Source organism: Pongo pygmaeus, chromosome 8 (assembly GCF_028885625.2).
Source record: "Pongo pygmaeus isolate AG05252 chromosome 8, NHGRI_mPonPyg2-v2.0_pri, whole genome shotgun sequence".
NCBI lineage: Eukaryota > Metazoa > Chordata > Mammalia > Primates > Hominidae > Pongo > Pongo pygmaeus.
The window spans coordinates 119,483,638-119,627,471 of NC_072381.2; the positions used below are offsets into that span (position 1 = coordinate 119,483,638).

The 143,834-nt window shown below is 39.4% G+C and overlaps 2 protein-coding genes, 1 long non-coding RNA gene and 1 pseudogene across 6 annotated transcripts; 2 read left to right on the top strand and 2 right to left on the bottom strand.

The window, feature by feature from the left end:
• Positions 1-11,207: 11,207 nt before the first annotated feature.
• LOC134740183 (uncharacterized) lies at positions 11,208-28,144 on the bottom strand. The gene is made up of 3 exons (XR_010127466.1): positions 27,829-28,144; positions 18,777-20,841; positions 11,208-11,856 (listed from the first exon to the last, which is right to left on the bottom strand). It is a non-coding gene; the product is annotated as an uncharacterized LOC134740183 (long non-coding RNA).
• Positions 25,079-27,000, top strand: LOC129045082 (ubiquitin-conjugating enzyme E2 variant 1-like; annotated as a pseudogene).
• Positions 28,145-30,278: 2,134 nt separating the features above from the next.
• CCDC186 (coiled-coil domain containing 186) lies at positions 30,279-85,084 on the bottom strand. 3 transcript variants are annotated; one of them, XM_054503840.2, is made up of 17 exons: positions 84,361-84,583; positions 83,481-83,605; positions 72,997-73,689; positions 67,914-68,040; positions 61,452-61,580; positions 55,119-55,331; positions 54,042-54,161; positions 46,719-46,823; positions 45,679-45,777; positions 45,425-45,511; positions 44,453-44,595; positions 41,469-41,724; positions 40,689-40,878; positions 39,430-39,510; positions 36,981-37,191; positions 35,431-35,650; positions 30,279-34,734 (listed from the first exon to the last, which is right to left on the bottom strand). In XM_054503840.2, exons 3-17 carry the CDS (start codon positions 73,626-73,628, stop codon positions 34,651-34,653), a joined length of 2,697 nt encoding a protein of 898 aa, XP_054359815.1. In that variant the 5' UTR covers positions 73,629-73,689; positions 83,481-83,605; positions 84,361-84,583; the 3' UTR covers positions 30,279-34,650. The 3 variants fall into 3 exon arrangements, with proteins under 3 accessions (XP_054359815.1, XP_054359816.1, XP_054359814.1); XM_054503841.2 differs by lacking the exons at positions 83,481-83,605; positions 84,361-84,583 and adding an exon at positions 85,021-85,084; XM_054503839.2 differs by lacking the exon at positions 83,481-83,605 and having other exon boundaries at positions 84,361-85,044.
• Positions 85,085-89,620: 4,536 nt separating this feature from the next.
• TDRD1 (tudor domain containing 1) lies at positions 89,621-140,397 on the top strand. Of its 2 annotated transcripts, none has more exons than XM_054503844.1 (25): positions 89,621-89,777; positions 98,240-98,570; positions 101,373-101,431; positions 109,568-109,712; positions 111,786-111,891; positions 112,792-112,852; positions 113,623-113,727; positions 113,951-114,130; positions 114,645-114,788; positions 115,294-115,465; positions 116,812-116,898; positions 121,159-121,326; positions 121,436-121,543; positions 122,448-122,618; positions 123,929-124,171; positions 124,560-124,697; positions 128,162-128,272; positions 129,038-129,208; positions 131,200-131,475; positions 131,998-132,117; positions 133,234-133,350; positions 136,713-136,880; positions 137,733-137,960; positions 138,571-138,617; positions 138,699-140,397. In XM_054503844.1, exons 2-25 carry the CDS (start codon positions 98,246-98,248, stop codon positions 138,789-138,791), a joined length of 3,543 nt encoding a protein of 1,180 aa, XP_054359819.1. In that variant the 5' UTR covers positions 89,621-89,777; positions 98,240-98,245; the 3' UTR covers positions 138,792-140,397. The 2 variants fall into 2 exon arrangements, with proteins under 2 accessions (XP_054359819.1, XP_054359820.1); XM_054503845.1 differs by having other exon boundaries at positions 89,631-89,668.
• Positions 140,398-143,834: the final 3,437 nt, after the last annotated feature.

Consider the following 143,834-nt stretch of genomic DNA (forward strand, 5'->3'; position numbering starts at 1 on the left):
TGTTTTCAAAATTCTAGCCTTCAGATAGTTACCTAAAGGTGGAATTTGGAGTCAAAGGTGATGAATATTTTTTGAAGTCTCATGGTACCATTGCCAAAATCCCTTCTTTTGCAATCTTTGCCACTTTGACAGGTGAAAACATGCTATCTTGTTGTTTCGGTCGGTGTGCATTCTTTCTTTATTTTATTTTTTTTAGTTTTGAGACACAGTCTCACTCTGTCTCAGGCTGGCGTGCAATGGTGTGATCTCGGCTCACTGCAACCTCCGCCTCCCAGATTCACACCATTCTCCTGCCTCAGCCTCCCGAGTAGCTGGGACTACAGGTGCCCACCACCATGCCTGGCTAATTTTTTGTATTTTTAGTAGAGATGGGGTTTCACCGTGTTAGCCAGGATGGTCTCCATCTCCTGACCTCATGATCCTCCTGCCTTGGCCTCTCTAAGTGCTGGGATTAAAGGCGTGAGCCACCGCGCCCGGCCCATTCTTTCTTTATCTCTAAGGTTGAACATTCTTCCATAATCGCTGGGTGTTTGTGCTTCTCTTCATGACCTTTGTGTGTTTTTGTGTTGCACAGACAGCAGTGGGGAGATCTTGGCTCACTGCAACCTCCACCTCCCAGATTCAAGGGATCCTCCCATCTCAGCTTCCCAAGTAGCTGGGACTACAGGGCCAAGCCACCACACCCGGCTAATTTCTGTAGTTTTTGTAGAGGTGGGGGTTTTGCCATGTTGCCCAGGCTGCTCTTGAACTCCTGAGCTCAGGCAATCAGCCTCCCGAAGTGCTGGGATTGCAGGTATCAGTTACCATGCCTGGCCGTGTTGCACTGTTTTCTTATTATTTTGAAAGGTTTTCTTGTAAAATAAAGGTATTGACCCTTTATTGTAGTGTTAAAATATTTTTGCCAGTTTGTCTTTTGCCTTTTTATTGTTTAGTATTTCTTTAGCTACATAAATTTTATTCTTTTTCATAATAATTTATTCTATTGATGTGGCACCTAGAAAGGGCTCAATTTCATATTTTCTTCTGCTTTTAAAAGACTGTTTTATGTTATCCTAATCCACATGTAATGATTTTTAATATATCAGGTGAGGTCGTAAGTTTAATCTTTTGCAAATAACCAATTTTCCCATTACTTTTTGAATAAGTCAAATCTTTCCTCATTGGTCCCTTTTTTATCTATTATAAGCACTTAAATATTCTTGGGTGTCTCCTAAGTTAACTGTTCTGTTCTATCCATTTATCAGTGCTTATGCCCACAGCATACAGTTTTAAAGTAGCTTTCAAATCTCCTTTAATACTGAGTTGGGTTAATTACCTGCAGTTCTCCAAGCCTATCTCTGGCCCTTTTAACCTGCTTTGTCTTTGTCCAGAACGTCCTGCCCTCCCCACCCCACCTTGTCACCTGGGTAAGCCCAGCCACTGATTTTAATTGACCAGTTGTTCATCCTCAGGCCCCCCTTCCCCTCCTTTACCTCCTTGAAATTTCGAGCCTCTCAGGACCACAAGCAGCATCTCATTCTTATCCTCTGCCCAGCAGCCCAACATCCACAAAAGGTGTTGAATAAAAGCAAAGGTCAAAATGGAGCTAGATGGAGGTGGGTGTGGGAGGTAAGCTTCAGCATTGCTCTTACCGAAGTCAGAAGCTTGACTTCAGGAAGGTTAGCTAGGCCTTCCAGAACTCAGAGGCACATAGGCCTCGTCCTGACTTCCACAGTCTCTTCAAAGACTTCCATCAAATCTCCACCTCACTCTAACCTTCTGCAGAACAATTGTGACAACCTCCATTAATGGGATATTAGATGATTTCTATTGAAGATCCAAGTCAAAGACGTATGGAACTGAATTTTAATTTTGAAAGCACAGCATGTGAATAAACATCATGGTGCTTTATTGCTCTGAGTCTGCTGCAAAATTCATTGCTTCTTTACAAGTCAGAAGCCCCATAAACAACTTCTGTAATGTTCCAGTAACTACTTTGACTGTCATTTCCGATATTCTGAATGATTCATAGAAACTTTCTGCTGATCCCAACGGCAAAAGTACTTTCTGTCTAAAGCATTAAATCTGAAAATCCATAACTCTCAGGGTCATCAAAAGCAGTTGGAAAAATAGCTGAAACTGGCAACAACAAGACTCTGGAGGCGGCATCCCTTTATTTAAGGATCATGAACACTGACGTAGGGGTTGTTGCATGCTTGTCTCCATAGCTATCCTTGAATAGCTTCCAATTTCAAAGGTGTGGGAAAGGTCTTGCTCTTGAAATCGAGTGACTGTCTTATTGGACTTGAAATAGAAAGGGACCATATTTCTTTAATTATGCTCCACACCAAAGATGCTTAGTTTGTCCTGAGTAAACAATCAACACCCCTTCTAAATCTGCACTCACATCCTGCATTAGAAAATAATTGGTAAGATGGTCCCTCGTGTGTGTAGGAGTGTTAAGTTTTCAAATCTGTACCAAGGTTTTATAAACAAACTCTCCATGGTCTGTCCCCATATCCAGGCGGAGCAGGGCACTGCCTGAGTGGTAGGATGGAGAACACTGCTTACGTTTGTCACCGAAGCCCACACGCCCACACCCAACTGTCACAAAGCCTGAAATTCCTACCATTAGAGTTACTACTTTTGGTTGAGGGCTTCAAGAAAACCCTTGCTCAAAGACAAATATAACAGGCAAGAAAGAATTCTTCCATGACTCTCAGTTTCAAATGGCATCGCTCTTCTTTATTTTTCTATTGCAAATTAAAAGGTGTTAGGGTGGCTTATAAAGAATAGAATAGAGAAAGGGGAAAGAATCCTTTCAGTGGTGACCCCAGCAGACATCACCCTAATGAAGTGATGAGGGCTGGCACACTGGTGATGCCATGTGGGTACGGTATACCTTCCATGTGATGGGATAAGAAGGGCACTTCCGCAAATCCCACCACTAATCATAAGAAAAATCTAATCGTAAGAAAAATCTCCACAAACCCAGTTTGGGAGACATTCCACAGGCTAGCTGGACAGTACTATGCAAGGTGTCAAGGTCACAAAAAACTAGGCAAGCCTGAGAAACTGTCATAGACCAGAGGAGACTGGGGACACATGCCGACTAGATGCTATAAGGTACACAGGAGTGGCTCCTGGAACAGAAGGAGGGCACTAATGAAAACACTGGTGACATTCGAACAGAGCTTGGAGGTTAGTCAGTAATAAAAGCTACTAATGACATCTCTGAGTTTTGACAAATGTAACATGGAAATGTAAAAATGGTAAAAACTGGGTGAAGGACGTAAACTTTCTGTGTGATCTTTGCAACATTTCCATAAATCTGAAATCTTCCAAAATAAGTGTTTTTTGAAGAGTTAGGAAGAAATCCAATATCCATTTTACTCTGTGGTGCTGCCACCCTTACTCTTGGGCTGTACGGGAACTCTGGGAACATAGAGGGGCCCTAAACAATTCTCTAAATCTGGGGTCGTACTCAGCTGGTTCGCCTTGCATCACCTTATGTGCTTGTGGGCATAGCCCACTGCCCACCGCTGTCTTTCCAGTGCTGTGGTTCTGTCTGAGTCAAGCCTCACTAGCTCAGCAAGCCCAGGTCAGGTCCATCCTGGTGCCAACAGGCAGTTTATGCCAAGCAATATTGTTTGGCTGTGTCCCCACCCAAATCTCTCCTTGAATTATAATAATCCCCACGTGTCAAGGGTGGGGCCAGGTGGAGATAACTGAATCACGGGGGCAGTTTCCCCCATACTGTTCTCGTGATAGTGAATAAGTCTCATGAGATCTGATGGTTTTATAAATGGGAGTTTCCCTGCACAAGCTCTCTTGCCTGCTGCCATGTAAGATGTGCCTTTGCTTCTCTTTGCCTTCTGCCATGATCGTGAGGCCTCCCCAGCCATGTGGAACTGTGACTCCATTAAACCTTTTTCGTTTATAAATTACCCAGTCTCGGGTATGTCTTTATTAGCAATGTGAGAACGGACTAATACACCAAGTTTGCCAGCCCCTACATTCTAGGTTTGGTACTGGGAGACACTTGCCTTGGCTGTCAGGGCCCTGCATGACAGATCAGTACCCTGTCCTTCACTGGCCTCCAGGGAGGCATCCATTATCCAAGTTGTCAACTTCCTTGAGGTAGTGCCTGCCCTTGGGAGCGCCCTGCACTGTTCCAGAACCTCCTCTCCTGCCCTCTCACCAGCCTTGGGGCTCTGCTCCCTTTGTCCTCCTCTTCACCCCACAGAGCCCTGTCATTCCAGTGGGTTGTGTACTTTCTCACACAGGAACTCCAACTGTTGAAAACAAAGATATCTAATGCTCCTTGGAGATAAAAGAAGTTCAGACACCCAGGACACGGAACCTGGCTCCTCACTTGGGATAAGAAGGGAAAAAAAATCTACCTCTTGTTCTTTGTCGTCGAGCTTACAACTTGAGAAAAGTAGGCACAGTTAATTTTCAAGCTGGTAATTCCACCACCTTAAATGTTCTGTATATGGCCTTGCCCCACCCGCACATGAGGAGTGACATGATGGGAAGCATCAGCACCAGGCCCTGTACTATCCCCCACCCCCAAGAGGGAGATGGGGAAGTATCTTGCCATACATGGTCAGCTACGAGCTCTGGCCAGGTCCACCAACGGAAGTAGCCAATAGAAAATAGTGTGGGCCTGATACTGTCTTGGGGGATTCCAAGGTAACCACTCTGCGTAAAAATGAGGCTCACAGACCATGTCAGAAAAGAACCTTGCAATGAATGTAAGACTCTTCTTTCCTGATATAAGTCCAGACTATACTGTCTCCCAAGGCTTGACATCTGTCCTTTGGAGACATGTGTGGGCTTGCTCTAAATGGTTAAGTAAAGAAACAGGAGCGCCTTCCAAGCCCATGGCAGGATTGAGAACAAGGAGACCCTGCCTGGGGAACTTGATCACCACAGGGTCTGGACCACCTCTCTCAACATCACTGACCATGAAGCCCCAGGGGCCACTGTGGATAAAACGACTCCAACCTGGGCAAAAGCCTCTGGGGTACAGGATATGTGTGTGTGTGTGTGTGTGTGTGTGTGTGTGTGTGTGTGTGTGTGTTTCTAGAGTGTGAGCCCCCTTCCTTTGGGTAAGGATAACCAAAATGGCCAGGGAGCGGGATTCGAGTAGTGATCTTTGGAGGAGGAACATGAGAAGGGGGCCCCAAATGAGAACCAGGGGAGCCTGGTTAGGACTTGTGGGCACACTGGCAGGATGGTGGCCACTACAGCCAGTTTACAGAGGACCCAGCAGCTTGTGCAATGTCAGGGTAGTCTAGGGGCAAGCGGCAGCATTTCTGCCCAGAGCAAAGGCAGGAGGGTATCCATCCACCGGACCACCGCTAGAACTGATTTGCGGAAAGGTCGCGGGATACACAGCCTCCCAGCTTTACTCTGCAGCCTCCTGGGATTCTGAGTCACCTAATACACTTTAATAAATTCCTTTTTTGCTTCACAGGGCCAGACTTGGTCTCCGTTATTTGCCATTAAGAACCTCAATTGACACGTTAATTCCGTTTATCCCAAGTTTATATAGATAAATGTCACATGGAAACAATTCCCTTGTGCCTGGAAGCAGTAAATTAAATGGATGGAATGGAACCAACCAGGCTGCTGTATAGCAAAAGAGAATAAAAATGTGTCTTTGTTTCCTCCTCCCATAATGCATATTAAATAACCCATCTTACATTACATCTAAGCCTCAGAGACCTAAAAACCACTAGTAAGCACACGAGGGCTTGTGAGTTAATTATAACAGCCTTTGCTAAGTTCGGCTTGTGGTTTTCCTCTTATAATGAAATGTCAAGAATGGGGGAGGTAAGCTCAGTCGTGTGTTGCCACTGATGTTTTTAACCAAAGGATTCTGAGGCTGTTTGATATTTTTGGCTTCATAATTCCCATTTCCAGTCCTGATTTGGAAATAAAGATTGAAGTCCAAAGAAAAAGAAAAAGTGTTTCCAAGATACAGAATAGTCTGGTGTTCTGAGGTAAAACCTTAAATGCCTGAGGTCCATCTTCCCACTCTTTTGAGATTGCTTTTTTCACGTAGCAAGCTGTACTTTCCTGTTGCTCTTTTTCCCCCTTCCTGCCTTAGGACTGTAGGCTGGTGTCTACCTCAATGTATTGCAGTATTCGTTTTGTAGCTGCTGACTTATTTCTTCTTGGGATTCCTCTTGAACAATGAGACTTCAAACTTAGGACTTGGCACCAAAAAGAAATGAAGGTGTCACCATGTTGCTGTTGGATGCCCACAGGGGTATATAGCTGCGTTTCTCATCTTTCACCCCTATCATATGAAGTAGAGCCCAACAGAAAAGGGGTTCCCATAGCTGAGGTAGGCGGGATGGGCATTATGCTTCTTATTCAGCTTTGAAATTTCCAAATCCAAGAGACAGAGGTCAATGGTGCACGATGGTATTATTTTGCCCTCTGTGAACTAAGCGCATGCTTTCAGTATGGGTTGGAAATTCCTAACACTAAAAACTACCAATGCTGCTTTCTCTAGCCAAGGTGCAAGCTCCTCTGGACTCTGTGCGTGTGTGTGTGCGTGTGTATGTGTGTGTGCATGTGTTGGGGGGAGAGGTGTGTAGAGGTGTGTGTAACTGGCCCTTGTCTGTCATAGAACCCAGGCTTATCTCACTGTATCAGATACCCAGTCCCTAAGAACGACAGAATGTGAATTTTGTCCCAGCCTGAGTTTGACCCATGTGGCCCCACTTCCAGACCCAGGATGACCTCTAAGTTCTTCTGAACTTCCGGATCCTGAGAAGCCATTTGCGATTGAGGAAGAGAAAGCCAGAGGGAAGTTGTTGACGGCAAGAGAGATTTTCAGTGAAGCTCCCTGAAAGCTGTAGAGAAGATGATAAACCAGGAGTCCACTCTCTGCTCAATTTCCTGTTGAGTTCACCCAGCCTCCTTGCCATTTTGCCTCACCGATAGGTGAGGGCCCTCACAGGGCCCAGCACAGAGTAGGTGTGCAGTCGATGATGGTGATGGATAAATAAATGAACGTTTTATTGGCAATATCACTCTAGGCTCAAATTCCTAACAAGGCATGACATTTAGTAGCCTCTTTGCAAATGTATCTTTTCACAAGGAACTTGGCCTCCAAATCTTGGGTGTGTACAGAGAATGCAACTTTTCACCAGACCCATAGACACATCGTCCGAAGCGGTCTGTGCCACCACTATGGGATGACCACTTTCCTTTGTCTAGCACCTGACACCCTCCAAAGTCCTTTTTCTTACTTTACCTCATTTGAGTCTCAAAACAAGAAAGGAGGGCAAATTTTATCCCAGTTTTACCAGTGAAGAAACTGGGGCTCTGTTATGGGCTGAATTCTGTCTTCCTAAAATTCATATGCTGAAACCCTAACCACCCCCACCAAACCCCACAATGTGACTATATTTGGAGAAGGGGCCTTTAAATAAGTAATTAAGTTGAAATGGGGTCATGAGGGTGGGCTCTCATCCAATCTGACTGGTGTCCTTATAAGAAGACGAGATTAGGACACAGACAAATGCAGAGGGAGGACCATGTGAACACAGCAGGAAAGTGGCCTTCTGCAAGCCAAGGAGAAAGGCCTCGGGAGAAAGCAAACCTGCTGACACCTTGATGCCTGATGTCTGGCCTCCAGCACTGTAAGAAAATACTTTCTGTTGTTTAAACCACTCGGTCTGTGATTTTTTGTTATGGCAGCCCTAGCAAACTAATACAGGCTCAAAGAGGTTAAGTAACTCACCTGAGGTCTCACACCCAGTAAGAAGAGTGAACTTTTGTCCATATGCCCCAGTTTGAAAATTCTTTTTTTTTTGGAGACTGGGTCTCTCTCTGTCACCCAGGCTGGAGTGCAGTGGCGTGACCACAACTCACTGCAGCCAAAACTTCCTGGGTTCAAGCGATCCTCCCACCACAGCCTCTTGTGTAGCTGGGACTACAGGCACATGCCACCATGCCTGGCTATTTTATTTTATTTTATTTTATTTTTTGTAGAGACAGGGCCTTGCCATGTTGCCCAAGTTGGTCTTGAGCTCCTGGGTTCAAGCAACACTCCCACCTTGGCCTCCCAAACTGTCAGGATTATAGGCATGAGCCACCGCATCCAGCTTGAAAATTCTTTATCAAATAAAACAATTTATTTAGGGGTGGAAACACTGCCTCGCAGCTGCTATTGCATAGTGGGTCTCTGACTGACGTACTTCTACACCATTTAATTGCCTGAGGGTTACACACACAGGCACGAATTATAATGTTCCTTTAATTTCAGGCAACATTGATTCAATTAGTATTTAAAACAAAATGTTTCTTCGATCCTAGGCAGCACTGGGAAATAATACAGGGTCCCCAGTCCCCACTCCTTATGACCCCCACCCCACCTCCAGGGAAAGCTGAAACAGCCCTCCTTATCGCTCATGATTTGTTCAATAATCACATGCCCTATATGAGCAACAGGCAGAGAATGACAAAGATTCTGACACAAATTAGACTTCTTCAGGTAGATCTGACTCCAATTCAAACAGCTTTTTGACCTTGACTTATTTCCTGTGGGTTTAACAAAAGCGCATCTTCTCCTCTCCCGACCCAAGCCAGAAGGGACTCTGCTCACCCACAGGAGGCCCACTTTTTTTTTTTTTTTTTTGAGAGGGAGCCTGGCTTTGTCACCTGGGCTGGAGTACAGTGGCACGATCTCGGCTCACTGCAACCTCCACCTCCTGGGTTCAAGCGATTCTCCTGCCTCAGCCTCCCGAGTAGCTGGGATTACAGGCGCCCGTCACCACGCCTGGCTAATTTTTTGTATTTTTAGTAGAGATGGGGTTTCACCATGTTGGCCAGGCTGGTCTTGAACTCCTGACCTCAAGTGATCTGCCCACGTCAGCCTCCCAAAGTGCAGGGAATGCAGGTGTGAGCCCCTGCACTGGGCCAGGAGGCCTACTTTTTACTTCTACTGTTTCTCCTTTCCTTGCTTCCCAGGGACCCTTCCAGAGTCTGAGTTGGAGTGGGTGGTTTTGCTTTGCGTTCTGACCAGGAAGTGAAACCTGGGTGTGAGCAATGTTTTGCATTATGGAGTCATTTCCCCTTTTCCTCCCTGCCTCAGGACGGAAGGCTTGCAGTGTCTAAACTGGGTCTGACCTCTCGGGGGAAATTTCTCAAAGCAGTCCCTCAGTCCTGGATGGCTGGGGAATGGGTGGCCGAGGAGTGAAGCTCTATTCTGGGCAGAGCACTCCCCCTTGCTGAAAGGGCTGGAAAACGCATTTGTCCCTGCTGGAAGTGGAGTAGCGTGGGATACAGGGCAGGGGGTCGCTGCTGAGTTTATCAGGGGAGCAGAGATTAGGCACTACTTGGTTAAAATAGTAACTGCTGGGCTGGGTGCAGTGGTTCACACCTGTAATCCCAGCACTTTGGGAGGCCGAGGCGGGCGGATCACCTGAGGTCAGGAGGTCAAGACCAGCCCAGCCAACATGGCGAAACCCTGCCTCTACTAAAAATACAAAAATTAGCCAGACATGGTGGCACAGGTGTGTAATCCCAGCTACTTGGGAGGCTGAGACAGGAGAATTGCTTGAACCCAGGAGGCAGAGGTTGTTAAGATCACGCCCCTGCACTCCAGCCTGGGTGACAGAGCAAGACTCTGTCTAAAGAAAAAAATAATAGTAACTGCTGAAAGTGACAGAGACGTAATCCATACGCGCAGCCGCCAGATGGCCACATTCTGTGTTCTGGAGCCAGGCTCCGCCGAACGACCGCCCTAGGTGATGATTTCGCACCCTGCCCAGCTCCAAGACCAAAACCTAAGTGTTTTGAGAATTCCATTTCCTACTCATTGATTTAGATAACATACATGAACTTGGATTCATTAGAAGTATGCCTTTGTGTCTCCATGGTCACCACCTTTGTAGTTTTCAAGATGATCGTTAGATCCTTATCAAAACATAAACAATTGGCAATCGTTCCAATTGTGTCAACAAAAGCCAACTTCAAACCTGTAATCCTCATGCTGAGTGGAGAGGCTGGTGTCCCATCCGGGCTGTGACATGGTGGCTTGGGAGATGTGTGACTCAGATATGTCAGACCATGAGTGAGGCACCCAACCTTCCCTCCCGGTGACCTTTGAAGTAAGGCGAATTGAAGTCCGCTGGTCTCCAGGCAGGCGTGGTAACGTGCACGCATCGGATGTGGTCCCCGGGGAGTGGTGGGTGATTGTGCATCTTCCTAACAGTCCTCAAATGAGGACTCGGTTCCAGCTCTTAACGCAGCACAACAGAGTCCTTAATAGTAAAAGTCGTACTTTTCACTCACCGTGAAAAGCAAGTCTGCACATTTCTAGATATGTCCCAGTATTATTATCCAAGCTCCAGAAACGTACCCAGCCACAAAAGTAAATATTCTCCTACTCCACATGGAAATGGCTCCGTGAGAAAAATTCCCTATCAAGCCAGAAACGCACCTACAGAGGGAGAGAACGACATGAGAGGGGACCGGAGTTCTCGGGGAGGAGGGAAGCCTGGCTCCGCATCCCAGAGCTGCCAGGGACCCGGAGCAGAAGGAGGAGGCGGGGAGGACAGGGGCGCCGACGGAGACAGGCGACCCCTCGGAAAATCCTCAAAGCCAGTGAAGCGTGGGCTCTAGACGGAAACAGAAGGTCAGGGCCGTGGTTCACGCCGTGGGAAACCGCAGCCAGTGATAAGCTGGGAAGCCACAGGGGCTGGCAGCTGCGGTTGGAACGAAGCGGCTGGAAGCGCCAAACGAGAGCTCCTACCAGCTCGCTTTCCACTTCGACGGCACCGTTCAAAGCCCTGCTCAGACAGTGGGACAAATAAATGAGAGGGCTCCGAAAAGAGGGTGAAGCTCCTCCCCGCGCGCCTTTTCCCTCCGGAGAGCCTGGGCTCCCCACCTCGCGCCGCCCCTGACCGTGGCAGGCTCGGCTCCCCCCTCGCTCTGCATCCTTTGATAAACGTATGGCCCCGTTTCCAATAACCCTTTCTAGGAAGCCAGAGAGAGAAAGCGCCCAGCTCCCAGCCTGCAGAGGGAGAAGGAAGAAGGAAATGATTGTGTTGACTTCATTTGGAAGCAGGAGAAAGCTGAATTTTCTCTCCCACCTTCTTCCCCAAGCCAAGAAATAGATCCTTTACCAGAAAGCCATGTGGCCACATGGCCACCACTTGCAGAGGGGCTGGGTGAGGAGGAGGTGCTTTGCCAACGTCTCAGCTGACAGCAAAGGCCAGTGGCTCATCACTGAGAACATCATCCCTCTGTCAGAGAGGAGACCCTGAGCAGCTCCCGACACCCACACAGGGCTAGGAATTGACGGTGGCTTAGGGTACAGATAAGAGGAACAGCATCCACCACAGGACAGTCCCTTCCTCGGGTACCACCCGGGATCCCTGCTCCCTGTCATCGCCATACTGTGTTCTCTCAGACTGTAAGGTCCTCGTCCTGTCTCCCTCACATGGATCCTTTCCAGACCACGGGCCCTGTCTCAGGTCAGCAGGCCCAGCTGCAATCTGGAATCAGCATCTACAGTGTGGAAATCGGAGAGGGGACTCGGTTCTTAAACCAGGGGCCTTGGCATTGGCTACCTTTGGTTTTTCTCCAGAAATCAGAATGATTAGTTAGATAATTATAAACGATGGGGGGTTGGTAGTTTTGTCGTATTTAGCAAATTACATTGAATGTAACAAAATCTTAAACCATAAAGCAAAACGTGCTGGGTTTCTGCTTTGTGTGGTGACATGACATGAAAGCCCAGCTCTTTTTCCAGGAGGACACTTCTTCTCTGTTTACAAGACTGCTTGAGCAATCCCATTATCAACTCTCTCCAGAGAGGATACAGCTGAGGCAGCTCAAATTCAGAACCTTATTTTTAAAGAAATAGAAAAAAAATTAGATCCTTCGATAAGATCACTCAAGTATAGTCCAAACTAGCCTCCCAAATTTTGGAGTGCCAGCAATTATGTTCAATATCTCCCCATCCGCCTCCCCCCAAAAGAACCAATTAATTTCTTTCTCTTTTCTTTTCTTTTTCTTTTTCTTTTTCTTTTTTTTTTTTTTTTTTTTTTTGAGACAGAGTCTTGCTCTGTCCCCCAGGCTGGAGTGCAGTGGCACGATCTCAGCTCACTGCAAGCTCCACCTCCCAGGTTCAAGCGATTCTCCTGCCTCAGCCTCCCGAGTAGCTGGGACTACGGGCACCCGCCACCACGCCCGGCTAATTTTTTGTATTTTTAGTAGAGACGGGGTTTCACAGTGTTAGCCAGGATGGTCTCCATCTCCTGACGTCGTGATCCACCCACCTCGGCCTCCTCAGGGGTGAGCCACCACGCCCGGCCGATTCCTGAAATTAAGAAGTTAAAGATTTAGGTAGCAGTGGAGTTGTTTGCCAGTTTGGGAACGGGGAGGTTGAGAAGTGCATCTGGCAGATGTGCGGCAGGAAGGTGGCATCACAGCACACTGGGCACATCCTCTCTAACAAGTGCTCTGCAAAATGTCAGCAAGAACGTTGCCCTTTCTTCCAAATGGCCGGCTCTGAAAGACTTAGAAATAAAATTTTCAAAGATTGGAAAGCTTTTGATATTTTCTGCATTAGGAGTTTGGACCACAGTAAAATCATACTCATCATATGCTGGATGAAGCTAGTGCCTGCCATCCAGGGTCGCAGACTCTTCTAGGGCTTGAGTATCTGCCTTTCACCTGACACTGGAAAGACAAGGACTGAAAAAAGCTGGAGTTACAGGAGAGACCTCCCAGGATCCTGCAGACAGGGCAGGATGATGAGAAGGAAAGAGGGTTGTTCCCAGAACTTGTCTGTGAAGATTGGCTGGTTTAATAACATTCCTCCGCCATCTAGTGGCATTTAGCGCAAAAACTTAACGCACAAATTTTCTAGGAGCAACTACATCAGGGAGGCCTAATCTGCTAGACTTAGACTTTATAAATTATTTTTATTTTTTTACTCAAATGCATTTTTAAAAATCCATCATTAGGTTCATCAGGGAGAAGAATATTAATAAGAACTAACTTTGAATCTGTTTTGGTACATTGGGTGATGACCAGAAACTGCTTTGCCTGATCTTTTGTGGCAGGTGACAGCCTGTTTCTTCATACTAATGTCATCTATAGTGCCAAAACTACACGTACACATGTAAGAAAATTCCTTGCCATCTTCAGTGCTGGAGATGAGGAGTTCCATGATCAGTGCATCGCTGTGCCTTTACTATTTGTACTTCTTTTGGAATGCTTTTATAAGGATAAGACCACGTCTTTCATCACATTACACCATTTGCACAGTTAGTCCTTGCCTAGTGCTCAGGACCTTGCAATGTCCTCAGCCCTTGAAGAACCATGTTCAGGGCTGGGGTTCTGAGCTCTCTCCCATTACAATAGCTGTATTAGTCGGTTCTCATGCTGCTAATAAAGACATACCCAAGGCTGGGTAACTTATAAAGGAAAGAGTTTGGCCAGGCGTGGTGGCTCACACTTGGAATCCCAGCACTTTGGGAGGCTGAGGAGGGTGGATCACAAGGTCAGGAGTTTGAGACCAGCCTGGCCAACATGGTGAAACTCCATCTCTACTAAAAATACAAAAATTAGCTGGGTGAGGTGGTGGGTACCTGTAATCCCAGCTACTCAGGAGGCTAAGGCAGGAGAATTACTTGAACCCAGGAGGCGGAGGTGCAGTGAACTGAGATTGTGCCGCTGCACTCTAGCCTGGATGATGGAGCAAGACTCCATCTCGAAAAAATAAAAATAAAACTAAAGGAAAGAGGTTTAATTGACTCACAATTCCACATGGCTGGGGAGGCCTCACAATCATGGTGAAAGGCAAAGGAGGAGCAAAGTCATGTCTCACATGATGGTAGGCAAGAGAGCGCATGTGCAGGGGGACTGCCCTTTATAAAACCATCAGATCTTGCAAGACTTACTATCATGAGAACAGCACAGGAAAGCCCCACCCCCATTATTCAGTTACCTCCTACCACGTCCCTCCCATGATACATGGGGACTGTTACAATTCAAGGTAAGATTTGGGTGGAGACACAGAGCCAAACCATATTAATAGCTAACGTGTTCAGTTCTGGCACTATGTGATCAGGTACAAAATGGGTTTTATCCTCATTATCTCATCTGACTCTCACAACAATATTATGAGGAAGGGGCCTCCTAGAACCCCCATTTTGCATATGAGGAAAATGAGGCTCAGAAAAGTCAAGCAACTAGATCAAGTGATGGTGGAGCCAGGACTCAAACCAGACAGTCTGATTCTAGAATGTACTTTTAGCCATTGCAGCCTCCTCCTCCAAGTGATTCTCCTGCCTCAGCCTCCCCAGTAGCTGGGATTTCAGGTGTGTGCCACCACACCCAGCTAATTTTTGTATTTTTAGTAGATACAGGGTTTCACCATGTTGGCCGGGCTGGTCTCGAACTCCTGACCTTGTGATCCACCTGCCTTGGCCTCCCAAAGTGCTGGGATTACAGGTGTGAGCCACCACGCCTGGGGGAAATCATTGTTTTATGGCTCCCATTTTTTAAAGCCACTTAAGGTTTTAATGCTTAATGTCACTAACTCTGTTACATGTTCTTATCATCCCAGGGTGCTCTTTAATTTGTTTTACATTTGTTTTCTTTTTTCTTCTTTTAAGAGTTGTTAAAACATCTGGGTAGTGGAAGTTTTATATTAGCTAAACTAATATAAATTTATGTACTTAGAGGAAGTACACTCAGCTGAGGATAGAGTGATGACAATGGTCAAAATTAATAATACTAAGGGGAACATACTGCAGAAAAACTTATACTCATGTCATTTGAGGTTGTTTATAAGATTTTTTAAATTTTCCATTTTAATGATTATGTGCTAATACAAGGCAGTAATTATTTGCATCTCTAACAACTAAGTCTATAGATTTCTACTTGAATATTTCTTTTTTCCTTCTATGCATCTGTGATGGTTAATATTGAGTGTCAACTTGATTGAATTGAAGGATGCATAGTATTGTTCCTGGGAGAGTCTGTGAGGGTGTTGAAAAAGGAGATTAACATTTGAGTCAGTGGACTAGGAGAGGCAGACCCACCTTCAGTCTGGGTGGGCACCATCTAATCAGCTGCCAGTGCAGCTAGAATAAAACAGGCAGTAGATGGAAAGAGCAGACTTGCTGAGTCTTCCAGCCTTCATCTTTCTTCCATGCTGGATGCTTCCTGCCCTTGAACATCAGACTCCAAGTTCTTTAGCTTTTGGATTCTTGGACTTACACTTGTTGTTTGCCAGGAGCTCTCAGGCCTTTGGCCACAGACTGAAGGCTACACTGTCAGCTTCCCCACTTTTAAAGTTTTGGGACTCAGACTGGCTTCCTTGCATCAATTCTCCTTAATAAATTCCCATTCATATATACGTCTATTCGATTAGCCCTGTCCCTCTAGAGAACCCTAATACAGCATCTTTCACAGATTTTTGATCCATGACAATTAATTGGCTAGTACTTGGCCTTGAAATCTTGGATCTATATAGGCAATATCTTTATTTTATAATATGTAACGGAATTTTAAAATTATAAACTATAACCCTTTTCCAGCCAAAGAACATTGAAGCTCAGAGAGCTTTTAGTGGGCTCTTGGCAAATGAGTCAACCAAAGCAGTTAATGCAAAAAATCTTTTATATCTTATTGTTTTTAGCAAAATTTCTCTCCAGGGAACTCTTCAGTACAGAAAATAAAATTTCTAAAAATATAAAAATTATATTTATAAGATATAATTTAAAATATAACTCAAAGCGTTTCCTAAGATAGTGTTGTTTTCTACTACATATTAATATGTAATATCAGAGCTCTGTTTCCTTTCAGCTGAAATATGACCAAATGAAGGGGGAGTTCACTACCAGGACAGTTTTTGTCTTTGCTTAAAGTTGACGTCTATTCCCATATCCTGCTTGCTAAAAAACTGGCAAAGAGCAAAAAGCGTTCCTTGAGACTCTCATGTACCAGCAAGAAATATGTGCCCAAAAATTTAAAAGAAAATACATGGCATTTTTTAATATTATAATAATTTGGGCACAGTATATTCTTTTTCAATGACCTGCAGGGTAAATTATATCTTGGGCTGCACAAATTAATCTGAACTACCTAGGGAAAATGTGACCAGTACAGAGATCTGTTGTAATAGTGTTATATGCCTGGATTAATTTTCCTTTGGCACTGTGTAATTTGATCTTGCAACTGCTTAGACAAACAGTGGTTAGGAGCACACTGAATAATTTATAACTCATTCACTCATTCAGTAAGTGGTGACTGTGCATTCTGTTTGTGCCTGGCACTGTGTTAGGGCTGAGGACCCTGGTGACTAGAAATTTCATGTCGTGCCTGAGAGCATAAACCTTAGAGTTGGAAAGCCTGAGTTCGAATTCTGGCTCTCTGGTTAGTAAGCTAGCTGCTTACTAGCCGAATGACTTCAAACACATTGCTTAATCTTATTTAGCTTGTTCATCTCTGAAATGGGTTTTTTTCTTTTTTGCAAGAATAAAATAAATCAACGTAAGTTATCTAAAACAGTACCTGATGTATAGCTTATGAGCCCAGATCTCGAATCAAATGCTGAGCCCCTTGTATGCAATCTAAAGAATTAGGGACCTAACTTTATTAAATAACTAAAAATCATTCTTTTTGGTCGGGTGCAGTGGCTCACGCCTGTAATCCCAGCACTTTGGGAGGCCAAGGCCGGCAGATCACCTGAGGTCAGGAGTTCGAGACCAGCCTGGCCAACATGGTGAAACCCCATCTCTACTAAAAATACAAAAACTAGCCGGACATGGAGACTCACATCTGTAGTCCCAGCTACTCAAGAGGCTGAGGCACAAACATCGCTTGAACCCGGGAGGTGGAGGTTGGAGTGAGCTGAGTTCACGTCACTACACTGCAGCCTGGGTGACAGAGTGAGACTCGGTCTCAAAAAATAATAATAATAAAATGAAAAATAAAAATCATTCTTTTAACAAAACCTCTCAAACCTGCCATTTTCATTAATACAGTGTGGATTAATACAGCTGGAGAGGGGGCATTGTCTCTGCCCTTATGTGTGTCATCAGAAGAGACAGATAAGTGTGAAATTGCTCCTAGTCCCTTGTCAGGGGGGCATTTGTTTGCTAGTGTTGTCATATTCACTGATTTTTTTTTTTTTTTAATTAGTTGTTGGCCAGACACAGTGGCTCATGCCTGTAATCCCAGCACTTTTGGGAGGCTGAGGCGGGCAGATCTTGAGGTCAAAAGATAGAGACCATCCTGTTCAACATGGTGAAACCCCATCTCTACTAAAAATACAAGAATTAGCTGGGTATGGTGGCATGCGCCTGTAGTCCCAGCTACTCGGGAGGCTGAGGCTGCCTGAACCCTGGAGGCGGAGGTTGGAGTGAGCCGAGATCATGCCACTGCACTAAAGCCTGGCGACAGAGTGAGACTCTGTCTCAAAAAAAAAGAAAGAAAAAAAATTAGCTGTTCAAGGCCATGATCATAACCATGGCAACTCTGGCCTCACACACATCTCTTAGAGTGGCCCATGAGCCCTCTAGAGCATCCTTTGACGTGGCTGTATTTTGCTCGGCTGATAGATGCCTTCTCAAAATGGCCCGAGGTACTCCTTGTTCTATTTACACCATTCTGTGCCATTTCTTCAAGACACAACAATTGCTAACCATCATAATTTCTTTCAACAGGTCTCCATTTTACTAACTTACTATGTGGAGTGATCTGAACTCTCCTCATTTTCCCCCGTGGTCTTTGAGAAAACTCTGAGGCTGAAGAATGCTTTGTGGCAGACTGTCAGAAGAGTCTGGATTTGCTGACCAGGCCCTCTTTAGTCTCCTACTGCAACCCATGTCCAAATCACTTTGTTGTCATCTTGTTTGTTACCTTATTGACATCCTGTCCTCATTTTTCTTCTTCCCCACTCACAGCTATGTGCCACCTCCACTGTGGAAAAGCACTGGGCATTTGGAGCTCACGATTTCTTAGTACACCCATGAGTCACTGAAAGCAATGCAAGGCAGTACTGCACTTGGCACAGGATGACAATTAGTTTGTCAACTCAATTTTGAAGAAACAAATTACCCTCTTTGGGGAGAAATATGTCAAAATAATTTCTCAAACTATTCAGGAGTTACCCTTAACCTGAAGTTAAGTATGGATATAATGAACAGATTGTCAATATACTAGAGTGGATGGGATCCTCATCTGTGACCTTCTATTTAAATGCAGTTTTTCTGGCAAACCTAGTACTCAGTTCCTTATTTTTTTTTGAGACAGAGTCTCACTCTGTCGCCCAGGCTGAAGTGCGGTGGTGTGATCTCGGCTCATTTCAACCTCCTCCTTCTGGGTTCAAGCGATTCTTTTGCCTCAGCCTCCCGAGTAGCTGGGACTACAGGTGCCCACCATCATACCTGGCTAATTTTTAGTAGAGACAGGGTTTCACGATGTTGGCCAGGCTGGTCTTGAACTCCTGACCTCAGGTGATCCGCCTGCCTCGCCCTCCCCAAGTGCTGGGATTACAGGCATGAGTCACTGCGCCCAGCCATTTTCTTATGTGTGACATTCAAGATTGTTCACAGCCTGACTGTTAATTAGATAACTTCCTAAGGTCCCTTCCATTCCTATAGGTCTTACCATTTCTTGCTAAATACGATAAAGGTTGGCAATGGCAAAACAAATGCCATCTTTTGGTGCCAAGAACATGATTCAAAGTTCTAGCCAAATGGAACAAACAGGTGAACACATTCTACACATTCCATGTTACCACCTACCTCTGCAGCAACTTTTGTCCTGAGCAAAAGGCACGGAGGTTTCTTCCATCTGGACTTCCCCCTCTGATTTTCCTCCTGTATGTTCTATTTCTTCCTATCTGTGAAAGTCCTTCTCAAATGCTGTCTCTTCCAGCCAAAATCCCACCCCCATCAGTGCCATCTTAGGGCACTGATCTCTTCCCATCTTGTTCTAAGTTACGCACTTAGCTACCAAAGTGCCTTGCACATAAATAATGATGTTGTATGAATTTGTTAGATAATAGAATGAGAAGGAACGGTCTTTTTTCATTTTTTAAGCATGAATCTTTTGAGTGTCAAACAGCAACCTCTTGTCTTTGTGCCTTTTCAGAAGGCTGTACAGAGCTCTTCATGCTCAGCTTCAGTAGTGAGCTGGGTCCAATCAGGAAATAGAAATCACATAGTGGATAAAATCAAAGTTTAATACAAAGAACTATTAACTATGATAAAGCAGTATCTATAAGACAAAAGGGGCCTGGCAGGGTGACTCTCACCTGTAATCCCAGCACTTTGGGAGGTCGAGGCGGGTGGATCACCTGAGGTCAGGACCAGCCTGACCAACATGGTGAAACCCTATCTCTACTAAAAATACAAAAAATTAGCTGGGCATGGTGGCAGGTGCCTGTAAATCCAGCTAGTCGGGAGACTGAGGCAGGAGAATCGCTTGAACCTAAGAGGTGGAGGTTGCAGTGAGCTGAGATCACGCCATTGTACTCCAGCCTAGGCAACAAGAGCAAAACTCCATTTCAAAAAAAAAGAAAAAAAAAAAAAGGTAAAAGGAAATCCTATACAGTATGCGAGGGTTCAGAGAGAGTACTCAAGGAAGGAGTTCAGACCTCGTTGGAGAAGGTATGTTTCAGCCCACTGGATAAGCAGCAATGTAAGATGGTTTGGCCAGGCCAGGGCTGGTCTACCAGTTGCTAGGTAAGCAACAGCTAACCTCTAGATTGTGGCTGGAGAGCAGCCAGTCAGTCAGCAGCCACTGGTGTGGATATGCAGTGGGAGCCTGGACACCAGCAGGGCAGGGGCCTTCAGAGCATGTGGGCCACATGGAAACTTGCAGAAGGAATGGCTATCCTGTGTATGACCCTCTAGGCAAAAGTACCTGTGTGTGGGCCAGGCAGGAGCTTTGGTTTCCATGTCAAGAGAGCTATGGAAAGGTTATCACAAGAAGAGGCTGTAAGGTTGTAGATGGACAGTTTTTCTGTGCCCACAGCTGGGGCAGGCTCCACTGGATGGAAATCTTCACACTCACAGGGCTGACACCAGCCTCGCCCAGAAACCTGGGGAAGCCTCTTTGTCCTGGAATGTGCCTCCATTGCCCTCTACTGAGAAATCTTAACATCACACTCCCTTTAGTGGAGAAATGTTTAAAGGAATTCTCTTGTATATTACAGGTATTGAAGAGTGCATTTGGAGCTGTGAGGCAATAATAGATAACCAACACATCCTTCATCTTTAGAGCTTCCTTAGTTCATTTGGTTCCAAGACCTATAGAACCCAAGGGTAATTAGTCCCTGTAAAGCCAGGAAAAGGCTGGCCTGGTGTAACCTCAGGCAAAACACTTCCACCTATGAACTTTTTTCTTCATCTTATAATAAGGAGTTGGACCACATCAGTGGTTGTCAAATACCGGGCTATTGTGAGATGAAGAAAACAAATACAGTATTTTGTAGAGTTGAAGTCATTCAATTTAAAAGTTGATTCTTTCTACCTTTGTTTTCAGTGTTAAAACATCCTGTCGTTTATGAAATAGTGATAGTAAATGGAAAAAAATTTTTCATCCTTAGTTAGCAAAATAAAAGCAAGCTCAGAATTTTGTTTTCAGTTTTCCTATCCTGAAAGTCTGGTCACTCTGGAACTGGATGTTTTCTCTCGAAGGTCTCTCTCATTTCTGACACTGGTCTAGAGGATCTGTTGGTCTTTGCTTCTTGTCATCCAACTCGAAAGCAGGTAGAAGAAACTCTAGAAAAGGTGATCGCTTCAGAGCACGTGTAGTAAATTCGGGTCTGTCACAGAATATCAGCAAGGCTCTGCACAATGATGACTGTCAAATATATGAAGAATTTCATATTTTTAAGATATCTTATTAAACTCTAGGGCAACCACAAAAACGTTTTAAAAAGAGGCATAACTCATAAAGCCATAATGAAAATATAATCAAATTTTATAAAATACTCAATACAAAAGCAAGCAGAAAATCTGGACAAAGATGGAACACTTATTTCAGATATGTCTCGTTTTTTTTTTTTCTGAGACGGAGTCTCGTTCTATTGCCCAGGGTGGAGTGCAGTGGCACAATCTGGACTCACTGCAACCTCCGCCTCCCAGGTACAAGCGATTCACCTGCTTCAGCCTCCCCAGTAGCTGAGATTACAGGTGGCTCACCACAACACCCAGCTAATTTTTAATATTTTTAGTAGAGATGGGGTTTCACCATGTTGGCCACGCTGGGCTCGAACTCCTGACCTCAAGTGATCTGCCCACCTCGGCCTCCCAAAGTGCTGGGATTACAGGCGTGAGCTACAACACCTGGCCAATTTTTTTTTTTTTTTTTTGAGGAGTCTCGATCTGTTGCCCAGGCTGGAGAGCAGTGGTGCAATCTCAACTCACTGCAACCTCCATCTCCCAGGTTTAAGTGATTTTCGTGCCTCAGCCTCCCGAGTAGCTGGGATTACAGGCTCCCACCACCACACCCGGCTAATTTTTATATTTTCAGTAGAGACAGGGTTTCACTATGTTGGCCAAACTAATCTTGAACTCCTGACCTCAGGTGATCCACCTGCCTTGGCCTCCCAAAGTGCTGAGATTACAGGCGTGACCCACCGCCCCTGGCCTAGCACGTGTTTCTTGCTTAGCATAATGGCTGAGTCCAGGTGGCAGCAATGAGTCTATGTTCTATCAAAACACACATCATTTGAGTTAGGAGCAGTGCTTAAGTTATATATATTGCTTTGGAAGCACCACAGAACCTCAGCAAAGTATTGAGGGGGAAGCTTTATTACATTTAAGAGAATGAGAGCGAACCATGTGGCGGGGTGACAGGTATGGAGATGCCACTGCTTGTCTGGCTGCTCATCTTCATCAGCACCATCTCTGTGTCCCACACAAAGGGTGGCTGGAAATGTAACATCTAGACCTCCCTCCAAGGGAGGTTCGAGATGCGATTCATGCGAACACCTCCCTTTTGTTGGAATTAGTAAACATCCCAATCCTTACAGGGCTTTTTCTCTTTTCTTCCCCATTCCTACAAAAAGTAACCCCCCCATACACTATGTATATGATAGAACCAGGCCCTCAGGACAGAAGCTGTATGAGAATGTCAGACAATGATGAATTTAAAAGCTCCAGCTATCTGAACACTTCCCCTGCTGACTTTGTGTGGCTGTGCACAAGAGGAAGGGGCTGGGTTGAGAATGAGTAGAACACGCACACAGCATTCTTCCATTCTTCCATTGTACTTATTCTCCAAATGCAGTGGCGACACCTACCAATCCACTTGTAGAAACGGGATTAGGCTCCAGGTGTCTCTCGGTAGCTGTTGAAAAGTCAAACCAAGGTCTGAAACTGGAATTGGATTATAGATCTCAGGCAATGCTGCTCAAAAGAGCATGGCTCTCTTTCAGCAACACACATCACCTTCTCCCCACCTCTTCCCAAACTCAGTCTATTCCAAAGAAATCAGAAAATTGAACAATAGGATCCTTCTAGACAATAAATGTATACAAACACATACTATCTCCACACTCTCTTCCTTTTACCTTCCTAGAGGGTCAGGCATATAGCCCTCTAAAAATCAGGATATGATTCTTAGAATAATAATTTTTAAAGTTAACTATAGCAAAAGTAATACATACTCGCTGAAAAACTTCCAATAACAGAAAAATATAAATTCAAATAGAAAGTCCACCACTCTATAATGTGATTTTCAGGAGAAACCACTGTGGAGTCTGGTATGCACCCATTCAGAACTTTTTCTTTGCATATACACATGAATGGGTATTTAAAGGTATTTTTTCGCTTCGTTGCAAAGTTTATGCTATTAAAGCAACAATTTTTACAGTAACATATATATGCATCCTTCAACTTTTTTAATACTTATTTTTTTAAAAACAGATATTAGACTTCTATTTTTGAAGATTTAGCTTAATAATATGTCCATGTCGCAGAGCTTTGCAGTTTTCAAAGTTCTTTCCCACACATTGTCCTGTTTACTCCACAGAATGGCTCTGCAAGGTGGGCTTTCTCATCCCCTTTTACAGATGAGAAAACTGAAGCTCAGTAAGGTGAAGTGATTTGTAAAAGGTTTCACAAAAAGTGGCAAGGTGGGGTCTTCCAAGTCCAAGTCCAAATCCAGGGCCCCTTACAGTCCTCTGCTGCCTCCTCTAGTTGCCTTTGAAGGAGATGGGCAGGAAAGGGAGTCTCTGTTACAGTCATCCACAAGGCAGTGCACGGGAAGGTATGTGTATAGGTAATTTAAAAGCTTAAGGAACACCTGGCTGGCACGATCTCTCACGCCTGTAATCCCAGCAATTTGGGAGGCCGAGGCAGGTGGATAGCTTGAGCCCAGGAGTTCGAGACCAGCCTGGGCAACATAGAGAAACTCTGTCTCTACAAAAAATACAAAAAAAATAGACAGGCGTAGTGACACATGCCTATAATCCCAGCTACTGGGAGGCTGAGAGAGGAGAATTACCTGAGCCTGGTAAGTTGAACCTGTAGTGAGCCCTGACCATGCCACTGTTCTCCAGCCTGGGTGAAAGAGTGAGACCCTGTCTGAAAAAAAAAAAACAAAAAAAAACAAAAAACCACTGTTCTCCAGCCTGGGTGACAGAGTGAGACCCTGTCTCAAAAAAAACAAAAACAAAAACAAAAAAAAACTTAAGGAACACCTATTCACTGTCCAGACTGTCAAGAAAATTACGATGTGATTTATTACCTATGATTCCTCCTCCAAACACCTTTACAGTTTAAGAGGAAACAAAATGATTGTTTTTATTTCCCTTCTTCTAACTGTGGTTAGAGGAAAAGCTAAGTCAAAAGACAATCAAAAGGTGAAAATAGAGCCACCTAGTCTCCAACGAAGAGTTTGCCAGATCACACGCTCTTATGCATGTGCATCTTCTTTAAACTAATTATTGGTACTTTTGTTAAAAGCATATTAAGCATAGAAAAGGAATCTAAATATGACCTTACCCCACTTCCCAAGGTATTAGAACTTTTGACTTTTGGGAAGCAGCAGAGAATAGCAAAAGGCATCCCTAAACTGAGTTCAAATTCCAGCTCCACAAATACCTAGCAGTAAGCTCTGGGGTAAATTACTTTGAGCCTCAGTTTCCTACCTCATAGGGTTGTCTGAGCCTCACTCAAGGCAGTTAATTAGTATTTGTTCTCTGTACCTCCACTAATATGTTTCCTTTAAATGTGTGTTCTTTATCATTTTGAAGGGAAAACATTCTTAAAATACGAAAGCACTAGAGTAGGCTGCATTTGACTTCTGACCAGAATAGCTGCTAAATACTAGTCTGCTTTCTAAGTAACTATAGCATTAAGTAAACTTGGAAAATGCATAACAACACCTCAGGGGATAAACTATGTCCATGTAAGATGATGGAGCTACTTTTCTTACGCTGAGAACAGGTATCCAGAATCACTCGGGGGCTTTGCAACTTCGTGGTGGGATGGATCATGTAGACAGCTGCACCAGGAAGTGTGAACTACGCCCCCCAGATCTCACCTGTATTCGAACTTGGTCCTTACCCCACTCCACCCTTGCAAAAAACTAGTAAGGTCACTGCTTTTCATTTCCACAGATTGCAATACTCCATGCCACATATTTATCTGTTAACGAGCATCTGAAAACAGATTAACCTGGAAAAACACTGGTATACTCTGAATAAGTGTTTCTTAAGATGAACTGGCTCTTTTAAAAAAGTTCCTAAAAGTCAACTTTAAATTACATAATACATAATTCCACAAAAACCCTGCACCCTCTTCTCCATCCCTCCAACCTCTTCCCCATCCCTCCAACACACATACACACAAGGTTACCATAGCTAGGACTTTAGTGTGTATCTTTCCAGAACTCCCTCCTTAAAAAAAATACATACATATATGTTAAGCTGGTATATCTCTATGTTGATTTACAATTACAAAGGTACAAAGTGACATTAGGAATCACCATGGAACATCTTCCATAAACACGATACATTAGCCCAAAGGCTGCCGGTCCTACTTCATGAGGCACACCAGCCATCCAATGCGTACATAAGCCTATCTGTAACATGGAGCACTCCCATCACCTCAATTGCAATTCGACAAATTTGAAAAGGACTCTTGCTGAACTTGATTCCTTTCCCCTTTCATCTCTCACTCACCTGACTAACCTGGTAAATAAAAGCCCACTCCAACAGGATAATGGAGGAAACGCAGATACAGCCAAACCAGCTCCGGACGGTGAGAAGTGTTCTGGTTGTCGTTTAGGGCGGGATGTTTGTTCTGTGGGTCGAGTGGGCACAGACAAATGGAAGACATTCTCTCCTGCTCTGTATCAAGTTGTTGCTGAAATGGGAACTGTATTACACCTGTGGGTCCAGTATGATCTTTAAAAATCATCAGCAACATCTTGGGCTTTGACATACAAGTTACTAGTATTAACAACTTAAACCTTCAGAGCACCTTTGTGAGATCGGATCATCCAATATCTTGGAAGGCACCTGATACTTCTACTTCAACTTTTTTTTGAAAGTTGGTGCCTCAGAGCTTAGGAAGCATTTAATCATATCAAAGAAAAACAGTGACAAGCCTTTTTAGGCAAGCACATTCCTCCTTTTTTACTCATAAACTATGACAAGTTCTTAAGATAGTATTCGCTATTTAAAATATGATTTCTATGAGAAAGAGTTCGGAATTCCAATTAGAGACACCAGAAACACATCCTTTGCAGCCTGCTTGTCCCAGCAGGCTCACTGCACAATCCCCTCCACCCTGGCCTCAAATTAACACAAAGCAAAACACAAAATCTAGAAACAAGCTAGTTTAGAGTCCAAAGAAGTACACTCCTTTGGTATGGACACCTGGGGACCTGGTTTCTGGGGAAGAGATGGCATTGATAGGAGCTCTAGTGGGAGCAGAACCAAGACACAAAGTGTTTCTCCCAGAGGTGGCCAGCCCCACAGCTCCAGACCTAGAGCAAGGGCAGCAAGCTGGGGGAACTAGGGGATGTCTTCCCTAGTCAGAACTCACCAAGGGGCCAGACTAAGAACCATTAGGTAGTGTGGCAAGTTTAACTGATGTTTTTTGGGACAAGCAAAGTGGGAAGATGCTGAAAACACTCCCTTTACACCCTTGGGGCTTTAGTGGCTAAAAACAAAAAAACTACAGTTAAATGGATGATGTGGAAAGCTACTCTAGTATTTAATGTATTTCCTGAGTTACTGTAACTAGAAGTTAACTAGGGACAAGCTTGGTTATTTCAGTGGATCTTAAACTTTCAACAGAACTTTTGTACTGGGTTAGATGGTAGAGATTCTTCTCTTGAATATAATAGCCTATCCGTTTTTATGGAGTGCAATTAGGGGCAGGTAGTCTGTTAACAAGCCTGGCTGTTGGAAAAAGGCTGGAAATTCCTCAGAAATAAAATATTTCTTAAATATATGCTTCCCTTCACCTTGAGTTTTTTTTTTTTTTTTTTAAATAAAAATCAAGTCTCTTTAATGTAAGTTAGGAGCAACAGCGACGCAAGTTGACAGCCACCGGCTTGGGAGTAAAAAGGTCCCTCACAGTTTCTCATTGCTGGAAGAACATGAAGGCGGCCAGAAAAGAGGAGATGGCACAGTTAACTGGGGTCTGGAAGATGACAAAGACATGTCACTTACAGGATGGACAGGAATGATGACTGGGCCTCCAAGAATAATTTATGAAAACCAAATATCCAGCTTTAAAGTAGAATGTGGACCTAAATACCCAGAAGCACCCGCTCTGTAAGATTTGTAATGAAAATTAATATGGAGTTAATAGTTCCAATGGAGTGGTGGGCCCAAGATCCATATCAGTGCTAGCAAAATGGCAGAATTCTTAAAGCATCAAAGTTGTCCTGCAAGAGCTTTGGCGCCCAACGATATCTAAAGAAAATGTGAAAACTCCCTTAGCCTCCTGAAGGACAATGTTACAGCAATTAATCAAAAAGAAAAACCACAGGCCCTTCCCTTCCCCACAATTCAATTTAAGGAGTCTTCATTTTCCACAGTAAATTTTCTAGATACGTCTTGAAGATCTCAAAGTACTGGAAAAGAAGCTCCCATTCAAAGGAAATTTATCTTAAGATACTAAATGATACTAATTTTTTGTCCATTTGAAATATGTAAATTGTGCTATAACAAGTTATCCTGTCAAGTGTAACCACTGTCCACGTAGTTGAAATCCTGGGATCAAGAAAGTATATTTAAATTGATTCCCATCATAACTGGTGGGGCACATCTAACTGTGAAAAGACACATCACACAATCACCTTTCTGTTGATTACATGGCCTGGGCTCTCTGCCTTCTCTCTTTGCCCCTCCCCGCAGCTCGTACCTTCCCTGCAACAGCCCTCTACTCTGGAGGGCTTGTTACCCTCTTGCCCTAAATCTTCCTTTCTCTTGCAAACAAATCCACAGTCTACTGAAAGCAGATTATTATGTTGGAAAGGTTTCTTTACTAATTTTACACTTACTCTACAGATCTTGATTTCAGGGGATTCTTTCCAATAGTTAACTCATTAAGTTACACGGCATAATTTAAGTGTACCAGAACTGTTAGAGCAATGGGAACCAATGCCTTGTGATGTGAAATATTCCATCACACATGCTAACTTGATTAAATTAATGCCATTTTAGTATCTTCTTATTGAACATACGTAGACGTGAAGGTTTCAGGCAGCAGCCTGTGGGGCTTCTGCTAGGTACATGGGGTGCTTTGCCTGCACCCCTGGTTTAAGTCTTAAATGATGCCCCTTCCAAGCCATCATCCTGTCCCCATGCTCCTCCACTCCTACCTTTGACTGAAGCACAGATCATAACCCCTCCACTTCTGAGATTGGCCTTCAATGAGGAATTTAGGGCTTTCTCCATATCTTCTCTTCCCCAGCTTTGAGAAGTGCTTTTTCTTCCCTCCTCCTCAAGTTCCTTTTGCACCATCACCACCCAACACTTTCCATGACACTTCCTTGTTAGGTAAGGTTGGAAAGTTTTCCTGACCTCCCTTGTTTAGTTTTGGAACCTCACTATTCACTCTCTACCAGGCTGGAAAAAGAATATTGGGTCCTCAGTCCTGCCAGTCTCTGTGGTCATCATCAGCTGATGTGTTGTTTTTAGCTCAGGTTTTGATAAAGTGAATTGTTTCCATGGTTACTCAGACCTGCCAGCTCTCAAAGTCCTTGGTGGTTAAACTTGGAGAAAGGCCACATGAAGACACTCATAAGCACACATAATCCCTCTGTATTTTTTTTTCTGTAATTGATTTTGCTTTTAGAAATTGAAGTTTTAAACAGGGCTGTCATTTGGTCATCCTTCCAATTCATTGGGGTTTAGTTTGAAATATGACAATTGGAACAAAACCTTGAATCCAGTGCATATTTTGGTTTTGGCGTTGCAATTGCTTCTGAAGATCCTCAGCAGGGATTCAGACCTTGGTGTGCACAGCAGACCCCTGAAATTGGTGGGCTTGACCTCCTGGCAAATTGCTTCATTTTTCCACTTTCTGTTCAGGACCACTAAATGCTGAAATGTGGATGCATACAGAAATAAATGCAGTTCATTAGGTACTGAAGTTTTGTTTTTTTAATTTGGTATTTGTGTAAATTCACCTTTTGAAGCAACAACTATCAAGTCTGAAAAGCAACTGATGTTTCCATCAACGTTTTTCTGGAGAAAAATTAGTTCTAAGGATTTACCATCCTGTAACTGAAATTTAACATAACAGTATCCCATAAGCAGTCTTTTTGTCAGACTATTGCCAAATTTTAATTTTAAAAAGTGTGCGTTTTTTTAAAAAGTGTAAGTCAGAAATTAATAATTAACACAGCATCTCTACAGAGCAGAAACATCAAGTCTGGTCACACTATTCTCAGACAATCATTAAAACTCAGCATTTGCATCGGTTAATCACAGAGGAACGCTCCTGAGTTGCTGCTCCTGAAGGAGCAGGTACTCATTCTGCATTCATTAACTTAAGCTGATTTTATTAAGAAAAAACAGACTTGGATAAAAGTTCATCAGAATGGCCTTCCCATCTCATGACTGCAGGTCATACTGACCACGTGAATGGTACTTTGACATAGTTAATTGAATATAAAGGAGCCACTAAAAGCCTCTGCTCATAATTTTATCACCTCCAGTTTAAGTCACTACTCTCCTGCTACGTGGACCTAAATCAAGAACCACAAGCTAGTATCTTTCCTCGATTTACCCTCTTTCCCTATATCTTCCTTTCTCTTGCAAACAAATCCACAGGCTACTGAAAGCAGACTGTTAAGTATGTTGGAAAACTTTCTTATTTTACACTAACTCTACAGATCTTGATTTCAGGAGATTCTTTCCAATAGAGAACTCATTAAGTTATATGGCATAATTTAAGTGTACCAGAACTGTTAGAGCAATGGAAACCAAGGCCTTGTGATGTGAAATATTTCATCCCACACATATCCACTTGATTGAATTCATGCTTTCAGTGTCTTCTTATTGAACGTACTTAGTTCTTTATTATTGAAGCTAGACTACATGGCAACTGAGTTCTATAATTTTATGGAAAATCTGAATACATCACTGGCTTATGAAATAAGAAATTTTCACATACCTATAGGCCCAGAACCTTTTGTAAAAGGCTGACATGGTCTGGCTCTGTGTCCTCACTCAAATCTCATCTTGAATTGCAATCCCCATAATCCCCACGTGTCGAGGGAGGGACATGGTGGGAGGTGACTGAATCGTGGGGATGGTTTCCCCCATGCTGTTCTCGTGGTAGTCAGTTCTCACAAGATCTGATGGTTTTGTAAGTGTCCACAAGTTCTTCCTCCCTCTTCTCTCTCTCACCTGCCACCATGTAAGATATGCCTGTTTCCTCTTCCACCATGATTGTAAGTTTCCTGAGGCCTCCCCAGCAATGCAGAACTGTGAATCAATTAAACCTCTTTCCTTTATAACTACCCAGTCTGGGGCAGTTCTTCACAGCAGTGTGAAAACCAATTAATACAAAGGCTAAGTTTTGCTGTCAATAATTTAAACAAACATTTAAAATACAACCCAGCATTCAACTGAATCTGCTTGCTATTGTTCACTGACTTCCAATCATATTGATAGAATAAAGACAACTATAGAAAGCAAAAATTCCCAGTCTAGTTAAAAAAAGGAAATTGAAGCTATTTGAATCAGCCTTGCCAACTCTGAAGAATCAGTCTGTTTAGCAAATGGTGTATATAAACAAATAAAGATGCCATCAAACTACAAGTTGGTAAATAGGCATTACCTATTTAATGAGTACAATATATACATAGAATCCTCTTGAAAAGCTTCATTTTATACAGAAACATATTTACAAGAAACAGTGTAATCAAATTAAAGATTATCTGTACAATACACATACACACACACATATATATGTCCTCTGGAAGATAAACAAGTTTCATCACTGCTGTCAAAATGGATAGCCATTTGCATTTTAAAAAAAGAATTCCATTCCAGAAGAAAAATACATCTCTAATATACAATTATATTTTTCATTTATTTTCCTAAAAATTCTCCATGTTTAGATTACCTTTTCAATTTTTCTTTGTTCATCCTTGAAAAATTTCAGGTTTCTAGTGCCACCAACTGGTGTTAATTAAAAATCAACAATCTTGGTGTCAAAAAAAATTGCTTTTAAAAAAAAGGTTATTGAAAAATAGGCTACTGGAGTCAACATTCATAAAGCATAAATGACAACATGATTTATAAAAATATTTTCACCAGGGTAGCATATATAATAACATTTACATTATTAAGGATTCTATTTTTTTCTTTTACTGATAAATCTTGGTTTAAATTTGCATGTAACAATTTTTAGAAAATAATATACTGCAAAAGAAAGTTTGGAAACATGCGTGACATGATTAATCTTTATGAGCACCAAATAGGCATTAATAATTTAATGGCAAAAAATCTAATGCCATTTTATGGTCTTTGGATTTTTTTTTTATTTTTTCTTAAATAAGGAAAATCAAACTATGATAAAAGTTAGGAAACGTGCAGAACCAGCAGGAAAACAGTAGTTTGCTCTCAGCGTACCTTCGCAAGGATTTTCCAAAGCCTCATGTAAGAGTGAGATTTCTGGGCCACTTGCACCAGTAGATAAACCCTCTTCGCAGGCCAGTTATAAAGGGCTGAGATGAGCCACAGAAGCCCAAGATCTGCTCTGATTGTCTCCTAGCTATTTTCTTTCCTTTTTTTTTTTTTTTGAGACAGGGTCTCACTCTGTCACCCAGGCTTGAGTATAGAGTACAGTGGCAATCATAGCTCACTGCAAGCTTCAACCTCCCAGGCTCAGATGATTCTCCCAACTCAGCCTCCTGGGTAGCTGGGACCACAGCCATGTGCTACTGCATCCAACTAATTTTTTGTATCTTTTGTACACATGGGGTTTTGCCATGTTGCCCAGGCTGGTCTCAAACTCCTGGGCTCAAACAATCCTCCCACCTCGGCCTCCCAAAGTGCTGGGATTACAGGGGTGAGCCACCACACCTGGCCCCAGCTATTTTCATCAGACCATGAACTCCATGAGGATGGAAATGCCCTGGTCTGCTCACTAGTATAAACACAATACCCTGTATGGTGCCAATACAATAGTATAGGTTTTCAATAAATGTGTTTATTAAATAAATAAATAACATGTTGGTAGCCTGATAAAATTTAATTTCAAGCTAAATTGCTTTAAATGGTTATGAAGATAGAAAGTAAAAACAAAAAAACTCCATCAAAGTTCAAATTCATTCTTCTGCCCAAACCTACCATTTTCAGTCCTTAAAACTAAACAGGCTAAAGTCTGAAGTGGTATGGGGAAAATGCAGTCACGGCAAATATTCACTTCAAAATTAAAACCTATTGAAGTGTATACATATAAATACACAGAAAAAATCACTTCCAGCTCAAATAAACCAAAATATTGCTAAATAACCAAAACAGCCTTGATATGCAACAACCAATAATGAACATATAAAACAAACCTCCCCCCAGGTCTCACATTTATTCAGATCATTTTCCTTTTCCAGATACCCTATTCTTCTCACCATATATTTGGAGGGCAGAAGGCCCTCTAAATCCTTACATCAGGAGCTGTCTGTGAATTAGTATAGAGATAAGTATCTCTGATACATGTAATTACTTTGCTCAGTCCTGATCCACATACAAAAGCACACGGTAGACAGTGAAGAACAAAAGAAAACTAAAGCATTTTCTTTAAAAAATTTCCATAGTTTCTAAAATGTATAAGGCAAAACAGGTAATAGAGTCAAAATATTGTTTGTAATAGTTTTCTTCTAAAACTTTCTCATTAAACTTCTCCAAGTAGATGGTAGCACAAATATTAATACTGGAGTGTGCATTTTTGTCTAAAATGTATATATATTTTAAAGTGTATAGGCATAGGATACTATGGATCTGATCACTATTTGGTCTCCATTATACATTTTGTGCCTTGGGGGAAAAAATCCAAATATTGTAGTTTATGAACCTGTATCATAAGAAACTAGAAAAATTTAGTTATGCTGCCTACTCAAAGTAGTCTTTAGGAGTGTTAAGTAGTGTGTCTAGAAACAAATAGTAAAATAATTCAGATTTGATTGCACTTTCCCTCTTATTTTGATAAATTATTATTGGTAAAAAGAACAAGACACATTATGTTAAGACTAATACTTTTTATAACTATTCTAAAAATAAAACATCTTTGAACATATATTTTCATTTTGAAGTGAAAAGATATTTGTTTTGGGATAACATCTAATTCAATATATAGAAAAAATGACATTCATTAAATAATCTAATCCTTAGTAAATTATTTTTAAACAATGTTGATTAAAAAATGTTAAAACACATTAAAAGGATATTGCCACCATGAGCCCAACTTTTAGAGCCCATATAATTCTTTTTTTTTTTTTTTTTTTTTTAGAGTTGAAATACATTTAGAGCCCATATAATTCTTTACAGGCTTTTAATCCATCATCCCAAAACTTAATTCCCTTAATGGGAGAAAAAGGGATGCAAAACTCCAAACCAAACAAGGCTTGCTGCAATATCTGCACAAGAGCCAAGGTATCTTATTATAGCAATGATCTGAAGATAATGAATTATGAAAAATCATGCTCAGAAAATGTAAGTGAGAAATAATAAGGGGTAAAATTCAATTACATAGAAATATTGACACTATGGCAACACTTCAGTGTATATCTTAAATAAACATTGTAAAAAATCCAACAAGACAGAAAAATTTGGCTTTAAAATTAAGTTCCTTTGGTTACAGATATATACTTATTTTAGGTATGTGTGAGGTTTTTTGTTTTAAGAGACAGGGTCTTGCTCTGTTGCCTAGGCTGGAGTGCAGTGGCATGATCATGGCTCACCTGCAGCCTTGACCTCCTGTGCTCAAGTGATTCTACCGCTTTAGCCTCCCGAGTAGCTGGAACTATAGGCATGCACCACCATGTCTGGATAATCTTTCAAAGTTTCTTTGTAGAGATGGGAGTCTCGCTATGTTGCCAAGGCTGGTCTTAAACTCCTGGCCTCAGGTAATCCTCCTGCCTTGGCTTCCCAAAGTGCTGGGATTACAGGCAAGAGCTACTGCACCCGGTCTACTTTATGTTTTAAATAAATACATTGAAACATCACATTTGGGGGAACTGCATGATCACTCCACTATAATACATAATTACTATATCCATGGTAAAGAATGGTGCTCAAATGAAATAGTTCATAGTGCCATATGCTGGTTTCTTTTGGAAGCTGGTTCTTCATAAATATTTATCTTTACACAAGGTCAGTAAAACTAAAGTATTTCAGTTTCAAAGAACTATTCTCTCTGTTCTAATGATTGGATCCACTTCACAATTTAAAATATAAGTAAACTCTACAGGAATTTTCTAAATTAATATGTAATTTTAAATCATATTTTAAATAACTAAAAACTTTAAAAATTCAACCATTAACTCAAACAATCAGAATCTGAAAAAATGTACCTAAAACAGACAAGAAAACCTGACAGAGGCAAACAATGCCTGATCATTGCTAGTTACCAACAGCTAGCTTTCCTATTAAGTTCAGCTTTCATTAAAACTGAAATTAAAAGATTTAAGTATTCATACACATCCCTAAAACTCACCCAATATGCTGGAGTGTAAAAATAAACATTTTTATCATTTGTTTTAGTTGTCTTGATGTTGGAGAAATAGCGTATTACTGAATGTTGACCACCTCTCTTTTCATGCATAATTTTTAAAAGGTGAGTCATTTTTGACATTACATATTTTAAAGGGAAGAAATATGAACAAAGGGTTTTTTATAAAAGCCCTTGTAATGTTCAACACTTCTTATGAATACAAGCAAATTAAGTTGTTTAGATTCAATGACAGGCTGTTATATTGTACCATACAAAAACAAATTTCATCAAAGCTTTCAGTCTTACAGTATATACAGCAATGCATTCATATTGTAAAAGGACATTTTTTGTGTACAGATGAAGCAAAACAATATTTTTACTGGCTGAAACAAAAAGTGGAAGAAAGTTTCCAACAATGGAGGTCAGTGGCACCTACTCCTGTGTGGCTTTTGTCTCTTTACTGAGCAAGAGGCTTGTTTTAGGTTTTCTTTGTCCTCTGTTCTAGCTCATGCTGGTGTTTAATAAGACGTTCTATTTCTGTTCCAAGTGTTTGTAGATTTTCCTTTAATAATTGGGGTGAGGGGAAAGGGAAGAGAAAAAACAAAAGTATAATAAATAAAACGATTCAGTTTGAACTATTTTTTGCCTAAATTTTGGAAATGAAAGAGTGGTTAGTCCTAAATGCTACATCAGATAAACTAGTGACACAGCTGTTTTCAGTAAAGTACTCCTGTCCATTTCAAAGTAATACACAAACTTTCTACTGAAGCTACAGCAATTTTTTAATGCATAAAATGATTACTTACTATTACTGATTTTAAAATTATTTTTAAACTAACTACTAATTTTCAAGGCCCACCCATAGCAAAAATAAAATATTAACTGCAAAAAATAAAATAAAGCTGAAAAATAAATCAGAAATGCCATAATCTTAAAAAATTGTTTCAGCAATTAAAACTAATTGTATGTCAAAGCCCAGCCAATGCAAATTTAATGACATCTTAGTGTCTATCAAATAGACACACTAAGATGGACATCTTAGTGTCTATCAAATACAAAATTAATTTTTGCTATTTTTCATCTTTCCTAATACAAAAAACTATACTTTTTAAAAAGAGAAAATCACGAAACTTCATCTTTGGGTAAAATGACTGCCTTGCATTACAGAAACAGCCCAGCTAATTGCTAGATCAGACTGTGAAACAGGCATCATTTTCCCATGTTAACTGGTTGGTGTGTGAATGAGAAACACAAATACCTTCAAAGTAATATTTTTTAGTAACGTATCCTCCAAAACAGCCTGTAATTTTCGGTTGATCTCCAAAGAGAGCTCCAATGTTAACCCATTGTCAGCTGGATGGGATGTATATAAAGATGCCATGATGCCACCCCGTCTACTTAAATGAACTTTGTTAAAATCAGATGCCTCTGAAGAAAGTGTGCCTGATTCTTCCCGTAAAATATAACTTTGAATTATTCTGCAAAACAAAATGATAGTATCAGTTGTGTACTTGCAGAATTTAAAAAAAAATGGAATTTGCAAAAGTCAACTAATCATAAAGATAAGCATAAAATAAATATTAGGTTAATAACCTAACTATATTAGAAAAGAATTCTCCTTATTCAGATGGTTTCTTAAACTATCTCATTTTTGTTCTATTGTAGCATTCGGAGTAAACACATATAAACATTGCTTTTCTATTTCTTTCCTTATTAATCAAAATTTGAGCTTTTTTGTTTGTTTTTAAAGAGACAAGGTCTCATTTTGTCACCCAGGCTGGAGTGCAGTGACACAAACATAGCTCACTGCAGGCGCTCAAGTGATCCTCCTGCCTCAGCCTTCTGAGCAGCTAGGACCACAGACATGTACCACCATGCCTGAATAATTTTTTTTTTGAGATGGGGTCTTGCTATGTTGCTCAGGCTGGTTGACCTCCTGGCCTCAAGCAATCCTCCTGCCTCGGCCTCTGGCCTCCCAAAGTGCTGGGATTACAGGTGTGAGACACCATACCTAGCCGAGCAATTTCTTTATTGCTCAATTTTTGTTAATATTTTCTGTTTTCCTATTATTAGACTTACAACTTGCTGTATTTTATGCTCTTTCTAAGTCACAGGCAAACTTTCCTATAAGTCTAAAACTGTTTCAAAATAAAAATTAAAAAGTCATTGGAAAAGGCCCGCAATATAAAAACAACTTTTATTTACATAAAACAGTATTTGGCGCAGCACTCCTCAGAATTACTCAGAGCTGGGTTTGGATCTCCAGCTCTAGGTCTGTCACACAGGGGATGAATGGTGACCCTGGAACATTTAGTGATGTGACCTGAGCCCCAGTTATCTGCAAAATTAAGAGAACTCACGCACTGAGTGGTGGTAAGCAATCAATGAGATATTGCCAAGCCACAGGCACAGTGCCTGGTACTACTAGGTACTCAATAAATTACCCCACTATGTCCTACCCAACAGGAAAAAAAAATCCATAACCCCATATATATGTCTTAGAGCCACAGTCATGAAAATAAAAAGCTAAGTAAAGCATTATCTTTTTAAAATCTAAAGTTAAGTATCTTAAAAATATTAACACAGACTGAACTCTCTATCACCTTAAAGGAAAGACCTGTGTTTTATTTCATCTTAGTATTCACAAAACCTAGAACATAATAGGTGATCATAAAAGACTGGGAACTGAATAACCATAATTATTTTTTGAAAGATAGGCTCTTGATATGACTAATTTTAAAAACAGTAACTTTGCCATATGAGTAATGGTATTTTGAAGACCGATTATGCTACCATAATAATACATACTTTGTTTTTTTCCTAATTTCTTCCACCAGTTGTTTGATGTGGTCCTCCATAAATTCTATCTTTTCATTTTTCCGGGCATGTGCTTTTTGCAGCCTAACTATCCTCTCAATCAACATGGCCTTATCTACTTGTGGAAAGTTATCCACAGCTACTGAGGACCCAGTATTTTCTGGAGATCGATCTTCTGCACTGCTTCGAGCATTCAGGGACCCTGAAGACAAAAAAAATTGGTTTAGATACTGTGCTTAATCTAACATCATTTCTCATCTCATATATTATTTATTCCAGCATCATTTCAAATATTCACTCTAACAGAGTTGGACACAGAAGACAACACAGGTCAACGTGGCCTAGGTTCTGGTTTCTGAATATACTGGTGACAGAGGTACCAACAGGGTCTATACTGTGTCTCTCAGGAAGTGGTAATAGAGAAACAAGGATCTCAAAAAGAATAACAAGTCTAAAGTGAGACCAAAATTAAACTATAATAGAACAAAGCAGAGAGGAGGAGGAAGGAAGGAGAGGAACAGAGGTATGAGAGGAGACAGAGAAAGAGAGGTTAGAACATAGTGGGTTAAGCTCTGAGGCCAGCCTGTCTAGATTCAAATACTACTCCTCAACTTACTAGCTGTGTGACTTTGGACAAGGTATTTAATTTTCTGTGCCTTGGTTATGTCATCTTAAAATGGCATAAATAATATTATTTACCTCACAGGATTGTTATCCTCATTTAAATGAATTAATATATGTGAAATGCTTAGAAAAAGGCATATAGTAAGCATTATGTAGTGTTAGATATTACTTTTACCAACATCAATGAGAAGAATCTGATCCTCTTTACCCTACAAAGATTAGTGTTTTCCAATCCCATTTTATAGCTTTAAGTAATATATCTTATCCAAAGTTATATAATGAATAAATGGCAGAGCTGGGATCTAAATACATGTCTATAATTTCAAATCCATGTTCTTTCTACTACACATTTTTTCCCACTACTGTAACAACTGATGATGGTTTTCTCCTAATGTGCAACCTCTGGGAGGCAATATAGTGTAGTGCCAAGCAAGGACTGTGGAGTCAAAGAGTTCTCACTGTAGATTTTGGGTGAATCATGTAGCCTCTCTGAATCTTGGTTTCCTCACCTGTAAAATGGGAATTATAATACCTACCTCACATGAATTTTTTGCAGGGTAAATGGTATGTTTCAAGTGCTTAGCATGGTTCTTGGCATTCCAAAAAAGACACAAACACTGATATTTTGCTAATTATCATTTTCACAATGGTTTCAATCATAATTTTATAGACTCTACCCATTCTTACTTCAGAACATAGGCATATCTATCATGAGAAATACCAAAAGATTTAAAAATATATACATGTGCATATATATGTAAAAATCTGATACACAATGATGACACCTTCATTGGTTCTTGGGTGTTAAAAGAGAGAGACCACTGTACACCAAATCTCTTTGTATGGATTAATATAAATTTCAATTTTAAAAAATGGAAGAGGAAGCTGTTGCACAGAATAAAGCAGCAGCAGGCTAGAAAAAAGAAGGGGCTGGGCACGGAGGCTCAAGCCTGTCATCCCAGAACTCTGGGAGGCCAAGGTGGGAGGATCACTTGAAGCCAGGAGTTCGAGACCAGCCTGGGCAACATAGTGAGATCTTGTCTATACAAAAAACAAAACAAAACAAAACAAAAACAAAAACAGAAACAAAAAAAAAACAAAAAATAAACATTAGCTACGTGTGGTGGCAAGTGCCTATAGTTCCAGTTACTTGAGAGGCTGAGGTGGGAAGATTGTGGTTGAGGCTGCAGGGAGCCAAAGTCACACCACTGCACTCCAGCCTGGGTGACTGAGTTAAGACCTGTCTCAAAAAAAAAAAAGAAAAGAAAACACAATGAACAAAAAAGAAGGTAGGGAGACAGATCACATAGAACCCCGTGACAAATCTGAAACCCTGGGTCATGAGTAGAACTTAAATATTTAACCAGAAACATTTTTTACAATATAATTATATATAACCACTATTTTTCATATTTCAAAATGAAATAAAGCATACCAATACTTTTTAAAATAAAAAATGCTATTTATTTATTTATTTTTTGAGACAGAGTCTTGCTCTGTTGCCCAGGCTGGAGTGCAGTGATGCGATCTCAGCTCACTGCAAATTCCACCTCCAAGTGATTCTCGTGCCTCAGCCTCCCGAGTAGCTGGGATTACAGGCATGAGCTACCACATTCAGCTAATTTTTGTATTTTTAGTAGAGACGGGGTTTCTCCATGTTGGCCAGACTGGTTGTGAACTTCTGACCTCAGGTGATCCACTCATCTCGGCCTCCCGAAGTGCTGGGATTACAGGTGTGAGCCATCGCATCTGGCCAAAAATGCTATTTATTTTTATATCAATCATGAAATAACAACTAGAGCCACCAGTTTTTTACCTGATGAACTAGAACGACTTCCCATGCTGCTGACTTCTTTGTCATAGCTTCCATTCTCAACCTGATCTAATTTTCTTCGTGCTATAGGAAAAAGAAGATTATTCGTCACAATTATCAGGACCATTTGCTCCTACCATCTCTGACTTTAATTGCTAAAATCACTGAGGCAAAAATGGCATAGATAAGAGAAAGTTCTTGAATACATACTTCAGGCAGAGTGCTGTGTCATTCATATAAAATGTCATTTAGAAATGTACAAGTCAAGTACAAAATATACAGAAACAACATTGTAACTGACACTGGCATCACTTAATTACAGTGGAGTTAACTTTTTGAAGTATTGAAAGATTTAGAAATTCCTTACAGTACCAGAAATTTCTTCCAAATTTCCCTTCAATTACATCTATAAAAACAAACTAAACTCTATGACAAATATCTGAATATATTTATATTAAGTGAATGCTAAGTCCCTTTTAGCTTATTACTACATTTCACCCTATTTTAACACAAATAAAGCCGTGGGAAATAGCAGAGAATAGGAGGTTGAAATACGTGTCTTATAATATTTTTGTATCCCAAGCTATAGCACAGACACCCAATCACTGTATGACTTTTTAAAAGAAAGAAATCTGGAATCCAGTTCAGCAGTTAATTGTTATGTTTGGGTAATTTTTAACTTTTTGGGGTCTGTTTCTTGAGACCCAGGTGAACAGTTAAGCCGCAACGATTTCCAATTCAGAGGACACATCTGGGGTATCTGCACCCTGGATGCCGGTAGCCTAGATGCAGCACAAAAGGAATCACAGGAATGTAAAAGGAGAAGATATCAGAACTGCTATTTATACTGATATTTAAAGATAGATTATTTTAAATTTCTATTTTTCATATTTTCTAATATATATAAAAGAGTAACATATGTTTAAAATGTATAAATAAACACATCTAAACTGGAGAACAAATGCCTAAGCACTTTTTACTGAGAGGAGTACGTGATCAAAAGTTTAGATACTAATGCCCTAACATTACTTTCCCAATTCTCATGTTTTGTGATTCTGTGGGTAAATGTCCTTTAGCATACAAGATATCCTTTAGGATAAAAGACTATTCATGACATTCCAAGAAGTTTAACAATTTGGTTTACTAATATTAACAAAGAAAACACACAGCTTCAATCAATGTGGTAGAACCACAAAAAGAAAATCCTTAATGATTAAAAGAAACAAACACATTCGTGGTCTAAGTGTGGAAGAATTTTATACCTTGCTGAAGTTGTTTGGTGAGATCCTTGATACTAGAGGCATGTTTACGTCTCTGAGTTACTAACTCATCTTTTAACTCTTCTACCTGGGTACTCAATGCTTTAACTTCTGTTTGTCTACAAGTGAGTTCAGCTTGCAGAGTTTGGACTTCCTCTTTTCGCAGTTCTTCCTCTTTCAACAACCTACTTTCCTGAATAGTAAGTAAAACAAAAACCACTAATTTTAGTATGTTTGTTTCCATTAATGCTCAGTTTATAACCTTAACAATCTAAGGTTCTTGACAGTGAAGATTCTTCTATTATTATTCCTTACCAGCTTTTGTTTACTTGAGCTTCTCACAGTTCTCATATAGCAAAGCAGGGGGATACATTAACGAGAATGTCATTCTATACATACCAAGAAACATGTGATACAGGCTGTTGAATTTTTGGACTAAAGTCTCAAATCATTTTTATGAGTAACTTGAAGACACTCTCATAAATTATAAAAATAGAAATTTAAAGTACTTTTTAAAAATATATAATGATTCTAGTTAGGAAGGACACAAACCAGTTTTCTCATTTTCAAAAGTAAAGTATTATTCATAATCATTTTAGGAAGAAATTTTATTATAAATTATAACAGTTGAGGAAAAACTGACATTTCTTACAGCAGTTGAAATTGTCAGAAAGTCAGTGCCCAGGAAAGAACTTAATTCAACCACCACTACTTTTATACTGTTAGGGAAATTTAACTTGTGCTTGTTACGTTGTTTTAAAAAAAATGTAAATTTATACTTACCAAATTAATATTTGTCTGTTTCATTTGTTCACACTGGCTTTGTAACTGACTTTCACTACAGGAAAGTTTATCAAATTGTGACTGTAAAGAATTGGATTCAGACTGAAGCTGTGCATTCTTACTAGTGAGCCTTTCTGTAAACAGCAGCAGCTCAGATTCTCTTTTCCTACTGCCTTCGATGTCTTTTTGTAGGTCATTAATCAAAGAATTAAGACTTTCCACTTCTTCTTTCAAATTTTCAATTTCTTGCTTACCTCTAAAAAACAAAATTTATATTTAAGAAAAAATAAACCATTAAAAGACATTAAATTAATGGTTTGGGAATTTTCATCTAGTCAAATGCTTAATAAAGGTACTTCTATTCATTCATCCAAATATTTATAAATGCCTAATATATGCCAGGAAATAAGAGCTGGAAAGAAAAGTGAGCAAGACGAACATGGCCTCTGCTTTCAAAGAGCTTTTAGTCAAGTTTGGAAATTATATGAGTGTAAAAAAACATTTTTGATGATAAAAGCACAGAATGGGTTTGCCTAAACTAGTGTAAGTGATGCTCAAACTAATACTTAAAGCAGGAGTCAGCAACCTTTTCCTGTAAAAGATCAGATAGTAAATAAGTTAGGCTTCTGGGTCATACGGTTTTGCTGCAATTGTTCCACTCTGCCATTGTACTATGAAAACTGCCACAGATATTACATGAATGAGTGTGGATGTGTTCCAAAAAAACTTCATTTACTAAAAGAGGTAGTGGGCTGGATTTGTTTTGTAAGCCATGGTTGATCCCTGACCTAAAGGCAAAGCAGGAGTTACTGGAGAATAAAATATGCACCAGGTAAAGGGAACACTGTGTGTGCTAAAAACTCGGAAGGGAATAAGAGGACTTCTTGTTGGTCCTAACAGATGTTCGATATTGATGAAGAGAAGGACTGTACCATATCCCTAGCACTTAACACAGGGTTTGGGACATAGGAAACAATCCATTGACATCTGTTAACCAACTACAGCTGAAATACAAGGGTGAAAAAAGGGAAGGCATGGAAGCAGCGAGGGACAGGTCACTAATCTTACAAGCCATGCTAAGGCAATGGAACTCACTAGACAATCGCTGAGGCAGTGGGAAATCACTGAAGAGTTTTGAAATTTCCTTTTAAAAAGGATTATACTAACCATAGTGTGGAAAATAGATTAGAGAGGATATAAGCAGAAAAAATACAAACTGTGGCAGTTTTCCAGGCGAGAGCTGATAATAGCTTGGACTATGGTAGTAGCAGTGGGGAGGTAAAAAGTGAATGGACTTGACAGATGTTACAGACTTAGCAACACTAATACTTTGTGACTGGTTAGATGTGTGAGGGGAAGGAAAGAAGAGCTGAGGATGGCCCCTAGCCTGCTGAGCTGGACAGTCACATGGATGCTGCACTCATCATTCACCCTAGGAACATGTGAGGAGAAGCATGGGACAGAGAAACCGATTTTGGACATGCTAAAGTTTGAGGTATCTTTAATACTTGTGCCTGGAGCTTAGTGAAAAGGGCTAAAGATAATGATTCAAAAGTCCTGCAGCATACTATAAAAATAGTTGGGATCACCCAAAGTTACAATAAAATTAGAACAAGAGGGCATTATGAGAGAAAGAGAAGCCTGCCAAGGAGATTGAGACAGAGTTGCCAAAAAGGTGAGAGGAACATCAGCATGTGATGGAAATGAAGCCAAAGGAACAAGCCTATCAAGAAAGACAACTGAATTCAACAGTGTTAAAAGATGATAAGAATTCAAGCAAGGGTGGGTCTGAGATGTGTCTACCATATGCAGGGAGGCATTAGTAATTTTTAATAAAATGTTGGGGGTAGAAGCTAGAATGAAGTGGAGAGGTACAGAACATAGGAAGTGAGGAAATGGAGAATGAATACAGAAGATTCTATAAAGTTTGGCTGCAAAGGAAAGGAGAAAAGATGGCAGGGCAAAGCCATAGGAGTTTTGATATTTTTAAAAGACAATTATGTTTAAATGTAGAATGAAAAAGAAAGTGGAGAAAGGTAAGACATAAAAGATAAAGAAGAATAATCAAGACAGAACCCAAAAAGGCAGAAGAGATGAAATCCATAGCAGAAGTAGAAAGACTAATTTGATTTAGAGGAGCTTCTTCCATGATAACAAGATTGTTGCTTCCATGATAACAGCAGAAAATATGGCTGCAGATGCAGGCAGTTCATGGGACTGATGGCAAAAAGCTGAGAAAACTGTCAACTGACAGCTCCCATTTTTTCTGTGAAGAAGTAAACACTTGCCAAGAGTAAATAGAAAGGTAAGAGGAAAAACTGAAGTGTGAAGAAAATGGTAGGGTTTAGAAAAGATGCTACGAAGATGGTGGAGAACCAAGAACATATGGCAAGATTAGGTGCATTAATATTTCCAGTTGAGGTTAGTGACCATGAATTTATTAGCAGAATCAATCTGAATGATGGTAAAGATTTTTGTAGCAACACTCAGCAGCTTAGTTATCAGCAAGGTGTGGAAAAGAAGCTATCTGGCTTCAAACTGAATCCAGGTTCTGTCAGGTAATGTCACAAGTAGAGTTTACTTAAATGGTTTTATAAGGAGCCAAGGAATAATGTCAGCTCCGGATCTTAAGCCATACACATGCAAAGATCTAGAGCTAGATTTACCTTTTAGAAGAAAAAGTAAACACTGTGCATAAGTAACAGAATTTGAAAGCTAAGGAATGGATAAGAGACTCAATCTATTCTGTCTTATAAATTGCCACTACCAATGTTTAAGGAATATAAACTTTGATTTTTAGAAGCCATGATAGGAACTCAAAAGATAATCCAAAGAAGTTCAAATAAAGAGAAAATATTTAAAAATTTCAGCTAGTAAAATTGTAAAATTTTATCTTGTTTAATGCAATAATTGCATTTAGAAAATCTTGAAATAAAATTTAAAAGCTTGTTTATTAATACAAACAGAAGTTGCTCATTTTGTACCTCTGAAGCTGCTCCTGTAGCTGATCTACAATTTTCACCTTGTCCAATAAATTCTGAATTTCAGCTTTTTGGCGATTAATAATTTCCTTATATTTTGATAATTCATCTTCTGTTCTTAATCGTTCATCTTCTAGACATTTCACCTATCAAATGATCATAACCAAGTTACAAACCATGGATTCTTGTTCTTTATAAACTATTTTATGTAGTGGTTATGTATGAATAATCTAAAAATTCTAAAGCACCATTCACGTGAAGAAAATGTAAAGTTTACAATCCTAGGTTTTAGTCTTAGATTTCTTATGATTCAGTCATGGGAGTTTTAGCATGTCATTTCACTTTTTACTGAATCACCATCTCTTCATCTGAAAAAGAAGAATATATCTTCTCTACCTCAAAAAACTGGCAAGAACAAATAAGGTGTACGAAAAACAATTTAAAATTATTAAGTGACCTCAAATTCAGGGTGGTTAAAGGACTATTTCTAAATAAATGAATGATACACATTCATATTCATATTAGAAGACATACTAATCTTACAATAAAAACTATAAACATGAAGAGGACTTAACAGATTATTGGCCATTAAAACTATCCATCTATTAAATATATCCAGGAAAAATATAGTCTTCCTGTTATTTTCTGACACAGTTCTAAGGTCCAACTATCTTTCCAATTGATTCGCTGATGAGATTGTCTTTAGATGAGAGGCCCAAGGATAAGTTATAGACACAGCAAATGTGCTGTGAAATAGGAATGTTTGGCAAACACTTCAAAGGGACTAACATGGAAGACATTTTCCTTTCAACAAAAGAAGTTGCTAGGAAATTGCTCCTCTACTCTACTCTGAGTTCTTTTATTATGGAACATTTCTATATTAATGTCCTTTCCCCACCACTTTAAAAATCAGAATGAATTCAAAATTTAAGATATTTACCCTTCCTCTGGATTCATGACTAAAGATTGAATTACCTTTGTTCTCAGTGTTCGTAACTCATCCATACCCTCCTTAAATGTTCTCTTCAGATCTTCTAGTTCCTTTATTTTGGCATGATGCATCTTTAAAAAAGTTTAAAAGAACAACAAATCATAATGTGCTAAACTATATCTAAGATTTATTGCCTGCTCCTTCCAAAAGGCCTTAAAAGTAGATGGCAGTAAGTTCTCACTATTTCTTTCTGTATTTATTATGCAACTTAGGATATATAAAGAGCAAAACTACTCACCTCTAGCTGGTCAGATTTTTCTTGCATTTGTTTTTCAAGTTCTCCTTTTGTGACTCTAAGCTTTGCATCAAGCTCATTTGATTTAATTTCTTCTGACTCCTAGTGGAAAGAAAACGAAAAAAGTGCGACAATTTTTAATCCATTTCCCGTTTGCCCTGAGAATACTCTTGTCTCTAATCCTAAAGTAGCATCATATATATTTCTGTTACATTAGGATAAGAGACAAGTTCTGTTTAGAAATAACTCCAAGAACAGTTTTTATATTTTATCTTCCACTGAAAATCAGTCAGATTTGTCTCAGCCTCGAGTGTGTTTATGTAAAATTAAATGAGCGCTGGCAGCAAGCTGCACTTTTTTTCTAAATAGCAAATGGGTTAAAGTTTTATACTTTGAAAAGAAAGCACTGCAATTAAGTTTACTAATTGTGAAATACATAGTATACCTAAAATTATTAACCTAAGTTATTAGGTTATTAACCTAAAGTTATACATTTGCTTGCACTCTTCATTCTTCTGATATTTTCTAGGGTTTTTATTTGTTGGAAAACTTCTCTTATAAAATCCATTTAAGCTGCAGGTACTTTAACATTGGAAATAACCTGCACTTTATTTAACTGCCTGCCCAACAAAGTACATTCCATATGCAGATGTAGAATACTGCTCATATAGAAATTTAATGAAACAAGAGAACTGGCTGGGCACAGTGGTTCATGCCTGTAATCCCAGCACTTTGGGAGACCGAGGCAGGTGGCTCAACAAGTCAGGAGTTCGAGACTAGCCTGGCCAACATAGTGAAACCCCCCTCTCTACTAAAAATACAAAATTTAGCCAGGTGTGGTGGCGGGCACTTGTAATCCCAGCTACTTGGGAGGCTGGGGCAGGAGAATTGCTTGAACCCGGGAGGCAGAGGTTGCAGTGAGCCGAAACCGTGCCATTGAACTCCAGCCCGGGCGACAGAGCGAGACTCCATCTAAAAAAAAAAAAGAGAGAACTGATATTTGCTAAAATTTGATACTAATCTATTTTAAAAGTTATACATACCTGATATGTTTTTATCATATCCTGACAGTTTTTTCGTATCTGATCTGCTTCTTCCTTTGCTTGTGTTAATTTTGTTGTTGTTTCTTTGAGTTTATCTTTGGTTTCCTGCATTGACAAAAGACACAGACAAAGTTGGGTACAGCAACGTGATGGTGAGAAGTGATCAGCAAGTAGGAAGGTTCTTGTCCTAGCACTGTCACTGAGCAGCCAATTATTATTCTAGCAATAATATTTTATGTTCCTGACAAAAAATTAAAATGATCTGCAGAGTTAACTAATAGCCATTAAATACAGTTAAATTTGACAGTTTTAGGCAAATTACTAGAAGTTACTAACCTGATAAGATGAGCAAAGTGTTAAAAAGTTCTTTGTACACACATATCAAAGACAATTCTTTGGTTTATGGCTGTGGTATCTATTTAAAACTGTCTTTTGGCCGGGCATGGTGGCTCACGCCTGTAATTCCAGCACTTTGGGAGGTGGAGGCGGGTGGATCACCTAAGGTCAGGAACTTGAGACCAGCCTGACCAACATGGTGAAACCCTGTCTCTACTAAAATAAAAAAATTGGTCAGGCGTGGTGGCTCACGCCTATAATCCCAGCACTTTGGGAGGCTGAGGCGGGCGGATCATCAGAGGTCGGGAGTTTGAGACCAGCCTGACCAACATGGAGAAACCCCATCTCTACTAAAAACATAAAATCAGCCGGGTGTGGTGGTGCATGCCTGTAACCCCAGATACTCAGGAAGGCTGAAGCAGGAGAATCGCCTGAACCCAGGAGGCGGAGGTTGCGGTGAGCTGAAATTGCACCACTGTACTCCAGCCTGGGCAACAAGAGTGAAACTCGGTCTCAAAAAAAAACAAAAAAAACACAAATTAGCTAGACATGGTGGTGGGCACCTGTAACCCCAGCTACTCGGGAGGCTGAGGCAGGAGAATCGTTTGAACCCAGGAGGCAGCGGTTGCAGTGAGCCGAGATCGCACCACTGCACTCCAGCCTGGGAAACAGAGTGAGACTTTGTCACAAAAAACAAAACATAAAAACTGTCTTTTTTTTTTGAAACAGAGTCTCATTCTGTCACCCAGGCTTGAGTACAGTGGCGTGATGTCGGCTCATTGCAACCTCTGCCTCCTGGGTTCAAGTGATTCTCCTGCCTCAGCCTCCCAAGTAGCTGGGATTACAAGTGTGTGCCACCACATTCAGCTAATTTTTGTATTTTTAGTAGAGACGGGTTTTGGTCAGGCTGGTCTCAAACTCCTGACCTCAGGTGATCCACCTGTCTCAGCCTCCCAAACTGTCTTTTTATAGACTGATGCTGCAATTTGGTTTCTGTTCCTAACCATTCTCCTAAGATGGCAACTCTGAAAGTTTTCAGGGGCTACCCTTATTAAATCCAATTACTTCTTGTTCTTATTCTTTACTTACTTGCTCCAGTTCTGACCACCCCTGACTCTTTCAATATCCTTCCTGTTTCCATTACAGGACAATATTCTCCTTCTCTTTCTGCCCTCTTCATTGTTCCCTGACTGGCTTTTACTTCCTGTGGTGATTTTCCAAGATACAGCCTGGCCATGGAGCTCTTTCTTCATAATTCTCCCTAAGCAAACTGATCCATGGTTTTGCTTATCATGTGGATTTCAAATGGGACTTTTGGTATCATCTCCTCTCAGTAGCTTCCCTTCAGAAAAAGGCAGATCAGATGCCGCTCACTCTGCTTTTCCATAGATATAATTTAGGCATGCCCTGGATTCTAATGATCAATACATTATACTACAGCTTATACGTTCCCCTAATACAGCATATAGCTTCTCGACAGCAACTAACTCAATACTTGTCACATATTAATTGTTCGACTACCATCTGTTGAATTAATACAGGAATATCTAATATAAGCCTCTAGTTAGGTTGGGCTCCCCAAATACCCAATACTCATCTCCCTTTGTTCCTTTTTTTCTTGCTGTTCCTCCACATGGAATGCCTTTACCTGCATCTCTTGAACCATCTAAATTGCATTAATAGGCCAGGTGCAGTGGCTCATACTTGTAATCCCAGCACTTTGGGAGGCCGAGGCAGATGGATCACCTGAGGTCAGGAGTTGAAGACCAGCCTTGCCAACATGGCAAAACCCAGTCTCTACTAAAAATACAAAAATTAGCCAGGTGTGGTGGCACATGCCTGTAATCCCAGCTACTCAGGAGGCTGAGGCAGGAGAATCGCTTGACCCCGGGAGGCAGAGGTTGCAGTGAGCCAAGATCGCACCACTGCACTCCAGCCTGGGCAACAGAGCAAGACTCCATCTCAAAAAAAAAAAAAAGAAAAGAAAAACAAAAATAAATTGTTTCTTACATGTCATTTAAAAAAATATATCTACCATGTAAGTACTGAAAGTGATATATTTTCAGTTGCTAGTTTTTAATAATAATTTGACTTGTATTAAAACTTAGTACCACTTTTAAAACATAAGCAATTATTTACTTTTTCAAATATTGACTTTTTAAAACACTAGACTCAATGGACAGGGAGGGAGAAAAAGAGAAAGAGAGAAGGAACTTTATATATGTTTTTCTACTACTATATCATTAATAACTAAAAAGAGCCTGGCACATAGTAAGCACTTCATTCACTCAAAAAATAGCAATTGAGAGATTCCTATATGCCAAATAAATATTTATTAAATAAATGAGTAAGGGAAAAGTGAGAATCACATTAAATGTTTTGGTTAAGGTATTGACTGTGTTTCACTTATTCATTCATTCAGTATTCACTGGGCATCTATGCACCAGGCATTGTTCTATGCTCCAGGGACACACTGTATAAGAAAACAAACATAATCTCACCTTCATGAAGCTCATATTCTAGTAATGGAGACACTAAATACAATACATAAGTAAAATATAGTAGTGGCAAGTGCTAAGGAATAAAAATACAGCAAGGACATGAGAAAGTCTGGATAGAATGAAAGTTTGGAGAGATGAAAGTTTAGATAGAATACCTGGGGAAAGTCTCATTGAGAAGGTGCTAGATGAGTACAGACTCAAAAGACATGAGCAAGAAGATCTGCTGAAGGACTGGATATGCTAACTGAGAAATTAAGGATAAATCCAAGGCTTTTGGTCTGAGCAATGAGATGGAATGAGATGGATGGATTGTCATTTATTGACATAGGAAAGCAATGGAGGAAAGGGTACATTTTTAGTTCAATTTTAGACATGTTAAGTTTAAGATGCCTTAAGTCATCCAAGATGTCGTATGTCAAATAAGCAGCTAAATATATGAATCTGGAGTTGCCTTAAGTCGTCCAAGATGTCGGATGTCAAATAAGCAGCTAAATATATGAATCTGGAGTTGCCTTAAGTCATCCAAGATGTCGGATGTCAAATAAGCAGCTAAATATATGAGTCTGGAGTTGCCTTAAGTCATCCAAGATGTCGGATGTCAAATAAGCAGCTAAATGTGTGAATCTGGAGTTCTGCGTAGAAGTTGTAAATCTGGGAGTCACTAGCATATAGTTTTCTACTCCTATGTTTTCAAGTACACTAATCTTGTCCTCTGCAGTTTTTAATCTGCTGTTAATTCCATCCAATGTATTTTTCATTTCAGACATTATGTCAATCTGCTTTTTTTCTCTTTCATGTCTCTCCTTATCATACTCATGCTTTTGTCTATCTCCTTGAACATATGCAATGTATTTATAAGAGCTGCTTTAACATCATTGCCTCATTGTCTACTAATTCTATTATTTATGTCATTTCTGAATCTTTTTTTTTTTTTAAGACACAGGACAGGATCTTGCTCTGTTACCCAGGCTGGAGTGCAGTGGCATGATCATAGCTTCAACTCCTGGGCTCAAGTGATCCTCCCATCTCAGCCTCCCAAGTGGCTAGGACTACAGGCATACACCACCACACCTGGCTAATTTTTAAAGTTCTTTGTGTAGAGATGGGGACCTCGCTATGTTGCCCAGGCTGGTCTCAAACTCCTGGCCTCAAGCAATCCTCCCACCTCAGCCTCCCCAAGTGCTAGAATTACAGGTGTGAGACACCGTGCCTGGATCTGTTCCTACTGATCTAGTTTTCCTTCCTTCTCATGATGGGCTCCATTTTCCTGCCTCTTTGCATGCCTGGTAATTTTTGACTGGATGCCAAACACAGTAAATTTTATGCTTTTAGGTGCCAGAGTTCTTTGTAGTCATTTAAATATTTTGGGCCTTTGTTTTGGGACACAGTAAATTTACTTGAAACAAATTATTTGAAGCTTGCTTTTAAAGTTTTGTTAAGGCAGATTTATAACAGACTTAATCTAAGGCAAATTCATCCTCACAACTAAAGCAATAACCTTCTGGGGGCTGCTTGATGCAGCCCTGCCTGATGTGTGTTGAGAGGTCATTTCTCTTTGACTGATGGAAACATGAACAATTTCCTAGCCTTGTGGGAGCTCTAGGGATTGTTGCCCCTATTTCTTTCCCCTCCTCTGTAGTTTCCTCTAAGACACACACACACACACACACACACATACACACACGCACACATGTACTGATCAGTAGTCAGCTGAAGACTTGAAGGGAACTCACTGCACATTGTTGTATTTTTCTCTTTTCTGGGACTCTGCCTTGGTTCCCCATATTTTGAACTCTGTCTCCTCAATTCAGATAGACTGCTGGGCTGTCCAGGTTCTTCTTGTTCTGCAGACTGGAACTCTCCAGGAATACCTCATTTGTTTCCCTTCACTCAGAGATCACTGTCCTATGCTGCCTGTTGTCTCAAGTCTGAAAGCCTTCATTTCATATATTTTGTCTTTTGTTTTTTAAGGTAGAAGGGTAAATCTGGACCTTGTTATTCCATAATACAATATAGTCAATAGAATACAGTTATAGAACACTACAGTTATAGAACATAGCATATAGTTTTATAAGTGAGATAAAATGGCAAAGCAAATAAGAAGCCCGCTCTGGCTTCTAATGAGTGGGCCTTCTGAGTAAACAAACCATTTAAGAATGACACTATCACCGACAACACAACAGCCTCGGGAGAAGAGCTTATTAAGCAACAGTCTTACTTCGGGTGACCTAGTGTACAGAACATATCATAAAATACACCAAGCCCTTGTCACACATTAGGCCTGTACTATATTACCATCTACAGCCTCCTGCTGGTCTAGCTGCTGGGTCCAAGAATATTCTTCTAGCTTTCTCTGAAGCAGTTATGTCTGGCAAGCACCCAGCATAGCCAAACCATGGCAGCCAAAGAACCACAGCCACATCTATTGCTAGCTGTATATACATTCAGTGAGATTATCTCATCCTGATATCAGGTAGGTGAATAAGTAGCAACCAGGTAGGTAAACAAGTAGATGAGGTACACTGGGGGAAACTCATCTTTATTTACTGTACTCAAAATAAAAGGTTTCTGTTTTTAGAGGCTAGGTGTTTAAAACACATTTTCAGCTAAATCCCAAAGGAGTTTAGGGAAGGAAACAAACTGTTCCTCTTGGGTAGTCTGATGATCTGGGTAGCCAGTCCAACTACTTTTAAGTTCTGGTAATATGCACTGGGGGTCTAACCAGAAGCTACTAATCACAATGGATCCAGTAAGCTATAGGACTGCAGTATTATTAGTACCTAAGACTTGGTGGGCAGGAACCAGAGACTAGAAAGGGTGCCTCAAGAAAAATTTACTAAGTGTCTCATGTCTCTTGCCCACATCTCAAGAGGTAGACTATACTAACCACATGATTATTAAATCTTGTATCCTTTGATCCAGGGACTCCTTCCAACATCCAATAGGTAAATACATAAAACAAGTAACCAGGAGCCCATCTTGGACACTCTTTGAAAGTAACGACTGTGTCTCCTAAGGCCTTTATAGCCTCCAAGTTATCTAATACAGTGTTATGCACAAAGCTTGCTGGTTAATAAATGCCTTTAGTTAAAAAGAACTAGTGAATTTCTACATACCAAGTCAATATGCTTGTTCATTTTCTAGCAATCTGTACCATGTAACCTTACAGAAGTCAGCCTTAAACCACTTCTCTAACCTATTTACAAAGTATCTGGTTTCATCTGAGCTCAAAGCTGCCATTAAGAATCTCTTACACAGATCTGTAACAGTTCTTTTGTTCCTAAGTGCTAGTATTCTAACAGGTTTCAGGATCCTGTCTCTTAGCACTCTAGATGAAGATGAGGAAAGTACCACAGATATCAGATATGACCAAGTATTATGTTCTGATCTTGAAGCAACTCAGGTAGTTGAGAATCATTACTGTTTTTATGAATTTGGAATTTCAATTCCTCATTCTGTAACTCAAAGTAAAGGGAAAATTTAGATGGCTTAGCCGTGTTGAGCTCCAGGGACTGTCATCCTCCTCCTTTCTGAAAGTTCTTTCTCTGCCTTGGCAGTTCCCTCACACACGTGCTGATTAGTAGGTCAGCTTCAGACTTGAGGGAAACCCACTATTCTCTTATCTACCTTTGACCACTGTCAACAGAGACTATTCCTCCTACAGTTTTCTCTGATAATGCTATATCAGAGAATACAATATAACCAAAGGTTATTAACAGTTCTACTGATTTAGAACTATTTAATGAGGTAATCCACGATTATGATTTTAACCAATATCATTAAGCTTGTTTGTGAAAACCTGGAAACTGACATTTCCATAAACTTACACGTCTTAAGTCACAATTCAGAGTTGTTCTTTTACTTCACATTCTATCATCTTCAGATTTTTATTACCTCCAATATCAGCTCAGTTAGTGCTTAAAATTACAGCATCAGGTATCAGCCTTTACTTATATTAGCTTTTTAATAAAATTATATTCACTAGGCACAATACCAATGGAGTCATATTTATAAAAAAGTTAAGGCAACTTATTCTTAAAATCTTTATATTTAAATAAGAATGTATATTTTTTGAGTATAAAATCTTAGCATCATTGATTTTTAAAAATTTCTAGAGTTTACATTCAAATTTGGAAACTTACACATTCTCCCCCTTCCAATTTCTCAGTGTTATTTAAATTTTGCCTATCAAAAAATGCTTAAAGAACAAGGCAAATTTGGGTGTTGTAAACTATGAATAGTAAAATTTAACATCCCACCCCATTTAATATGTAAATAATGTGAGGACATTTCTTTTTCATAATCACCAAATATTCAGGTCCAAACTAACTTGCAGGGGTCACTAAACTAAGCTTCATGCCTCATTAACTGTTATTACATTTGCTCTTAAAACTCATTCTAATCCGAAAGAGCGAGACTCCATCTCAAAAAAAAAAAAAAAAAAAAACTCATTCTAATCATTATTCCATTGTATTACAGTACGTACCTTGTGTGAATCCATTTCAGCTTTTAATTTGTTTTGTGCCCACTTTACTTTGATGACGTGAGAGTTAATGTCTTCCTTTAACTTGTCTATTTCTCTGATGAGTCTAGTCGTTTCACCTTCCTAAAATAATATCACTAAGTCATATATTTTCATTTACAGAATCAATTAATTATGTGTTTATCTTTTATATCCCCCACAAAGTAATCAGTCCAGTAACACTATAATCAAGGGCTGGCACACTATAGCCCACAGACTATAAAACTTATTTAAAGTCCAAATGATAAGAGGGTAGTAAAATCCTAAATCCAATGAATAGACACAAAGATGATTTACATTTACATTTTAACCAATTGGATGTATTGTCAACACAACATACCTTTATGATTCTTAACTGGCTGGCATTAAGGTGAAATATGAACTAAATTGGTTTTGTCAGAATTCCTGAGAACAATGACAATATTCCTAAACTAAAAGCTAATGAATTAAAAAAAAAATTTATCATTGAAAAATGATAATGCCCTGGAAATCTGACCATTGAGAGGCTGCTAGTTAACAGGAAGGGTTCTGAATAGCTGGCTCAGTAACTAAATCTCTTTAGATAGTATCTAAGAAAGACATGTTTTTCTGTAAGAAAAACATAAATCCTCTTCTATGGTTATAAGTGTTACATTAAGATTATATCAAATTATACTTCATTTGATATAAAACTAATATAAAACTAAAACTATTCATTTTACACTATTATATACATATTTTACCAAAATATAATCTTCCCTTGAGACGCAAATTTCTCCAACATACAGATTTTAAAAGAAAGTTTTTAGAAAGCTCAAGAAAAAGTTATCTAATAAACAACATGTGCCAACACTTTATCTTTTCCCTAGCAAACCTCTTCTCTGCAGACAATAAAACACCTGAATTACTAAAACATTCATGATTTTAGAAGGTAAACTAATAAAAACAACTTTACGTTTAAGTGTTAACCATGTTAAATTATGCTTATTTGATTAAATATGGAAAAGCAAAGAGAGCAAATTTCAAATAAGGTCAACATATTTCAAATGGCACAAGTTATACCTTAGTTTCATACAGCTGGTGCAACCGTCCTTTCTCCTGAGAAAGCTGCTTAATTTTGTTAGTGTTTTTCTCAAGTTCCTTATTTGCATCTCTAAGTTTTTTCTCAAGTGTCTCTTTTTCCTTTCGAAGGTCTAAAGATTCCTTCTCACCTCTTACATACTTCATTACCATTGCTTCTTTTTCTTGGCGTGCCTCTTCACATTTCTTGTTGGCCTTCAAAAAAAATATTACTTAGCATTAATGAAAAATAATTTTTCAAATGGAAATGTATTGAAATACATGGTATTTGTCTCTTATATTACCAATGCATTGTTTGGTTTTTGCACAACATTCCCAGGACTCGTGCCATGAAATTTTAAAATGAAAGAAAAAATTTAAAATTATAGAAAAATGGTACAATATCCCTAGCATTTGCCTTTACCCTTTCCTGTTCCTTTTACTTTGGCTAATATGGTTGCTATTTTCCATGTACTCCTCCAGATCCCCTTTCCCACTTTTTTTTAATCCCAACTGGTATCCCAGGAACACGACATCATGAACCCTATCAATAAGCTCTCTTGCCCTCAAACTTCCAGTTGGGTTCAGCCAACAGAAGGCAGTAGGCAGAAGCTTGGGAATGTAGGCAGAATGAGATCTGGCTCCTCCAGAGTTCCCACAGGTTGGCTGATGGCCACTCCCCTTGTCAGGTGCTCTCTCTATACAACTACCCTCTAGGGTGTAATACCTGCTCCTTGTCCAGCAGCCCTGAAATTCTGCATCTTCCCTTTTTGGGCTCCCTACATCCTGTCCACACCTTGACGAAGAGTCTTTTTATTAAATTATCTTCATCACCGGTTTAAGTGTGCCATCTGTTTTCTGCCAGGACCCTGACTGTATAGCTGACAATTTCTAAAATCTTAATTCCCTTTCGAAAATTAAGTAGCCATATGCTAACAAATGACCATTTAATTTCCTATTTATGTAAAGCTTTCTGAAGCATTTTACACTTAATAAGAAATACCTAACTGGATTAAGTATGAAAACTATATACTCATTTAAAAATTTTCTATTAGTATGAACTGGTACTCCATATTCTGAAATTTCACAGAATGAAAACTTCTACAAATAGTCCTTCTTTGAAGTAACTCATGGTTTGCAAATATGGTGAAGCACACATTTAATTTATAAAAGATAGAACTTCAAACTTTAGGAATTTTCAATATCTTTTAGTGGTAAATAAACACTGATAATGCAACTGAATTGAAGAAGGTAACTATTAAAATAAAGTTAGCAGAATGTAGGGAAAGCTTCTATGCTTTGATGAAAAATGGCTGACAAAAATGTTTCATAAAATTCTAGCACTGCTGATAAGCACATCTAGTCAACACTGAGAATGCTATACATACACATATAAGTAATTTAAAAAATCTCCCAATTGGGATTTGTTTCCATTGAAATAGTCATACTAATTTTCAAATTAAGAAAGACATTGCATTAGGGATATGATAGGCCCCTGAGGTTGTAACAATGTGCTTGTAGACAAGGACTGAGAAAATTATGCTGGACTTGGCCAACAGAATTAGATTTTTAGACAACTGAATATCTGTACTTAGAAAAAGTCAATAGCTCAATGTCAACTTTAAGAGAAGTCTGGTTTCATAATAATTTAATATTCAGATAATGTATCAGTTATTGGAAACAAAGTAGCAGTTGTGGCCTCTGAAAGAGCTCACCATCTAGTGAGAAAGGCATATAAACAAACATTATAATATAATAAGAAAAATTATAGTAAATGAATGTACAAAGTCCTTCAAAACATGAAAATACTTACATTCCCTGGGAGGAGTTGGCAGGAAGGGTAAAAGATGCTATACTTGAGCTAGGTATTAAAGGCTAAGCAGAATTCAATAGAATGTAAGCAGTGAATCAAGGAAAGGAATTAAAAATAGAGTGAATATCATGTGCAAACACCTAAAAGTATAAAACAACATGACACATTTAGGAGATACCAAGTTATTTTATTGGGCTTAAATTTGGTGTGTTGGCTGGAGTGGGAAGGAAGTAGTTATAAAAACAAAAAGACGTATAGATTAGATCCTCAAAGGAAGAAGAACTTCCGTTATGGTAGTAAGTTGAGGTTTTATTCCATAGTCAACGTAAAGCCAAAGAAGAATTTATAAATCAGAAGCTCTTATTAAAATGTGTGTTTTTCAAACAACCCCATTAAAAAGTGGGCAAAGGACATGAACAGACACTTCTCAAAAGAAGACATTTATGCAGCCAAAAAACACATGAAAAAATGCTCACCATCACTGGCCATCAGAGAAATGCAAATCAAAACCACAATGAGATACCGTCTCACACCAGTTAGAATGGCAATCATTAAAAAGTCAGGAAACAACAGGTGCTGGAGAGGATGTGGAGAAACAGGAACACTTTTACACTGTTGGTGGGACTGTAAACTAGTTCAACCCTTGTGGAAGTCAGTGTGGCGATTCCTCAGGGATCTAGAACTAGAAATTCCATTTGACCCAGCCATCCCATTACTGGGTATATACCCAAAGGACTATAAATCATGCTGCTATAAAGACACATGCACACGTATGTTTATTGCGGCATTATTCACAATAGCAAAGACTTGGAACCAACCCAAATGTCCAACAATGATAGACTGGATTAAGAAAATGTGGCACATATACACCATGGAATACTATGCAGCCATAAGAAATGATGAGTTCATGTCCTTTGTAGGGACATGGATGAAACTGGAAATCATCATTCTCAGTAAACTATCGCGAGAACAAAAAACCAAACACCGCATATTCTCACTCATAGGTGGGAATTGAACAATGAGGACACATGGACACAAAAAGGGGAACATCACGCTTTGGGGACTGTTGTGGGGTTGGGGGAGGGGGGAGGGATAGCATTGGGAGATATACCTAATGCTAGATGACGAGTTAGTGGGTGCAGCGCACCAGCATGGCACATGTATACATATGTAACCAACCTGCACATTGCACACATGTACCATAAAACCTAAAGTATAATAATAATAATTAAAAAAAAACTATAAAAAAAAACAACAACTATAAAATGTGTGTTTTAGTAAGATAACTGGTAGCAGCATGGGAGCTTCACTGAAGTTGAGAGATGGGAGGTAGAAAATAATTGAAAAAAGACAGTTGTAATAGATAAGGTGAAATACTATGAGGGTCTTGGCTGGGTGCAATGGGTCATGCCTGTAATCCCAGCACTTTGGGAGACTGAGGTGAGCAGATCGCCTGAGCCCAGGAGTGTGAGACCAGCCTGGACAACATGGCAAAATCCCATATCTACAAAAAAACAAAATTAGCTGGGCATGGCGGTGTGCACCTGTAGTCCCAGCTATTTGGGAGGGCTAAGGCAGGAGGTCTCCTGAGCCCAGGAGGTTGAGGCTGCAGTTAGCCATGATTGCACCATTGCACTCCAGCCTGGGCAACAGACCCTGTCTAAAAAAAAAAATAAACGGAAAATATTATGAGAGTCTTCACTATAGCAGGGAATGGTGCACCAGATAACGGCTCTGTTACTCATGGGGTCATCCATAGATCAACTGCAAAGGAATAACCTGGGGTGCTTGTTAAAAGTTCACACTCCTGGATCCTGCCCCATCCTGCTAATGGCAGCACCTACCTCACAGCATCATTGGGAGTATTAAACAAGACAATACAATAACTGGTATTTAAGCTATTATAGAAGGTCCATTTATGGCACAGATAAAGGAAAACAGGCCAATTAAGGTCTTTGGATTTACCCACTGTAAGTAAGATGATTATCAGTGACTTGGATAAAGATAAGTAAAACATGAATAAGATAATCAATAGGACTCAATAGATAAAATTAACACAAAGTATATGAAGTGTAGCTTCTACAAGTATGGCAGATAAACCCTCCTCATTCAATACACCAAAAATTTTAGATGAAAAATAACAAACATCTTTTAATATATAGTTGAGCTCACAAGAAAGTATGGGAAATTTCCAGGGCTAAAAGATGTAAGACAAAGTAGAAATCCAGAATGGTATACTAGGGCTAAAACCTTCACTGCCCTGTGATACTTATTAATATCAGGCCATGGGAGATGTGGGTGGGGAAAATGTTATCAAGTCCCTGAAAATTTATAATACAGCTACACTCTCTTGTAAGTAGGGTTCAAATTCATTCTACCTATCTGGTCTATGAAATGATGAAACCTCAACCTGGAAATTAAAAAGCAGGTGAATGTGCGTGTGCACATGAACATGGGTAAACACATATGGGAACCTATTTTTAAACAAAACTTACTAGGCTTAGTGACAATAGGTGAAAGATAAACAAGTGTTCATTTTACTAATCTTTCATCTTTTCTATATGCTTGAAAATTCTCAAAAAGTTGGGAGGAAAAGTTAGGGGAAAAAAAGGAATGAGGCAGATCTATTAATAATTAAATAGATCAGTCTTCCAAAATCTACTTTAATAATATCCACTTCTTAGGGCTGTTGTGAAGATCAAACAAGTTAACACTTGTAAAGTATTTTGAACATGGCTTTGCACACAGCTAAAAGTCAGTACATCAGCTACTATTATTAGCATCATCTACACTCTTCATCATTAAGGAGAAAACATACATAGCAGTGAGTGTAGTACATTGCCATTTGTTTTTTAAAAGCCAGAGGAGGAAAAAAGAAAAAAATACAAGAATCTATGCAACAAACATTTTTGGAAGGACACACAGGAAACTGGCATCAGTGGTTACCTTTAGGAAGGGGGTAAAACGTTTGGAAGAAGACTTTTTCAAATGTTTGAACTGCTACCATGTACACCAACTGCTATTTTATTTTAAACATTAAGCTTCAAAGAGTTTTAGGAAGGAAGGAAAGAAGGAAGGAAGGAAGGAAGGAAGGAAAGGGAAGCGAAGGGAAGGGAAGGAAAGGGAAGGGAGGGAAGGAAGGAAAGGAGGGAAGGAGGGAGGAAAGAAAGTAAGGAAAGAAAGGAAGGAAGGAAAGGAAGGAAGGAAAGAAAGGAAGGAAAGAAAGGAAAGGGAGGAAGGGAGGAAGGCAGGAAGGCAGGAAGGCAGGAAGGCAGGAAGGCAGGAAGGAAGGCAGGCAGGCAGGCAGGTTGGCTCACCAGTTGATTCTAATGACTGGCTGGCTATGTTTGGACCTGCTAAAACCGGTTACTTCTTAAGCTCTTAGGCTCTGTATTTCCCTTCAATTAGTACAAAAGGGATCAAAACTGATAGCAGGAGAGTTAAACCTAACATTTCTAATGCAAGGAGTCAGCGTGTTCTAAAGAATCATCCAAATAAAGGCTGAGGATAATCTGTTTCCTAAAGTCCTTCCAGAATGCCATCTACAGTAGCAGCTTTGGGGTAGAAAGGGTGGGATCCATCACATTCAAATAATGAAGGTGTGAGTTAACCCTTTCAGATTCAATTCATTGTGAAGACTAATTGTTAGTCAGATACTGTGCTAGGTTTTGTGGGTACAGAAATGAAGATGACAAAGACATCATCCATAACGAGTTCAGGCAAGTAATAAAAAAGCACTGCTTAAAATTACCTCTTCTGAGATCATATACACCAACTCAAAAAGATTACCAAGGTATATTAAGTACGGGAAAAAAGGTTACAAAAAAGATGTATAGTATTATTCCAATCAAATGGGGGAAAAAAGTATATGACGATGTACAAATAAACATGTGTGACTTGTACATGTATATGTAGTAAGATACATAACCAAAATACCAATAATTAGCTATGGAACAAGGAATGGGATATAAAAGGATTGTAGGCAGGGGAAGAATATGTACAGATTAAAAAAAAATTTTTATTCCACACACTTTCTTAATTTATTCATCTGTATGTATTTATATATTGCTTTAGAATTTTTAATGACTTACTATTTTTTTTAGACACAGTCTTGCTTTGTCACCCAGGCTGGAGTGCAGCAGTGCAATCTCGGCTCACTGCAACCTCCGCCTCCCGGGTTCAAGTGATTCTCCTGCCTCAGCCTCCCAAGTAGCTGGGACTACAGGGATGCACCACCACGCCTGGCTAAACTTTTTGTATTTTTAGTAGAGATGGGGTTTCACCATGTTAGCCAGGCTGGTCTCAAACTCCTGACCTCAGGCAATCTGCCTGCCTCAGCCTCTGAAAGTGCTGGGATTACAGGTGTGAGTCATCATGTCTGGCCTAATGGCTTATTTTTATATAAAAGAATCACCTAGTATTAATACAATAGTGAGGTCCAAAACAGTCTAACAGTGTTAGCTTATTTTAACAAACGAGTCACCAGAATATCAAGTTAATAATGACAACGATGTGAGAAATACCTGTTCCATCCGTTGGGCCATCTCTTTGTGTAACTGCTGAATTGCATTTTTAGCTGTAACGTCTTGAGCTACTAGTTTATCTCTGGAAGCATTAACTTCTTTATTAAGTTCTTCTATTCTTGACTCTAACTGTAAAGAAAATTATTTCCAAATTATTTTTATAGCTATACCAAATACACCACCAACACTGCAAATAAATATAAACAAAGTAAATAAACATAAAGAATACAATGAATATACTTCAGCTATAGAAATAAAAACTTTTAGCAATGTTTCTATATCTCACTGGCATTTAGTAAAAATCTGGAGATTCCATTAAGTTAAGATATCTGGCAACCCCTAGAACATCCACCAAGGAATAATGCAAAGAAATACAGTAGAGTCCCGCCTTATCTGTGGCTTCACTTTCTATGGTTTCAGCAACCTTCAGTCAACCACAGTTCAAAAATATTAAATAAAAACTTCCAGAAATAATTCACAAGTTTTCAATTGCATGCCATTCTGAGTAGTGTGATGAAATCTTGTGTTGTCTCACTATGTCTCACTGAGACTGTGAGCATCCCTTTGTCCAGCATGTCTGCATTGTACACACTACCTGCCAGTTAGTCACTTAGTAGCCATCTCAGTTACCAGACTATGGCAGGACGACAGTGCTTGTGTGCAGCAACACTTAGCCCTTAATTAATAAGTAAGTTTACTTATTAGTGGCCCCAGAGTATAAGAATAGTGATGCTGGCAATTCACATGTGCCAAAGAGAGGCTTTAAAGTGCTTATTTTAAGTGAAACGGTGACTTGAAAGAAAAAAATCATATACTGAGGTTGCTAAGATCTACAGTAAGAATGAATCTTCTATCCATGAAACTGTGAAGAAGAAAAAAGAAATTCATGCTAGTTTTGCTGTCACACCTCAAACTTCAAAAGTTATGGCCACACTGTATAAGTACTTTGTTAAGACAGGAAAGGAGCCAGGTAGTGGCTTATGCCTGTAATCCCAGCACTTTGGAAAGCTGAGGAGGGGGAATTGCCTGAAGTCAGGAGTTCAAGACCAGCACGGTCAACACAGCAAGACCCAATCTCTACAAAAAATTTTAAAAATTAGCTGGGCACGGTGGTGCATGCCTATAGTCCCATCTACTCAGGAGGCTGAGGCAGGAAGATTGCTAGAGCTGAGGAGTTTGCGGCTACAGTGAGCTGTGATCCCACCATGGTACGCCAGCCAGAGTGATGAGACCCTGTCTCTGAAAAAAAAAAAAAAAAAAAGGATGAAAAGGGCATTCATTTGTCAGGGGCAGACATAAACAGAAACACATTCTGATTAATGGCAATCGAATTCAGTGCTATTGACAATTTCATGCATCTACTTAGGATCTTGGAATAAATTCCCCTCAGATAAGGGGGAACTCTGTACTGTATAGTGAAAATATGAAAGAAATTTAAATGTTATATTAGACAACATTCACTTAATGCAAAAGAAGGCAGTGAAGGAGGCATAGGGAAAGAAAAAAGACATGAAACATGGAAAACGGAAGATATGGCAGACATAAATCCCACCGTCAATAATATTAAATGAAAGTGGATTTAATAATCGTATCAAAAGGCAGAAATTAACAGACTTAATTAAAGAAACAAGATTCAACTATATGTTGTCTATAGAAGGCATTTTAGGTTCAAAATGCAAGTAAACTGAAAAGAGTGGAAAAAAATACATAATGCAAACAGCAATCATAAGGAAGAGTGGCTATATTTACATAAAAAACAGACTAAAATTAAGAATGTTACCAGAGATAAAGAATAGCTCACAAAAATAAAACAGATCAAGCCATCAGAAAGATCTAACAGATAAATGTATATGCATCTAAGAATGTAGCATCAAAATACATGAGGCAAAAACTAATAGAAATAAAAGAGAAAATAAGTCAACAATAGTTGGAGACTTCACTACCCTACTTTCAATAATAAATAGAATTAGGCAGATGATTAACACAGAAATAGGAGACTTAAAAACTACAAAACAATGGAATCTAATACATCTATACAACACTCCACCCAGGAACAGCAGTGTATACATTTTCATCAAGTGCACATGGAATATTCCATGACAGAGGATATGCTAGGTTACAAACAAACTTCCATAAATTTAAAAGATTAAAATCATATGAAGCATATTCTCCAACCATAATGGAATAAAATGAGACCTCAGTAACAGAAAGAAATATGGGAAATTCACAAATTTGTGAAAATTAAACCACATACTCCTAAAGAAACACAGAAGAAATTGCAAGGGAAATTAGAAAGTACTAGATGACTAATGAAAATGAAAACATAATATACCACAACTTAGGAGACACATCTAAAGGAATGCTTAGAGGAAAATTTATAACTACAAATACCTATATTAAAAAAGAAGAAAGGGGGCCAGGCGCGGTGGCTCAAGCCTGTAATCTCAGCACTTTGGGAGGCAGAGACAGGAAGATCACCTGAGGTCAGGAGTTCGAGACCAGCCTGGCCAACATTGTAAAACCCCGTCTCTATCAAAAATACAAAAATTAGCTGGGCATGGTGGCGGGCGCCTGTAATCCCAGCTACTTGGGAGGCTGAGGCAGGAGAATCGCTTGAACTCAGGAGGTGGAAGTTGCAGTGAGCCGAGATCACGCCACTACACTCCGGTCTGGGTGACAAGAGCGAAATGCTGTCTCAAAAAAAAAAAAAGAAGAAAGGGTATCAAATTAATAACCTAAACTTGCATCTTAAGACACTGGAAAAACAGCAAACTAAACCAAACACCAAGAGGAGGAAGAAAATAATAAAAACTAGAATGGAAATTAATGAAATAAAGAATAGAAAAACAGAGACAAGGCCAGGTGAAGTGGCTCATGCCTGTAATCTCAGCACTTTGGGAGGCTGAGGCAGGTGGATCGCTTGAGCTCACAAGTTCGAGACCAGCCTGGGAAACACAGTGAAAACCTGTCTCCACAAAAAAATACAAAAATTAGTTGGATGTGGTGATGCACGCCTGTAGTAGCAGCTACTTGGGAGGCTGAGGTGGGAGGATCACTTGAGCCTCACAGGTAGAGGTTGCAGTGAACCGAGATTGCAACACCGCACTCCAGCCTGGGTGATAGAGCCAGACCTTATCTCAAAAAAAAAAAAAAGAAAAAAAAGAAAAAGAAAAACAGAGACAACAAACAAAACCAAAAATTGGTTCTCTGAAAAGATGAAGAAAACTGACAAACCTTTAGCTGGAATGACTGAAGAAAAAAGAAAGATGACTGAAATTACTAGAATCAAAACGAAAGAGGGACATTACTACTGACCTTATAGAAATAAAAATAATTGAATAAATACTATGAACAATTTAACTTAGAGACAAAATGAACAATTCCTAGAAAGACACAAACTACCAAAACTGTCTCAAGAAGAAACAGAAGATCTGAATAGACCCTATAACAAGTAGAGACTGAATTAGAATAATAAAAAAGAACAACAACAACAAAAACCTACCCACAAAGAAAAATTCAGTCCCAGGTGGCTACACAGGTAAAATTCTTTAAAACAATTAAAGAAGAATACCAATTCTTCACAAATTTTTGCTCTTCCCCTAAAAAGGAACACTTCTCAACTCATTCTATTAATTCCTAGGTATACACCCGAGAGAAATGAAAGCATATGTACACATAAAAACTAGTACGTGAATGTTCACAGAGGCATTACTCCTAATAGTCAAATGGCAGAAACAACCCATTTTCCCATGTCCATCAACTGATGAAGGGGTAAACAAAATATTATAACATCAAATATCTATATAATGAACTACTATTCAATCATTAAAAACAATGAATTACTGATACATGCTACAACTTGAATGAAACCTTTAAAACACTATGTGAAATAAAAGAAGCTAGATAAAAAGGGGTACCTATTATATAATTCCATTTATATGAAACATCCAGAACAGGCAAATATGTAGAGACCGAAAGATTACTTGTTCCCTAGGGCAGGGTTGAAGGAGTACTGTTGGAGGGAAATGAGAAGTGACTACTAATGTGTGTTGCATTTCTTTTTGGGGTGATGACATGTTCTAAAATTGTGGTGAAGGTTACACAAGTAAAAGCCACTGAATTGTACACTTAAAATAAGTGAACTGTGTGGAAAGTTAATTATATCTCAATAAACCTGTTGAAAAAGACCTAAATCTTATAGTACACATATACTAATTTTCCTTATTACAAAATTATCTAGAGCAACACTGAGCAATAGAAGTACAAGCCACATGTGGAATTTAAACTTTCTAGTAGTCACACTTTAAAAAGTAAAAAGAAGCTGGGCGCAGTGGCTCACGCCTGTAATCCCAGCACTTTGAAAGGCCAAGATGAGCAGATTACCTGAGGTCAGGAGTTCAAGACTGGCCTGGCTAACATGGTGAAACCCCGTCTCTACCAAAAATACAAAAACTAGCCAGCTTGGTGGCGGGCCCCTGTAATCCCAGCTTCTCAGGAGGCTGAGGCAGGAGAATCACTTGAACCTGGGAGGTAGTGGTTGCTATGAGCCGAGATCGCGCCATTGCACCCCAGCCTGGGCAACAAGAGCGAAACCCCATCTCAAAGATAAAATAAAATAAAAAATAAAAAGTAAAAACAAGTGAGTTTATTAAACCCAATATATCCAAAATATTATCATTCCAATATTATCAATCCACATGGAAAAAATGAGCTGTTTTATTTTTATACTAACTTTTCTAAGTTACATGTGTATTTTACACTTATAGCACCTCTCAATTTAGACTAGCTACCTTTGAAGTGCTCAATAGCTATATGCAGCTGGTGGATGCCATATTAGATAGTGCAGATCTAGAGATAAAATTAAGAAGGAAAAGCTTTTCTCTTCAAAAACAACAACAACAAAAGCCCACTAATAAGCTCATGAAAGGAAGGGGTCTGGTTCCACTGTACCTGTTCGGTCTGAAGTTTCTGGTCATTGAGTGACCTGACTACCAAAATATGGATTCAGCCTGTTAAGACTCCCTCACACTTTACCATTCTAACTCTGGTTTATATGTGGGGACCCTAGAGCACATAAAAATCAGGATTAAATACATACAATTTTACAAATACAGTCACCTTCCAATCATGCATCAAGTGAAAAATTGTTTTACCAATTGTTTACTGTTATTTTCATTATATAACTTTCTGTGAAAGATGAGACAAAATACTTTTAAGGCTAGAATGCTTCTAACCCTATTCATAGAAGAAAAAGCACCTCAAAAATAAAGAGCAACTCAGCTTTGCTGTTAGTCTGAATACTCACTTTGTTGATTCATGCATCAGAGGAGTTCATTTAAAAACTAGAAAGAGGCTGGGGGCAGTGGTTCATGCCTGTAATACCAGCACTGGAGGGCCAGGCCAAGGCAAGTGGATCACCTGAGGTCAGGAGTTCAAGACCAGCCTAGCCAGCATGGTGAAACCCTGTCTCTAATAAAAATACAAAAATTGGCTGGCTGTGGTTGGTGGCCGCCTATAATCCCAGGTACTCTGGAGGCTGAGGCAGAGGAATCACTTGAACCCAGGAGGCAAAGATTGCAGTGAGCCGAGATTGTGCCACTGATTTCCACCCTGGGTGACAAGAGCAAAACTCTGTCTCAAAGAAAAAATAAAAAATAAATTAAAAAAAAGAAGGAAAAGGACAGGCTAGGAAAGCCAGAAAGCCAGATACAATCTAAAGTATGACAGCCAGCCTTCACAATATAGTTTTTAAAAATACTGAGAATGGAACCATACCAAAATATAAACTTAAAAACATCCTAATGCCAGACATAAACTTTCATATTTCTATTGCTTCCTCCCTGTTGGCAAAAACAGTCTAGTTGACTGTCAACTCAAATCGTCTTTTTGCTTATTTCGAACATAACAGAATATGTTCTACTATATGTAGTACAGCAGTCACATGTATAAGAATAAACTTACATAAAGGAAATACATCAGGCTATGAGTCCTACTTTGTAAAAGAATGGTTTAAATGCCATGCAATTCTCTGCATTTAAAATATGATCTACCTTATAGAACTTCAACCTACATGCAAGTTCTCAGAATTTTTTTTTTTTTTTTTTTTTTTTGAGACAAGGTCTCACTCTCTCACCCAGGCTGGAGTACAGTGGCACGATCTCAGCTCACTGCTGCCTCAATCTCCCCGGCTCCAGTGATCCACCCACCTCAGCCTCCTGAGTAGCTGAGATTACAGGCGCATGCTACCATATGCAGCTAATTTTCTATTTTTTTTTTTTTTTGTAGAGACAGGGTTTCACCATGTTGCCCAGGCTGGTCTCAAACTCCTGGGCTCAAGTAATCTGCCCACCTTGGCCTCCCAAAGTGCTACGATTAAAGGCATGAGCTGCCACAATCGGCTGCCAGGAATGTATTCATTTTATTAATTGAAGTATAGTCTTTGAAGATTTTTGTCTTTTTTACCTGTTTAATTGTGTTCATATGCTGCTTCTCAGTTTCTGTTCTTTTCTTTAGTTCTTCTCTTAAATTGTCTTTTTCTGAACAAATGTCTACGAAGAGCTCCTGATGCTTCTTATTTTCTTTAATTAACCTAAATATAAAAAGGGCAGTATATGTAAAACATAATTTAAAATGGAGATAAAATAATATGTGGAACATAATTTCTTTACAGATCAGGGTACAGATATCTATAATTATTCATTATAATGTTAATAAATTAACATTGCTAAATAATCATTTTATAGTGAAACATAATACTTTGCAAAAGATTCTCTGGCCAATTAGGCTATTAACTTTTCCCTAGAAATATGAATATTTCAAATCAAAATATAATCATATGAATGAAAAGCACACCCTTCCAAATTTATACCTTCGAGTATCTCAATTATGTACCAATCCTGTCAGCACTGGCACTCTTCAAATAAGTGGTTCTCAGCCACGGGCAATTTTGCCCTTCCAGGTGTTTGTCTGAAGACATTTTTGGTTGTCATGACAGGGGTAGGGGCTGCTACTGGCATCTAGTGGATGGAGGCCAGGGATGCTGCTAAACATCCTACAATGCACAAGACAACTCCAACAACAACAAAGAATCTGGCCCCACATGGCAATACTGCTAAAGTTGAAAAGTCTTGCTTCAGATTTTTAAAATATTTTAATGATATTCTAATAGTTATAATGTACAGTTAATGTAAAACAGCAAAATAAAATCTAAGCAGAAATATCATCTTGAATTCCCCTAGAAAAACAAATAAAATCTCAAAAACTGCCTGCAAAGTGCTTAGAAATGTAAGATGCCTAAGAAAGCTAACAGCAAGTACTCTAGGACTAATAGCAATAGCTGTAACCTAACATTTATTGCACACTTGCTATTGACTAAATTTAGCTTTTTTAATTTAAAAAAGTGTATTATTTCATTTAGTATTCAAAATAAGTCTATGAAATTATTATCATTACCATCACTTCTATTTTACGAATAAAAAAAAAAAAAAAACTAGTTAGGCATGATGGCTCATGCCAGGAGTCCCAGGAAAAGCACTTGATCCCAGGAGTTCCAGGCTGCAGTGAGCTCCACTGCACTCCTGCCTGGGCAACAGACTAAGACCCTTGTCTCTAAAAATAAAATAAAAATATTAACAGCAAAACAAAACTGAAGCCTAAGACTTGTTCCAGGTCACACAGCTAGTAAGCAGTTGAACTTTCAGTTTTGTTTTGGATCCAGGTATAATTCCAAAGCCCCAGGCCTTTCCACCTCCTACTTCGAAGATCACTCATTAACTCAACCAGTACTTACTCAGCATCTATTTTATGTGGGAAATATGTCAGCAAATAGTCCCTGCCCTCGTGGAACTTACATTCTAGGGGATAGAATAAAAATAGACCCTAGATATATAATAAAATGTCAGCTGGTAATTAAATCCTATTAAGAAAAATAAATGAGAGCGAAAAGCCAGAGAGTGACTTGAGCTGCTATTTTAGATAAGAAGCCCAGATAGGCCTCTCTGAGAAGGTGACAGCTGAGCCTAGGAATCAGTGAGGAAACAGTCATACAAATGTTTGGAAAAAAGGCAAATATATGCATGTTTATTCAAGCCTTTTATGACACAGTGGTTTAACTTAGATCATTTATGTGAGGCATACTCAATGTGCTACAGAAAACTACTTGAGACACAAGAGTCCTGGCTGTAGTTCACAAGTGAACAATAAAGGGAGGGGGAAGTGAAAAGCAGTAAACACTCAATTTGTTACTTATGTGCCAAATGCATATTCTATATACAGACAACTGTTCTTAATTAAGAATTTTGGTCCCAGCACTTTGGGAGGCGGAGGCGGGTGGATCATGAGGTCAAGAGACCAAGACCACCCTGGCGAACATGGTGAAACCCCGTCTCTACTAAAAATACAAAAATTAGCTGGGTGTGGTAGCGCGTGCCTGTAGTCCCAGCTACTCAGGAGGCTGAGGCAGGAGAATCGCTTGAACCTGGGAAGCGGAAGTGGCAGTGAACTGAGATCTGCCACTGCACTCCAGCTTGGTGACAGAGACACTCTGTCTCAAAAAAAAAAAAAAAAAAAAAAGAATTTTGGGCTAGGCACAGTGGCGCATGCCTGTAATCCTGGCACTTTGGGAGGCCAGTGTGGGTGGATAGCCTGAGCTCTGGAGTTCCAGACTAGCCTGGGCAATGTCGTGAAACCCCATCTCTGCAACAAAAAAAAACACAAAAGTATTAGCTGAGCATAGTGGTGCACACCTGTTGTCCAAGCTACTTGGGATGCTGAGGTGGGAGGACAACTTGAGCCCAGGAGGTTGAGGCTGCAGTGAGCTGAGATCACGCCCACTACACTCCAGCTTGGGCAAGAGAGCAAGACCCTATCTCAAAAAAATAAAATAAAATAAAGAATTTTTGGGCCAGGCGCAGTGGCTCACGCCTGTAATCCCAGAACTTTGGGAGGCTGAGGCGGGTAGATCGCTTGAGGTCAGGAGTTCAAGACCAGCCTGGCCAACATGGCGAAACCCTGTCTCTATTAAAAATACAAAAATTAGCCGGGTGTAGTGGTAGGCACCTGTAGTCCCAGCTACTTGGGAGCCTGAAGTAGGAGAATTGCTTGAATCCAGGAGGCAGAGGTTGCAGTGAGCTGAGGTCGCGCCACTGCACTCCAGCCTGTGTGACAGAGCACAACTCCACCTCAAAAAAAAAAAAAATTTGGTTGGAACCTTAGACAGTAATATTGATGTATTCAAAAATCAAAGAACAGAAATAAAGAGAATGGTGCTTGCCAGGGCACAGGGGGTGAGGGAAAAGGGGAGATGTTGGTCAAAGCCTACAGACTTTTCAGTTATAAAATGAGTAAGTTCTAGGTGCCTAATATACTCCATGATGATAACAGTTAATAATATCATATTGTACACTTGAAATTTGTTTAGACAGTAGATCTTAAATGTTCTCACCACACACACACACACACACACACACAAAGGTAACTGTGATGTGTTAACTAACTTGATTGTGGTAATCATTTCACAATGTATATCAAATCATCACAGTGTACTCTTTAAATATATACAATTTTATCAGTTATATTTCAACAAAGCTGGGGAAAAAATGAGGGAATGTATAAACAAAGATATTTGGAAATAGATGCATTCATTAAAATTTCAAAGAAAGTAAAAGGAAGTTTTCTTCATAGAAAATTAGATGAAGGAAAAAGTTAAGAAAAAAATCTAGTTGTTTTAGAGTTAACCTGACTCACAAAGTATTTTATTTGGAATTAAAAACATTATGTGTATAAGCAAAGATTAACCTTGATTTAAAATAACATCTGACATTTGTGTAATGTCCTAATGTCCACAAACAGTTCCATCAGGTAAGTATTGTCACTCTAAGGTGAAAAATCTTTCACTCAAAGAGGTTGACTTGGCCAAGACAACAGAGCTGGCAAATGCCAATGGGTATCTTCCAAATACCAGACATCAGAATTATTATTATTCTACTCACCCGTTTTGTCACTGTTCTGACAGGATGGAGCAAAAAAGAGAAACCAATTTTCTACTCAATTCCTAATATTTTTAGGTAAATTTAACAACTTGTAACTGGTTCATTTCTAATAACCGTATTTGAAAAAGCTCTAAAGGTCCACTAACAAAGCTCAGATTTTAACTTCGCATTTGTTAGCATGTGGCCTTGAACAAGTTACTTTTTATCTCTCTGTGCTTCAGGTAATTCATCTGTACAATGGGGATAACAGCATATGTCACAGAGAGTTCTTGTGAAGAATCCATGAACTAATATATGTAATATACCAGGCACCTAATTATCAGCATATACATGTTTACTGCTATCATTAAATGTATAACATCTTATAATTTATAAGGGAAGTATGAAAGTGCTAAGAGTCTAGATCTAAGTAAAGTGGGAAGAGGCATCAGAGATAATCTCAAGAGGAAGATCTAAAAGAATAGGTACAGGCTACAGGAAAATGAGAAAGTTACTCTACAAAATGCAAGAATAGCAGCAGCACTGATGGTTCAAGTACAAAAGCATACAGTTTATTCACATAATATAGTATTACAGTAAGGATATGAATAGCAATAGCAGGCATTTGTTTGGGGGTAATATTAAGAAGGGCCTTGGAGTCTTGAAGAGATACTTGCAAACCCAAGTTCACAGTAGCATTATTAACAACAGCCAAAAAGCAGAAGGAACCCAGATGTCCATTAATGAGTAAACAAAATGTGGTATATACATACAATGGAATATTATTCAGCCTTAAAAATAAATGAAATTCTGACATGTTACAACACGGATAAATGAGGACATTAGGCTAAATGAAATAAGCCAGCCATGAAATGAAAAGTATATGATTTCACCTATACGAGGTATCATGAGTAGTCAAACTCAGCAACAGAAAGTAGAATGGTGGTTGCCAGGGACTGAGGGCAAGTGGAAATAGTGTTGTTTAACGAATACAGTGTTTCAGATTTGCAAAGTGAAAAAGTTCTGCAGATTGGTTGTCCAACAGTGTGAATATATAATAACACTACTGAAATGTACATATAAAAATGGTTAAGATAGTAAATTTTAAACTATCATGAAAACAGAACTTCACATATCCAAAACTATATTATTATTTACTGAACAATAATCAATTATTCTGTTCTCTAAATTTTAATGTTTTAAACCAATGAATTTAGAATGGAGATTTTAAGAAAAAGTTTTGGAATTTTATGACTTGTTATTTCCTTTTGAGTTTCTCTTAGTTTTGACAATATTATACTTCTGCATTCTTTCAAAAGTGAAAAATTTGAGTTGTCTATAAAAATTTCTAGCATGTTAATACATTTACACTATTTAACATATTAAACTTAGATATTTGAAAAACTCGACATTTGCGCACACATTCAGTAACTATACATTTATTGTTCAACTACTATGTGCATGATTCTAATGTGGAAGTAAAAATGAACAAAATGATATTTTCCTTTAAAGAATTCTATCTCGAATCCCTGTGCCCGTGGGGGAAAAAAATTAACCTAAAAGTATAAAAAACTTACTTTTTTATGATATGTTCCTGCTGCAAATATTTATCTTGCACACACTTTTCAAACAGAACTAATGCATGTTCTCCCTTATTCATTCCATTTGGTACTCGATGTTCTGCAAACTCCGTAGATAAGAGCTCAGATTCTATTTCTTCCAACAAATCCTCTGATGCTGAAACGCTCTTTATTTTTGAAATAAATTTCTTGGTGCAGTCTGTATCATAGGGGCTTTCGGAATAAGTCTTTTCATTAGCTGATTCTGGAAATGTAGATGACCTTAATTCCACCAATATTTGTGTTACTTTCTGTTCTGTTTCATTTGTTTTTGAAATTTGTTTAGCAAAATTTCCACTAGGAAAATTAGCTATTTGTTCAGAATTTTCTGAGCCTATGTCTGTTTTGGCACAAGAATCCTCACCTCCACCATGATCTGGAATATAATTTTCCTGGGCTTCAATTTGATTATTATGCTCATTAGGTTGACATAAAGTTTTATCAGTGTTTAATGACAATAGTTTGGACTCATTTTCTAATTTGCTGCTTTCATTGCCAGAAAACAAGTTGCATGAGTCTTCCTTTAATTCAGGTGTTTTCCCAACATTTTTATCAGAGGAAGTAGAGGCTATGTGGTCTGTCTCTGACATGCTGACTGGCACCAATTCACTTTGTAATTCTTCAAATCTGCTCCTGATCTTCGTTTTACATCTAAGAAATTGAAACATCAAAATTAAAAACCACTTTAAACCAAAACCCCATACAAACTTGCACATACTCTGTGATGTGGAATAACTAACACCACAAATTTTATCACTAACAATTCCTTTAAAAGCCTGTCCTTGAGAAAAAAGAAAAAGGACTAGGACAGCTAACCCAAGCTGGCTAGCTACAAACAGTAGGGCCACTGCAAAGTCTCACTGTCTTTCCTCCTTCATTTCAGTCAAACAACTTCATTAATTAATTTCAGTTGTAGTCTGGCATTCTCCAATCATCCCCATAAGATGTTAGGTAAGGAGTAACGCTAGCAACTAGATGAGTGCCAAAGAATGCTTAGAATTCTTTCAGCTCTGTAAAGAAAAAAAAGACTACCTCATAAATCTGTAAGAAAATACTGGAGAAATAATACACCAATAAAAGCACTAGAAATCACAAACCAAGATAACAAAACAACGTACATTAAAGAAGATAAAAATTCACTAAGAAGGAAACCTAAATAACAAGACACAACTATCTATAGCCCAGAGATCTACATTTGAACCATAATGAAGTTAGGGTGTAAAGAATCCCTGGTAGAAATTAGTTTTTCATCCAGGCAGGAATCCAGAAAGTACCATGGTGATTTTCAAACATTCTCATGAGGAAAAAAACAATGTCCAGTACAAATAAAATGGAGCCCATATGCACTGCCTAGGTCAATAAAAGCAACTTTAATAAATTAATTTGACCAAGTTAGAATATATATATATATATATATATATAATATATATTTTTTTTTTTTTTGAGATAGTCTCACTGCTGTTGCCCAGGCTGGAGTGCAATGGTGAGATCTTGGCTCACTGCAACCTCTGCCTCCCAGGTTCCAGCAATTCTCCTGTCTCGGCCTCCCAAGTAGCTGAGATTACAGGTGCCCATCACTATGCCTGGCTAATTTTTTGCATTTTTAGGAAGAGACAGGGTTCCACGGCCAGACTGGTCTCAAACTCCTGACCTCAGGTGATCCACCTGCCTTGGCCTCCCAAAGTGCTGGGATTACAGGGGTGAGCAACCGCACCCGGCATAGAATACATTTTTATATTGTTTATGGAGGTTACTATTCTAGCCATTTTATGACAAGTAGTCATCTTCAAATATTATCCCACAACACATAATCATAAAATATTTCCACAATCTTGATTAAAAAAAATTGTTGACTTCTTTTGTCAGGTATCAACAAAGCATGTACAAGGTAATGAGTTACTGAAACCATGTGAGGTTAGATTAAAAAGTGGACAGATCATAGTTTTGACAGAAATAACAGAGCAATAATTCCAGATGAGAGATATACTAATGGAAAATAGCTCTAGTTTATACATGAGATATAAACTAATGGAAAACTAATGGAGAGATATGCTACATTTTTAAATAACAAAACATGCATGGTTACATCAGGCTGGGATAAAGGTGGTTATCAGAGGATGATGAAAAGAGAGAGAGAAGACTGTCAGGTAGACTCCATAGAAGGCTAAGCAGGAGTGAATTTTGTTAACAACAAATCATAGTAAATCACAGTGACTTGTAGACTTATAGTGCAGAGTTTCTAGCACATAGTGGGTTCTCAAATATTTGTTCAATTAAAGCCTGTAAGCACAGAAATGGCAACACTAGTATTTGAGAAACATTATTCTAGGAATGTCGAAAATGGGAGGAATAAGTGTAAGAAAGGAAAAGCAGACCAGCTTGTTTGCTAAATATGCTAATTTCTAGACTGCCCTCTGGGGCATCAACTAAACAGCCATTGGCCTAAATACTCTACCTCTCCGTATAAATATGTTTCCAAACAACCAAATTATCATTATTTTGCTGCAGATATTTTATAACCAAGCCAAAGCACACACTAGTATTAAAGGCTTGGTTTAGACAATACAAAGAAATGGAGTAAATAAAAGACCTCGTAAGTACTCTGTATTCCAAAATCTAGGACAAAATAAAATAATTCTCAAACAGAGGCGCTGTCATCTACGTTACCTCACCCAAAGTAACTCACTTTAAGATATAACTTGAGGGCTGGGCGTGGTGGCTCACGCCTGTAATCCCAGCACTTTGGGAGGCCAAGGGGGGCAGATCACGAGGTCAGGAGTTCAAGACCAGCCTGGCCAAGACGGTGAAACCCTGTCTCTACTAAAAATACAAAATTAGCTGGGCGTGGTGGCAGCCGCCTGAAATCCCGGCTACTCAGGGAGCTGAGGCAGAGAACTGCTTGAACCCAGAAGGCAGAGGCTGCAGTGAGCCAAGATTGCACCACTGCACTCCAGCCTGGGCGACGGAGCAAGACTTTGTCTCAAAAAAAAATTAGCCGGGCATTATGGTGGGTGCCTGTAATCCCAGCTACTCGGGAGGCTGAGACAGGAGAATCGCTTGAACCCAGGAGGCGGAGGTTGCAGTGGGCTGAGATTGTGCCATTGCACTCCAGCCTGGGCAACAGAGTGAGACACTTCGTCTCAAAAAAAAAAAAAAAAAAAAAAAAAGTAAGGAGAGGGAGTACATCTTTGAGTCAAATTACACCTCTTCATGCCAAGCAGCTGGGAACAGCTTCGACTTTTCTTCAGAGAAAACAATGAGTTTGTGACTTCATTTTTTTTTTTAAATGGCTAGAACCTGTCTTAATTTCTGGAGTAAGTTTTTTGTAGTAACCAAAAGTGGCGGCAAAGTTACATCGGACCAAGAGATTCTTAAAGGACTGCACTTCAGAGGAAAGTACAGAGGTTAGGAGTGTTTTACACTGTATGACTGGAGACCCAGTAAGGAAAAAATAAAACCATTTCATGTTTATACCCCAGATTTAAGATTCCTCAGTAAACCAGTTGTACTACTTTTCCATTCTTATCTCTCAACACATTCCTGAAATCCTAGCACTTCATTATACTTTACTAGCCCAACCAGTCTAACTCAAAGATTCCCCCAACTTGCGTATTAACATTTCAATGGCTTTGTTCTCAACTAGAATGTTCTTCCCTTAGGTCTATCTAAAGTCTATGTTTAAAGGACCAATTCTAATGTCACATCTTCCTCCAAATTTTCTCTCATCACCAGTACAAAAATAGTCTCTCAGGGTAAATTAAAAAACACTGCATTTACACTCATCAAGCACATGGAGCCTTTCTTGTGGCCTTTTTGAAGAGGCACCATTTAGCCTTTTAAACGATCTTTGTACTTGCACGAAGACGGAACCTCACTCTGAACTGAATCAAACTCTTAAGTCTCATGCAATATGACAGTAATAATAAATCTAACAAACATTCTCTACTACATTTACACACATTTTTGCAAATGCTCTTCAGTGGTTATACAAATGACGGTGGGGTCAACTGGGTTTACACAGTGATCTAGGGAGCAAACAGCATTCAGTGGATGGAAAACAGGTTGTAAGATGACAATGTGGAAGACAGTATAGAACAACAAAAACGTCTCATCCTGCTGGATATACATCTAGATTTAAAAAGCTGTTTATTCAGTTACCTAAGCTTAGAATGTTTTACATATCCTTCTCCTGTAAATTAAGGAAGACTCAGATTAACCTCAAAAGGCAAGTACTTTCTGTAACTTCTGTCAGCAATATGCTCACGACTTTTAGAAAAATCATGTAAATTGGCATGTGATAACTACTTAGCTTGCAAGCTGGTTTTTTTTTTTTTTTTTTTTAGCTGGAGTCTTGCTCTGTTGCCAGGCTGGAGTGCAGTGGCATGATCTCGGCTCACTGCAACCTCCGACTCCCTGGTTCAAGCTATTCTCCTGCCTCAGCCTCCCAAGTAGCTGGGATTACAGGCACGAGCCACCATGCCCAGCTAATTTTTGTATTTTTAGTACAGACGGGGTTTCACCATGTTGGCCAGGATGGTCTCAATCTCTGGACCTCGTGATCCACCCGCCTCGGCCTCCCAAAGTGCTTGCACACCTTCTGATGATGCTCAAATGAATACTGTTTGGCAGCCAAAGGAAAAGGAGGGGGTTAACAATGGTCTATGTGTATATACTTAACAAAGCCATCACCATAAATAGCTGCACAAGAGTGGTAGCAGATGGGGAGAAAAAGCAATGAACTTGATTATGTCCACAATTAACCAGAAGAAAAACAGTACGCTGAGTCCTCATGTAGGCCTCCAGTTGACAATACTGATGCAGGTCAATTTGGTTGCTGTCCAAGTTTTTTTGGGGGAGAGAGGTATGGGGTAAAAGGGGAGCCATCATCGAGGCTACTAAGGATAGAATGGCAAGTAGTAGACTAAAGGGGAAGGATGTAAAACAAGACATTAGTTGGCAAGATTATTTTAATTTTAGAAGTGCTGGTACACTGGGGGTACAGTGTGTAATCCCAACACTTTGGAAGGCTGATGTGGAAGGACTGATTGAGCCCAGGAGTTTGAGACCAGCCTGGGCAACATAACAAGACCTAATCTCCGTAAAAAAAAAAAATTGTTAAAGTTAGCTGGGCATGGTGGCATGCACCTGTAGTCCCAGCTACTCAGAAAGCTGAGGTGGGAGGATCACTTGAGTCCAGGAGTTCAAAGCTGCAATGAGCTATGATGGCACCACTGCACTCCAGCATGAGCAAGAGTGAGACTCGGTCTCTAAAAAAAAGAAATGCTTGTACAAAGCAAATTTACACTCATATATATATATATATATATATATATAGTAATTATAATTATAGATTACAATACCTTTTAGCAACTCTTACTCATTAGAAGAAATACTGTATTTAATACAGTACAGTCACAAAATTCCTTTTAACTCAAATACTTTTTCTCCCTTAGAGTTGTTTCTGTTTCTGACACAGTACTACAGGACCAATTCACACTTCGAAATCATTTCAGTGGGTGAGAACTGGTTTCGCTCTTACTGGAGCTCATCAGCTGTAGGCAACTGGTCAAGAAACAATTTTTTACTTGCCTTAAAGTCAACCATTACCCACCCTGGAACTTATTTTTTAATGAAAGAACTCACATTTCTACAAAATTATTTCCATACAAGAGCCATGTAAATGAAAACACTGTCTTCTGGTTCCATTTCCTGTTTTTCTAATTAGCAGTATAAACAACAAAAAATTCAGGTTTGATAAACTGCAAATATTGCCCCTATATATAACATCACTATTATAAAATCTAAGATTGGTCCGAGGTATTTTTCAGACCCTGCATTTTGATGGACCAGCTGGTGCCTGCCACCTGGACCACTAAACTGGCTCAACTGGTCTTCTGACTTAGCACAAGAAGACAGCTTCAACCCACCATGAGTCATCCCCGACCCAACCAATCAGCATTCCCCATTCCCTAGCCCCCTGCCCACCAAATTATCCTTAAAAAACCCTAGTCTCCTAATTTTCAGGGAGATTGGTTTGAGTAATTCACTTCTTACTACTACTTGGCTGGCTCTGCATTTCTTAAAACTTTCTCTATTGCAATACTGCTATCTCAGTAAACTGCCTCTATCTGTGCAGCAGGCAAGAACCTGTCAGGCGATTACAAACTCACAGATATTTAGTAACAGGTTATCAAACAAACTAGTCTCATGCAAAGGTACTAAGAAATACATTTCCAAACTAGATGTTCATTTTTACCAAATACATATTGAGCATCTATTAATATGTGTAGGCACTATTCTAGGTATTGGGAACATGGCAGTGAATAAAACAGAAATCCTCATTTTATTCTTTGTGTTTTACTGCCAATAAACACTACAGTATTATGAATTCTACAGTATTTAATGTTACAGTATTTTAACTTTAAGGTTTGCCAGGGCTCCATCAGAAGCTAAGTAAGAAATGCATAAGTGTTTTAAGTCTATTAAGAGAAATTGGGCTTCATTCACAGACTATAAATTTTTAAATTATAAACTGTAGTACCATTCTTTTTTTTTTTTTTCTTTGAGATGGAGTCTCACTCTGTCACCCAGGCTGGAATGCAGTGGTGCCATCTTGGCTCACTGCAACCTCTGCCTCCTGGGTTCCAGTGATTCCCCTGCTCAGCCTCCCAAGTAGCTGGGATTACAGGGGTGTGCCACCATACCCAGCTAATTTTTGTATTTTTAGTAAAGGTGGGGTTTCACCATGTTAGCCAGGCTCTCTTGAACTCCTGACCTCAAGCGATCCACCGGCCTCAGCCTCCCAAAGTGCTGGGATTACAGGCATGAACCCCCGTGCCCAGCCCATACCATTCTTAAATAATACCAGTTGTACACTTCTCAAGTAATATCCATTAAGCAAACTGAACTTGAGACCACTCCTGTTCTTCAATATAATGGTTTACTGTCCTTTGTAGGAAAAGTACCTACATTAAAAGAGTTTTTATTATCCAAAAACACCTTGAAAGCAGCATAAACAAAAGAATAACATCTTTCTGACTAGTTCCATCAAGATTTTGATATTGCAATTAATGTCAGAAGTAAAATCAAATCAAAAACGCATCCACACAGTTCAATGTAACCTGCTCACAACCCCCAAATAACTGACTTTTAAAAGACACTTTCTGGATAAAGCTAGCTATTTACTTATTTATTTATGTTTAGAAACAGGGTCTCACTCTGTCATTCAGGCTGGAATGCAGTGGCTCAATCATAGGTCACTGCAGCTTCAAACTTCTGGGTTCAAGCAATCATCTCACTTAAGCCTCCCAAGTAGATAAGACTACAGGTGCATGCCACCATACTAGCTAATATTTTTAACTTAGCTTTTTAAAAACAGAATAATAGGATGGGAAAGAACTTGTGTAAGAAACATGAAAATGTTTTATGTGATGAAAATACCTGACACTTAAGTTTCATACAAGGTGAATTTATGCAGATCAAATTCTGCTTTTAAAAGATAAAAACCGAGAGGGCTATTTCAAAAAAAAAACTGTAAAGTTCTACAAAAAGAAGAAATAATTTTTAAATTAGTCACATCTTATTAAGCTTTTGGGTAAAAGTTAACTTTTTATTATTAGAGACAGGGTCTTGTTCTGTCACCCAGGTTGGAGTGCAGTCAGAGGTCACTTGCAGCCTTAAATTCCTGGGCTCAACTGATCCGCCCATCTCAGCCTCCTAAGAAGCTGGCACTACAGGTATATGCCGCCAAACCCAGCTAATTTTTAAAAATGTTTTGTAGAGATGGAGTCTTGCTATGTTGCCCAGGGTGATCTCAAACTACTGCGTCAAGCAATCTTCTCACTTCAACCCCCCAAAAGTGCTGTGATTACAGATGTGAGCCACCATGGTTGGCACAAATTTAACTGTAATATACTGAGTTTAAGTGAAACATAGCACTAGAATAAAAAAGTTTCCTTTAGTTCACCAGTTTGAAAAGTTTGTTTTATGAGACCAAGGTTATTTATCCCTGTGGGGGTATGTTTAGCTTTACAATCCAGACTCAGGGCAAGAACTTTATGATATGTGCATTATATCTCTCACACACACACACACACACACACACACACGCGCACAAAGATGTTTAAAAAAAAAAAGACTTGAGCAATAGATGCGGCAAGACCCCCACCCTCCACCAACTCCCAAATAGTACCAAATCCTGTGATAGGATAACAGGACAAAGAGAAATTATGGTCCATCAAAATTCCATGAAAAAGAGGGTCAGTGGCCACATCATAGTTCACATTATCAAGTTACACCATATATGTCATATCAGCTCGGTAATTTTACGTCACCTACAAATACTTTAAAATACTAAAGCAGAAAGTTACCAGAAATAACTTTCTATTAATACAGAAATCTAATTTGAAGACTGCACTTGCACTTTAATGAGTCTAAGAAAACATGAAAAATATTATCAGCTAATTTTCCTCCAAATCTGAAAACGAATAAAGTAGGTAAAAAAAAAATCTGACCTATAGTTCCTTTTTCAAAAAGGAGGGCTCTCAGGCCTTCTTTTACAGGTGGCTCACACCTGTAATCCCAGCACTTTGGGAGGCCGAGATGGGAGGATCAAATGAGGCCAGGAATTAAGAGACCAGCCTGGGAAACATAGCAAGACCTGGTCTATAAAAAATAATAATATATATTTTTTAATTAAAAAGATTAGCATGGTGGCCCGTGCCTGTTGTCCTAGCTACTCAGGAGGCTAAGGCAGGAGGATTGCTTGAGCCCAGGAGTTCAAGGCTACAGTGAATTATGATCATACCACTATACTCCAGCCTGGGTGACAGATTGAGATCTTGTCTCAAAAAACTAAACAAAATGAAGGCTAGTATCTTTAAAAAAAATTTTTTTTCAAGTTATAAGCCTGCATTACATTAAAAAGTTTGGGTTAATGTTTAAATTTTGAAGACACCTTCGGCCAGAGTTGGTTAATTTGGTATGCTCTAGTTTATTAAAAACATGAACTGATAATCTACTGTGGGATTATGTAGTAAGTGCTGTAGACACTACATAGTCTACATAATCCTATAACTATCAGTTCATGTGTCTTAATGATAGACAAATGTTAATAAGAAATACACTCACAATCCAATCAACACTATGCTGGGGCTGATTTCCACTTTGTGTCTACTGTCCCTTCATCTCAGTATTTTTCCTTTTTTTTTACTTTTTAGCCCAAATACATTTTTAAAATCTCAGTAGCTAAGAAAGTTCAAAGCAGTTTGAAACAATAAATTATCTATGCTCTCACCGCTGCCCCTAAAATGAATACTAAGTATAACATTTGCAATACTGTAAACTCAGTGATATGTTTATGAGAAATTGAAGAACCAGTTTTAGTTATTTTAAGGTAAAGATAACAGAAAAACCTAAGTTTTACTAAAAGAAAAGAAACTTCAGGGTAAGGATTCTTACTTTAACACGAAACTGTTGCATGAATTTGAGAAACTAGAGCAGATTAACTAGTCCTTCTTCAAAGGGAAAGATTATTTTCTAAATCTCCAAATAAAGCTGCTTTGTGCTTCAACCTACTGTCTCTTCCCTAGAGTCAGTATACTGCAATGCTTTTATCTTCACTCCATGATGTCAGCATAAAGCTGCAAATAGATGTTTCTAAACTGAATATACTAAGCAATCATCATCAGCTATGCTGTCACTGCAGAGCATTAAAGGACAACTCTCTAGTTTATGGGTGAAGAAACTAAAAGGTTAGAGTGGTCACTGTGATACACACCAGCCAACCCTTTCCGTTAGCAATAAATAGGACTCAAAAGCCAATGACACACTATGGAATCTCCACTGTTGAAAGAAACCTTAAGTTTACATGCAGTTATTCTGAATGTAACAGGGCCTTTAAAAAACAAATACAATCTATGCATTTCCAGGGAGAATCTTCAGTAATCATACGTTTGCCTACTATGCTGTAAAAAGTTGTTTTAATTCTTAATACTGCAAGATTCGTGATATCTTCACTGCATTAAAAATAACATGAAAAGACCAAAAATAAAAGACAAAAATGAACCTGGCCAATCATTACTGTTTTTTATCTGTGTAATGTTGGATAAAGAATTGAAGTTACACAGGGAACAGTGTACATTACACACAGAGACAGTTCAGTTTCACTATCAATCTCTCTTGAACCTGAATCCTTCCCACGAGATGAACACTCGGTAAATATTAAGGTGTACTTGATAGTTGGGAAAGCCACACCCACAACTAGCATACCTAAATAGATAATAATAGCATATTAATTTCTTCTGAATGACTACCAGCACACCTCTTGAAACCCTGATTTACTGCACACCTTAGAAGACAACACCCGGCCTATCGTTTTGGAAGAAACAAAAAGCTGGGCATCAAAGGAACATGACACACATGCAGAGAAAACGGCCAAGTACCTGGGACTGTACTGCGTATTTTTACTATATTCTCTCTTCTGATTCCCATAGGTAACAAGATTATCAAGTGAAAGAAGTAGGATTCTAATCCAGATGTTCTGACTCGAAATCCAGGACTTTTTCCTCTAAACAAAATGAAGATGGGAATATTAGCTGAAGTTGTTAAACTGTTAACAGCTAAGCAATAATCACACCTGCATTGTTTCCCAAGATTGCTACTTAGGGACACGTGGAAGGGTTTTTGTTTTGTTTTTGCCATTTTTCATTACTGATGGAGACATAAATCTGAAACCCCTTCCTTACCAACCAAGGTTTATGAAATGCCTTGACGTCCTTGAAAGACAACATAAAGAACAGTATCCACCACTCCAAAGAATCATTTCTAAGGAACTTAGAATCACAGTAATGGAAGTGTTTCGAAGAGGGTAACAAGTCTTCACAACAGTAAATATAAAACACCCACATATAGTCAACTTGAGACGAAAAACGAAATAGGCGATTGAGTCTAGGAAAGAATCTCGAGCAGGTGGGGTTTGGCTGCAGTTCACACGCAGCCCAGGCAATGAGCTCGAATTCAGACGCTCTCGAGGCACAGCCCCCACGACCCCCGCTGACCCCTCTTCGCCACCTCCAAGGTCCCGGAAGCGAAGAGGGAAGGCAGGGAGAGGAAAGGGCTTGAAACCCGTTCCCCAGCCCTCCTCTTCCTCCGCGCCCTCGAAGGAGCCAGGTGGGGAGCCGGCTCGACCTCGACCTCGACCTCGCCCTCGCCCTCGCCCTCGCCCCCGCCCTGGGACGTGCTGGAAGGAGCAGAAGGTTGGCAGCCCCACCGCACCGCCACCGCGACTCCCCGGTGTGCCCCGAGTGCCCCTCAGACACTCACCCCACTTATCCAAGCCTCAGGCCACACCCTAACGAGGCTGCTGGAGCTCTGGCTCGGGGGTCAACCTTTCCATAGCGGGCTCCAACCAGCCAAGAGTGGGAGGAAAAGACCGCGGTGAGAAACACAGCCGACGCCTCACTCAGCCGCCGCTTCCCCAAACCCCTACGGAGCTGACACATCAACAAAGATGGCGGCGACACCGAAGCCGGCCCGGTTACAGCTGAGGGGGCGGGGGCTCCCTGGAGGAACCAATCAGCGCAGCGCGGGCGGGGTGACGCAGCACACCTTGAGGTCCTGGGTAACCTGTCTGCAGTGGGCTGGGCTGGCGGAGCTCGCCTCCCACCTCGCGGCCCGGGAGGCCCCACCTCGCGGCCCGGGAGGCCCCGCCCCGCACTCCGCCTGGCTGGGCATCCAAGCCTCAGCGACCTGGAGAGCCAGGTCTCCTGCCTCTTGGTCGGGTTCTTCCTTTTAAGCTCCTCCCGACCCACGCAGGCTGTTTCTTTCTGCAGGACGCTCTTGTTGGCTATTACTCCTCCTCACCCTTTGGCCTGCATGAGTCAGGGACATAAAGCAATAAAAGAGAATTTGAAATTGTGGCTTCCCGGCTCTGATGCGTAAACCTTGCACCTTACGTGGGCGGAGTCGGCTGGAGCAGGCTACCTGCCAGGTCGACGATTCAGCCCTGGGGGAGACCTCTGGGGGTTCCATAACAGCGCGTTCGTGTCTTCAGCGTGGCGCTACTGCCATTGTTTAATAATAAACTGTCGGTGCCTTCGTCTCTGGCTTCAGGCTGAGTGCACTGATGGTAGGAAGTGTCCTCTCCCGGCTGAGTAACCTGGCACACAGCATGGCAACAAAAAGTGTATTGGGTACAGTTGCCTCGCCAGGCCCAGAGAAGGAAGGTCAGCAGTTCAGTCTCTGGAGGTTTTGCAAACCTCCTCAGTCCGGGGAAACGATGTTCTTTGGTTTAGGACTTACACACATCTCATGAATGAAAATAGCTAATGCAGACGATTCTGCAATGTAAGAGTTTGTAAAGCAAAACTTACTACTGTTAAGCGTCTTCGATACTGTTGGCAAAACACACACACGGAGGTGTAATGGCCCCTCACTCCTCCTTAAATGAAGGTACTACATTGAAGCACATTTTGCAGTTAAAGTGTCTTGTCATAGAAAATAAATGATTTGACTTTAAAACAATAAATCGACCAAACCTTCCTAGGGAGACATTAATCCAAGGGGAAAAAACTGAAGAAACCTTAAGCTGTTTTCAGTACTCGTCAGTAATAACATTGGTATTACTATTTCTGAATATTTCTGAATTTATAATTACTATAAAGTATATAAATGTATCTTTGTGAACCAAGTTTTTCACCATAAGATAAAAGAAATACAAATATAAACCAAAGACATTACATTAAAATTCTACAATCCTATATTTGAATTTACAAATATTAGAATTAACTCATGGTACATTTTTTTCATGAAAAAAAAAAAGGTGTGTCCACTGAGAACTCCTAGAACAGTGACCAACCCATTGCACACTCCTGTTCCCCAGATTATGATCTCTAAAGAGCATTGCCCCAAAAAAGTTACCTTGGCTTCTCTTAGAGGTTAAGTGCTGATTCCCAGTAGGGGCAAGAAATATGCAAGATAGCCTAGGACATATCGGTTGTAGCAGAAAGCAAGGAAGAAAAGCAAAGATAATATGAACTGTGCCCAAAAGACTCAGAAGGCAGTTTAAAGATGCCCCAACTTCTCAAACAGGACAAATTTAGCATTCAAAAATAATAACAGCAACTGGTTGAGATGCACTATGTAAAAAAATCAGAGTGCATTTATTTTTTTAATGTCATTGACCCTCTTGGAAAGATGCCAACAAATCATTACAATCTGAGAACTGATAAAGGTAAAGAATCAAGCATTCATCCTACCTTTCCTGTTGCAAACTGAATGTCAATCAAATAGTCAATGTGGGGAAGCTCTTCTCTATAGAACTCCATGTAATAATTGCAGAAAGAAAGATAGATGATCACCATTTTGCAAACCCTGATGAAATAATGGGTCTAGGTAATGATCATCTGTGAATCTAGAACCATTAGATGAAAAACTGATAGGAAGCTTCGTATTGTAATGGATGGATGGGGCTGGCACCACTTGAACCTACTAGATCAATCTTAATATCCTCCAAAGTGAAACAACTACATACTATGTATTTTCTGAAATGCTACAGTAGAGAAGCACAACACCACCTGTGAAGTATTCCTGCCAGGGGGATGCAATCAACAAAATTGAATGGAAAAAAAAACCCTGCAGTTACTGCAATAAATTGCAAGTACAGGATTTAAAGAGAAACGCCTTTTAAAAATATATCACTGAGTGCAAATACAGGATGTTTTGATCCTGATTTGAACATAACGATTTAAGATAACATTTGAATGGCTGGGTGTGGTGGCTCACACCTGTAATCCCAGCACTTTGGGAGGCCAAGGTGGGCTGTTTGAGCTCAGGAGTTTGAGACCAGCCTGGGCAACACAGTGGGATCCCATCTCTAAAAAGAAAATTAAAAAATAACATTTGAGGTATCTGGAAATGTTTAGTATTAATTTTATGATATTAAGAAATTATGGCCAGGCACTATGGCTCACACTTGTAATCCCAGCTACTGAGGTGGGGTGATGGCTTGAGTCCAGCAGTTCAAGACTGCAGTGAACTATGACTGTGCCACTGCACTCTAGTCTGGGTGGCAGAGCAAGACCCTGCCAGAAAGAGAGGAAAGGAGAAAAAGGAGAAAGGAAAGCAAGAGAAATTATTGTTTTTAAAGTTGGGATAAGTTTTGGTGATGTTACTTAAAAGTGATAATCTCTTAAAGACAGCCACTTATAATATTTTTGGATGAAAAGATACAATATCTCAGAAAGTAATAAAGTGCTTAACAAGCAAAATACCACCTGATGATAGTATGTGAAGGAACAGAAACCAACTGAAAGAGCTCCCTGTGGCCAAAGCTGGAAAAATCTGAGCAAGGAAATACAGTAGTTTTGGATTATAAAAGTATAAAATAAATATCCATGAGTCCATTATTAAATTAGTAAATGGAGAAGAGACAAATCTCCCATGCAGAAGAATTTCAAATAATTTCTGTAGATACTGCATCCTCAAAGTGGAACAACATAACTCCCTACTCCTTAAATGTGGGCTTCAAATAATAGCTTCCTTCCAAAGGGTATAGTATGAAAAGGGAAGGGGAAAAAGAAAGAATATAGTAGAAAGACCCAACAAACACTACCACAGCCAGATGACCAAATCCTACATCAATTGTCATAATCATATTCATAGGATGTACGCTTGATATGATGCAATAAAAATGGCATTTTTACCTCTGTGGTCTTCCTTCCAATAACCCGTAACTCCTTTCCTACCAGCAGAAAAACATCAGACAAATTCCAAAAGTAGGGCATCCTACAAAAGGCCTGAGAGTACTCCTGGAAACTTGACGTCAAGGTCATCAAAACAAAGTCTAAGGAAGTCCCATGGCCAAGAAGAGCCTAAGGATCCATGAAAACTAAATGTAATATGATATCCTGATGAGATCTTGCAACAGAAAAGGGACAGTAGGTAAAAACGAAGGAAATCAAAAAGATGGGCTTTAGTTAATAGTGTATCAATGTTGGTTCCTTGGTTCCTTAATTGTAACAAATGTAACATGCTAACAGACCATGCTAATAATAGGGGAAACAATGTGGCTTCTGTCAGAACTCTGTACAGCACTTTCTTTTCTTTCTTTCTTTCTTTTCTTTTCTTTCTTTCTTTTTTTTTTTTTTTTTTTTGAGACAATCTCTCTTTGTTGCTCAGGCTGGAGTGCAGTGGCAGTGATCTTGGCTCAGTGAAACCTCCACCTTCTGGGTGCAGGCAATTCTCCTGCCTTAGTTTCCCAAGTAGCTGGGATTACAGGCACCCGCCACCACACCCAGCTAATTTTTTTTTAATTTTTTAATTTTGAGTAGAGACGGGGTTTCACCACGTTGGCCAGGCTGGTCTCGAACTCCAGACCTCAAGTGATCTGCCTGCCTCGGCCTCCCAAAGTGCTGGGATTACAGGTGTGAGCCACCGCGCCCAGTCAGCACTTTCATTTCACTATTCTGTAAATCTGAAACTGCTCTAAAAAATAAACTTAAAAGATACATCAACTAAAGAAAAAAAAATCAGGCTTTTAAAGAATTGAAGTTAGTGAAGTTAGTTTTATTCAGAGTCTTACTGAGGACTGCAACCAGTGAGAGCCCAGAGAATTTCTGTTAAACTACTCCAAAGCAGTGGGTCAGCACACTTTATATATTAGGTGGTAGAGGTTCTGCCCAGGGGTTACATTAAAAGTGCCCAGAAGCTATATAAGATCAAAATATTTTCAAAGTTTGGGTGCGAGAGTAAGTCTAGGCATCATCATTAATCTTGTCCGTTATGTACAGAAAAAGGCAAGGGCTAGATCTCTGAAGGTATCTTTTCTAAAAATGCAGTGATTCTGAGAGGTGGGAACCTGAGTTCTATCCTGCTTACGCAGTCTTCAAGGCATTCTTCTGGAGGGCTGAGATGTTACTAAGTCAGGGGGTCTGAAATGCTGACAAACACAAAGAACAAACATGGCTTTTTCACAGTGAGGGAGGACTATGCTGGGGGCCAGAAGCGGACGTTCGCTACTTTGTCTCACATTTACAATTCTCGAATTTGCTTCAAAACATTACCCGAAGAGTGCCTGGGCTGCAGATGTAGACAAGATTAACCATGAATTGATAAGGTAGAAACAAGATGATAGGTACACAAGGGTTCCCTTATGAAATTGTTAGAAAAGTTCCATAGCAAACAAAACAAAAAAAAAACAAAACCAAACTTAAAAAGCTTGTCTTTAAATAACACACCAACAGGTATAATCACATGCCCTCAGTCAGGAAGAAAAGAAAAAAAGTATGAGCACGTGTGTGTTTAGTTTCCAAGACCAGACAGAGGCAGTGGATTCATTTGGAAAATCTTGGAAGACCTTTAAGTGGCCACGGTGACCCAAGTGACCTTCGAGGAGACAAAGTCTGCATCTTTGCACCCAAAATTTGCCCAAGGCGTTGCCAGAGACATCTTTCTAGAAGAAGCTAGAACAAAATAAAAGTTTCTGCAAAGGAACTTTTTGAGCCTGCAACTAGAGCACAAGCTGCTTCCGGGGAAGGCGGAGGGAGCACGTGGGCACATTGAGTTGCACGTGGACGCGGAGTGCGCAGGCGTGCGCTGGAGTCAGGAGGGCGCACTGGGGATTGGAGGCGAGGTGAGTGCTGGGCGCCTCCCAGGCGGCGGGGCTCCCAGCATCGGCAGTCGCCACCACCGCCAGGCCGCAGAGACAGGTTCGGGTCCGCGGTCCTCTTGCCTCTTTCCAGGTCAGGGTTCCCAGGCGTATAGGGGAGGGAGAGGGCCTGCATGAAGGGGAAGGGAGGGGGCTTCGGTCGTTGGGGACCAGACGTTGGGCGCTGGACGTTGAGGTTGGGCGTTGAGCGGGTACAAGAGGCCTGGAAGTGGAGAGAGGAGACTTGGAACCTTGGCTGCGAAGGGCAGGTCTAAGGTTGGAGGGTTTGGTGTGGGAGGATTCTCTATGAGTTTGGAAATAGCGCTTCCGGGCATCACTCCTTCAAATGCAAACGTTCACCCTCTCTCTAAGAGAAACTTGCATGTGGATTCACTGCCTTCGTTTGACTAAAAATTACGATACAAACAGTGTTAACACTTACTAGACTTTTTTTTTCCCTACTTTCCTCCTATAGGAAAGAAAGATGCGCTAGGGCATTTACTTAGATGTGGGTCAGCTGGCGCTGGTTTGTTTAAGGAGTGCCTGCTGTGTGCCAATAGCTTTTCCGGGCCCTAGGGTCCTTGCTATAAATACGTTAGCCCTGCTGGGCTTCCGAACTAAGGGAGCTGATGCTTCCAGCTTCCTTAGTGAGGTAGCACGGTGCTGTATGCTTAAATCCAAGGCCGTGGAGTCTGACCTGCGTTTTTATCTAAACTGTGTAAGGTGCTGGCCCTGGGTGGTTTGGTAAGTTATTCCAACTTCCCACGTGTCCCTTGTTTATCTGTAGGAATAACGAAATAAAAATACTTTAGTCCTCAAATTATTTTCATCTTAAGCCTGCAAGCTGGTTCCACAGGAATGGAAGAAATTTTGTGCTTGTAGGAGTGGTATAAAAGTAAAGCAGAAATAATAGCTGCCCTTTCAGCCCTTAGGAAGTACTAGCCACTGTGCTAAGTGATTTATTTCGTCTCTCATTAAATTCTCGTGATTAGGATTTGTGAGGAAGTTAACTACTGCCCTCTGCGTTTTACAGTCGCTGAATCCTAGAAAGATGAAGTGATTTGCCCAAGATAGCGTGGCTAAATGAGGAAGACCAGACTTACCTGGCTGACTTAAGAGCTCATGCTTTACCGAACCGTTGCGTTTTGTCTGTTTAAAACCGGAGTGTTTTTGTTTGTTTGTTTGTTCTTTGAGACAGAGTTTCACTCTTGTTCCCCAGGCTGGAGTGCAGTGGCGCGATCCCAGCTCACTGCAACCTCCACCTCCCGGGTTCAAGCGATTCTCCTGCTTCAGCCTGCTAAGTAGCTGGGATTACAGGCCAGCCACCAAGCCCTGCTAATTTTTGTATCTTTAGTAGAGACAGGGTTTCCCTATCTTGGCCAGGCTGGTCTCAAACTCCTCACCTCAGGTGATCTGCCCGCCTCGGCCTCCAAAGTGCTGGGATTACAGGCGTGAGCCACCGCGCCCAGCCAAAACCGGAGTATTTTCTTTGAGTAGAATGGTTCTTGCAGAATACATGGGGTTGCCGGGAAGACAAAAGCAAACATCAGAGAAGGAAAAAAATGACAGCTGAATATCTCTGCATGCACTTTTGTTGTTAAAAGAACTCTAGCCTGTGGTATCCTAGAGGGAAAAGAAATGACTTACCCCACTATTCATAGTGTATCTTAGGAAGCCCCCAGCAACATCAGGGAGGACCGGTAGGATTCCAAAGAAAAGAGGGTCTACCCTTAGGGAGCTTCAGGTCTTACTGGGTTCAAAGCGTGAAGTACAGAACAAAGAGATCTAGAAAGCTGAGCCTCATTTTTGCCTGTAGAACTATAGAAAACAGTCACTTTCAGTCCACTACTCTTCTAGTACATCAGTGATTCCTAATTCTAAGAAAATGAGGTACTCATTAGAGAAATGTTGAGACCCTTCTAGTTAACCTTTTATGCTAGCTGAATCAACATTTAATTACTGTGGATTCCAGAATGATTAAATATATTTTTATTTATCACTAGTAGCATGAAAAAAATAGTAGATTGTATATAGGGGAAATTATTTTAAAATTGGGTGAGGTTAGCCCATGTGGCTTCAGGGCCTGTGCAGCAATAATCTGTCACATTTGTTTACCTGGGTATCAAGTCTAAAGCCTGAGGTTGGGAATCACAGTGTTATGCCATAGGGCCTGCCTACTTGTGATTCACATATTCCCAGTGGTTGACACAGGATGAAACCAAGTAGGAATAGATGCTAAGTCTTATTGGTGTTTTGTAATGTTAAAAATTCACGGCCGAGTGTGGTGGCTCACACCTGTAATTCCAGCACTTCGGGAGGCCCAGGCGGGCGGATCACCTGAGGTTAGGAGTTTGAGACCAGTCTGGTGAAACCCCGTCTCTACTAAAAATACAAAAATTAGCCGGGCGTGGTGGGGCATGCCTGTAGTCCCAGCTATTTGGGAGGCTGGGGCAGGAGAATTGTTTGAACCCAGGATGCGGAGGTTGCAGTGAGCCGGAGATCATGCCGCTGCACTCCATTCTGGGCAACGGAGCGAGACAACATCTCAAAAAAAAAAAAAAAAAAATCACCCTTAAAAGCCTGTATCCCGGTTGTGGTGGCTGCCTAAATCTATGCCTGCGTTACATTCATAGAACTGTAAATCAAAGAAATCAAAGTCCATGTAATGGTATGATAATTACATATTTAAAAATAAATTCCAAAAGGTTTTAGGTGACTGAATGTTTTATCTGGATTCACAGTAGTACTGGCCACCTGCTCCAAAAGTTAATGCATAAATGGTAGTGTTCAAAGTCAGGGACATCCTGACTTTCCTGTTGACGGGCTGCCAACCGGTGTCTGGAATCCTGTGTTCTATTATGAGAGTCATGTCAGTATAAGAGTCTCAGATGTTTTTGAAAGGTTGTGGTCACAGGGCAGCAACAGCTGGGAAGGGGAACCATTTTACAAAAAACACTGCAGCACAATTGGCTGTCCCGAATGAAAGGAAACAAGAAGTTTGTGGTCCCGGAACAGGTGTAGATGTCTATTTGCCTTGGGTGTTGTAACGAAAATTCTTGAATAGGGTGAGTCCTTCAAACATTCTCCAAATAGGGTGGACCTTCTTTTAAGTAAAAATTCTCTTTATTTGCTACTTAAACTTTATCGTGAGTCTAACGCGGATGTTGTTTCTAAAGTCAAATATATTTACTAATTTTTGGATTTTGGAGGAATCATTGTGAGACATGAAGTTTTGTTATTAAATTTCAGTAAACCTCAGAGCCTGATGTGCTTCTCCACTTAAGACTGCCAGATGTTATTTCAGACAGCAAGTGTCATTTTCCCTGTCCGGTTGGCATGAAAACAGTGCAATAGTGCATTTAAAATAGTTTTTTATCATACGGATGTCTTTTTTTTTTTTTTTTTTTGATACTGAGTCTTGCTCTGTAGCCCAGACTGGAATGCAGTGGCATGATCTCGGCTCACTGCAAGCTCTGCCTCCTGGGTTCATGCCATTCTTCTGCCTCGGCCTCCCGAGTAGCTGGGGCTACAGGCACCCGCCACCACGCCCGGCTAATTTTTTGCATTTTTAGTAGAGATGGGGTTTCACTGTGTTAGCCAGGATGGTCTCCATCTCCTGACCTTGTGATCTGCCCGCCTCAGCCTCCCAAAGTGCTGGGATTATAGGCGTGAGCCACCGGGTCCGGACTATCATACGAATATCTTTTGAATGCCTAGTTCTATAAAGCACCATGGTGGATATTGCAGGAAGTCAGAGGTATTTTTGTTTAGATTTTTAAAAATAAGAGTTCCTGCACTCAAGCGACTTAAAATAATTTAAATGACAGATATAATTGTCTATAGGTAACTGTAATACAGGGTATTGAGGCGCTGACTGTAGATTGATTGGCAGCATGAGTTACTAAGTAAGGACAGTGTTATGAAAGACTATCTCAGGTGTAATACACAGCAGCATACTGAGGATCCAACTCAGTGTCTTGAGAAGATGACTATACGCTAGTTTTATGGTTTAAATATTGCTGTGATCCTTTACTTGATTTAGAATTGTTACCACATTTTTAGAGAAAAGGTTTACTATTAGATGATACTTCAGTCTTAAAAATGTTTTCATCTATAAAAATGATTCATTCAATATAATTTGGAAAATGGAAAAGACAGTGAAAAAGATATCCTCATCAACCCACCTACCCCAGAATACTCATTGTTATTTATAATGTAATATGTTTCATTCATCTTTTTTTAACCTGGAGTTTTGAGTTTCTTTTGCAGTTATAATTATATTGAATATACAGGTTTTTTCCTGCTTTTTCATTTGCCATTCTAACAGACATCGTATAGTGTTTCTGGAAACTAAGATTCTGAATGATAGTATAATAGGCTGTCTATTAAAGGCATCACAGTTAACTTTCTTTTTTTTTTTTTTTTTTTTTTGAAACAGTCTCGCTTCGTTGCCCAAGCTGGAGTGCAGTGGCGCAATTTTGGCTCGCTGCAACCTCTGCCTCCCAGGTTCAGGTGATTCTCCCACCTCAGCCTCCTGAGTAGCTGGGATTACAGGAGCCCACCACTCCTTGGCCTCCCAAAGTGCTGAGATTACAGGTGTGAGCCACTGCGTCCGTGCCTTTTTTGCTATTTTAAATGGGACATTTTTATATATGGGATTTTTTGGTATTTAGGATTATTTTAATGGCATGATTTCTAGATGTAGAGGTACCAAGTCAGTGACTAGGAATGCTTTTTAAAAACATACATAGATATATATGTATATATTTCTAAATTGCTTCCCAGAAAGAGCATATTAATTTATACTCCCTTCAGTAATGAGTGGCTTAATTTTTTAATTGCACCCACTAGGCAGAAAATGCATACTTATTTCAATTTTAATTTTTTTACTGTAAATAGGGTTGAATGTTTTTCCCCTTATGTTTATGAACCTATCTTCTTCCTCACTGCATTCTGTTCATGCCTTTTTGTCATTTATTTTACTGTATTGATTCGCCTGCAGATAACAGCTTATTTGATGCCTCAGCGTGTCTCTGCATAGGCAAACCAGAGCTGGAGTGATGACGTGAAGGAACCGCCAGACACACTTGGCTCTGCATTTTCTCCTTCACCATCCTCAGGCTGTGCTTATTACTCCCTGGTTACAAAATGGGTGATAAGTCTCCAGGCCTCAGGACCGTGTTGCAGGAAGAAAGGGGTGAAGGCCTGTGCTAGCCACATCTGTCCCTGTTCTTTAGGATAGGGAAGAGCTTTCTCAGAAGCCCCCTCAGGAGAACTCTGTGGCCAGTATTGTCGCTAACTCTAGCTGGCAAGTCAGAGGTTGAATAGCATTTGAGTCTGCTACAGTATCTGGAGGTTCTTAATATTTATCCCACTTTTGAAAAGGTATCAAATTCGTCATCTTTGTGATAGTATTTCCTGGACTCTTTACTATTTTGTTAAGTTTTAATTGTCACATGGTTATGTTTGCTATCATGTCCTTTGTGATTTTTTTTAACCACTTTTAAACTAAAGAAACCCTTCACCTGTGGCTATTGCAGGCTGATTCTCTGTGAAGCATAATCTGAGATGGAGATTTGTGTGTATTGTGATGAGTGAGTGTGGCCTGTATGATACTAGTTTTTTTTTTGTAGTCGAGGTGGTTTTTGCAGTCCAGTATATACTCAGTGTTGAAAAAAAGGAATATTCTTGGTTGTATTAGTCCCAATTAGGTCAAGTTTATTGTTACTCATACAGTCTTTACTATTGCGTGTTTTCTGAGTAGTAGTTGTCTAAGATAGATGTGTCCTAATCATAGTGGACTGAATTTCTTCTCCTTCAGTCAGGTTTTGTTTTACACACCTCAAAACAACATTATAATGATTCAAAGATTCCTGGCTGCTTTATCTCCTTGGAGTGTTTGTTTTTTGTTTTTGAGACAGAGTCTCATTCTGTTGCCCAGACTGGCGTGCAGTGGTGTCATCTCTGCTCACTGCAACCTCTGACTCCTGGGTTCAAGCTATTCTCCTGCCTCAGCCTCCTGAGTAGCTGGGACTACAGGTGCGTGCCACCACACCCAGCTAATTTTTGTATTTTTAATAGAGACAGGGTTTCACCATGTTGGTCAGGCTGGTCTTGAACTCCTGACCTCAAGTAATCCACCTGCCTTGGCCTCCCAAAATGCTTGGATTACAGGCATGAGCCACTGTGCCCAGCCTGTGTTTTCTTAATCAATGTAAAATATCTTCACATGTCTCAATAGTTTCTACCTTGAGTTTGATTTTATGTGCTACTGATATTAACATTACATTTATTTTTATTTTATTTTTTTTAATTTCAAGGCAGAGTTTTGCTCTTGTTGCCCAGGCTGGAGTGCAATGGTGTGATCTTGGCTCACTGTAACCTCCACCTCCCAGGATCAAGTCATTCTCCTGCCTCAGCCTTCCGAGCAGCTGGGATTACAGGCATACGCCACCACACCTGGCTAATTTTTTGTATTTTTCGTAGAGACGGAGTTTCACCATGTTGTCCAGGCTGTCATCTCGAACGCCTTACCTCAGGTGATCCACCTGCCTTAGCTTCCCAAAGTTCTTGAATTACAGGCATGAGCGACCGTGCCCGGCCTAACATTACATCTTTTAGTTGTTTGCATAGCGCATATTTTAGTCCTTTTATTTGGAACCTTACCATATAATTTGGTTATATGTGTTCCTTTTGTGCCTAACATTTTACTGAATAATTTTCTCCCTGAGTTTATCTCTTTTTTCTCTTTTAACTAAGACTAACTCATTGATACTTGGATTACTTGGGCTTGATTCTGTCATCTTACTTGATGTTTTCTGTACTTGAATTTTTTTTTTCTGTTGGATTAAGATTTCCTGTGATTTTAAAGTTATGTATTCTGTTTCTGTTTGTCTGTGAGTTACTCTAATATTTTAATGCACATTCTTTGTATTTCTTATACAGAGTCTAGACTTTATTCCTCCCCCCACCACCACCTGATTCCCCTGGAGTTTTTTTGTTTGTTTGTTTTTTGAGATGGAGTCTCGCTGTGTCGCCCAGGTTGAAGTGCAGTGGCGCAATCTTGGCTCACTGCAAGCTCCGCCTCCCGGGTTCATGCCATTCTCCTGCCTCGGCCTCCTGGGTAGCTGGGACTACAGGCACCCGCCACCACGCCTGGTTAATTTTTTTGTATTTTTAGTAGAGACGGGGTTTCACCGTGTTAGCCAGGATGATCTCAATCTCCTGACCTCGTGATCCACCTGCCTCAGCCTCCCAAAGTGCTGGGATTACAGGCGTGAGCCACTGCGCCCAGCCTTTATTTTTCTTTTGTAATTGAACGACGTTGCTCTCTTATTACACAAAACATTGCAGTTCTCAGCCTGTCCCTTCAATTTAGGCGTGCTTATCCATACAGTTTTACTTCCCCTGGCAGCTGCAGGATCGCCCCCATCGCTGCCCACCTGCAGTCATTCTGTTAGGGGTCTTCTCAGGGTCTGGTCCAATAAGAGTTCCCTACCTTCGAGGGTGCCGGTATATTTTTGTTTTTATTTCATTATCTTGTCTGTATTCTCATTGGATTAGGTTAGGCCTAATTTAAAATAAGAAATGAGATAATAAGTTGTAGGACACCAACTGCTATTTATTTTTTTTCTATTCAAGACCATGTTAAACAACATTTAGATATTACTCATGCCAGTTTCAGCTGTGACATTTTTCCTCCCGCTCAGCCATTTTGGGAGCAAAGCTATCAGTTACTACTTCGGAAAGAAGAGGTGTTTGTCCCTTTTAATTCCCCTGGGCAGGCACTTAGAATTCTTTAAGAGTAACGGAAAAACAAGCCACCCTCTTTTGTGGATAGAGGTTTCTCAGAGACACTTTGTGACAAATTAAACTTGGAAAGCTTGCAACATTTCCAACTTATTTTCAGAGAAAGATGCATAGATAGGTCCTTAAAAGCAGTAGGTATAAATTACAATTTGTGGAAGTTCAGCTGGAGATGATCAAAGCAGAGGCCTTGGCAAAACGGGAGGGAAGAGGGGTCAGCTGAGATGGATTGTGAAGCCTGCGCAGGATGGTCAGGCAGTGAGTGCGAGGGAATTCTGGGTAGAGCGTTCAGCATATTCAAGGATTGGATGTAGCATAAAGTAGGAGAGGGTAGAGGGATTCTGAGAAGGTAGAAAGGTAGGTGACGACCTAATTTAAACACATCTCTTCCGTTGCATTTTGCCATTAAAGTGTAAGCTTTAGGTTGGGAATATTTTAAAACATGAAAGACCTTTTCAATTTGTGTTGCCTCAAAAGCTTTTAAAAGTAAGGAATGGTGTTGAACGCTGAGACTTTTGATTTTTCATGAGTTGGTCTGTTGATTTCTGTTAGAGTTCATACTTAACAGAGAACTGATGTTTTTCCTGTGTCTTGTTGGCCAAGTTTTGATGTCATGGTTATATCTGCTTTGGAATCATTTTATAAGCATTATCTGTTACATAAATATATTTGGGAGAATTCCTCTGAGCCTGCAGTTGTTCTGAAATTTTGAAATTAAAAGTTGTCTCTTAAATACATTTCTCTCCTTAGGCCTCGATGAGTGTTAAATCGCCATTTAATATGATGTCAAGAAATAATTTGGAAGCACCTCCTTGTAAGATGACAGAGCCATTTAATTTTGAGAAAAATGAAAACAAGCTTCCACCACATGAGTCTTTAAGAAGTCCTGGAACACTTCCTAACCACCCTAATTTCAGGCTGAAAAGCTCAGAGAATGGAAATAAAAAGAACAATTTTTTGCTTTGTGAGCAAACCAAACAATATTTGGCTAGTCAGGAAGACAATTCAGTTTCTTCAAACCCTAATGGCATCAACGGAGAAGTAGTTGGCCCCAAAGGAGACAGGAAAAAATTGCCAGCAGGTGAGTGAAAACCACAGCCTTCCTACTTTTGATTCTCATGGTTTCTGTGACTTACCAGAAGTATATATAACCACATACCAGTGGGCTATTAACAGAACAGGCGCATGACTACCTTACCGTATTTGCATTTCATTATTAATTTAGAAGGAAAAACCAGATACCACCAAGTGGCTACCTTTGGCTTCGTTAATCTCAGAAAAAATTCCTGGGGGGAGAATGAGCTTTTTTCCCCACAGAGGACTATACTAGGAATGTAGAAAGGAAACACTCTGGCTTTTTTATGGGTGTTCTAAAGATTGACCGTTATCTTAAAAATACTGTGCAAACTTCATGCATATATTGCAAAGATATAGCTAAGATTTTAACTGGTTTCATGTGATTTATTTTATCATTCCTTTAGTTCCAGTTTTAAAACCCTTTCTTGGCTGGGTGAGGTGGCTCACACCTGTAATCCTAGCACTTTGGGAGGCCGAGGTGGGCAGATCATGAGGTCAGGAGTTCGAGACCAGCTTGGCCAACATGGTGAAACCCCATCTCTACTAAAAATACAAAAACTAGCCAGGCGTGGTGGCACAAGCCTGTAGTTCCAGCTACTTGAGAGGCTGAGGCAGGAGAATCGCTTGAACCTGGGAGGCAGAGGTTGCAGTGAGCTGACATCGTGCCACTGCACTCCAGCCTGGTGACAGAGTGATACTCTGTCTCAAAACAAAATAAAAAAAAAAAAAAAAAAAAAAAAAAAAAACCTTTCTAAAGAGGTTAGGACCTGGTAGAATTTAGCCTCTTTGAAGGTATATGAGTTGTGGTCTTTTAACATGGTGATATAATTCTCAGAATGTGTGCTTGGGCCTCTGGGCTTCCCCAAGAGGTCAAAACTGTTTTCCTCACAGTATTTGTCTTTTCTACTATGCCACCTTTTATACTAATGGTGCAAAAGCAAATTATTAGCTCAGCTTAAGGCAGGAGCGCCAACCTGAGTTTTTCATCGTCGTGCGCTTATAGTTAAAAGGAAAACCAGAAATGCCAACTTCAGTTAAAAATGCGCTTGACTGAGCAGTAAAAAGTATTCTGTTAAATCTTGACCATTGTGTGCAGTATTTTTAGTATTTGTGTAATGAAATGGGAATTACTCCTAACTTTTATCTTCTGAAGTAGGAAAAGCATGTGTGCAATTGAGTTGTGAGCTGAAGAGAAACTCTCCTCTTGGAACATACTTTTTACTTGAAAAGATGGACACACTGGTATTCAGACTTACCTGGCAAGCATTTTCTCAAAAATTAACAAAGTGAGCCCTTTACTTCAAGGAAAACAGCTGACATATTTTGTCAGTGACAGAGTTCAAGCTTTCAAGCAATTTCAGATTTTAGGAAACTTGTGTCTGCCACTTTGAGCTTAAGGACTTCCCAAGACAGACTTTTCTGGTGAGATGCATGGTGATATTAACACATGAATATTAATATTTTTATTTGGAGACAGTCTCACTCTGTCACCCAAGCTGAAGTGCAATGGCACAATCATGGCTTACTATGGCCTCAAACCCCTGGGCACAAACGATCCTCCTGCCTCAGCCTCCCAAAACCCTGGGATTACGGGCATGAACCACCACACCAGGCCCTAACACATGAATTTTTGCTATTGCATAATGAAATGTGTCAACATTTGGAAATGCTGCATATAACTCAATGAACCTGTCTTTTCCAAATGACCAATGCATGGTATTGCAGTCATGCATGGGCAGAAATCCAAAGTGCAGGATAATGAGTGAATTCTAACGTAACAATATGAAAAGTTCCTTGATGTGGTTTTAGAGTTCATATTGCTTCTAACCCTATACCACTTGTTTTGGTGTACTATTAAAGGCAGATATCCACAATTAACAGAGGAGAACATTAAGTATTCCTCCTCGTTGCAAATACCTGTCTCTGGGAGGCCAAACTCTCTTTTTTCAGATACCAAAAACAGAAGCAACATTTCACTGAGTTGAAGGCAAAAGCTGTATATGAATCCAGCTGTCTTCTGTTAAGCCAATCATTAATGATATGCAAAAATGTGTAATTCTTCTATATTTTGTTTTGAAAAATATAGTTTTTAAAAATTATCAGCATGTAATGCATTTATTTTTAAACGGATGTTTAAATTTAGTTTTAATTTCTAATACAGTAAATATTGATTGAAATAAGCCATGTAAACAAAAGCTCTATAGGGTCCTCGGCTTTTAAGAGTGCAGAGGGTTTCTGAAACCAGAAAATTTGAGAACTGCTGCCTTAGTGAATGGAGAAAAGTTCACAATGAGAGGAGCGCTAGTCAAAATTTTGAACAAGTTCTTTTACTTATATTTTTAGTTTTTTTCAAGACGGAGTCTCACTCTGTTGTCCGGGCTGGAATGCAATGGCACCATCTCAGCTCACTGAAACCTCCACCTCCCAGGTTCAAGCGGTTCTCCTACCTCAGCCTCCTGAGTAGTTGGGATTACAAGCATGCACCACCATGCCCAGCTAATTTTTGTATTTTTAGTAGAGACGGGGTTTCACCGTGTTGGCCAGGCTGGTCTTGAACTCCTGACCTCAAGTGATCCACCTGCCTTGGCCTCCCAAAGTGCTGGGATTATAGGGGTGAGCCACCGTGCCCAGCTAAGTCCTTATTTTCTGTTGGGAAAAGTAGGATTTTGCTTATGTTCTGGTGTAGCTATAAGGTCATTGTAGTATAGCCCTGTTACTTGCATATCACCTAATGACACTATTTTTCATTATTAGCAATAAAAAGTATTATTTGGCTTTTATTTGAAATTGTGTTTTTCCTCCCCAGGAAACTCGGTGTCACCACCAAGTGCTGAAAGTAATTCACCACCCAAAGAAGTGAATACTGTAAGTTATTTTATTGTGTGTGTGCTTGTTTGGGTAAAAGATTCTAAACATGTTTTATTTATTTAATAAAGAAGTGTTCAATTTATAGGTATCATTCAAGATCAAATGTTTTTTCTTTTGTGTACATTTTTAAAAAAAGAAAACTTTCTTAGGTTATTGTAGATTCACATGCAGTTGTAAGAAATAATGGAGATCCTGTGTAGTCTTTCACCTATTTCGCCCATGGTAACATGCTGCAGAACTATAGTACAATATCACAACTGGGTTATTGATACTGACACCATCAAGATACGGAACGTTTCCATCACTACAAGGGTCCGTTATATACCTTGTTGCTTATGTTCTGGTGTAGCCAATCCACTTTTACTTCTGCCCCTGCCCTCTCAATCCATAGCAGCCACTGATATGCATATTTCGACAATTTTGTCTTCTTTGAGAATATTATATAAAAGGCTACATACAAACAGTATGTAACCTTTTGGGATTGGCTTTTGTCATTTCACATAATTATCTGGAAATTGATCTAGGTTGTATGCATCAATCGTTCTATTCTTTTTATTGCTGAGTAGTATTCCATGGTATGGACAACTTGTTTAACCATTTACCTATTGAAGGACACCTGGGTTGTTTCCACTTTTTGGCTATTTAAAACTAAAACTCTATATCCATTTATGTACAGAATTTTATGTGAACATGTTTTTAATGCTCCAGGATAGATGTCCAGGGTACAATTTCCGGATTGAAGAGTAGTCCCATACTTTGTTTTATAAGAAACTGCCAAATATTCTCCAGAGTGACGGTATCATTTTACATTCTTACCAAGGGTGTAGGAGAGCTTCAGTTTCTCTGCATCCTCATCAGCATTTGGTGGTGTCGGTATTTTGATTCTACCCATTTTCATCACAGATGTGTAGTACTGTCTCATTGTGGTTTAACTTGCATTTCCCTCATGATCAATGATGATAAACATCTTTTTATGTGCTTATTTGCAATCTGTACATCTTTGGTGAAATGTTTTCATGTCTTTTGTCTATTTTTTAATTTTTTTTTTTTTACCGTTGTTTTGAAAGTTCTTTGTATATTTCAGATATTAGTCAATTGTCAAGTACGTGATTTGCAGATATTTTCTTCTACTCTGTAGCTTGTCTTTTCATCTTAATAAAGTCAGTGTTTCCTTAATGGATTGTTTTTGGTGCTTTTGGCATCAAGTTTAAAACTCTTTGATACTCTGGATCCTGAAAATGTTCATTTTTTCCCCAAAAAGTTTGATAGTTTTACTTTTTTTTTTTTTCTTTGAGACGGAGTCTTGCTCTTTCGCCCAGGCTGGAGTGCAGTGGCACGATCTCAGCTCACTGCAATCTCCACCTCCTGGGTTCAGGTCGTTTCTCCTGCCTCAGCCTCCCGAGTAGCTGGGACTACAGGTGGTTGCCGCTATGCCTGGCTAATTTTCTTTGTATTTTTAGTAGAGACGGGGTTTCACCATGTTAGCCAGGATGGTCTCCATCTCCTGACCTCATGATCCACCTGCCTTGGCCTCCCAAAGTGCTAGGATTACAGGCGTGAGCCACCAGATAGTTTTACTTCTTACATTTAAGTTTTGATCCATTTTCAGTACATTTTAAGTTAAGAAACCTAAGTTTTTGCCTATGGATATTCAATTGCCCCAGTGCCATCTGTTGAAAATTCTCTTTACTGAATTGCTTTCACATGTTTGCCAAAATTCAGATGGACATATTTGTGTCAGTCTAGTCTGTTACTTATTTTCTGTAGGTCTATGTGTCTGTCTTTCCGGTACCACACAGTCTTGATTCCTGGAGCTGTGTAATAAATTTTGAAATTGGGAAAAGTGGTTCCTTTTGCTTGATTTTTCTTTTTAAAAAAATTTTTAACTATTCTAATTCCTTTGCCTTCCAACATACAGTTTAGAATAATCTCATCTCTACAAAAAATATTGCTGGGATTTTCATGTGAATTGCATTAAACCTGTATATCAATTTGGGAATTATTGACATATTTGCTGTGTTGAATCTTCCAATCTATGAACATAGTGTTTCTCCTTTTATGTAGATCTCTGATTTATTTTGTAGTTTTTAGCTTACATGTCCTATGCATGTTTTGCTCAATTTACACTTAAGTATTTGATTTTTTTTGAGTAATTGTAAATACTGTTGTATTTCTGTCCCCATGTTCATTATTAATATGTGGAAATATGATTGGTTTTTGTATGTTTATCTTCTATCTGTGACCTTGCTGAAGTCCTTTTTTTTTTTTTTGGTTTTTTTTTGGTTTTTTTGAGACAGTTTTGTTCTTGTTGCCCAGGCTGGACTGCAGGGCCGCTATCTTGGCTCACTGCAACCTCTGCCTCCCTGGTTCAAGCGATTCTCCTGCCTCAGCCTCCGAAGTAGCTGTGACTACAGTCATGCACCCCCATACCTGGCTAATTTTTGTATTTTTTAGTAGAGATGGGGTTTCACCATGTTGGTCAGGCTGGTCCCGAACTCCTGACCTTAGGTGATCCACCCGCCTTGGCCTCCCAAGGTGCTTGGGATTACAGGCGTGAGCCACCGGGCCCAGCCATTGAAGTCCTTTTAAGATCCCTTGCAGTTTTCTACATAGCCAATCATATCATCTGCAGTTAGGGACAGTTTTATGTTTTCTTTTTCAATGTATATGCCTTTGATTTCCTTTCTTGCTTTATTGCATTTACTGTAGGAACTTTCAACGTGAGGTTTGAATCAGAGCGACAGTGGACACCTTGCCTTGTTTCTAATCTTAGGGAGAAAGCATTCAGTCTTTTACCATTAAGTTTAGATGTAGGTTTTTGTAGATGTTCTTTATCAAGCTGATGAAGTTTTCTCTAGTCCTACTTTTCTGATCCTTTTTATCATAAATAGGTGTTGAATTTTGTCAAATGCTTTTTCTGCATTGATTGATATGGTAGTGACTTCTTTTCCTTTAGTATGTTAATTTGGTAGATTACATTGATATTTTGAATGGTTAACTAGCCTTGCATTCCTGAAGTGAACTCCACTTGGTCATGGTATACAATTATTTTTATGTATTGCTGAGTTATATCTGGTAATATTTTGATAAGGATTTTTACATAAGTTTTCATGAGAGATTTTGGTTTGTAATTTTCTTTTATACTGTCTTAGTGTGGTTTGAGTATCAAGATAAAATTAGTTTCATAAAATAAATTGAGAAGTGTCCCCTCTTGCGTTTGCTGGAAGAGAAATTGTATAGAATTGATGTTAATTCTTCTCTAAACATTTGGTAGAAGTCTCTAATGAAAACCATCTGGACCTGGAGATTTCTTTTGGGGGAGTTTTAAAGCTATGATTCAGTTTCCTTAATATTTATAATTAAGGTCTATTCAAATTGTCTGTTTCATATTGTGTTTGCGTTTTTTAAGGAATTTGTTCATTTTGTCTACGTTGCCAAATTTATGTGTGGAAGTGTTCCCAGTATTATTTTCATGTTAGTAGTGTCTGTAGTAATGTTCCCTATTTTATTCCTGATCTTGGTAATTTCTGTCTTTTCTTTATTGTCTGTCTTGCTACAGATTTGTGTTTTACTGATCTTCCCAAAGAAATAGGTCTTTGTTTCATTTTTTTTCCTGTTTTTTAAATTAATTGATTTCTTCTTTTATCTTTATTATCTCTTCTGCTGCTTTTGGGCGTGTTTTTTTGTCATTGTTGTTTGGGGTTTTTTTTGTTTGTCTTTTTGGTGGTTGGTTGTTGGTTTTTTGTTTTTTTTTTTATTAGACAAGGTCTCCCTCTGTCATCCAGGCTAGTGTGTAGTGGCACAATCATAGCTCACTACAGCCTTGTACTCCTGGTCTTAAGCAGTCCCACTTGCTGAGCCTCCTGGAGTAATTGGGACTACAGGTGTGTGCCACCACACCTGGCTATTTTTTTTTTTTTCTGTAGATATGGGGGTCTTGCTATGTTGCCAGACAAATCTTAAACTCCTGGCCTCAAGTGATCCTCCCACCTTGGCTTCCCAAATCGCTGGGATTACAGGCATGAGTTGCCTGCCCAGCCTCAGTGTATCTTTTATTTATCTTGAAACTTCATCTTCAACTCATGTATTATTTAGAAGTATGTTTTAGTTTCCAGGTGTTTGAAGATTATTCGTATTTTTTCTGCCACTGATTTCTAGTTTGAGTCTATTGTGGTCAGAGAACACCTTCTGAATCGTATCAGTTCTTTTAAGTTTGTTGAGGTTTGTTTTATGGCTCAGGATGTGGTCTTAGTATACATTCTCTTGGCACTTAAAAAGAATGTGCCTCGTCTGTTGTTGGGTCAGATGACCTATAAATACCTAATAGCTCCTGTTGGTTGGTGATGTTGAGTTCTATCCTCTTGGTGATTTTATATCTAGTTATGTCAATTGTTGAGAAGGTACTAAAGTCTCTAACTATACTCCTGGGTTGTCTGTTTTCAATTCAGTTAGGCTTCATATTTTGCAGCTGTGGTTCATGCATATTTAGGATTGCTGTGTCTTGTTGGGTTGACTCTTTCGTCATCATAATGTCCCTCTCTCTGGTAATTTTCTTTCCCTGTAATCTGTTTTATCTGATATTAATGCAGCCACTCATATTTTTCTTAACATTTACATATTTTTCCATCTTTTTACTTTCAGTCTGTCTATATTGTTATATGTAAAATGAGTTTCTTATAGACACCATATATTTAGGTAATGTTTTTTAATTCACTAGGACAGTCTCTTTCAGTTGGTATGCTTAGACCGTTTACATTTGATGTAATTGATACTTGAGTTTATGCCATTTGTTTTGTTTTCTGTTCTGTTTGTTTTTCCTGCCTTCTTGTGGGTTACTTGAATACTTTCTGTAATTTTGATTTTTATCCAGTATTTTCAAGTGTGTATCTTTGTATACCTTTTGCAATGGTTGCTCTACATACGGTATCATGTATACACAACTTACAGTTATCATTTTACCAATCTGAGTATAGTGCAGACACCTTACCTCCCCATACATTTCTTTACCTTCACCCATTACGTCTTACATGTTCTATCTCAGATTTAGAACTCCTTCAGACAGTTTATCATTTTTGCTCAAACTCTCAAACATAATTTAGAACGCTCAACAAGAGAAAGTCTATTGTACTTTCTAATAGGTTTCATGTATCGGGTCTCGAACTCCTGAGCTCAGTCCTCCCACCTCGGACTCACAAAGTGCTGGGATTACAAAGTGAGCCACTGAACCCGGACTACTGTGTTTTTCTTCTCTTTCTGTTTCAGTGTTCCTGCCTTTATCATTTCTTTTCTCCTTAGAGAACTTCCTTAAGCCATTCTTTTAGGATAAAGCTACTAGTAACAAATTCTCTTCATTTTCTTTCATCTGAAAAGTCTTGATTTCCCATTCATTCCTGAAGGATATTTTCTTTGGATAAGTTTCTCAAGTAACAGTTTTCTTTCAGAGCTTGAAAAATGTTTTGTCACTTTCTTCTGGCCTCCATGGTCTCTAATGAGAAATCTGTCTTTTTAAAGATACCTTACTGCCATGTAGCTCTTTGGGTCTCCAGGTTCCTAGTCAGCCCACCTCCTCCTTTCCCATTTTCAGAGTCACCTTATGTTTGTTTTATATGTAAGTTCAGGGTTTTAGTTTACCTTAATAGAAGGAATTTTAAAAATTTCCCCCCCATACAGGTAAGGGATTATTTTCCTCTTTCTGCTTTCAAGCTTTTAATTTTCAGAATTTTAAGATGTGTCTTGGTGTTTAGTCTCAGTTTACTCTGGGGCTCACTCAGCTTCTTGAATTAGTAGATTTATATCGCCTACCAAATTTGGAAGTTTCTAGCAGTCATTTTTTTTTTTTTTTTTTTTTTTTTGAGACAGAATTTGGCTCTTGTCGCCTGGGCTGGTGTGCAGTGGCGTGATCTGGGCTCACTGCAACCTCTGCCTCCTGGGTTTAAGCGATTCTCCTGTCTCAGCCTCCCAAGTAGCTGGGATTACAGATGCCCTCCACCACACCCAGCTAATTTTTGTATTTTTAGTAGAGACGGGGTTTCGCCATGTTGGCCAGGCTGGTCTTGAGCTCCTGACCTCAGGTGATCCCACCTGCCTCAGCCTCCCAGTGTTGGGATTACAGGCGTGAGCCACTGTGCCCGGCCTCAGCAGTCATTTTTTGAGTACTTCTCAGCCCTACCTTCTTTCGCCTTTCTGAAGACAGAATACTAGATCTTTTGTTGTAGTCCTACAGGTCCCCGAGACCATTTATTAATTCATTTTCACTCTTGTTCCGATCGGGAGTTTCTCTGTTTCTATCTTCAAGTTCACTGATTATTTCCTGTTTTCCCTCCATTATGCTAGTGAGCCTGCTATTGTGTTTTGTATTTTTGTTATACTTTTCAGTTTTGAAATACCCATTTGGTTCTTTATATCTTTTATTTCTTTAGGGAGACTCCCTATTTGTTTCAAGCCTATTCATGATTGCTTGTTAACATATTGATGACTGCTTTACAATCTTTATAGATAAATGAACGTTTTTGTCATCTTGATGTTGGGCGCTTGATTTTTTTTTTTTCCGTCATTTGTTTGATCTTCCTGATTCTTGGTGCAATGAGTTATTGTCTACTGAGTTCTATTGAAACTGGGATATCTTGGGTATTATGAGACTTTTTTTTTTTTTTAATTGAGTCTCATTCTGTTGCCCAGGCTAGAGTGCAGTGGCATGATCTCAGCTCACTGCAACCTCCGCCTCCTGGGTTCAAGCGATCCTCGTGCCTCAGCTTCCTGAGTAACTGGGATTATGAGCATGTGCCACCATGCCTGGCTAATTTTTGTATTTTAGTAGAGATGGGGCTTCGCCATATTGGCCAGGATGATCTTGAACTCATGGCCTCAAGACATCTGCCCACCTCAGCCTCCCAAAGTGCCGGGATTACAGGCGTGACCCACCACACCCAGTCTCTGTATCATATTTAAACTTCCTGTTCTAGCTGGCTTCCGCCGACACTGCTCTGGCTGCTAGTTTGTTACTGCCAGGTTGGGGGTATATGTCCAGGTTCCCTACTCAACCTCTGATATCCAACTGGGGAGCTCTTTCTGTGGGGTGAGGATGGGAGTTCCAGCTTCACAAGAGGCCTCAACTGATTGCTTTCTGGCTGACAGTGGTGAGTGCCTCATTACAGCTCCCCATCTGGTCTCTAGTGACACGGGTGGAGAGAGGGCCGACCGAAGGAGAGGGTATTAGGATTGAATGGTGGTGGAAAGTCTGGACTCTCCACTATGCCTTTTCTGACACCATCTTGGTCAGGGTGGGGGCACCTCATTGTTGCCAGGTGGAAATTCAGGTTCCCCATGTGGCCTCCATAGGGAGGGATGTCATCCACCTCCCACTTCAGGGATAAAGTGCTGGCACCCTATTCTCTTGGCCTTCTCTGATATCACACTTGTGAGCAGGTTGGGGCACCTCATTGTAGCCTTGTGAGGATGGAAATCTTGGCCCTACACTCTCCCTTTGTGGGTGGGAGTGGGGCCACAGTTTTGTCTGTGGTGTTTGGAGTAGAGCAGTTAATGTTAAGTTTTCTGTCTTGCTAGTCTACCTCTTTTCTCATCCTTTGGCTAGACAGAGCGGTTTTTAATTTTTTCTTTTAAATGATGAGGGTCTCACTGTGTTGGCCAGGCTGGAGTGCAGTGGCCATTCACAAGCACTATCATAGCTCGCTACAGCCTTGAGCTCCTGAGCTCCAGTGTTCCTCCCTCCTCAGCCTCGGAAGTAGCTGGGACTGCAGGTGCCCACCACCACACCCGGCTAGAGAGCAGGGCTTTTCTTGTTGGAGCTTTTATCATCTCTGCCTTTTGGTGTTTCTGGGTTGCTGGCTTCTCCAGCACCCAGTCTGGTATATATGAGGCAAAAAGAAAACCCAGACATCTTATTGCCATGTCGCTCTTTGGGTCTCCAGGTTCCCAGTCAGCCCGCCTCCTCCTTTCCCACTTTGAGTCACTTTATGTTTGTTTTATATATAAGTTCAGGGTTTTAGTTTACCTTAATAGGAGGAATAAGGAAAAGTACATCTACTTGATCTTATCTGACGTAGTCCCAAATCTAGTATTTAAATGGAAAAGTTATTGCCAAATTCTAACATTGCTCTTCTTTGTTCTTAATAGAAGCCCGGAAATAATGTACGTCCTGCAAAATCAAAAAAACTAAACAAGTTGGTCGAGAATTCCTTGTCCATAAATAATCCAGGGCTCTTCACCTCCTTAGGACCTCCTCTTCGGTCCACAACTTGCCATCGCTGTGGTCTGTTTGGTAAGCATATTGTTCCTAGGTGTCTGAATTCTTCTACATATTTGAAAAACATTTTTATTGTGGCAGATGATAAAACATTAAGTGTAATTAGAACAGTGTCCCCATGCCACACACCTGTCTCAGCCTCAGCAGCTGTCAGCATCCTGCTGTTCCTCTTCACCCATCCCTTCCCATTCTTCCTGCTTCCTCAGTGGATTATTATAGTTTTTTAGGGGAAGCTCACATGCATTGAAATGCACAGACTTACATCCTTGTCATAATATAGGATGTTTCTGTCTCCTCAGGAAGTTTTCTCATGTCCCATCCCAGTCCCTACTTCTGAGAAGCAACCAGTGGTTTTCTACTCATGAAATAATTTTGCCTGTCATAGAATTTCACATAAGTGGAATCATACAGCATGGAATCTTTTGTATCAAGCTTATTTCATATACAATAATACTGTTGAGGTTAATCCATGCCGTTGCACGTACCATTATTTTTTATTTATTGATGAATAGTATCTCATTGTATGGTTATACCATAGTTGAACTGTTCTATTGATGAATATTTTGGCTGGGTCCAGCTTTTGTCTGTTATGAATAGAGCTCTCTAAACATTTTTGTGCAAGTGTTCGTGTGGACATATGTTTTCATTTATTATGGGTGCACAGGTAGACACACAATGGCTGAGTCAAAGGGTAGGTGTGTGTTTAACTGTATAAGAAGCTACCAAACCATTGCCAAGGTATTGTCCCATTTTCTTTTCCCACTGGGAAGGAGTTTTGGTTGTTCCACATCCTCGTCCACATTTGGTGTTTGTGTTTTTAATTATAGTCCTTCTCGTGGATAAGTTGGAATTGTCATATGCCTCTTGAGTTCTAATTTTTCGGTACATAAGTCTTACTTGCATGGCATTTACCAGTTTACAGTTAAATTTGCAGTGCTCTCATGATCAATGATCTTGAGCAGTTTTTCTGTTTATTACTGGCTATTTGGATATGTAACTTTTTAAAAGTTTATTTTAGGATGGAAGCATTTGAAGCCAGACTGGTTGGTGGTTACTTCTTTGTGGGTTTTTGTTGTTGTTGTCGTTGTTTAGATAACCTGTTTCTTTAGCATGAACACTGATAGGATTTTTTAAAAAATCCTTTATTTCAAGATCTTGGGTTTTTCTTGGTGTGATTCTCATTGTTTTTTTTGTTGTTGCTGTTTTTCACGATACGCAGCCATTTCAGTCACTTGTACAAGTCTGTTTTCACTACAAGAAAGTTTTGTTTACTTTGCTTGATCTTGGCTCACTGGCACTCTGCCTCCTGGGTTCAAGCGATACTCCTGCCTCAGCCTCCCAAGTAACTGGGACTACAGGTGCGCACCACCACACCGGCCATATTTTTGTAGAGACGGGGTTTCACCATGTTGGCCAGGCTGGTCTCAAACTCCTGACCTCAAGTGATCCACCCATCTTGGTCTCCCAAGGTGCTGGGATTATAGGCGTGAGCCACTGTGCATTGCTTGCTGCTGCTTTTTTTTTTTTTTTTTTTTTTTTTTTTTTTTGAGACAGAGTCTCACTCTGTCACCCAGGCTGGAGTGCAGTGGTACAATCTCAGCTCACTGCAACCTCTGCCTGCCGGGTTCAAGAGATTCTCCTGCTTCAGCCTCCTGAGTAGCTGGGATTACAGGTGCCCACCACCACGCCCTGCTAATTTTTGTATTTTTAGTAGAGACCAGGTTTCACCATGTTGGCCAGGCTGGTCTCAAACTCCTGACCTCAGGTGATCCGCCTGCCTCAGCCTCCCAAAGTGCTGGGATTACAGACGTGAGCCACTGCACCTGGTTGCTTGCCGCTTTTATAACATGTATTCTGAGGTCTATTAGGAAACTCAGTTATGTGTCCCAGTCTGATCTCCCTTTTTTTAGTCTTTGTAGTCCTTTCTTCTCTGTATTCTCAGAGTTTAAAAGTATAGTCTGTGAACACCTGATCCTAAATAGCACAATTCTCTTCTTGCCATGGCTAATAGAATGATATTTGATAAAGTGTGGACTCTGAGAATGTCTTGATCTTCATCTGAACTGTTTTGTGGGTGTTGTTCTCTAGGATCGCTGAGGTGCTCTCAGTGCAAGCAGACCTACTATTGCTCCACAGCATGTCAGAGAAGAGACTGGTCTGCACACAGCATCGTGTGCAAGCCTGTTCAGCCAAAGTAAGGATTTATGATCTTTTTATTCATTAAGGATTATGTAAAAGGTTCTGATACAATAAGCATCCAATTAGTTAAGCAGACCACAACCAAGCAGAAGTTACTTTTTCTTTTTTTTTTTTTTTTTAGGTATGGGTGCAGCGCACCAGCATGGCACATGTATACATATGTAACCTGCACATTGTGCACATGTACCCTAAAACTTAAAGTATAATAATAATAGAAGTTACTTTTTCTTAAGCTCTATAACAAAGTGTACAAATCTGAAGTAAGCAGCTCTATGAACTTAATTTTCATGTGTATCGTTTTACTAGGTAGTACAAGTGAAGATTTATAACCTTCAAAGAGTTTTTCTTTCATGTTTAGAGCTTTAGAATGCCTTACTTTTAATGATGTGTACTTTCCTGGATTTTAATAAGTTTGGAACTCTTACATGCCTCTTGAGTTGTGTTTTTATTTGTAAATACATAAATTGTACTTGCATGGCATTTAACAGTTTACAAAACAGTTTCACATATGACCTCAAAATTCTGTGTAAGTAATATAGGGAATTATCTCCATTTTGCAGATAAGAAAACAGGCTTGGAAATATTCTCTCTGTCTCTGTCCCTCCCCCCCTCCCCCCTCCCCCCTCCCCCCTCCCCCCTCCCCCCTCCCAGTCCTCCGTTTCTGTCTCTCTGTCTCATTAGGTGGCTTTTGGAAGAAGCACACCTATACACACACAGGGTGTGGACCACTGTGTAGCCAGCACTGGGGAGTTTTACATTACCACTGTGATTCTGGAAGAAGCTGTTTTGCTCTTTCAGGATTTTGTTCATTGAGAATTTACCATAATTGTGGTTGATAGCCCCTATGTTAATTGCCTCTGTAGTATGAATATTGTAATCTGTTGCTTTATTGCAGTTTCCACAAACTTGATAATAAATCATCTATTGAAACAAAGGATGTGGAGGTAAACAATAAGGTATGGTATACTTTGTCTTTAAATTTTGAATAACTCCTCTTTATTGAATTAAGAAGATGTAAGATAAATATTTTAGGCTTATTTCTGTATTTTATCAATATTTAAAAGCAAGTTTCCTATTATATAAATATGTACACCATAGTGATACAATCAGGGTTTTTTGAGAATTCATCTTTTTTCCAAAAAGGATGTGGCAGTATCTCTGTAAAATCATGTGGATTAATTGTGCCTCTGCAGGCACAGGTTTTAGCTTTGTGTGCTGTACTCTAATAGGGCCTAGTTATCTATCTAAGGAGGATTTTTTTTCTGATAGTAGTTCCCCATTTAGACAACAACATGGGCTGAATTATTTGTAATCCAAAAAACATCTGTCGTGTCCAACTCATATTTATGAATAATTTTTAACTTGCTTTAGCTGCTTCTAGCCTCTACTTAAAAAAATGTAACTTCAAGTATTCATTCTTACAGAAAACATTAACAAGTACAGATTTAAAATAATACCTCCACCACCACCACTTTCATTTTTTTTGAAATGAAGTCAACCTTCTCTTCACCTGCGTGGCCTTATTCTTGGGTTATTCCCAGTGCTGTGCCCACTGCCTGTGGACAGTGGGTTTTAGTGACTCTTGGAGGCCTTCCCTATTTCTGTGTTCTTGTATTCAAGCCTAAGAGTCAGGATATTGTGACTGCGGTTCCGGCATGTACTGGCCATAGAATCATTGAAACATGTGCTTTTACGTAACTCACTTCTGTGGTATTTTTCAAACCAGAGTGACTGTCCACTTGGAGTTACTAAGGAAATAGCCATTTGGGCTGAGAGAATAATGTTTTCTGATTTGAGAAGTCTACAACTCAAGAAAACCATGGAAATAAAGGTATTTGTTATTCTTCAGTCTCCATAGACAGAGATCCAGAGAACTGTATTTATTCTCTTGTTTCCTATTTTTGAGTTTATGTGGTAGCTGCAAAACATAATCTGATTAATAAACATTGCAAAAACTGTCTACAATGGTGTTTGTGTCTTAGTTACAAAGCTTTAAGAAATTTACATTTCCTTGTGTGCCTTATGAATTATTCCTCTTTTTTTATCTTTGAAAGGGTACAGTTACCGAATTCAAACACCCAGGGGACTTCTACGTGCAGTTATATTCTTCAGAAGTTTTAGAATACATGAACCAACTCTCTGCCAGCTTAAAAGAAACATATGCAAATATGCATGAAAAAGACTATATTCCTGTTAAGGGGGAAGTTTGTATTGCCAAGTACACTGTTGATCAGGTAATCCATAATGAAATGAATTATTTAAAACGTTTGAGCTAACTTTGGTGGTATGAACTGAACACCAGAGCTTTTAATGATGCATGACAAGGCTTAAAGCCAGCCTCTGATCACACTTCTGTTCCTCTTCAGTATCCCGTGCTCTGTTCACCTTGCTTCCTCCCTGTCTTACTCCTCTCCAACTCTCTTTATGGGTTCCTGAATTGCTGGTTGCAGCCTGATGGCTAGTCTTAGAGCTTGTGTTTTATTTGGGTAGCTGAGGCATTAGTGTGTGATAGTCTCATGGGACAGAAATAGCTTTGGAATAGTTGTGCATGTTATTAATAACATGTCCTAACTGGACACTTTTAGGGATTTCTTAGCAAGATTCTTAAAAAATTAAGTTGGCTCATTAATTGAGTGCCTCAGAACAGGAGCCTTTCCTTTGCATGTTCTATAGATTGATTGAGGGTTTTTTAACCTAAGATTGTGAAATGCTGTTATGAAGCAGAGTACCATTATATTTCACTTTCAGACCTGGAACAGAGCAATCATACAAAACGTTGATGTGCAGCAAAAGAAGGCACATGTCTTATATATTGATTATGGAAATGAAGAAATAATTCCATTAAACAGAATTTACCACCTCAACAGGAATATTGACTTGTTTCCTCCTTGTGTGAGTCTCTTTTACTTTCTAGATTTTTAATAGTGTCCCAAAAGAGCTGTTGTCAATGTTTTGATGGGCACAGTGTTTGCTTGTTCTATTCTGCTGTGTTACTGTACCTGTACTATGTAAATGAACACTCATGGGCTATCTTGACCTTATTTAGTTAACTGCTGCCCAGGGTGAGAAACTAACATTTTTAGGCACATCTTTTCAATTTGCTCTTCAAAATAATCATTTCTATATTATAGTATCTAAAATTCGTCTTAATTTATGCATAATTGAAGGATAATTATTCTTTCATAAATTTCTCAAGTTTCAAGTACCAAAAGTAAGCATTATGAATACAGTACTAACAGAGGCTAATAATAATTATACATAAAATTGTCTATCTGATTAGTACTTGAAGATTTGTGATAAGTTTTCAGCATGAAATACATTCTTTTATATACAAATAATTAGAAAAAATCATCTTTAAATGGTAATTTTTGTAAGCAACCTGCATAAAATTTTTCAGGCCATAAAGTGCTTTGTAGCCAATGTTACCCCAGTAGAAGGGAATTGGAGCAATGATTGTATCAAAGCTATTAAACCACTGTTAATGGAGCAGTACTGCTCCATAAAGATTGTCAACATCTTGGAAGAGGAAGTGGTTACTTTTGCTGTAGAAGTTGAGCTGCCAAATTCAGGTAAGATCTGTCTTTTTAAATTGAGTACTTAATAGGATATGTTGTTTCCACCTGTTACTCAGAAGAAACGGAAACATCAAGTGAGGCCAGGTAAACTGCCCTCTGGAGTCATTCAGATTGTGACTGAACCCATTCTTGAAATTGGCAGTTTGTCAAAGACGTGGCACAAATTCATAGAATTAGGTGGCTGGCTAGATTTAGACTTCATGTGGGTGTAACTATTATCCCTTTAATAGAGCCATTGTAACATCTACTCCTGAATATTGGCCCGTTTATTGAGAAAATTCTTGAAGTTCTCTGAATTCGTTCGTCCTTATATCAGTGCTTTTTCTTGGAGTAACCTTCATGGAACTGCATTTGGCTAGTACATAGTAGCTAAGCTGTGGAAATGGAAATGCTTTAGAATTCTCTTCTTCCCTTCTGGCCTTTCTGATAAATGACTTCTCACAGTGTGATGGGTGCCTCCCAGTTTCCAGGGTATCACCCCTCTGCTTTCAGAGATCTGGCATCATGGCTGATTTGGTAGAAAATCGGCTAATCTCTTGTGAAGTTAAGTAAAAATCTGTTGTTTGCTATGTTTCATGTTATAATCTCAGCTTTTGCATATTATTTCAGGGAACTTGAAGTTTGGGTCCATGCTGACCCTTGTTTCAGCCATACTTAGGTCTTAAATTTATTTCCCACAAACAGTGGTCATTCTAAGCATATTTGTGAGGTGGTAAACAAATCTCTCGTGTTCGTCAGGATTTCCAAGTGAAATCTTCTTGTTAAAATTTCTGTCAAATAGAGGGTTGAATGGTTACCAGAGGCTGGGAAGGGTAGTCGGGGGCTGGGAGTAGGTGGGGATGGTTAATGGGTACAAAACAAAAAATCGTTAAAAAGACTGAATAAGATCTACTATTCGATAGCACAATAGGGTGACTGTAGTCAATAATAATTGTATGTTTTAAAGTAACTTAGACTGTAATCGTATGATTTGTAACTCAAAGGATGCTTGAGGGGATGGTTACCTCCTTCTCTGTGGCGTGTTTATTTCACATGGCATACCTGTTTCAAAACATCTCATGTAACCTATAAATATGTACACCTACTATGTACTCACAAAAATTTTTAAAATTATATTTCAGAGAAAAAATTCTGTCAAGTGACTATGGTAATTTTGCCTCAGTGTTTTAAGCTGGGCACTACCATAGCTTACCCATAGGAACTGAATTGGCAAAACATATACCAGCCTATTAATAGCTATGAACGTGGGTTGTATGATTGACTTGTTTCTTCTTTATGCTTTTCCCATAATTCTTTGCATAGTTTCTCAATGGAGGCATATTTTCTTAATCACTTTTTAGGAAAACTTTTAGACCATGTGCTTATAGAAATGGGATATGGCTTGAAACCCAATGGACAAGATTCTAAGAAGGAAAATGGAGATCAAAGTGAGTATAGATTGATATTGAGCGGTATAGCAACTTCAGTTATTGAAGACCATCTACCTACTAAACAAAGGCACAACTTTAGCACTGTTAAGACTTGTTAACGATAAACATTCTATGAGCGATTTAAATACGCTGTTTTGTATTTAGTAGTATATAATTTCTAATCTCAATCTTTCCTGCTTGTTCTCCTCCTCTGTCCATTTTCCACATGAATCCTTAACATGGTAATCATCAGAGATTATGAAGTATTAAATATCATAACACTTTAGAGTTAGGGTTTTTTTGTTTTTTTTTTTTGAGATGGCGTTTCACTCTTGTCCAAACTGGAGTGCAATGTCATGGTCTCGGCTCCCTGTAAACTCCGCCTCCCTGGTTCAAGTGATTCTCCTACCTCAGCCTCCGGAGGAGCTGGGATTACAGGCTCCTGCTAGTACGCCCAGCTAATTTTTTGTATTTTTAGTAGAGACAGGGTTTCACCATGTTGGCTAGGCTGGTCCCGAACTCCTAACCTGAGAGTGATTCGCCCGCTTCAGCCTCCCAAAGTGCTGGGATTACAGGCGTGAGCCACTGCGCCCTGCCAAGTTAGGGCTTTTTAGCTCACATTTTCTTAGTTTGTTTTTCTTCCTTCTTGGGTATTCCACCAGTAATTAATAGCGCTGTAAAATTCTGTTCCAGTAGGACAGTGTTTCTGATGACTTTTTACTTCTGTAAAAGCTTGTGTTGTGGTTTATTTAGATTAACAAGAGAACCAAGAAATTTCGCTTTCAGCATTTTATTTCCTCATTGCCTAGTCACCTGTGTTTGTATTATCTTTTTGATCCTTTACTTTGCTCCTGAACTGATTGCTTTAGGAGTAGATATAATTCATTGTCTCTTACTCATTCATCCGGAGGTGATTGCTAGATTGACAGTGCCACGGTTGGACACATCCTGTCACATAAGCACACTTGAATCATCCTTAAATCTACCTTCTTACCTCCCATCCTTTGCCCTAATTGGTTGCCAAGTCTTTATTGATTCTTCTTCCCAAGTATCCCTTGTATATGTCTTTTTTCTTTCTTTCCCTACTACCATTTTCTTAGCTCAGGAATCCTCATCATTCATGGACAATTGAAACAATTTTCCAATGTCATAGTTTATCTCCGTATCTGTATTCTTAGAGTCCTTGCCTATGTGATATGCCTGAGAACACACATCTTGGTGGGACAGCTCCGATGAAAAGCTTTCAGTTCTTTGTCATTTGGAGGAGGAAACCCAGCAGAGGTCTAGTGGTAGTCATGGTTGAAACCATAGGTTCTGGTGCAGTAGAGTGAGGAAGAATGAGGAAGATGAAGCTGGGGCCTGCAACATGGAGTGAGGAGCTATAATGGGAAAAACCTTGCCAGAGCGACAGAGGGTACATGCTTCCAGGAGGGGGAGTCATCAGTAATATCAGATGCTATGAAGGTATCCAGTGGAAGGAAGAAGAAAACCACTGAGCAATATCTTCTTCACTAAGGCACTGTGAAGATGCCTTCATGAAGGCTAAGGCCAGTACAGACAAGCAGAAGAAATTATGTGGGATAGAGAAAATTAGGTGTGATAGAGAAAATGCAGGGTGCAACAGAAGCAGGTGGGAGGGTACCTAAGACTTGCAATGAAGCCATCTGGAAGTGATGCCACACGGAGCAGGAAATAACCAGGTGCTGCCGGTGGGGAGTATGTTGCAAGAAAAGGAACATGTGGTTAAGGCCTAGAGATGGGAAAAAGCATGATCAGGCCTGAGAAACTGAAAAATAAATAGGGCTAGATTTGACCGCTGGTGAAGAGGTATAGGATGGGGAAGTATAGGTCGGGAGGTAAGCTAGAGCAGATCATTAAAGGTCGCAGGAGCTGTGTTAAGGGGTTTGGACGTGATTCTGAAGCCAACATAGAGAATGGAGGCTTGAGACACCTCTGGATTCAGCTCGTTGGATTCAAGTAATGTTGGTGGGTATGGGAGAATCAGATTTGGAAGTCAGAAAAGATGAGATATGGTATATTAAGAGTTCCCTTTAAACCACCTTCTTAAAAATTTAGCTGTGCCTCTGTCACACAATTAAATCAGTCATCCTATCCTGCCCCTTCTTGACCTCCTAGCCTGGCTGAAAGCCTTTACAACTTGGTCTCTAATGTCAGCATACCGAGCTAGCGACATCACCATGCTTTTGTCCCTTCTCCTCCTACTGTGTTCCTAAGCCCAGCTGCACTCAGCCTGGCATTATGATTGTGCACCCTCTTGTGATATTTATGACACTGTAGCTCCTGATTGAACATCTTCTGTCTCCTACAAGATTTAGAATATCTAGATGCAAAGACTGTGGCCTTTTACTTAACTACTTCTCCCCATTGCTTAGTATGGCATCTGACATACATTAGATGTTTAAGATACAATTTTTTTTTTTTTTTTTTGAGACGGAGTCTCTCTCTGTCACCAGGCTAGAGTGCAGTGCTGCGATCTCAGCTCCCTGCAACCTCCGCCTCCTGGGTTCAAGTGATTCTCCTGCTTCAGCCTCCCGAGTAGCTGGGTCTAGTAGGTGGGAGGTGTGCGTCACCATGCTCAGCTGATTTTTTTTTGTATTTTTAGTAGACACGGTGTTTGACCATGTTGGCCAGGATGGTCTCCATCTCCTGACCTCATGAACTGCCCGCCTCGGCCTCCCAAAGTGCTGGGATTACAAGCGTGAGCCACGCCTGGCCAGATATAATTTTTAAAAGCTGGCACAGTGGCTCGCTTCTCTAGTCCCAGCTAGTCAGTAGGCTGAGGTGGGAGGAGGGCTTGGAGACCAGGAGTTTGAGGCCCCAGTATGCAATGATTGTACCTGTTAATAGCCACCACACTCCAGCCTGGGCAACATAGCAAGACCTCTTAAAAAAACAATAACTCATGGAGGATCTTATGATGGACTCATGCAGCTGAATGGAACTATCCAGATCTCCCACTCCACCTATGTACACATGAAGAAACAGGAGCTGACTGGTCCAGTGGGATACCTTAAGCCTGGAGATAGAGAACCAGAATCTCAGCCCCCTTACTCCAGTTTAGTGCTCTTTCCACCATTATGCATCCTGTGCTGTGAAACAACAGGACAATAGTTCATTTTCCTTGCTATTAAGTTTTTCTCTTGCCTTCTCCCTTATGTTGTGATTTCTTTGGGAAACATTTTAAGAAACGGTTTTTAATTTGAGCCTATCTCTTAACTTTTACACTTGAGATTGTTAAATTTACTTTGGCTACTGTTTTGAGCCAATTATCCATTTCAGTGGGATTTCTAACATAACTTCAGCAATCCATTGTAATACATTCTGGGAGGTCATTCCTAGATAGCAAATTCCCTCCACTTTTTGTGGTCTATCCCAGCTTCCCCTTGGTCTTCAGAGTCAACCTGTAGGTTCATGGTGAGAACCATTTCCTTTAATAAGTCTATAATCTAGATAATTATTTTCTTACATTTCTGTGTTTAAAACAAGGAAGTCAGCCTTAGTTTTATGTGAATGATATCTTATCCTTTAGTTCCTTAAAGCAATAGTAGTTTTTGTCTTCCAGGATTCTGATAAGTTGCCATAATGTCTCTAAGTCTTGATGCTAAAAATATATTCCTTGAATAGTTGGAATTTTATAAACCGTGTACTTTTTTCATTTCTGTGAGTTTTCTCTTCTGAGTTATTTTTCATTGTGCTTTTGAAGCCTTGAAGCCTTTCCTTCTTAAACTCTTAGGTTAGCCCTAATTGTTTTTCTCTTGACTTGTGACTTACGTTGCTTGTATCTTTTTTTAACTGTTGAATGCATTTTAAATTTCTAATTATTTTATCCTAATAAATTGTTCCCTATGGGGTTTATCATTTTCACGCTAGAGTGAGTAGGTCCTAATCTAATCTGATGTGTTTCTACTTGAGTATAATGAGATGATATCTATTCCAAATTACATTTTCTTGAACTCTTTTAGGGACTATAAAGAGTGTATTATAGAGTGTTTTAATTAGGTCTGAACTTGTCTTTTATAAGTCGCTGATTTTCTTTCTTGGACCAGTCTAGCTTTTGGTGACATCAAAAACTGCCCTTATTATAAACATTTATTACTGGGAAGAAGAAACACCATGACCTCTCAGACTGCCATCTTCCAGGAACCTTGCAGTCATAGTCATAGTCTTTTTAAAATGATTAAAGCATGCATAATTTTTTTTTTTTTTTTACTTTGGATGAAAACAAAATGGCTTATTTTTCTATTTTCTTCTCATAAGGTGATCCTGAAGATGTTGGAAAAATGACAACTGAAAACAACATTGTCGTAGACAAAAGTGACCTAATCCCAAAAGTGTTAACTTTGAATGTAGGTGATGAGTTTTGTGGTGTGGTTGCCCACATTCAAACACCAGAAGACTTCTTTTGTCAACAACTGCAAAGTGGCCGTAAGTCAGCTTTCTTGATTTGCTCTATGAAGCTAAAATACTTTGAGACTTGACATTTAGAAATAATGTATAGATATGTATTTCTTTAAGATGTGATCTTTATCTGCAGGAAAGCTTGCTGAACTTCAGGCATCCCTTAGCAAGTACTGTGGTCAGTTGCCTCCACGCTCTGATTTTTATCCAGCCATTGGTGATATATGTTGTGCTCAGTTCTCAGGTAAGGACAGAGTATTACTGATTTTTAAAATTTATTTTCATTTATTTTTTACTTACAATTGAGTAAAAACCATTGAAACAGAGTCTTTGGTTTGCACCGATGGCTGGATTTAAAGCTTGAATATTAGAGTGAACCAATCATGTTTTTAAATAGATCAAATTAAACTGGTTGAAAGGAGTGTGGTCTGACCTGGGTAAGGGCAGAGCGCCTGTGTGTGTCAAGGAGGTGGAGATATAAAGGAGGTATTTTTGGTTATTTTGGTCAGCCTTTTGGTTTCTGGGGACTGGTAAAGATAGTTCGGTTTAAGCTTAATAGGTGGATGTGGAACCTCCCCAGGTTCGTATCTTCACCGGTTTTATTGAAATAGCAAGAGGGCCTGGAAGTGTGAAGCTGTCATGGTGCAGCTTTTGGACAGCACAAGTCCTGCCTTGCGATAACCAGGTTCTGTTACTCTCTGCCAAAGAGAGGCCCAGTGACCTCATGGAAGGGGAGACGCAGTAGTCCTTCAGTAAATTCATCACTTGGTTAGTGGAGTCTGGTTGACTCATGCTTGCCAGGTGTTTTAAAACTAGTCTTGCTATTGTGAATGCTTCATGTATTGATTGAGACCTTGTGATTCACATGATCAGGATATGTTCTCTGTACTAATGAGCTAACTCTACTGGAGAGACAAGGCATGTAAACTAATGATTACAGCGTAAGACATAATTACTATAGCAAGCTATTAATATTACATTTTAGGAGTTGAAGGCTTCTGATAAGCAAAATTAGTAAACCTATTGTTCTATAAGCTTGATATCTATTAAAGAAAAATCTATAAATGACCATCTCTAAGTTGAGGAAAGGTTTTTGTTTACATCTACAGTGGAAAAATCATTTGAGATTGAGTCTCTCCCTTTTTCAGAGGATGATCAGTGGTACCGTGCCTCTGTTTTGGCTTACGCTTCTGAAGAATCTGTACTGGTCGGATATGTAGATTATGGAAACTTTGAAATCCTTAGTTTGATGAGACTTTGTCCCATAATCCCAAAGTTGTTGGAATTGCCAATGCAAGCTATAAAGTGTGTACTAGCAGGTATGAAATTTTTATAGCCTCCATATTCTTTAAAAATTCTACAGATGAAGAAACATGAAAAGATACATGAAATAGGGAAAAGCTGCTTCTCAAAACAACGTCATGATCAGATGCTTAAAAGTTACTATATATGTCATTTATCCCCAAGAAATCAGAGATTTCTTTCCATGTCAGTTAGTTGGCTTCATTCAAACATACCATAATTTAGAAAGAATATCCTGTCTCAGAAGGGTATTACATTTGCAGCATATCCAAGATCTTTTCCTTAGGCTATATTGCAAAATATAGTTATATCCCAAAATACTTCCTTAGGCTACATTCCCACAGGTGGAACAGGTCAGTCAGTCTCCTTCTTTTCATGTTTGTGATACATATTGTACATTTTCTTCCAGAAAGGGTTGACCTAGTTTACATGCCCAACGAAAAAGTAAGAGTCCATTCTCGTACACATTGGTGCGTCAAAGGGATGCTTCTATATTATTTCATCCTGGCCAATTTTGATAAGCTAAAGGTGAAATCATTTCAGTTTGCCTCATTACCAGTGAGGCTAAACATTTTTTTGTAAGTTATTTGGCCCTTGCATTTCATAAACTGACTGAAGCATAACTGTTGGATTGCTGATCTGTAAGTGCCCTTTCAGTGTTGAGTTGTAAGTGCCACCAATGTTTCATATGTTAATATAAGGGACCAGTACTTCTTCAGAGATTGTTTTATACTTTCGTTTATGGCTTTCTTAATTTTATTGGGCTATAATTTTGCTACCTACCGTAATGTTCACTTTAGGTGTTAACTATACAATTCAGTAATTCTCAGTAAACTTACTGAGTTGTGCAAACATCACCATAATCTGATTTAGAGCATTTCTATCACCCCGGTATGGTCTCTCATGCCTATTTATGGTTAGTCCTTGCTCCCCAGGTAATAACTAATCTACTTTCTGGCTCTGTAAATTTGTGTTTCTGGACATTGTCTATCAATGGAATTACATGGTTTTTGTTTTACATATTATAGAAGCTTTTTACAAGCTTTTTCTTTTTCTTTTTCTTTTTTTCTTGGTAGAGATGCGAGTCTGGCTGTGTTGCCCAGGCTGGTCTCAAATCTGCCTCGGCCTCCCAGAGTGCTGGAATGAGCCGTTGCACACCAGCAGGCTTTTTCTTTGTTAATTATGCATTCATTTTTATGTTCTTAAGTGACACATTTCCATTCCAGTGTTTGCCATAGGTTTCTTAAGTTTAACGTGGGGAAATTAGGAGCTAAATTTCTAAATGCTTTAAAAATAATTGTAACACTCATTCAAAATTCTTTGTTAGGAGTAAAGCCATCATTAGGAATTTGGACTCCAGAAGCTGTTTGTCTCATGAAAAAACTTGTACAGAACAAAATAATCACAGTGAAAGTGGTGGACAAGTTGGAAAACAGTTCCCTGGTGGGGCTTATTGATAAATCCGAGATGCCTCATGTCAGTGTTAGCAAAGTTCTCATAGATGCAGGCTTTGCTGTGGGAGAACAGAGTATAGTGACAGATAAACCCAGTGACGTGAAAGAAACCAGTGGTAAGTCAAATGTTTACTGGATAATGCCTGTTCTGGAGTTCAGATGGTTCTATAAATAAATAGTTTCTTGTACTTATAAAAAGAATTTATGTTGAATGCCTTTCATTTTTTTGAATCAAGCATTCATCTAAATACTTGTAAGAATGTTTGAAAAATAAAATTTTATGGGGAGTTTTATAGGTTGCCAGCAGCTGATGATCAGAAATGTAAATTTGAAATTTACTTAGATAATAATTTATTGTAAGACTGACTTTAAGGTTAATATTCCTATAAAGGCACTTAAAAAGTCAGTGGAAATTCAGTTCTTCAAAAGCGGATTCCTCAGCCACCCCAACCTCGCTACATCCCTCCTCCACTATGTCCATTTAATGTTTAATTATTTTCACAGTTCCCTTGGGTGTGGAAGGAAAAGTAAATCCATTGGAGTGGACATGGGTTGAACTTGCTGTTGACCAAATAGTAGATGTTGTGGTCTGTGTGATATATAGTCCTGGAGAATTTTATTGCCATGCGCTTAAAGAGGACGGTAAGTTGATTCTTGTTATTTGTTTCTTTTTACAAATACATTGGCATAGATAATAACTTCACATGAGTTTGTTACTAAGTGATAAAAGTACCTCTTTCCAAGAAGAGCCAAGTGGGTATTTGTATTTCGAAGAAAGATTTGGTTTTACTTAGTTAGCTTTTCTCTTTTAAGCCATTATTTCTGTTTTCAACAATGCCTCTTTATATTTAAACCAGTTTACATTTCATAGAGCATCTCCTAAATTCATTTACAGAAATTAATTCGGCCTGGTATAGTGGCTCACTCCTATAATCCCAACACTTTGGGAGGCTGAGGCAAGAGGATGACGAGGCCAAGAACTCAAGGGTGCAGTGGGGCTTGATCATACCAGTGCACTCCAGCCTGGGCAGCAGAGCTAGACCGTGTCTCTGGAAAACAAACAAACAAAAAACAAATTTAACTTGTGTTGAAGTATTAGTGTAACATATAGATACATGTGTATATAGGAGTACAACATAATGAATTATCACAAACTCCACACACTTGTATAACCAGCCTCTAAGTCAAGCAATAGAACATTACCAGTATCCCAGAAGTTTCCCTCCTATCCCCTCCCATCATTACCTCTTCTTTTTTATTGAGATGGAGTCTCGCTCTGTTGCCCAGGCCTGAGTGCAGTGGTGCAGTCTCGGCTCACTGCAACCTCCGCCTCCCAGGATCAAGCGATTCTCCTGCCTCAGCCTCCCAAGTAGCTGGGACTATAGGTGCGTGCCACCACGCCCAGCTAATTTTTTTTTTTTTTGTATTTTTAATAAAGATGGGGTTTCACCGTGTTAGCCAGGATGGTCTCGATCTCCTGACCTTGTGAATCCACCTGCCTTGGCCTCCCAAAGTGCTGGGATTACAGGCGTGAGCCACTGCGCCCAAGCCGCCACCTCTCTCTTTCAAAAGTAAACATCCTGCTTTCTAATAGCATAGATAAGTTCTTCCTGGTTTTGAACTTTCTAGAAATGGAATTACACACTATGCGAGCCTCTGAGCCTTGCTGCTGCCCCTCCACTGTGAGATTGTTACATGTATCTGTACCTTGTTTTTCCTTGCTACATAGTGTTCCATTGTATGTTACATGTATCTGTATCTTATTTTTCCTTGCTGCATAGTGTTCTATGAATTGTATTGCAGTTTCTTTCTACCATTGGACACTTGACCTGTTTTGCTTGGGCTGTAAATTAGTGTTGCTGTGAACATTACAGCATATCTGGTGCACATGTACAGGCATTTTCATAGAGTCCATACCTAGGAATGAAATTATTAGTCATAAAGGGTATGTAAATTTGCAGCTTCCCCATCTACAAAGGCCAGTTTCTGAAGTGATTAAGAAACATCTAGTTGCTCCACATCTTCACAAATATTGTGTGTTTTCTTTTTCATTTGAGCCGTTCTGATGAACATCATTGATCTTAACTTTTCCAAATATTGGTTTTTTCTTTGTCAAATAAGGACATTAAACTAGATAACTAAGGCCCTATCTGACCCCATAGTTGTGAGATTTGTCATTTCTTCATTCAGAATCATCTGGTTGGTAGGCCACCATTCCATATAGGATAAAATTTACAATTTTGAAGTTCCTTTTTATTTTTAAAGGTGATTATACAAACATAATATAAAAATTCTAAAGATGCAGAAGGAAACATGAAAACATGTTTCAAAAGTTACCAAAGTGTATATAGTGGAAAGTAAGTTTCCTGGTTCCTCTTCTCAATTTTCCAAATATTTTTTCAGAGATACTCTATACATATGCTTGTATGAGTATATATAATCCTTTTCTAGATCTATAAATATATAAAATGGTAAGTAATTTTTGCGTTTTTTCTTCCACTACATTTTGGATATCAGTTCACATACTGTTTTCTCCAGTCCCTTTTTAAATAACAGTTTTTATTTTGGAATAATTTTAGGTATACAGAAAGTCACAAAGATGGTACATAGAGTTCCTGTATAGGCCTCACCCAGCTTCTCCTGTAGTTAGCATGTGATCATGGCACATTTGTTGCAACAAAGAGACCAACAGTGGTATATTACTATTAACTGAACCCCAAACTTTATTTGGTTTTTGCTAGATTTTCCACTGGTGTCCTTTTTCTGTTCAGGAGCCACTCTGTGATACCACAATGCTGTTTAGTCTCTCTTCTTTTTCATGGCTACATGGTATTCCACTGTGTGGGTTTATCCTAATTTAATTAACCTAAGTTAACATCTAGTTGCTCCACATCCTCACAAACATTGTGTGTTTTCTTTTTTGTTTGAGCCATTCTGGTGAGCATCATTGATCTTAACTTTTCTAAATCTTTGTTTTTCTTTGTTAAATAAGGACATTAAACTAGATAACTAAGGTCCTATCTGACCCCATAGTGGTGAGATTTAACCTAAGTGTGGATAAATACACACTACTAAGTGTGTATTTACTAAGTTTGGATAAATACACACTACTAAGTGTGGATAAATACAGGATTAGTGGTTTCCAAGCTTTTATTACTAAAACAAATCCTTGTACTGTGATTTTTACTTTAGGGGTAGATCCCTGGGACAAGTTGCTAAAATTGTAATGAGAGTATTAGGTCAAAGGAATATGTGTGTTTGTGCTTTTGAGAGCTAGTGTTCTTCAGAGGCCAGCCAAACAATCCCCCAGCAACAGAGTGTATCATTGTCTATTGTGTGTCCTTAAACTTTATTTAGGCTAATCTGAAAGGGGAAACTTCTGAAACATTAGAATTTATTTTCCATTTTAGTAAATGAGCCTTTGTCACATTCTTAAAAGGCATTTGCTTTTCTTTTACTACTACTAAGTGGTTTAGATCCCTTCTGCATTCAGAAGCTCTCCATGGTCTGCATTTTGCAGGGACAGCTCCAACGTCTGTCTCCAGTGGCCACTTCTCCACTTCTGCGCTTCGCTAGCCTGCTGCCCACTTTTGGTTGCCTGATTTCATAATTCTGTCCTTTGTCTGAGAGCCATGTCTTCCTTCTGGAAATACCTTCTCCTTCAAATGTGATGTACTTTGAATTTCTTTATGAAACCTCCAGCACGTAGAGCTCATGAGCTCTGACTTCTTATACGTTACCTGTGCCATCCATTTACTGATTATAGTCACTTTCAGGACAGCTTTTATGTAGCTTCTGTATGGGCTTGTATGCTGTTTTCTTCTCTCCCTGCAAAGTTCATGCTTTAGTGTACTGATAATCATGCTCTAATTGTTTCTTTTTGCCCAGTAAATCGTTGGTGTTGGGTTTATTGAAAGTATTAACTAAATAACAACTTATTTGCCCAGTTGTTTTTTAATAAGGAAAAGCATTGGGTAGACTTAATAGTAGTTTAGGAAGGTACCTGTCTTTATCATAAAAATCACATTTTCTGACTTTAAAGGAAAATTTATGTTATTTTTAAATATGTTCTTAATTTTTTAATCCTATGTGTATTTTATTTTCAGCTTTAAAGAAACTCAATGATTTGAACAAGTCATTAGCAGAACATTGCCAGCAGAAGTTACCTAATGGTTTCAAGGCAGAGATAGGACAACCTTGTTGTGCTTTTTTTGCAGGTAAGTTGCAATTGATGTAATCTTGACTTTCAGAACCTTATATTTCTTAACATTCAACCCTTATTTTTAGTGCACATTTTCTTAATGCTTAAGCAAACATTTTTCCCAGCCAAGACTAAATGAATGCTTGTGATGTCATGTGCTTTTCCTTGTCTTTGTAACAAGGAGCCTCCAAGTGATGCTTTCTTGCCTAAACTTTATTAAACATTATTTTAATGCTTTTCTTTCCAGAATTTCTGGTAATATTAAAATAAGTTAGCTCGTGGAAGAGCTGTTCACGGCAGGTTCATTGTTTCTTCTGGTTACTATAAGTATTTACAGTATTTTGAAAATGTATTTGAGACATCTTCGTTATAATATTTTTTTTTTTTTACCATTTACTACTTACATTATTTTACCACATACAAGTAAAATAATCTGAGCCATTAGTGCTGCGAGTATTATACATCTCTAAAACTGACAAGTATATTCAAGTCTTATCTTCACCTTCACATTCTGTTTATTGGATAGGTTATGAATGAAATCTTTAATTCATATCAAATGTAAAAGTATGGCACTATACATTGTGGAGATAGTCTAAAAATAGATTTTGAGAATTCTTTCATTCTGGAGATTTTTGAATTTTGAAAAATGAAAGGCATGATTTGGGAAAGTAAGCAAATTTATTACCTACTTTTAGACAAAGGGTGGCTTTTTTCAAGATAAGCATTTCAAGTGTCGATAGAAAGGAAATGTTCCATGTCACAAACTGTGTGTTAAACCTAGGTGATGGTAATTGGTATCGTGCTTTAGTCAAGGAAATCTTACCAAATGGACATGTTAAAGTACATTTTGTGGATTATGGAAACATCGAAGAAGTTACTGCAGATGAACTCCGAATGATATCATCAACATTTTTAAACCTTCCCTTTCAGGGAATACGGTGCCGGTTAGCAGGTACGGTATACAATAAGAAACTTTCTCAACTTTCTAATACTTGGGTCATATAATCCAAGTGTTAATATCTACAATGTTAACATTTTGTGTGAGTTAGAAGATCCTGCTTCATATTATAAAACTTAGAAATTTACTTACAATATTAACCAAAACGTCCAGTGTTGTCAGAGTAGGGAAACGGCTGCTTTACTGACCACGGGAGTAAAAACTGTACGATCCTCTGGAAGGCATTGGCAGGATTCCTTAAGAACCTCCGGCGTTCATACCTTCTGACTTAGTAATTTTGCTCCTAGTAACTTATCCCAGAGAAATCCGGGAATTGCACAGAGTAGGTTACAAAAATAGTTATTACACTGCTGTTAATAATGGCAAAATAACATAAATAGTCAATAATAGTGGATTGGGTAAATGATCCATAAAATGGATAATGATAGTACTTCTTTCGTAGGGTTGTTGGGAGGATTAAATGAAGGTTTAGGACAGGGGCCGGCACTGAGAGTTCTGCATGTTTAGCGTCTATTGCACAGTCATTAAGATGATGTTAAATATATGTTATTGATATGAAGAATTGTTCATGATTTAAGTGAAGAAAACAGGTTATAAAAGTGTGTTGTGATGAAGACAATAGATGTCGGAGCCAACTGCTGCTTGCTGTCTGAGACGTTTAGGCAAATTATTTAAACTTTCTGTGCTTCTGTTTCCTCATCTGGAAATTATTCCTACCTTCCTCAAAGAGTTGTTAAGAGAAAAATATAAAGCACTTAACAGTGCTTGGCATTATACCTATAGTAGCGGTTATTATAAAAATTTTATAATAGAATATATAAGAGAATGTGTGTATATGTGCATGTGTGTATTTTGGACATCTGCACATAAAAATTGTGGATGGTTGAATTCCAAAATGTGAACAGTGGTAAAGTCAGGCAGCATAGATGGATTTATTTCTTCTGCTAATCTGTTTCTATTTATTTTATAATATGTTTCAAATTATTTTTTTTAATTATTATTTTTTTGTGTGTGTGAGATGGGGTTTCACTCTTGTTGCCCAGGCTGGAGTGCAATGGCGCAATCTTGGCTCACTGCAACCTCTGCCTCCCAGGTTCAAGCGATTCTCCTACCTCAACGGCCTCCTGAGTAGCTGGGATTACAGGCATGTGCCACCATGGCCAACTAATTTTTTATATTTTTAGTAGAGACGGGGTTTCTCCATGTTGGTCAGGCTGGTCTTGAAATCCTGACCTCAGGTGATCCGCCTGCCTCCACCTCCCAAAGTGCTGGGATTACAGGCATGAGCCACTCTGCCCGGCCCAGATTATTGTTCTTAATTACCATATTTTATTCCAATGCTTCTTAAATTATGGCCCCCAAACCAGCAATATCAACATGGGAACTTATTAATAACTGCAGATTCTCAGCCCCCACCCCAGACCCAGACCTACCAAAATTAGAAACTCTGGGTAGGGCCCCACAGTCTCTGTTTTAACAAGTCCTCTAGGTGATTGAGATACATGTTCAAGTTTGAAAATCGCTGCTAAGAAAACAAGGGTGTAAGCCAAAATTATCCAAGAAAAATAATTTTTGCTTACATAATGAAAAACATTTTGAAGTTATTAGAAAACTATCCACAAAGGTGGCAGTATAGCAGCTGACATCTTCTACCAGCATAATGGTTAACTCATGATTTTATACATAACAGAACATGATGGTGAATTCTAAAACAGTACTCCTTTTTCTATTGGAAAAGGCCCAGTAAAGATATGTTAGCAGAGAACGTAAGGAAAGATCCTGAGCCCCCTAAAACCCTGTAGTGTATTAGCAAATTTATTATCTCTAAGTCAGGCATGCAGGATGTAGGTGTATAATTGAATATTGGAGATACTCAGGATTGCTGACCTGAAAGTAAACTTGGCAAAGACCTGGTCCTGGGTACTACTAAAGCAAAAATGAAACTTGTTCATAGGATTCCTTTTACTGCTGTCCTTATTTTCCAGATATACAGTCTAGAAACAAACATTGGTCTGAAGAAGCCATAACAAGATTCCAGATGTGTGTTGCTGGGATAAAATTGCAAGCCAGAGTGGTTGAAGTCACTGAAAATGGGATAGGAGTTGAACTCACCGATCTCTCCACTCGTTATCCCAGAATCATTAGTGATGTTCTGATAGATGAACATGTGGTTTTGAAATCTGCTCCACCACATAAAGACTTACCAAATGACAGACTTGTTACTAAACATGAGCTTCAAGTTCATGTACAGGGACTTCAAGGTAACATTTTAAAACCATTTATTTGTTTAAATTTGTTATTCTTTGCTCTCAGAGACTATGAAAATTTTTCCATCATAAATGACAATTTTCCTGTGGAGATACGCTTCACAGACATAGATTAGTAGGTTAATATTAATTGTATTATTATTAAATTATTGAACAAACATTCATTTCAATGTAATTATCAGATAAACATATATTATACAGAGATATCTCACTTCGAAGCTTGAGTAAATTGTAAGAATTTTATTAAATATTTGACAGAGATGGAAATATACAGAAATATACTACAGGAGTGTAATAGTTGAAGAATTTCATTGTAGACTGAACTTTTTTGTACTGCCCACAAAATCCCTCAAATGGAACAGATTGTTTTGCGAAAAAATACAGATTTTTATTTTGGGGATTTGGAAATGTTGATAATCAATTGATGAACAAATGATTGAATTAAATATGTTACTGAGGAAAACAACGGTAAATTTTTTTTATTCCGTGTGTGACCTGTGTTTTGTATGTTTCCAGCTACCTCTTCAGCTGAGCAATGGAAGACGATTGAATTGCCAGTGAATAAAACTATACAAGCAAATGTATTAGAAATCATAAGCCCAAACTTGTTTTATGCTCTACCAAAAGGGATGCCAGGTAAGAAACCAAAATTTGAGACATATTTATGCTCATCTTTTAAACTGTAAAACGAAAGTGCTGGTCTTGAATTCCTTTGGGAATGAAGGGGAGAAGAGGCTCACTGTTTTAAGGAAGAACTGATCATAACACTTAAGGCAAATTTAGTTATGAAACACTAGTGGGAACATGAAGGGAAGCCCTACTACAGTCAGCACCTACCTGCCCAGTAGCCTGGTCTACAGCTTTTTATAACAAAAGTGTCCTTAATTACTGTATAATTTCTTGTTTAAAAAACACATTATCTATATTGAATCATATTTACTGCTTTAGATATATCAAAAGACTTTGTAATCCATTCATAATCATAGCTTTACTATACCTTAGAGACGTAGAGAAATGTTTCACGCTAGAACGAATCTTGAAGAAAAGTAGCATATAAAAATTTATTTTTAATTTTCCTTTCGTTGTTTCATGGAAGTTGCAGTTAAGGAATCTCTTAAATGTATATGACTTTATCCTTGTAGTATCTGAAGATGAGTTAGTGCAAGCTGAGTGCTGTCTTTTTAGAATAATTTGCAGGCACCTTTAAAGCTGAGAAAATGAAACTTTTGTTTCAAATTTTCAAAGTTAGAACTGTGGTAATGCCAATAACTGCTCTTAAATTTCTCTCTCATACTACAAAAGGATCTTTATTCTGTGTACTAAAAAGCAGGATCTTAGGGTTATTTGATCCTGACAACATGTTGTATGATGAATTGGAAATGCTATTGAGGATAATTTTATTAAGTATAACACTCACTGAAAAGTACACTAAACAATTGTAAAAATACAGCTTAATAAGTTTTCACAGAGTGAACAAACCAGTATAACCACCTTGATCGAGCAGTTAATCCACCGGAGGCTTCCTCCCTGCCCCCTCCCAGTATTGATTGCATCCCTTCTGCAAATGGCAACCAATAGTGGGTATATTTATTTTCAAGTATAATGTATATTTTATATACATGTATATATTTTAAATATGTATATTTTAATACACAAAGGGTTTTTGGATTGATTAGACTTGCCATTCTTTTGTATACTGTTAATAGTAGCTTGGAAATTTTCTTCACAAAAGATTGCTTTTATATATTTTAGAAAATCAGGAAAAGCTGTGCATGTTGACAGCTGAATTATTAGAATACTGCAATGCTCCGAAAAGTCGACCACCCTATAGACCAAGAATTGGAGATGCATGCTGTGCCAAATACACAAGTAAGGTTCTTTTAGGGAAGATATTTGAGGAAAAGTATTTAGTCTGTTTTGTTCTACATGATACTATGTAGATTTTGGTATTTTAGCTACGTATTTCATTTGGTTTAGGGAGAGAAATTAAGGAAGGCAGTGTTGTGGATTTAATTCATATGTTGGTCATTCAGCTTTTCGATTCTATATAGATTATTTTTAGGCAAGGATATAGGTAGATTTCTACAAATCTGTCAGTACTTACAGATAACCAGCTTGAGATAACCACACTATTCTAGTGGATCAGTCGCATTACATTTATTTATTGAGGGGTTGCAAAGAATTCATAGGGTTCCATATGTGAATGTACTAAAAGAAGGATGAAATGCCTCAGGGAGTCAGGCTCATTGATGAGGGTATACTTTGATCATTCTCCGTTTTAATATCTCATTTCAACAAATTTCCTATGCTAATAACACTTGGATTTGCTTCTGGATCAAGGTTAAGTGGGAGTGGAGCCAGGTTACAGTGCTGCTTCATGGTCCACAGTCAGGTCCAATTGGCAGGCCTGTTACTGGGGGCATGGATAAGCATGGCTCCTGCCAGTCCCTGGGCAGAGGTGGCTAGTGGCAGGATGGCAGCCACGTGGGGCTAGAGCTGAGTTCACCTGGGGACAGGGCTGCTTTCAGTCAGTAGCTGGGAACAAGGTCTTGAAAGTCTGCCACTGGGGCACGGGCCTGCCTTCTCAAAGAGCCTTCCTCAATCTTGGGCTCCAGTGGCGTTTCAAAACCCCCCATCTGGATCCCAAACCTCTCACAAAGGCATTTTTGTGGTTAGATGGGCACCAAATTGTTTTTGTTGGGGAGCACAAGTTGGGAACCTTCAAACTTCATGGTCTTGCAGATATTGCACACTAGTTTTGTTTTTCTTTTGTATGAGAACTGGATCTACACTTGCCCTTTCTTCCCAGGATAAATCACAATTTTTGGTTCTATAAGTATTCTGCCTTACTTCATTAGGACTGCATAAGCACTGTTCACAGCTGAGCTGTGTAGTGTATTACAATTACCTTCTCTTTTGCCACTTTTGTTGTTGTTAGTGTTCTATAGACGGTCACTAATTATTTCCAGTGCTTTGCATTAGTGCAAATTCCCTCAAAGAACACAACATGTACTTTCTCAACTATTACCGTATTGGAGGCATCTTCAGCCTTCAGTCTGCTCCTGTACAGGCTGCTTGTCCCCCAGACCTGAGCTGATATCCTGGATCTTTCCTCACCATGCTGAGATCGTTTCAGCCCTGACCCTGTTGTTTCCTGGACAGCGTTTCTGCCCCCCACACTGTGTTAGCTAGATTTCTTCTTCCTTCGTCCCACCTTGTTTTTTGGATCCCCGACTTCCCTTTTGATTTACTCCAGTATTTGGGTGGATCCTGTCCTCCAGAAGCTGAGAAAAGGTGCATGTAAGACAAATTTTCTGTTATCTCCCATGTTTGAAAAAGTCTTTCGCCTAATAGTTAATTGATAGGTTGCCTGGATATAGAATTCTAGATTGGAAATGGTTTTTCACTTAAAATTTTGAGGCACTGCTTTTATTGTGTTTTAGCTATTGGTGTTTCTGGTCAAAAGATTAATGTTATTCCAGATTCCACAAACTTTGTATGTTTTTTCCGCCTTTCTGGAACTGTTAGTATTCTCCTCACCTGTTTTGAAATTTATGATGTTATCTTAGTATGGTGTTTCTTTTTCTACCATTTTGCTGGGCACTCAGTGGGTGGACCCCTTAAGTCTAGAAATTCATGAGCTTCAGTTTGAGAAACTTTCCTGAATTAATGCTTTTAGTTGCTTTTGTTTTCTGTTCTGTTAGGAGCTTCAAGTCTTCTAATGCTGAATTTGAACTCTTCTGCTAAATGTCCTCTTCTCTCTTTCATCTTTTTTGTTCTTAAAGAGATTTCCTCGATTTCACCTTCCAACTTTTTAAATTTAGGTTTTCATTTCTATCACATTTTTAATTTCAATAGCTTTTTTTCTTTGTTTTGTTTTTCATGTATATGTGTTTTAATACTACCCTGTTTTTTCAAGAGTGGAATGTCATTTCTCCAAGGATATTACTGTCAGTCTTCTAATGTTCATTGTCATCTTCCTCCTTGGTTTCCTGCCTTGGTTTCCCTAAGGTCCTGTTTTGTTTTGGTCTCCTCTGTGATGTTAGAGGCTTTCCGCAAATCTCTGGTGATCCTATGCTGTTCCTGTATTTAAGATGGGGCACTGAGAAGTTACTGGGAAGTTGCTTTGAGAGTGGGCAGGGGCTTTTCCACTGGTGGCCTTCACTGTGGGTGATCTGGCTCTGCCATCTCACTGCAGACTCCCAGTGTCGCCATCCTGATGGGCTGTCACATGGACTGGTGGCCTCCTGCCTGGAGTGCACAGCTTGCCTGCCAGTGTTAAACTCTCCCTGGTCTACTCTGTCTCACGTTCTCCAGTCCATGGCCTCTGTGGTTCATTCTCTCAGGAGAGGAAACCTCCAGTCTTCTGCCCTCAAGTAGCAACATTATTAAAACATGGGAACATAAAGCTCACCATTCTCTTTAGCAGCTTTAAAAATAGGTGTTATATGCAAATGAGTGTATGAACCAAAGCCTGTTCAGATGTCTTTGCAAGTAACTGTGCTTCCTTGGCCAATCTTCATTTCCAGCTCCATCTTAACTCCTACTTTTGAATGAGCAGCACCAATCGTTGAGACTTAGGGGTTGGGGATTTGTGATGCAAGCTGGGATGCTTCTTGGCTTCCCCACTGCCAACTTTGGTTGAGCTACCATGGCTCTACTAAATCATTTTCATTCAGGCATCTGCTTTCCAGCTTCCAATATTCTGTTGTCTTTTCTCTTGTTCTCTATTCTACGCATTTAAAAAAAAAAAAAAAATCTGGCCGGGCGCGGTGGCTCACGCCTGTAATCCCAGCACTTTTGGAGGCTGAGGCAGTAGGATAGCTTGAATTCAGGAGTTCAAGACCAGCCTTGGCAGCATGGCAAGACTATCTCTACCAAGAATAAAAAATTAGCTGGGCATGGTGGTGTATACCTGTATTCCCAGCTACTCGAGAAGCTGAGGTGAGAGGATCACTTGAGTCTGGGAGGTGGAGGTTGCAGTGAGTCAAGATTGTGCCACTGCACTCCAGCCTGGGCTGCAGAGCCAGACCCTGTCTCAAAAAAAAAAAAAAAATTCTGTTACATTTTTCATACGAATGTAAAGATAAATGCTTGTATTTAATTTGAACTGTAACCAGAAATTTTGGCATGGATTTTTAAGTGATGTAAATATAACTATGAATAACCATCTTAAAGTAAGAGGAATCACTGACTGTAAGTTCTTACCTGAGATTTCATTCTGTTTTCAGGTGATGATTTTTGGTATCGTGCAGTTGTTCTGGGGACATCAGACACTGATGTGGAAGTGCTCTATGCAGACTATGGAAACATTGAAACCCTGCCTCTTTGCAGAGTGCAACCAATCACCTCTAGCCACCTGGCGCTTCCTTTCCAAATTATTAGATGTTCACTTGAAGGTAGACAGCTGTCACTTTCCAATTTAGGTTTCTGGGTATTTTTTTTTCCTCTTAATGTTTCATAGCTCTTAGTCTGAATCAAATGGATATTTCCAGTAACTGCCTTAATGTTTTTAAATATTAAGGGTTTTCAAATAAGTTTCATATTCTTTATTCTTTATCGAATTCTTACAAAAACTGTACTCAGTCAGTCTTTGTTTTATAGATTAGTTTCAGAGGGCCAGGATTCAGAGATTTGGTTTTGCCCCTGGTGGCTAAGCTAGTAAGTGGCAGGGCCAGGATGTGAAACAGGGTGTCCGGTGTCTGTGAACCAGGGTGTCTGACCTCTCATTTGGGGTCTTTCTGCTTCATCACATCTCTCTTTAGGGACTAAAGGCATTCACATGACACCATTTTTGGCTACCTTATGAATGATAAATCTGCATATATTCAACTCCTTAGTTGGAATTTGAATAAAGTGAACAAAAATACTTAAAGTAGCTTTTTACTGTCGCTCCTGATGTCCTTATGCAGAGGACTTGCAGATAATACCATACTGATTGCTTCATGGTCCTCTTAGGTTTTGACTCAGAGTTGGAAAATTATCTTTGTTTCTTCTGTTGGAATATATGAAGGACAGATGTGTCCGTTTTGTGCCCTCTAGTCCAAGATTAGTGCTTGATGCCTTGTTAGGTGATCAATCAATATGTATTGAATAAATTTGTCTTTTGTAATGCAATAGCAGTAGTACATCAAAACACACCTAAATCCAGCTGAAGTCCAGTAAGCCTTTTGCTTATTATTCTTAGATAATTTATCTAAATTCTATCTTTTTAAAAGGGACTAAAAGACTGTAATATCCATTTTTTCCAGGATTAATGGAATTGAATGGAAGCTCTTCTCAATTAATAATAATGCTATTAAAAAATTTCATGTTGAATCAGAATGTAATGCTTTCTGTGAAAGGAATTACAAAGAATGTCCATACAGTGTCAGTTGAGAAATGTTCTGAGAATGGGACTGTCGATGTAGCTGATAAGCTGGTGACATTTGGTCTGGCAAAAAACATCACACCTCAGAGGCAGAGTGCTTTAAATACAGGTATTCTTTTCAAGTGTTATTAATAACAGATGTTAAGTGTGAGGAATAACAGATAATCAATTTAGTTGACTTGACCTTTCCTCACTCCCCGTGCCATACTCTCTTCTCCTCCTCCACAAATCCGGTGGCAGGGTTCTGATTCCTGTGGCTGCCTGGGAGGGCCGCCTTGAAGGAGGCAGTCCTCTGAGTCCAGACAGTCCTTAGATCAGACTTGTCAGCACTGCTGTGGGAATTGACACCAAGAGCTTTGAAAATGCCAGGCATTCTGCGTGCTCCTTATTTCCAATTTACTTTCTATCCTGATCAAAATGAGAAGTCATATTTTTGAGATTCCATCTTCCTGGTACTTCATAAGATGTATATTTGACAGACCTGGCCTCAATCAAAAAGAGAGATGATTGATAGCCAAAACCTTGGAGACATGGGTTGTTAACGTGGTCAAATCCAGACCACGGTAGTAGATAATCTCCAAGCCCAAATGGATCCATCCAGGTCTTTGTAGTCAGAACCCATGCGCAAGGGGGAGAGCTGTCTGTGTATGTTTACACTCCCAAGTTTTTCTTCTTTACATTATATGTTATCTAATGGCTTATTTTTCTTGTGCTTTTAGAAAAGATGTATAGGATGAATTGCTGCTGCACAGAGTTACAGAAACAAGTAGGTAAAATTTCCTTTAAGTGAAATTATACTCCTAACGTTTTTAGAAATTAAATCATATGGTTTCTTTTTCACCCACAGGTTGAAAAACATGAACATATTCTTCTCTTCCTCTTAAACAATTCAACCAATCAAAATAAATTTATTGAAATGAAAAAACTGTTAAAAAGTTAAGTAAGTTAAATTTTATGTTTTTGCCTCTTCTGTGATCACCAATAGGACATCTTCAGGCATATTGTCAGGATAGAGCTAACGGAGTGAAACCTATTGTAAGTCTGTATTTTTGTGATTTAATGACCCGAGGTTTGGTCATAATGTTTCTGCTGTTTTTGTAGGTTTATCTGATCGTTTTCCTTTGCCACTGCTAACGGAACTGAACCCCCAGGGGTATTCCAGTTGTAATAGCCTTTCCTTACTGTTATTTGGTTTTGTGAATGCCTATGTTATTGATATGTGGAGGGACTTGCAAAACTTGTGACATAAAGCTTAGCCTCAGATTTTTTGTCTCGATCTGAAATTAACTCAGATCTCACTTATGCACATTGCCGTAAATATGTTTAGCACTTTTTGCGAGGGGTATCTAAAGGGCCAAGAACGGAAAGTGGGCTGCACTGAGGGTATTTTTCATTTAAAAACAAAACATACTCCCTACTTTTGGCTGTGGTGATTCTGGTGTCTAAAGAACATACTGGTGAGTTTTAAACCAGTGTTCTTCCCCACCCCACCCCCATTTTTTAAATGTCTGGGATCCTTTGTTGTAAGATGGCTCTCAGAAATAAATTTTTGATTAAAAGCCAATTAGAACTTCTGATCAGGGCTGGAGGTGGTGGGCTCACACCTGTAATTCTAGCACTTTGGGAGGCTGAGGCGGGCAGATCATCTGAGCCCAGGAGTTCGAAGTCAGCCTGGCCAAGATGGTGAAACACTGCCTCTACTTAAAATACAAAATTAGCTGGGCACGGTGGTGCATACCTGTTATCCCAGCTACTTGGGAGGCTGAGACAGAAGAATTGCTTGAATCCAGGAGGCGGAGGTTGCAGTGAGCCAAGACTGTGCTATTTTACTCCAGCCTGGGCGACAGAGTGAGACTTTGTCTCATAAAAACAACAACAACAACAAAAAACAACTTCTAATCTCAGAATAAAGTTGTCTCTCCTCACCACTTTGAGTTGTTATAGTTCCAGCCAAAAGCAAAGGAACTTTGATTTACTTAATATGTGCACTTTTATTGGTTAACAAGTTTATATTAGACTGTTTGGAAATAGTTCAAGAGCTGGCCGTATTACTCTTCATGAATCGTTTATGGGTGTAGTAACTCTCAAGTAGGAACCAACTGCCAACTGTGTTAAAACATATCTTTCATGTGGTAATAGACTGTTTCTTTGTTTTTTAAGAAAGGTCAACTGAATTATAAGCTAAATGTAATTAATGCAAGATCAACTATCTTGATTCTCATATTTCCTTTTACAAATTTTGGGTTATTACAACTTTCAGTCCTTTCTAATATATTGTCTTAATACTGACTGTTTTGTGTGTTTGAGCTTAAAATCTTTTTTTTTGGAGATGGAGTCTTGCTCTGTCACCCAGGCTGGAGTGCAATGGCGTGATCTCGGCTCACTGCAACCTCTGCCTCCCAGGTTCACCCAATTCTCCCACGTCAGCCTCCCGAGTAGCTGGGACTATAGGCGCACACTGCCATGCCCGGCTAATCTTAAACTTAATGGTGATTTTAATTTCATAGATCAAGGAACATGCAATGACATGGATTTCTGGAATTTAGTCCTAGTACCAAGTCACCATATATATATATATATATATATAAATTTTTCTTTTTTTTTTTTTGAGACAGAGTCTTGATCTGTTGCCCAGGCTGGAGTGCAGTGGTGCTATCTTGGCTCACTGCAACCTCCGTCTCCCGGGTTCATGCCATTCTCCTGCCTCAGCCTCCCAAGTAGCTGGGACTACAGGTGCCCGCCACCACACCCAGCTAATTTTTTTGTATTTTTAGTAGAGACATGGTTTCACCGTGTTAGCCAGGATGGTCTCGATCTCCTGACCTTGTGATCTGCCCTCCTCGGCCTCCCAAAGTGCTGGGATTACAGGCGTGAGCCACCACGCCCAGCCACCAAGTCATTACATTTTTAACCAAGTTGGTTGGCCTGTATGTTCTTCTTATCTGTGTAATAGGCCTTTTTCCTAAGGATATTGAGAGTGCTTACACATAAAACTTAAAGTGAAATTTCATTGTTTCTTGATAGATTTAAGACAGGGCTTAGTAGCTTTCTAAAGAAAACTTGATTTAAAGCATAGTAGTTGAACTGGATTTTCCCTTACTGTGGGAATAAATAGATATTTTATTTACATTTGATTACAGTGTAATACCTTGTGTTTGGGTAGTGCATATTTACAAAGCATTTTTACATCTACTCACATACTTCTTCACAATACCCTTGAAAAGAAAGTAGGACCCATTTTACAGTTAAGGAAGCTGAGGCTCAGAGAGGGTTACATGACTGTCCAAAATCACACATAGGCTGAAACACTAGGTCTTACGACTCAAAACAGTTGTCTCAACTTCCCTTAGCTGCTACATGTACAGTATCCTTTTAGATCAGATCAGTTACAAAGGGCAAGAAACTAGAGGGTTACATTATTAGGAAAAAATGATGTACATGGTTGCTTAAGCATTACTTCATTGTGGTGAAAATAGAGCTGAATATTTACTCTTTTAAATTATTCTTTGAGATAGAATGGGTGTAAAAATGTATTTTGGCTGGGCATGGTGGCTCGGGCCTGTAATCCCAGCACTTCGGGAGGCTGAGGTGGGCAGATCACATGAGGCCCAGGAGTTTGAGACCATCCTGGCAAACATGGTGAAACTTTGTCTCTACCAAAAAAAATATAGAATTAGCCAGGCAAGGTGGTGTGCACCTGTAGTCCTAGCTACTGGGGAGGCTGAGGCAGGGGAATTGCTTGAACCCAGGAGTCGAAGGTTGCAGTGAGCTGAGATGGCACCACTGCACTCCAGCTTGGGCAACAGAGTGAGACCCTGTCTCAAAAAAATAAAAGACAAACACATGTATTTCATCATCTCTGGAGAAATTTAATTGTTAGCTATTTAATTGTAAAATTGCTAAAACAAGTGCTGTGGTGATATGAACATAAAACCCTCTGTAATCTGTTGCTCAAGTGATGTTTCAACACACAAGTTAATGTCAGATATCTTTTATATATAAGGAGAGTGCAAATAACTATACATTATATTTGTGAAGGGGAGTGTAAACAGCTATACTTAGCATATATTATGCTATGTTATGGTGGTCATTAATTTTCTTAACTGACAGGTCTGACTTAAATGCGTAATTTCAGTTAAAAGTGAATATTTTGTTTGCTTGTATTTGAAATTAAAAGCCATAGCAATTGAGTTTTTGTATAAGGCATAACGATAGTTGATTTTTTTCTTTTTCAAAAACAGCCTCTCTCAGAGGTAAACCCTTATGAGACAGGAAACAGCAAAGGCTAGCTTTAGGAGAGGAAGTACAGCACCTGGTGTTTTTATTTATGGGAACCTTTTCTTTGTCCACTTTCTCTGTAATGACCTTCTATCCCTCTGTTTTTGCCTGCCTGCCATTCTCCTGTTAGGTTGGTGGTTTTTATTTTCCTCTAAGTTCCTTCCACCAAATAAGTATTATGTAAAAAATTCATACCAAATCAGTGAGAATACTGGCAAGGAATACATAGGGGCTTTCTGCTATATATGTAACTTTTTACTACTTAAAGGTACTGAAGGAAGGCCAGGTGCAGTGGCTCACACTCAGCACTTTGGGAGGCTGAGGTGGGAGGATCCTTTGAGGCCAGGAGTTCAAGGTTACAGTGAGCTATGATAGTGCCACTGCACTCCAGCCTGGGTGACAGATTTTGTCTTTAAAAACAAAAAACAAAAAAAACAAAAAAACTAGTGGATATGAGTTTTATTTTCTGTCCATTTGAAATATTTTGTAATATTCCCTGTATTCTCTGTCATCTGCCTCTTCCACATAATGTCCTTTGCTTTCGTGTTTCTTTGTTACCTTCTTTTTCTGTTCACTCAGAGGTCATCAGTTTCTTTCTCTCCGTCCTTAATTGGATTATTTTTCTTTTGGCCTTTGGTCACAGAGTCTGACCTGTGGACCACTCTAACTGGAGAAGGAACTTTATGTTCCCTCTCCTGCTGGGTCCACAACCGTAGAAATCTGTAGCTAGATTTTTGTTGTAGATAGAATTTACTGTTTCTGAAACCCAAATACAGTTATCAGTTTAAGGTTTAAAAAAAAAAAAAAAAAAGAATATATTTTTCCTGAAGCGTATAAAATAATCTCAAATTCTCCTAAACCACACATATGCAGAATTATGGGCCAGCTGACTTTCCTGCCAACCCCAAAGTTTGAATTTTTTTCATGATTTAACTGTCAGACTATGAAACCTAAGATGTTTCTCACCAACTCATAGCAGATACTTAAAAGACCTTTTTTTTTTTTTTTTTTTTTTTTTTTTTTTTTTTTTTTTTTTTGCTTTTACTGGCAATGTATGTTGTCTAATCTGTTAAATGGGATATTTCCTCATGTAAAAAGTCGTTAAAACACTGATGTGCTTCTGTTAGATAAAAGTTCACGCTGCTTTGCCCAATAAAATTATTTCACTTCCCAACCAGCTTTCTCTTGTTTTCTTATTGCAGGCATTTTTGCCAATTTCCTTTTCTTTCTTGTACATACTGGGAGAATTAGAGGCTTAATGTGTTCATACTGTCTGGTTTATTGTAACCACAGAGGAAATACAAGAATATGGGATCACACAATTGCCATTTTATTAAGGAAAATTAGGGAAACAAGGAACACAGAAAAATCAGGAGTCATTGTTCGTCTTCAAATTGTAACATTTTATCCTATGGTACTGGACATTTGAATACGAACTGTTTTAATTAAATGGAATTTAATATTATTTGCTGATTCAGCTAATTTGCCTTGTTCTCCAAAAGAGACTAGTATCTATAGCACTAGCCTCACAAATAGAGATATGGGTTAAATGTCTCTTGGATTAATTAGACATACTGGATCATCAGGTCTTCCTTCTGAGTAGATTTAACATGTTTCTGATTTTAATTAATGTGCCAGCCGCATGTGTCATTCGTTCAATGAATATTTGAGCTCCAGCTATGAGTCTGACATTGAGGTATGTGCC

Excerpts from the sequence above, each read along its gene's own strand:
- CCDC186 (XM_054503841.2), bottom strand. The coding sequence starts at position 73,628 with ATGTCAGAGACAGACCACATAGCCTCTACTTCCTCTGATAAAAATGTT. Across the intron at positions 45,512-45,678 it reads AAAAATCTGACCAGCTAGAG|ATGCATCATGCCAAAATAAA; the intron begins GTGAGTAGTTTT and ends ACTTTTTTAAAG. Across the intron at positions 37,192-39,429 it reads AAGTCGTTCTAGTTCATCAG|GGTCCCTGAATGCTCGAAGC; the intron begins GTAAAAAACTGG and ends TTTTGTCTTCAG.
- TDRD1 (XM_054503844.1), top strand. The coding sequence starts at position 98,246 with ATGAGTGTTAAATCGCCATTTAATATGATGTCAAGAAATAATTTGGAA. Across the intron at positions 101,432-109,567 it reads CACCCAAAGAAGTGAATACT|AAGCCCGGAAATAATGTACG; the intron begins GTAAGTTATTTT and ends TGTTCTTAATAG. Across the intron at positions 114,789-115,293 it reads TTGACTTGTTTCCTCCTTGT|GCCATAAAGTGCTTTGTAGC; the intron begins GTGAGTCTCTTT and ends AAAATTTTTCAG.